This window comes from Phalacrocorax carbo, chromosome 2 (assembly GCF_963921805.1).
Source record: "Phalacrocorax carbo chromosome 2, bPhaCar2.1, whole genome shotgun sequence".
In the NCBI taxonomy this organism is placed as follows: Eukaryota; Metazoa; Chordata; class Aves; order Suliformes; family Phalacrocoracidae; genus Phalacrocorax; species Phalacrocorax carbo.
In genome coordinates this window covers 1,986,039-2,115,196 of record NC_087514.1, presented here as the reverse complement: position 1 = coordinate 2,115,196, position 129,158 = coordinate 1,986,039, and the positions used below count along the sequence as shown (strand labels likewise).

The 129,158-nt window shown below is 50.6% G+C and overlaps 3 protein-coding genes across 8 annotated transcripts; 1 reads left to right on the top strand and 2 right to left on the bottom strand.

The window, feature by feature from the left end:
* Positions 1–41,815: 41,815 nt before the first annotated feature.
* TOP1MT (DNA topoisomerase I mitochondrial) lies at positions 41,816–67,308 on the bottom strand. 5 transcript variants are annotated; one of them, XR_010371360.1, is made up of 17 exons: positions 67,141–67,308; positions 64,735–64,850; positions 62,490–62,611; positions 61,587–61,709; positions 60,876–61,063; positions 59,994–60,138; positions 58,563–58,706; positions 57,878–58,063; positions 57,170–57,238; positions 56,009–56,123; positions 55,081–55,208; positions 54,254–54,348; positions 53,144–53,293; positions 44,385–44,446; positions 43,419–43,680; positions 42,633–42,746; positions 41,816–42,271 (listed from the first exon to the last, which is right to left on the bottom strand). XR_010371360.1 is itself a non-coding variant. In XM_064441990.1 (14 exons), coding segments are annotated over exons 1-14 (1,734 nt in total). In that variant the 5' UTR covers positions 67,293–67,306; the 3' UTR covers positions 51,301–52,401. The 5 variants fall into 5 exon arrangements, 3 of the variants coding, with proteins under 3 accessions (XP_064298060.1, XP_064298059.1, XP_064298061.1); XR_010371359.1 differs by having other exon boundaries at positions 43,419–44,446; XM_064441990.1 differs by lacking the exons at positions 41,816–42,271; positions 42,633–42,746; positions 43,419–43,680; positions 44,385–44,446 and adding an exon at positions 51,301–52,402 and having other exon boundaries at positions 67,141–67,306.
* Positions 67,309–67,450: 142 nt separating this feature from the next.
* Positions 67,451–74,463, bottom strand: LOC135312286 (uncharacterized). Its single transcript, XM_064445428.1, has 8 exons — positions 74,405–74,463; positions 72,613–72,712; positions 72,417–72,490; positions 72,097–72,187; positions 70,365–70,423; positions 68,182–68,254; positions 67,515–68,039; positions 67,451–67,456 (listed from the first exon to the last, which is right to left on the bottom strand). Exons 1-8 carry the CDS (start codon positions 74,461–74,463, stop codon positions 67,451–67,453), a joined length of 987 nt encoding a protein of 328 aa, XP_064301498.1.
* Positions 74,464–77,482: 3,019 nt separating this feature from the next.
* On the top strand, positions 77,483–109,346 carry RHPN1 (rhophilin Rho GTPase binding protein 1). 2 transcript variants are annotated; one of them, XM_064441988.1, is made up of 15 exons: positions 77,483–78,009; positions 88,058–88,173; positions 92,137–92,265; positions 96,456–96,531; positions 96,937–97,014; positions 97,787–97,911; positions 98,213–98,379; positions 98,931–99,118; positions 99,282–99,438; positions 101,489–101,608; positions 103,853–104,047; positions 104,339–104,415; positions 105,641–105,787; positions 106,790–106,948; positions 107,280–109,346. In XM_064441988.1, exons 1-15 carry the CDS (start codon positions 77,914–77,916, stop codon positions 107,472–107,474), a joined length of 2,025 nt encoding a protein of 674 aa, XP_064298058.1. In that variant the 5' UTR covers positions 77,483–77,913; the 3' UTR covers positions 107,475–109,346. The 2 variants fall into 2 exon arrangements, with proteins under 2 accessions (XP_064298058.1, XP_064298056.1); XM_064441986.1 differs by having other exon boundaries at positions 88,055–88,173.
* The last annotated feature ends 19,812 nt before the right edge of the window (positions 109,347–129,158 follow it).

The window sequence follows — 129,158 nt, the reverse complement described above, 5'->3', positions numbered from 1 at the left end:
TTGCTCCTCTCTTTGATGTAATTCTCAAATACTATGTACACTTTTTATTTAATGAAGTTTTGCTTCTATTTCAGGGACCCTTTAGAGGGTCGGCTTTTCTCCACACCCAATGGTTTCTGGAAATCAGACCTCCATTTATGATGCCACAAATTGGCATCCTGGAATTGCTGCTCTACTTTGCAAAAAAAGCCATCTCTCAAACTGTCTCTTTTTCAATGTCTCCTCTTAAATCAATTTCTGTTCTTCTATTCCTCTGTGTTGATCTCTGAATGTCATAACATCTGTTTCTGACATTCTGGTAAATAGACCCTAATACAAGATAGGTCTTGTGAGGGCTTGAGCTATCTTCTCAACCAAGTTTCTTCCAAAGGGAGATTACTCCTGGACAGCAGGTAGCAGAACATGCAAAAGAAAAAACTGTCAAAGCCCCCTTTTGCTGGCAATTATGGAATAACTTAACAGGCAGTTCCCTAGAAGTAGCCATCAGTAGCGTATTTTTGTCTGTTTCTAATATGCATCATTCCAACGCTGGATGATTTCCGTATCCAGGTGAGTTTCTGATACTTTTCAGGCTCTCTTAAACTGCTCCTAGAATGACATCATCAGGTGGTGAATTCCAGAGTTACTCAAGCCTGATGACAAAACAGGCATCCCTGCTCTTGTTTCTGGAGGTTTGTGAGGTCAGCAGGGGACATGCTGGTGATGATCAAATCAAGGCTACTGCTTTGAAAAGGACAATTCGGTTCACTGCCCAAGTGTGTTATAAACAGGTTGTTCTTCATAATTAGTGGGTGTTTCTTCTTAATACCATTTTGCAATGGGAGCAAAAGGAAGCAACCATTTTTTCCTTTTTTCCTATAGACTGCTGTTATGTACATTCCTTTTCCTTTTCTCCAGAGATGAAAGAGTAATATAATTATTGTCATATCCCCCACATTAACTTTGCCAACAACCATTTCTTTCTACATGAACCTGCATGCAATAGGATGTTGGCTCACAGAATCACACAATGGCAGCTGTTGGAAGGGACCTCTGGAGATCATCCCATCCCACCCCCTGCTTGAGCAGGCACCCCCAGAACAGGGGCACAGGACCGCATCTAGGCAGGGTGTGAATGTCTCCAGGGAAGGGACCCCACAGCCTCTCTGGGCAGCCTGTGCCCCTGCTCTGGCACCCTCAAAGTAAAGCAGTTTTTTCACATGTTTAAGTGGAACTTCCTGCATTCCAACTTGTGCCCGTTGCCCCTTGTCCTGTCATTGGGCACCGCTGAAAAGGGTCTGGTCCCATCCTCCTGACACCCACCCTTTAGGTGTTTGTAAGCATTAATAAGATCCTCCTTCAGCCTTCTCTTCTCCAGGCTGAACAAACCCACGTCTCTCAGCCTTTCCTCACAAGGGAGATGCTCCAGTCCCTGGATCAACTTGGTAGCTCTGTGCTGGACTTGCACTGTCTTTCTTAAACTGGGGAGCCCGAAACTGGACACAACACTCCAGATGTGCCCTCACCAGGGCAGAGCAGAGGGGGAGGATAACCTCCCTCGCCCTGCTGGCCACACTCCTTTTAATGCACCCCAGGGCACCGTTGGCCTTCTTGGCCCCAAGGGCCTGGTGCTGGCTCAGGGTCACCTCGCTGCCCCCCAGCACCCCCAGGTCCTTCTCAGCAGAGCCGCTCTCCAGCAGGTCCCCCCCAACCTGTGCTGGTGCGGGGGGTTGTTCCTCTCCAGGGGCAGGACCTTGCACTTGCTCTTGTTGAATTTCATGAGGTTCCCCTCGGCCCAGCTCTCCAGCCTGTCCAGGCCTCGCTGGATGCCAGCACAGCCTTCTGGTGTATCAGCCGCTCCTCCCAGCTCGGTATCGTCAGCGAACTTGCTGAGGTTACGCTCTGTCCCATCATCCAGGTCCTTGATGAATACATTGAACAGGACTGGACCCAGCACGGACCCCTGGGGAACACCGCTAGTGAGAGGCCTCCAACCAGACTCTGCCCCATTGATCACCACCCTCGGAGCTCCGCCGTTCAGCCAGATCTCAGTCCGCCTCCCTCTCCTCTCATCTAATCCACGCTTCCTTAGCCTGTCCGTGAGGATGTTATGGGAGACAGCGTCGAACACCTTGCTGAAGTCAAGGTAAACAACATCAACTGCTCTCCTTTCATCTACGCAGCCAGTCATGCTATCACAGAAGGACATCTGATTGGTCAAGCATGATCTTTCCTTGGTTCAGTCCTTTCATCAGGCCTCCTCAAGTCAGCTTTGAAAGACATTGGTGAGGCTAAGACATCCCCAGCACTGCCAACAAATGTGTACTGAGGAGAGAAATTTGAGTAGGAAATGAGTTCTTCTGTGTCAAACAGTTATCTGGGATCTGTCCCCAGGACATTAATGTCCTCATTAGTACCTAGATGTACTGCAGTGCTGGAGCCTGTCCTCTTCCCAGCATCCGGAGAGCAGTAATATTGCAGCACAGTGACTGGGTTGCAGCGATTCCTTCTTTCTCAAGAGGACAGATTTTGAAACTCAGTGTAGTCAGAGGCAACACTTAAGCAGCCAACGTGGGCAGGGTGTCTCCTGCTGCCCAGCGTCATAGTCTTCAGCCTGGAGGAGGGCCTGGAGCAGGTCAGCCAGTGACACCAAGTGAGAAGTAAAACTGAGGAAGACTGCAACAAATGCAAGGAAGCTGAGTCACCTCTATAGAATAATGTCATCGCTACCCATTCAGGAAAACTAAAACGGACCTCAAAATGGAGCCATGAGTTGGCTATATGACAAAAGAGTAACAATTGCATTTGAAAAAGGGATTATTTTGTCACTTTCCATGGCTTCCAGAAGCTATTTAGACCCAGTGAAGACCTTGCTTTGATCTTTTGCATCCATCTTTTCTCTTGCTTTGTCATTGATTCACTGGGTGTTAATCGGGTATGGGTGAATAAGCAGACAGAAAAGGAAGACATTTCATGTTTTGATGGAAAAGACAGCCAAATTATTTGAGAGTAGAAGGCAGCATAGGTCCTTCAGAATCAGTGGTGATAGAGCCCTGAGCGAAGGAAAAGAAGGGCAAGAGTTAAACTACCTCTTCCAGGTGCCTAAATTAGACAGGGCAAGGCCCCTTTGGCTGATTCAGGTCCTGGCACAGTGACTCAGAGCACTGAAAATGGAGCTTTTAAGTAATCCATGTAGAGAGAGCCAGCTGCCTCCCAGGAGCAATCCCAACTACTTAAGTGAGATGCTCATCTTCTTCCTGTGAACCCTCCAGGCATCCCAGATGTCTCTGCAGGGTGGCTCGCTACTCTCATCCAAGAAATATGCAGCCATGGGAGCCAACAAATATGAAACCCTGGGCAAAGGGATGTGGAATTAGGCAGCAGCATCTGCATGGGAGATGTCACATCAGGATTTCTCAGGAAGGCAGGCAGAGAGGACTCTCCTCTTACACAACACCTGTTGCCAAGGGAGGGTTCACTAAGGGAGCTTTCATGGTTTTAGGACCTCCTGTGCCTCAGGGCAATTGCTGCTCCCACCTCCAGATAAGGTCCCTTTTATGTAACTTGACATGTGTGTCAATCTTTGGCTCCCATGCATGGCTTGTGTTGCTGGGCGGTTGGGAATGCAAAACCTATGGGATCTGGGAGAAGACCAGGCAAGAGGGAGGGAGGCTGGGGTCCATGGATGGAGCTGCTCCCTTAGAGGTGGGACTCCTGGCTTCCCAGCGCTGTTCATAATTTCTCCATGCAACAACCATAAGTTGACCATGAAATCCTCCACGGCAGAAGCAGGCTCTACCACGTGCCTTCACCCCCTTTGCCCGCACATTTTTATACCTTCCTTCACATGCCAAGTTCCCTCCCAAACCAAAATGGAGACACATGCCACGTTCAGGTAGCACAAGACATGACATTTTTTTAAAACCTGGATGCCAAGAGCAGGTCTGTATCCACAAAGTCAACAGGAGAAGACCTGGAGCAGTACTAGCCCCAGCTTGGCCTTTGCCTGTGCCAGCCAGCACAGTCCCTAAGAAATCCTAAGCCTGTGGATACCAAAGGCTGAAGACTAGTTCAAATCATTCAATTTTTACTGGGTGTGGGGCAGAGTGTGGCCATCCAAGGCCACAGAACAGTTCTTGGCTCATTCGAGGTGTTCAAATGTGTATGCGCCACGTGAATATCTCTAAATCTGGCAGGAGGGGAAGAAAGGTGAAGAGAGTAGATTGGACAGAAGAATGGAGCTAGCTCAGCTGTGGGATGGCAGTGCAATAGAAACTGTGAGATCCATGGAGAGTGTCATGGCTAAAGACAGCGTATCATTGACAATCTTGCATTTGCACCCAGGAGACAAAAAAAGGGCTGAGGCTCTAGCAAGAAAACAGAGGTTGAAGGTAAAGCCCAGACTGAATGAAGAAGCCAACGAGGAAGGCTGGGAGAGAAAACAGCCAGGGAGTGCATAGCTGGGGGTCAGATGTGGATGGCAACAAGGGTGGGCAAGAAGGGATGGGAGCAGGTTGGGGTGAGCTGGAGCCATGAGACCACGTTTCCTTTGCAAACCTGTTATAAAGATCCAGCTGTTTCTGAGTGGTGGTATTCCTCTCCTCGCGGCAGATACCCAGCACAGTGAGCAAAGTGTAGCTGCTGTCCCTGTGCAATGAGTCTACAGACAGAAAACCAGCTGGGTGAGCTTCACCCAACTAATTACCCTGGGAGATCTTGGGGTAATTCTAGTGGAGAGCTTCTTCAGCTCAGGAGAAAGCATCTCAGCTTCCTGTGACTCACTTCAGAAGGGTCTGAGTGAGCAAATCTCTCATTCCTAGCCAAGATTATCCACAAGGATACTGTAATAGTACACACGACAATGAGTTCCTTCAATTTTAACCCCTATAGGAAACTTGACTAGCAAACGTAAAAGATTTATTTTCCAAGTTAATATTTTGTTATATCTGAAGCTGAAATTTCCAGACTCCAGCAGACACACAGTAGAAACTGTCTGTCTTTTCTGACGATTTTCCTTTAAGCACCATGCAAGATACTTTTCTCCCCTTTCAAAATGATCTGTAATTCTTATAAAGCAATTTCCACTGGAAGATCTTAAATCAGTTTGAAGAAAACTTAATGCTCGAGATCCCTTCGTGTTGAGTCCCGCCTTGTTCCCTCTGTTTGCCTGCTGGAGAGCTCAACAGCCATTTCCTTTCAGCCAGCTGACCCAGAAGAGAAATTGAAAGCAAGTTAAATAGAATACAGTTTGCTCTGAAATGGAGTCACAAAATGACACTTCTGCCGATGCAGGAAAAATAATAATAAAAAAAAAAAAGAAAATCTGGGGAGAGGCTTCCTGAAGTGAATGCAAAGCAAGTGCGATATATTTCAGTGTTATTTCAATTTGACTTGCAGACTAACGCCTCCGCTTTTGTTGCTGCTAACATGGATGCATCCAGCCGCTACGCCCGATGTACCATACCACGCAGCCACACAATAGAATAAAATAACACTTTATTGTGCCCAGGTTCTGTTTAACAACTCTAATATTAAAGGCTTCCTCAGAGCAAAATGATACAGGGCAGAAAATGATATAAAGGGAAAAATGGCACAAGAGAATGGCAGGGACAAAATGAAGGGGGAAAAAAATGCACGGAGTTATAAAGGCCAATAGCAGGAGAGGTGGTGACTATATGGTGCCCTTCTGCATGTGCAGGGCTCCACATCACGCCTTTCTCTTCCAAACACCATTTTGAGGTAGGGCTGTGCTCTTATGCATTGGCATCGGAGCACGGAAAGAGCAAAAATATTTGCTGATGGATTGTGACCTTCCAGGTAGGAGAAACAGGGCAGCATTCACATTGTACAGATGAGAGTTTGAGCCCTTGCAAAGCAAGGTCAAGCCACTCCTTTTCCCCACCCAGCCCTTTTAAAAACCCAACCGGAGAATGCAAGCGAGGCTAGCCAAGACACCCAGAGCTATCATAGTGTAGCTGGTTTTCACGCTGCTGGCACCACTGATGTTGCACAAGGAAGTCTCACAGCAGCTGGTAGCAACACCAGCTATGCCGATATTCAGGTCAATTGCCGGGCAAAATGCAGAACATTTCTTGGTAATACGCTGGTTACGGTCATTGCCTGAAGTGTGAGGAAGAGAAAATAGGAAGAAAAGTCAGGTTTTTTATATATATTTTTTTTGAGACTTCAATGACAGCCTAGCAGTCCAATATCCTGTGGGGAATATGTTGTTCTGCACTTAATGCTGTTGCTTTTCCCTTGACGTTCATCACACTACATCATTATCTGTGTATATGTGACCTGTAAAGAGCATCTCCAGGCCTTACAACTCCTTTGGTGTTTTCAGGGCCAGCTGAGTGCAACCTAGGGCAAGAATTTGGGGATCTGATGCATTTGTACAGTGCAAGATTGCAAGACATCATCATCACCGTGGCTTGGAATCACTCCTTCCACAGTACCTGGCCTTTTCCAATTCTACTACCTCATAACCATATATTTGAGCTTGGAGATGGGACGAGGGGTTTGTGCAGAGAAATTTCTTCCAATGTCTCCCATTCCTGAGAGTGTTTAATCAGCAGTGCAGTACTGTTATGATATATTCCAACAGAGATGGGCTATGCTGAGTTCCCACCTGCTGCAGGACTGGCCCTCTGTGTGCTATGATCCTCATTAACTCTTCCACCACACCTCATGGTGGGAGGAGGCTTTGCAGCCGGCCTAACCTGAACCCCATCTGGTCATCAGAGCCTTAGAAAAGCCTCACACTTACCGAATCCCCTGGTAGAATAGGTTGTGAGACAGTACTTCTCATGGTCAGAGCATGTGGTTGTACTGAGACAATGTATATTGGAAGATGCATCTTTGCATGTGAAACATGTCAAGGAGAAAGCTGCAAAAGAAGCACACAACACCCATCAATCACCTCTAGAAATATCCGTAGGAGCATAAAACTGGTGGTCCTGGTCCAACTGGAGGATCTGTCAAGCCCAGCAGCCATAGACAGACAACCTCCTGGGTGCGTGGAACTTGGCCCCAGCGACTCTCCCGGACCCAAATTACTTTAAGCTCAGATTCCAGACACTGATGTGGTTTGCTCATTTAGTAACCCTCAAGGAATCTTCCTTCTAGATACTTACTTGAGTCTCCCTTGAATCCATTTAAACATCCTGCACCCCCAGCATGCTTTCGGAAAGAGCGCCCCAGTCTATTACCTCTTGCAGCATGAAGCTCTTGTGGTTTCTTTCCAACCTGGCTCCTTCAAGCCCCATTTGCTGGCTACTAGTTCTTCTATGGAAAGAGACTAGTGGATCCCTGTCCACACTCTTTCACCTCCTCTTCAAGTCATTTGAGGAGTCCTGGCCTACACATCCTTCTCAGAGCACACAGACAACCAATGAATTACTTTAAAAACTCTTTTTGAATACAAAAAAGGAGCCACACAACTAAAAGTAACCCCCCTGGCCATACTAGGCATGACTATTTTGCTACATGCCCCCACAACATATCTCAAACGAGGGACAAGTGACCTAGATCTGCTTCTCAGTGTTTGCTGGTGAGATGGATGCTTGCATTTGGCTGGTTCATTTTCAGAGCTCTCCTGAGTCGGCAGGCAATCTTGGAGCTGTAGAAGACAGGGCTCAGCAAACAACGCCCATGGCTGCAGCAGACTCTTCTTTACAGCCATCCGTGGGTGATGACTGCCTAACGCTACAAAACGCGTGTGTCTGTAACACTGTGCGGCTGCAAACACTGTGCTAATAGGAATGAATGAAAACAGCTTGTACTCAAGTCAGCTAAAGCAGTCATTCATAGCAAAGAGATCCTTGGGGAAGGTTTCTTCGCATGATAAGGGGAATTTCCTACTTATCTGTTTATCTGGAGCAAACACTCCTGCAGTAATGTCACCCACCGGGGATTAGGCTCATTCTTCTCATTTCCAGGCTGTCCCTATCTATGGCCAGTTAATACCCGTCTTATTTTTGTACCAGCACTGTCCTTTGCCCTCCTTGCTCTTGGTCTCCCTCACTACTCTTCTCCCTTGCTCAAGCTTCTTTGCCCTTGTTGATGCCTTTGCCAGCAGTGTCCCAACGCCATTCCTGCTCTTGTTTGACCTTAGACAAGCCCATCGGGCCCAAACCGGCTCTCTGCTCCCTATCATCCTACTAGCCCAGACCTGGCCCCAGCTCCGACCGTGACCCAGGGGACCAGGATGTGCACTGTATTTCACAGGAAGCCACAAAAATGCCTTTTAGGGCACTGTTCTTCCTTCTCTGTCTCTGTGGAGACTGTCTTTTCTCCCCACTCCAGCTAACAGCCTCTTTGCCCTTTTCCATGGCCACCAGCACTGACCATCAAATTGCTCTTGCGGTCTGTAGTCCTCGCAGACCCTACTCTCGCTCCGTTGTCCCTCACTGAAAAGCAGCTAGCAGAGGGCACAGAGGCCAGACTTTCAGTGACTCAGATCCCATCCCCCTCTGTTCCCATGCTCATCACCCTTATGATTTCAAAAGCCTCAGACCTGGCACCCTGCTCGCTCTGACTTGATACCAAGACCGTTGCAATTTGCTTCCTACCCCAGTTATGGGCGTTTCCATCTCTAGACTCTCTTGGCTGTCCTGCCTGGCTCTTGCACTCAGTATTCTCCTAACATTGCAGGCTACTTTTTTTTTTTTCAAGTCTGGGACCCTCCTTTAAACTATCTGCACTCAAAGCAGCGTGGCTTCATTCTCTTTTCTTGTGCAGATTCCACACAGGCACATTTCTGTACCACCTCACTGGGAACCACCCTTTCCTCCCAGAATAACCCTACACTAGAGCAGAGTCCCCAGACTGGGTTTTCCAGATAAGTAACCCATTTTATTCCTTAATTAACACAACAGGGTTTTCCAGACATGTCACTCATTGTATTCCTTAATTAATGCAGCTTCTTTAATCAAGCCCATTCCAAGAAAAACTTCCTGAATCTATGCAGGAAACAGTGGAGCTTGTTACATGCCCAGGTCCTGTTTCATCCCAACCTCCCAAAGCTGCTGATTTAAGAGTACAGCTGTCCTGGGACCCTTCTAGCCAGGGGAGTGGGCAAGCACCTCCAGGGGTGAGTTTTCCAATATCTCTCTGTGCTCAGGAGGTGTCTCTCTCACTCGCATTTCCTATAGATGACTCTGGAGGCATGTGGGCTCCTAATCTGAAAGCTCAGTTAAGACCCTGAAGACAAGTAGGACAATTTTCATCCTCTGTCGTGGTAAGAACAATTGCTGATGCTACTGAAAAACACTTCTGATTTTATTACATCTGTTGAGAGATCTGTTGTTACGAGGGCTGAGTGGGGAAGGGAACAATATTTCTTTAGAAATGTGCCCCGCTCAGCACGAAAACCTCCGGTTAAAGTAGGCTACCTCTGGAGGTCTCCTGTCTGCCTAGCAAGACCTCTGCTCTAACTGAAAAAGAATATTCCTCAAGGAAGATTTTTATGTGAATAATTTGAGCCACCCAGATAAAGAACTTACACATGTAAAGCATTAGCAAGTGCAAGTGCCGGCAGAGGCAGGGTTTACACCGTTAAAAACAGTAAGGTTCAGGATTAATTGGAACAGCAACCAGCCTTCTGGCTAGATTGCACAGTGAAGTGGTGCTGCTTATGTGTTAATTTTCTCCAACTCCTTTGGTAAATTTGCTGTCTCATTGTGTGATCTTTTTTAAAAATGTGATTACAGTTGATAAGCTGCAGGAAAGAATTCTTTTATTGTTCTCAACTTTCCCAACCCTGTTGAGCACAATGATTTAGCACATGCCAAATTTAAAGCCTCTGAAGTCCCACAGTAAGAACATTTATAGCCTCAAATTAAGTGTGAGCCTAAGTGCTCTGCTAGACCGAGACCAGAATGGCCAGTAATTTGCCAGCAAAGCCCTACAGCAGAGCCTGAGGAAAATTCAGTCTTCAATAAGGCAAAAGCCCCCCCTGCCAACCGGAGGAAATCAGCTATTCCCCTGGATTAGTCAGAAGGATTTTGAGGGCTGCACCCTCCGTTCCTTGCCTGACCCGCAGCCCAGTGCTGCGCAAACGGGGCATCTCCCACAGGCACAGGCAACAGTCCTCGGCAGAGCCCAGCCAGGCAGAGTTAAAGCGCATGTTCCCAGTGCATCTTTCCCAAAAGAAACAGCCACCAGTTATCAGAATGAGAATGGGACTCTGTATCTCCATCCCAGACCTGGGATCAACATTGGTAAATTTGTCCTTCAAAGCAGCAAGGTGCAAGAAAGAGATGGGAGGCAGAATTGCATCTTCTCGTGGCTTGCCCATCACTAGCAATTTAGGTAATGGTGGTTTGTAATTGCAACCAAAAAACAAACAAGTGAAAAAAAAATAATCAGGCTGCAGTTAGTTATATGTCAAATTTGCAGCTTTGTTGTACATATCGCCCTTTGCCTGCCCAACTCTGTATATCCCTCAATTAATTCCCCTTCTCAGCTGCACCGAGGGCTCTCAGCTGCCTACACTGAGCCACTCCAAGGGCTGGGCTGGGACTGCACGAGTCAGGGGAGGTGGGTATCTCATCCCCTGCTTCAGCTCCTCAGCATCCTTCCAATTTCTGGTGGGGATACATCCCCTAGCTCCGTATCCTGAGGACTGGAATATTCTCTAGAGCCTAATGACCCTTCAGCTTTACCATTTGTGCTGCAAAACCCCATTGTCATCCTACAATAGCAAAGACATGCCCCAGCTCTAAGGGTCTTGCTAGTGCAAAGCAATCCTTGGAGACTCACCACTCTCCGTGAACAGGGCTATGACGAGCACGACAAGAAGAGAAGTCTTCATCCTTTATAGGTCTCGCAGCCTCCAAAACAAGCAGGACTCACCCAACGCAGGTTTTATACCTCTGCAGTGTTTGCTTTGATGCTGGGGTAATAACTATAGGGTTGCTGTGTCAGATGGTGGGTAATTGAGAGCAACATGTCAGTGCTTGTGTGTGGAAGTATGATTCGTTGGAAATCTAAGCAGGCATATATTCTCCCCCCACTTCTTCTTTTCCTAGTTGTTTCACAATGCGTTGTGTTCATCGGGTGTTAACTATGCACCAGTTTCTAATTTTGGATAAGTGGAGGAAAGGCAAAACACAAAACCAAAACAGTGTCCATGTAAGAAGAGGAGTGTTTTCCTTTCCAGGTCAGCTCTGGTCTCAAAGCAGGCTGCATCCTTGAAGATTCTGTCCTCGCACACTGTTTTAGTGCATATGGAAATTGATTGAATTTGAAATTGAAATTGGGATTGAAACTTCTACAAAATATCTCCCAGGATTGCCAATACAGCTAGATCAGAAGAGCAGTATCCTTCCACTGCATTTCATGGGGGACCAGACATCATTTTCTGCGGGCCTTTTTAAGACAGCAGTTCAAAATCATAAATGTTTCTGTTCTAAAATTGGGTATTTTATATGAGGGAAAGTGTTCCCTTATTAGAAAATAATTTCCACTGGGCAATGAAGATGACCACTTCAATTAAAAAATAAAAATAACACCCACCCCCTTCACATTGAACAAGCTGTGATTTTTTTTTCACGAATTACAGAAAATAAATGTCAGGGAGAAAAAAAACCAGACCAGTTAAAGCACAGAGAATGAGGGATTGCCTGATCAAGGATCTCAACTCATTAAGTCTTCAGAAAAATAAAATTGTAGCCGGACAAAATGATGTGAAAGGCCAAATAGGAGTTCTCCACTGGATTTCCATATGGTGCTCTTTATTCCTCCTTTTTTATCATGTTTCATCCTATCTCCCTGTATAAAATCAGAATATTTCCTATCTTCTTCTGACTGCTGTTGCTTTCTCCTCCCACCATTGTCTTGCTGCCATCTAGTCGTGGGGATGGAGGCACGGTCCCAGAAACGGGCCAGCTGGATCCCTTTCACATGACAGAGCTGCAGGAACAACCTGCGTGGCCCGAGCCTCTGCCAGCAGCTCTGCCCCTTGCTGCTCTCCATCTGTTTTGTTTCCCTTTTTTCTTAGGCTCAGAGTTGCTCAGATTTCCATCTCCCATTGAATATTTGGGTTTCCAGTATGACCCACCTACAGTCGTTATCTCATCGAAAAGGCATGCCCAGTTTTTCAGGTGGTGTAACTCTTTCCAACACCTCTAAATTGGATGTATAAATATTGCTAGCATGGAGACCTGTGTGACTAAGGTGAGGAAACTTCTGCTTTCCCAATAGGTAGAGCATGAAACTCAGTTGGAACAGAGGTGGCAATTAACCAAGAAAGCTCAAAGGAGGGGCGTTGTTTGGCTTCATAAGGCCAATACCTTTGTAAGGCACTAGGCAGGAGGAAAACAGAAGCTGGCACCCTCCATGCCAAGCACTGCAACCCCCTCTTCCTTGTGAAATATTTTATTTTCCCCAATCCAGAAGAGACTTCATCAGTCTTTATTGGTAAATCAACTTTTATTGCTGACTGTTTGAGGTAATAGCAGAAAAGGGGGCTCTAGTCTCAAGGCGATGCTGTTCTGCAGCCTGTACGTTGCGCTGCAGAGGCAGCCCACATTCAGATTTAATTCAGCCAACAGCATCCATTAACAGGTACAGAAATAGCAGCTCAGCCAGGCACCTTTTCTTTTTCCCCCTCCCTTGTAGTCTCATCCAAGCAAAAACTAAAATATCTCTTGTCTCCTGCAAGCTGCTGAGATTTTGAGATGGCAAGGCTGTATTTCTTAAAGGAGTTATTGCAGGATTTCTGACAGTTGAGATTTTCCATTAGATGGTCCTGCACTCTTCCAGCTGGTCCCTGATCTTAATGTTATCTTCGTTCCTCACCGGTGCCAGGTGAGACAGATTGAAAGGAACCCATGGGGGTAGGAAGGACACAGATGATTAGGGCACCAAAGGGACCAAGGCAAAGAAAAAAAGAGAAGATAATATCACTGTTTACAAGTATTTGGAAGCTATGAACTTCAAGAAGATTTTGGAAAGACTAACAGGGGATTTGATGGGGGGTGGAGGATGGGGTGGAAAGACTTATTTCCATGGACACAGTTGCTGAGTGGAGAAGGAAGGAGAGTATTTTGCTCATCTCGCTCTAAAGCTGGTTGAAATTATCTTGTGAGAAGGGCAGTTTGTTTTGGTGAAAATACGTAGTTTTCACGAAACAAAAGCTGAAATATAAAAGTAGCTGTGAAATTCAGATGTTTTAGATAAATGTGGATTTTCAAATTGGCTGAAAGCTTTAAGAATCATTTCAGAAATTATTGTGATTAACATACAGGAAAAGTGATGGGAAAAGTGGTTAAAAAGAAGTTTACAACCCCAAGTTTCTCTTGGTCCCTCAGCACAGAAATGCTACAACACTACCATTCTTCAGTTAGCCCATCTCTTATTTAAATAAATGCCAGAACACCCTCCTTGCCCAGAAATTAAATCTTTATAGGATGACTAAGCCTAATCCCACCTTCACAGCCGTCGGCCAGCGCTGCGGTTTCTCCCCATTGCACAGCAACACGTGCACTTTGCAGCCTGTCTTGAGCACTGGTGGAGTAAGAATCCCCTCAAATCCAGCTGGGCTGCAAACGTCAGGGCTTTTTACCAGGTGCCACTTCTCTACAAGCCCTCCCAAACTGCAGCACTGCACTTACAAACTGCTCAGTTGGGAATTACTCACCCTCCAGCTCCAAAAGTGCACGTATTTTGCCTGTCTTAGCTATAGCTCTGCTCCTCCAAGAGCTGCAGGGGATCTCCACCCCCATCTTCTCCATCCCCAAGCCTGAAAACGCAGCAGCGACGGAGGAAGGGGAAGGAGCAGAGACCTCCCCAGCAGATCAGACACCCGTCACCTCTGCCAGGCTCTTTGTGCCTGTTTTCCCTGTCCGTGCAGGGAAGCCATGAGCAAGCACTCAGACATCAATATCTCCTCCAAGCAGGCACCTAGGTCCTCTTTCCATGAGGACAGATTCCAGCAGCACCGTCCTCATCTTGGATATCTCCAACATCTTGGGGTGGGCCCTTTACCTATTTTAAAAGCCGAAACCACCCACCCTGCAGAGATCACATGAGAACTTTGCAGCAGAGCCAGGAGCACAGCCAAATCCTGGCAAAACCCCAGTCCTGCGTGTTAGCAGTTACAAAACAATCCTCGCTGTTGCTCACGATGGGAACAACACAAACATCTTCGACCTTTCCAGATTGACACCTTCATTCGTGAGCGCTGAGTGATCAGGCAGAACATCTGGGTTTGTGGAGTGTATGCCTTGAGATGCTGGATGCAACTGAGTCGACTGAGAAAGGCAGCCAGGAGTAGACTCACAGGAGTCTAAAAAGAGGAATTCAATGTGAAGTAGCGATTCAGACTACAGCCCTTTCCGGTAGAACTGTTTTGTCAGGCTGATCTTAGTGTGGATATAACAAACAAACTCTAGAATAACATAAACCTTTATTTTGTCTGACAATCGTCACACACATGCTATCAAAAGAGCTTTCCCAGGGAAAATTAGTACAAAACAACAAATGATATGGGGGAGAAAATAGGAGCTACACTGCCATGCCATTTTGTTGATGGGACCTGAAGCAAGGTCTTGGAAAAAACAGGGTAGCATAAACCCTGTTGGAGGCACTTGACAGAGGATGTTAGTTTCTCAGTTGGGGAATACCTTGTAGGTTCTTGGGTTGTCACATCTTCTCCCACCCCTCTTCACAGTCCTGCCTTGATGACACAGATCAAACTGGCCACAATTCCCAGGAACATCACGGCGTAGCTGATTTTTACACTGTTGGCACCGCTGAAATTGCACAGGGAGGTTCCGCAGCATTTGGTGGAATAAGCTGCCACGCCGAAGTTCACGTTTGTCTCAGGACAGTCTGCAGAACATTTCTTGGTGATGCGGTGTCCCATGTCCTTGCCTGGAAGGAGAACAGACAAGAAAGGAGAGCTGTTATTTAAGATTCTTCTGCAACAGCTGACCAGAGGATGATGGGAGGAGGTATATTGCACTATGCTTAATTTGCAATACAGCAATAATGGCGATCAGTGGATTTGATGAGTGCTGGGTGAGTCTCCACACAGCCTGGATCAAATGCATGGCACTAGAAGGCCCGTGGTAGAACCCACACCATGCTTCATGTAGGACAGCAAAAAAATCACTGCCAGTGCATTCTTAGTTTCTAAAACCACATTACTTACAGCCAACCCCTTTTCATCCTCCATCACAAAGCACGTGTGTGAGCTTTCAGGTCAAACAACAGGGTCTGCTCATGAAAATCTGTGTGCTCCAGCCATCCCTGCCACAAGGTGGTGAGAAAGGTACCTCAGGTCATGGATCACAGGGCACCGCTGAGGGATTCACACATTATATGTTGTGATCCTTAAGCTTCGGTGATCAACAGCTACTGCCCTCAAAAAACTATTGCCTATCAGTGTTTCTGGAGAAAAAGGAAAAAAAAAAAAAAGCTCCTGGATGTCTTGCTGGTACTCACCAAACCCAGCAGAGCTGTATGTGGTTATACAGTATTTCTCATGGTCTTCGCACTTGTAGGTTTTAAGACAGTTCCAGTTGGAGTGCTCATTCTCACATATGTAGCAAAACAGTGAGGAAGCTGGAAAGAGCGTACATGACACATATTAGTTGTTGCCAGCAATGCCCTCCTGGGAAGGAAGTGTCAAAAGCCATGTCCCTTCTTGGAAAATACAAGGTGAAAAATATGTTATGAACAAGTTTTCATGACAAGTGAAATAAGAGGTTGGTTACGATTAACGAAGCTGAGAAAGCAAACAGAACAAAAAAAGTTTTCTTCCTCTACTTGAGATTTTCAGTTATTAAACCGGAAAACACATTTTTTTCAGCCTGAGCAGCACTCTCAGGTGACCTTTCTTTCTCCCTACAGTCCACATTGGCCTGGTTGACAGCCAACCTGCAAAAGCAGAACTCGTGACCGGCCCAGCTGGGTCCAGTATAGGTCTGGCAAGGAGAGGGTGAGCTGGCACTGTTTTCAGGTTAGAGCTTAGTTTTTAGTATTTTCAGACTGCATCTGCAAAACATTGCACAGACATGAATTAATTAAAGCCTGTGACACCCCTGTGAGCTAAATTACTGAGCAAAGAGCCACATTAAAGGGAGTTCCCTGGGAAAGGTTGCTCTGGACAATAGAGAGATTATTTCTACTAGCACCTGGAACAATATTTTCTCAATGATATTATTGGCAGGGCTGATCCAGGTCTATTACAAAGCCAGAATGAGGTAGGATATATATTTCTGAGCAAAACTGAAGTAAATTGAGCTTCCAGGCTGGCCAGCTGGCCATGCTAGAAACACAAGTACATGCCATCTCGTTCCCTAGAGGTGGATTCACAATTGGTGGAAACTGTTCAGAGTCCCATGAAATGCTCCTCATTTCTGAGCAGGGTGGGTCAGAAGCAGCTGAGCTGCTCTCAGGACAGCCTGCTTCACCGCCAGCAGTGGTGGAGAGTTCCTGGTCAAAGGTGACCAAATAACAAACCAGGGAGGGTCCCCCTTTAAACTGAAATTTCCCTGGTTCAGTTCTTTCTGGCTTTCTCAATCCAGAAAGGTTCTTATTTCTGCACAGAATAGCCAATTTCAATTGAATTTTAATCTATTTTTGACAAGGAAACTCCTCCCAGGGACTCTCCAAAGCCCAGTTGATTCAGATTCGTCTCTGAAGTTGAACCAGCCCATGATGTTTTGTTAGACAATTCCAGAAGCAGTTTTAAAAGAGAATTTAAAAGCCATTTTAGGTCCTAACTACCGCAGGGAGGAGAAGAAAAGACCACCCCTCTCTGCTGCAGGGAGCTCAGGTGCCTTGTGCATGGCTCTAGAACCAGATCTGGGTGCTGATGCCTTGCTCTGAATCCTACCCAGATGCTCTTTTTTAGTCCCAGGTGTTTCAGGCACAGGTGATCTCCATAACAGCAGATAAAATCACCCCTGTTGCATCCCGGTTTTAACTTCTCTTTAACTGACTATTCAGCACTTACTCTTTCTCCATCACTTGGATAAGTTCAGCCTCTCACCTCTCTTCTGGAGGTCCCTCAACCTGAGTTATGGGCTGCCATCCTTTTGCGGGCCATGCCAGAGCAATCCCAGACGTGCTGCCTAGCAAGCGTTACTGTGTTTTACCCTCCCTGTAGTGCTCTCTGGTCTGCTTTTCTGCCAAATCTCACAAAGTTGCTCAAGCCACTTCCTGCTGCAGACAGAGCCGAGACCCCAGCACGTGCAATCCCTCCCAGTCAGGACACAATAAGAGTTTAAACCATTATAGCTGTTTCAAAGCCTTGCCTGCATCTGGCCTCCACCCTCCGCTAGCTCTAGTTGTGCAAATGCAGCCAGAAATAGCCTTAACGGTGAAAAAAGCCTTGCAGTGTTCCTTGGGATTGCAAATGCATGCACAGAGCCAACGTTTCTGAACTCGCTATTTCTACACAATTATCTAGTCATAGCTGCGCTGCCGTCTGAAAGAGGACAAGCACAGAGCGTTGTTGATCCCATTACAAACACACTCACTCCCAGACACTCAAAAAAGCTCTTCAAACCTATAAGCAAAGAGCTTTTAGGCTTTCGAATATGTACCAGCAACCTGGTTTCTTACTTGTAATGTCATTATGGGAAATAAAGTGGAACGCTGGCAGAAGATGCGGTGTCAACACCAGCCCTGTCACCTTTACCAACAACTCCTGAAGTTCCATTCAGGAACCAAAACAAAACCAAAGGCAAAACTATGAGCCCACCTTAATTCCTGTTAGAGTTTTCAGTTCACATGTCTCCTCAGATGTGAGTGGTCAGAGCTTGATACTTGAGGGTGTGAGAAACCAGAGCAATGAGCTCATCTTCTTTGGGTTATGGGTATCTCAGCAGAACTCACCCAGAAGCTCAGGCTCAACCACACTAAATATTGCTTGATACAGCTGATGCCAAAGAAAAACTGCACTACCAAGACCTCACCAACTGCAATAAAAGCTGTCAAACCTTCTTGTCCCTGCAATATCTCTAATTTCAGTTCTGGTGTTTTCATCCTCTCCATCTGGTTCTCCCAGCCTCCAAAGCTCCTTACCTTGCTTGGCACACAGGACTGCCGCCAGCAGGGCAATCAGAAAAGCCTTCATGATCGTTGTGCCCTCAGAGCCCAAACAATGTGGGATGGTGCACCACGGTAAGGTTTTATACTGGGACTGCGTTTACTCTGACTTCCTTTGATTAGAGTAATTTGAGGTTTGGGGAGTGACAGCACATAAGATGTGATCAGTGCTGGGTGTGTTTGTGCGTAGGAACCTATTACGAGGTCCAGGTAGCATTTTTTTTTACATCTCATTCAGATCCAATCTTTTTTTCCAAGGCTGACTCCTGCTGACCACGTCTGCATTGCTAATTTGGGGAACAATTTATCTGATTCAAACATGGGAGTCCCTTCTTACCCCATTGGGCTGAACCACGAAATCTGGAGCAAAGCAGAGGCAGATGTGCCAGTGTGGGATGGCTCATCGCTTGCAAGATAGCAGGCATCACCCGGCATCCCCCATCTTTTCTCTCTGCCATGATATGAGAGTTTCATATCTGTGGGAAGTCGGAGAGGAGGCAAAAAAGGTTCTCGCTGGATTGTCCACAGTCATTCATAATTATCTCACTTGTACTAAGGAAAGTGCTTTAAGCAGAAAACCAGCTTGTATCATTCCTGCAGTGACACTATTTGTGCGTGGAGGCAGTCACTCAGAGGCTGCCATGGTGCAGGCAGGGGTGGGGTCTGATGCTTTTGTTTTCTCTGCTTCTCTCTGCTCCAGAACCATCCATGGTTTCCAAGCGATGATGTTTGTTGCTACCTGTAGACCAACTCTGGCCTCTGTCAGGTTTTTCCAGTCCCTCGTGACTTTTCCAGTCCTTCTGGGCTCCCTCCTGCTCCCACAACCACTTCGTCACCTCTTGCCAAATGAGGATGCAGCAGAGGCACAAAGTGCATGGGAACGGCTGCAGGACTTAAACTGTGAATTGGAGCAAAAATTACTTCCTCTTTTCTACAGCAGCTTCTCCCCCCAGCAGTTTCTGTCTCTGCTTGTGCTCAGAGCAGGGTGGAGGGCATGAGCACCCAGTTTTCAAAGTCTTCCAGTCTGTCCTTTGGATTTTCCCTGACCTAGAGCATGAATCTTTACTCATCTCCTCGAAAGAGGATGTGAGACCCACGTGGCAGTTAGTGTAACAGCTATACTTAGGAAATAATCTATGAAAAAGTCATATTCTCCAAACCGGACTTTGTGTAAATACATGCATGAATGACATCAGGCAAGAAAAAAGATCTCCTAGAGCATGGGGGGAAATAATAGGTATTAGTCCACATGTTTATTTTTTGTGTAATAGCCATGCTTAGAATCACAGAATGTCCTGAGCTGGAAGGCGCACACAAGGATCACTGAGTCCAACTCCTGTCCCTGCACAGGACACCCCAAATCCACACCAGGTCTCTGAGGGCCTTGTCCAAGTGCTTCTGGAATATCGCCAGGCTGGTGCCGTGATGCCTCCCTGGGGAGCCTGTTCCAGGGCTCCACCACCCTCTGGGGGAAGGACCTTCTCCTAATGCCCAGCCTAACCCTCCCCTGGCACATCTCCCTGCCATCCCCTCGGGGCCTGGCGTTGGTCACCAGAGAGCAGAGACCAGCCCTGCCCCTCCTCCTGCCCTCGGGAGGGAGCTGCAGAGCGCCATGAGGCTGCCCTCGGCCTCCTCTGCTCCAGCTGAACAAACCCAGGGACTCCAGCCGCTCCTCGTACGGTTTCCCCTCTAAACCCTTCCCCAACTCCGTGGCCTCCTCTGGACACTCTCCAGTACCTTTATACCCCCAATGTCCTGCGGCACCCAACGCTGCCCACAGCACTCGGGGTGAGGCCGCCCCAGCGCGGGGCAGAGCGGGACAATCCCCCCCCTCGCCTGGCTGCGATGCAGGGCTCGGTGCCCCCCAGGGCACAGCTGGCCCCCTGGGCTGCCAGGGCACGCTGGTGGCTCGTGTTCAACTTGCCATCAGCCAGAGCCCCCAGGTCCCTCTGCAGAGCTGCTCCCCAGCCCCCCGTTCCCTGGTCTGTCTGTACAGCCAGGGCTGCCCTGCCCCAGGGGCAAAACCTAGCACTTGCCCTCATTAAACTTCACACAGTTGGTGACAGCCCAGCTCTCCAGTCTGTCCAGACCCCTCTGCAGGGCCTCTCTGCCCTCAAAAGTGTCAACAGCTCCTCCCAGTTTTGTGTCATCAGCAAACTGAACCAGTGTTCCTTCCAGTCCTGCATCCAAGTCTTTTACGAAGAGATTAAAGAGCACCAGCCCCAAGACGGATCCCTGCAGAACGCCGCCAGTGACTGGGCGCCAGCCTGATGTAACCCCATTTACTGTGACCCTTTGAGCCCGACCCATCAGCCCATCGCTCACCCCCTGCATTACGTGTTTGCCAGCTGTGTGCTGGGCATTTGTCCAGGAGGAGACTGTGAGAGAAGGTATCGAAAGCTTTAGTGAAATCCAAACCCATCACGTCGACTGGCTTCCCTTGGTCAGCTGGGTGGGTGACCTTGTCATCGAAGGAAATCAAATTTGTTAGGCAGGACTTTCCCCTTGTGAGCCCGTGCTGGGTGGGACCAATGACTGCGTTGTCTTTCAGGTGTTTTTCAATAACTCCCAGAATAATCTTCTCCATAATTTTACCAGGCACAGAAGTGAGACTGACGGGCCTGTAGTTACCAGGGACATCCCTGTTGCCCTTCTTGAAGACTGGGACAACGTTTGCCAGCTTCCAGTCAACCGGGACCTCTCCAGATTCCCAAGAGCATTGAAAAATCATTCAGAGAGGTCTTGCTATGACATCAGCCAGCTCTTTAAGTACCCTTGGATGAATCCCATTAGGCCTCATCAACTTACAGGCGTCCAGCTGGAGCAGCAAGTCCTGCACAAGTTCAGGGTTTATTTGGAGTTTATCATTCCCAGAGTCATAGTTCAGTAGCCCAGGGCTCTGGGGGTCCCTGAGCCCACCATCAGTGTTGAAGATGGAGGCAAAGAAAGCATTAAATATCTCTGCCTTATCTATGCCCCTGCTTGTGAGGTGACCGTTCTCATCAAGCAACGGGCCAATGTTATTTCTGGCCTGCCTTTTGTCATTAATGTATTTAAAAAAAAGCCCTTCTTATTATCCTTCAAAGTACTGGCCAGCTTCAACTCTAATTGAGCTTTGGCTGCACGTATTTCCTCCCTGCAGTGGCGAACAGCATCCCTATAGTCCCCCCAAGTCACCTGACCTTGCTTCCACTGGCCGTATACTTTCTTTTTTCTCCTTATTTCAAGAAGAATATCCCTGGTCAGCCAAGCTGGCCTTTTGCCTCGCCTGCTTGACTTCCTACACTTTTGGATAGCTGGCTTTTCTCAGCCAGCTGGGGAAAGGGAAAACAAAACTTTATTCCCTTCCATCAAAAATCGAAAATGAAACTGAATTATCACACTGAATTCAGCTTATCTTGGAGCCAACCGAGCAGAAAAACACAGCTTCTCAGCAGGAAGAAGGGAGCAATGCACGAACACAGCCCACAATAAGAAAGAAGAAAAGCTTTGAAATTAAAACAAATAACTGAACAGTAAATAAATGACACTGTTAAAGCAAAGTGCAGCTGAATAGAAAATCTGCAAGTGAGAAATGGGCTGAGGAAGTGGAAATGTGAGAAAGCATTTAAATAGATTGGAGAGAGGGAATGTTAATAATAATAAACAAGATTAATATTTCACCCAGAACTGGCAATAGAGAAGGAGGGAGTTGAGAAATATTGGTACAAAGCAAAATAAATCAAAGCAAACACACAAAGCTTAGGGGGGGAAATAATTAAAGACAGACAAAGTGAGGGTAAGAAATAAGATGGGATGGGAGGGAATTATCAATGCTTTACTGTTTTTCCTATGGTGGTATTGTTTAGCGCTGTGCAAAATGTACATGTTGTTATGTGCGGACACTGTTCGGGAATTACCCGTGGCCCTTCCGGGTGTGGGGAACATTTTCTACAGCTCCACAAATCCCAGTTTAATCAGCCACTGGAGTCAGACTGTGAGATCTCTTGTGAGGCCTGGATGGGGAAGGTATCTGGGGCATCACCTGGCCCCTATCCTTGTGTCCCTGAAGGAAAAGACTGGAAAAGCTTTGGGACCCAGACTGGGGTCTGGCCAGGTCCCAATAACATGCTATTCTTGTGTGCTGTTGATATTGCAGTCACGCCCAGGGCCACTGCAAGGGCTCTGGGCTCCAACCAGCATCACAGCGGTGGGGCGGGGAACGGGTGCCCTTTGAAGCAGAGAGCAGCCCACTTTTTCAAGCAAGGGGAGAAGAGAACTGGAAGAAAAGCTGGGGAAAAGACAACTGGGGCAGTGGGAAGTGTAGATGGTCCCCAGAGACTTCAGGGAACACAGCGTGGAGGTGTCAAAACTACTGTCCCAGAGACATAATAAAAAAAATAAGCAGAGGGCAGCAGGGTGAATCTTGCTGCAGAAACTGGGCGAGGTGGGTGTTAACCCAATGGTGCCATGAAGGATATTAAACAGTTAACAGTTGGAATTTTAAGGAAGAAACCTTAACACACTTCGAGCTTGGCAGCTGACGGCGTGTGTTTGTGCCAGACCTTGGGAGCGCATTGTGCAAGGCCTGTCCCTTTTGTGCAACTGGAGCCAGACAAAACGTGTTTTCAACCCGTGATGGAGCAGCAAGGTGAAGCAAATTGCCAGATCCGGGGATGTTTGAATGTCAGCTCTCCCCACTTTCTCCCTTTTTCTTTCTGGAGGGTGGCTCCAATCGCAGCTCTCCTTCATGGTGCAGGGAGGAAACTCCCTGTTTCAGTGCAGGGTTGCAAATTGTGGTCTCAATGGGGAAAGGAGACACCATGGGAGAACGTGGGAAGAAGGCAGCTGTGAGCAGTGCTCCCAGTGTGCCTGAGTCACGCAGATGGTGTATGCAGGGCAAGGGGTGCAGCCCAGCCTCGGACGGCATCAGGCTGATCTGGTTGTGTCCTCTCCTTCCTTGGCATGTCGGGGAAAGCTGGGTTGCTTCATCTGGCCGTGCAATGGCAACAGGGTCAGGTGAAGGACAGGAAGAGGGGAGATCTTGAGATCCAAAAACCCCAGGGGGAAAAGAAGACCTGTTTGTGGTATTTTGCCTTTTTCCCCTAAGGTCTGACTGTTGCGGGCAGCTTGCTTTATTCTTCCCTTTCCCAAAGCTCCAAACAGGACAGAGCTCCTCAGGTCAGCCTCGTGGCAGATGACACAGGCTACCAAACTTCCAGCTAGGAAGGACAGGGGTACCCCAAATCCACCGCATCTGGCTGAAATACAAGGTGATCCAGGTAGACTTCCATCTCAGTGTGACAGCTGTGATGGTCACGAGGAGCCTTGAAACTGGTCATAATGGGTGAAGAACATGAGTCCTTTGGGGTCACAGCTAACAGCCAACAGGGGGCAAAAGCCATTTGGTCACATTCCTTTAACCTCCAAGGTTCTTAAGAGATAATTCAGCCTCATCATCTTGGAGGCTCATGGATAGATATCAAACAGCACCATCATTCATGGAGTCAACCACTGTGATTCACAGCCCCACCAATGCCCTGGCTGAAGGGACAGATCCAGACTAGCTCACCAAACAGGGCACAAGACCAGCCCCAACATGATCCATGCCACTGGACCATCGGCATGGCTTGGGCACACCCCAACCAGCATTATCTCAAACAGCATCCTGACATGGGGCTGCTCCTTTCAAGCAATTTGACTGTAACCACCCTGTTTGCAGAGGAAAGAGGTTAGAGTGTTGGATGTGAATCATCCTTCTTGGATCCAGGGCCAAGGTTTATTATTCTGTGGTGGCAGCTCTGCAGCCAGGAGGGGGGATACTGGAGACCTTGCAGGGTCTGAAGGTACAAGGGCAGTGAAGAACAGTGGTTGGGAAGAAGAAGAGGTGAGAGAGAAAAACCCATTACCTGCTTGGGATTCCCACAAAAGAGTTAATGCCAGTCCTCATCAAGGAGGATGCCATTGGCCACAACTATGTTTGGAAAGAAATGATTCTCACAGGTTTATTTAAGTTTGCACTTGTAACACAGTTGATAATTCCCAAAAGTGCAATTACTTTTTCACTGGAAGTGGGGATTTCCTGTTGTCTGAGGTCCAGCCCTCCTGACCCTCTTGCATGACATGAGCAGCCAACATACAGGCACTAAAATGAGACCGTCCCCTCTGCTGCGTGTTCACACTGGTTCTGACAAGCGACGCTCTGGTCTTTCTTTGGAAGTCTTGGGCTGCGCTAGGTATCTGAACCATGCCAGTACAAACAATTATGAAAAAAACTTCACCACAGAAGATTTTGGACAGCCTCTCCAGGAAGAAAAGTAGGTGACAGCTCTCATGTTTGTCTTCACATCTGTCTTTCTGATCACTTGGGGGTGGGTGTGGGGGGTGGGTGTTTGTTTTGTGGGATTTTTTACTTCTGTAAGACATAAAATTTTCCATGTCTACCCATTACAAAGGGTAGACACACACATCCCACCCCAGAAGGCAAGGAAACTGTTGTGGTTTTCAAAATTGCTCTTCTTTTCTTTCTTTCTTTCTTCCTTCCTTCCTTCCTTCCTTTCTTTCTCTCTTTCTTTCTCTCTTTCTCTCTTTCTTTCTCTTTCTTTCTCTCTTTCTTTCTCTCTTTCTCTCTTTTTTTTTTTTTATTATTTTTATGTGCTTTAGCTTCTTGACTCAGCTTTTGCATGATGGGTATTTCAGGCCTGGAAGTGATCCTCTGTGCTGAAGCCAAATAGCTGAAATTTCTAAGGTTAGGTGAAAACTGAGAGTAAAATGAGAAAAGCTTGTTTCTCTCTGTCTATGGGAAAGCTGTGATGAGCTCCATAGACAACCTCTCTACTTTTAATTTCTTTTAGCGGCTCTGGGTCTGATTTTTTCCAAATGCACCCCAGCTGGGAGTGGAAAAAGTCACTAGGAGTGGAAAAACTCAGCACATGCGTGGGAAAAACAGGATGCTCCGGTTTCTCTCCTGACCCACTCCTGCTGGCCCAGCCAGGTACGGCACCAAAATCCCAATTGCATGATGAGAACAAGAGCTTGGGCCACCCCTTGTTACGTCTAGAAACTTGTCACACCTCAAGTAATAGCCGTGCTGAAACCTCTGCAACTGCGGCTGAGAAGGGCAAGGAGAGCAGGGCTGTCCCCGGAGGAGAGCCCGTGACAGGTGGAGGAGCTGCAGATCACGGAAACATCCTGGCTGAAACCATCCCAGCCCGATGGGCATGTTCAGCACAGCAGAGAAACAAACAGGACAATATCCGGGAATGCAATTGTGTTCCTCACTGGGCAAACAGAAGGGTATTTTTACAGGAGGGTTAGCCAAAAAGTCAAGGCTTTGTGTTGTATTGGTTTTTATAATTCTTATTTTGGAAAAGCAGGACATAGATTGGCTGGGGTGTGTTTGTGCTGGTGGTAGGGCAGAAGGAGGGAAAGGCATCAGTCCACCCCAGGAGCACCCCTGCACACTGCAGCCGGCTTTTGGCTTCTCTCACCCTATTCCCACCACTTGCGGGGTATGGTGAGAGCAGCTCGTGTGCCGAGATCAATCCCATCCACTGGCAGAGCAGCCCCACCGAGCCCAGCTCGCCAACTATTCAGAGCAAGCAAGGGCTCGTAAACCAGACAGCAGCCTGGGAGGGGCATGGGTACCAAAACCCACCCACACTGATCCACGGAGCAATACCATCATGGAAAAGCCATCCTGCGTTTGCAGACACCCTCCAGCTTGCCAGAGAAAGGGCATGGTAGGAACAACTCACCCCATCTTGATTGCACACACCGCATACCAGGCTTTGACCTACTCCCAACTTGTTAAAATGTCAGGAAAAAGACAACCATTTCTTGAAGGGACTTTACAGTGTCTCATCAAAGGCATCCAGAGACTCAAAATTGAGTCGGAGTGAGGATAAGCATGCCCAAAATCACAGGCGTGGGAGAGTAGTGGCTTTTGCTCCTCAGCCCGCAGCAGCTGCGGTCACTCTGCTCCCACCAGCTTTGCTTTGCAACCTGACCACTGCTGCAGGAGCAGGATGGGGGGGGACGGACAGAAACAGGATCTCTGATGGGGAAAGAGGGCCATGAAGCTTTCCTTCCTCTGAAAGCAAGATCAAGTGACATGCTCTCCCATTTCTGGGCTGTAAACACAGCACTTGGGATCAGGCCCTGATTTTGCTCACAGCCGCTCTCTCCTGCCTCCTTGCTCGGAGGAAAACCCACTTTCATTGAAGCTGAAAGGGAGATGAGATGAAAGAAGTACTAACAGAAATAGCTCTGGGGAGGGCTCAGCACCATGAGACCCATTCTGCAGCCCAAATCTCAACCCCTGTACTCTGGGCATGGCTTTCACAGCAGACATACAGGGTATCTCCTCTCCTCTGACGTCCACAGCACCAAGCAATGCCTCCGATGTCACTTCCACGGCCAAAATGGGGCCATGACACCTCCAGTGCCCTCACTGCCACCTGGACCTGATGGTGGGATGGGTCCTGCTCACCCATTCTGATCCCATCTGATTTCCCCGGGGAAGGGTGGCTAGGAAGGGGAGGATGTGACACGCCACCCTGAGCAAGCAATCCTTGCATGGGCTCGAGTCAGCCGTTGCTTCTTCTGAGTTCCTCGTGCCAGTTGTAGAGCACAGTGGGGTCCTGGCCAAACCCACAAAGCGCTATGATAACAAAAAAGAGCTGTGAACCTACTTCTACACCAGTAAATAAGTGAAGAACAGGGCAAGGGCTTACAAAATTGCTCATTATCAACACTCACCCATGCCAAGAAACACCTCCCAGACTATGCTCAGGAGACAGCCCAGGGCCAACAGGCCATTTGGATGTGGCCACCCTGTTTCGGGGATGGAAAGGGTGCTGCAAGCATGCCATACCGTGTAGCCTTAGGGCTGCAGGTGCGTGCCCTGTGCTGTTTACCTGTCTGGATGGATTCTCTCCCTGTAGCGTTTGGCCTCAGGAGCTTGGTTTCACCCGTTTTCTTCTTCACATTCCTGCCAACGCATGCAATGCAGCATTTAGTGTGGAGGGGCTGGAGTGGGAGGTGAGATTATCTGCGGGGACGCTGCTGTGACAACCTCCAATCCAGCTCCCTCTTGCTCCAAATAAGAGGAAGGGGCCATGCAGGCAGGACCATTTCAGTAATGCCTGGGAGATGCGGAGCACCAATCCTGCTGGTTTCCTTGGAAGCAGGACAGCATCTAGGGGTAGCACTGGGTTTCTGTCACCACGCCTTGGTGACGGTGGGTATTTTGGGAAATGAAATATGGTCAGACCTAGAACTTCATCAAGCTCTGCTTCCTCCGAATTCTTCAGCCCCACAGCAGGCTGCAAACCTTGGGGAGAGCATCTGTCTCCAGATACACCCACCCCAGCAGCAAAGTCCACATGCCCAGGAAAAGCTTTGTACTGCTCTGAGCATGGGGAAAGGAGGCACAGAGCAGCCTGGGGAGGTTGTTCTGTGGTGGGGAGGAGTAAAGCACCACCCTCCCTTCTCACTACTGCTGACATCCATCTGGGAGTTGGGTGGTGAGCAGACAAGCCAGTCTCCCAGATTTTTCAGGGTGGGGCACATCCCCAAGCCTCCTCCACACTCTCCTTCCTGCTGTAGCCCTCCTTCTCACTCATGCCAGTGCTGCAGGGAGAGGCAGGTCGGTGGCAGCCCTCCTGCTGCCTTTCGAGGCTTTCTGAGGACATGGGGCTCTGCATCTCATCCCGGCATTGGGCTCATTCCAGGGACCAAGTCCTGGCCCTGGAGCTCCTTCGTTTGCACTGTCAAGAGCCTCGGCATTGAACAAGGGGTCCTGGACCCCATCAGACCTTCTGAGCAGCCTCAGCCCATCATGAGACCTGTCACCCTGCTGAGAACAAATAAGGCAGCGGCCAAGCAACCGACGCACCAAGCAATGCCCACATACTTGCTTTCACCTCTGTGTCTACATCTATCATTGTAAAAGCTCCTGTGTGATGGGGAGGTGGGGGAGAGATGTTTTCTGCGCTGTTTGCATGCCCAGCTCCTAACAGAGATCCTAAAAAAAGCTCCTCGGCACCACAGTGAATCAAAGAACAGCATTTCTGGAGGAGTGAGCAACGTGGGAGCAGCCCCAGCTCTGCCATGACAAGTTTCTGCACCGCATTATGGAGAGGATGAGCGTTCGCACAGGTTATAGCAGCACAGTGCTGCAGGGGTCTGGGAGAGGCAACCTCTGAGAAAACAGACATCTGAGTGGGTGGGCAGGCTGACCCTTCTTGGTCCCAGTCTAAGGAGGTCCCAGGACCAGCTGGGTGAAGCATCACCAAGATACTGAGTGCCAGGATGCAAAAAGCCCTCCAGGCCAGGGTGAGAAGCCCTGCGTTGTCATCTCCATCTTAAGCTCTTGAATCACAAACACTGAATGACTTTCCTGAGGTCAGACGTGGGGGAGCAGTGGTGGAACTGGATTTGAAGCCTCAGTTAAACCATCCTCTCCCTAAACACCTTTGTGGACCTCTTCCCCTTTCTGCTTTCATACAACTGCTGAAGGCATCAGGCAGTGGGTTGTAGAGAGAGTTAAAACCCACAGGTGAAGAGGAAAAAGGTGGAATTTCCATTATTTGTATGAATAGTGGGTTGCAGGTGGCACTCTTGCTTTTTGGCCGTGACCATTTATGAGAGGAATGGAGGGAGTTAGCGGCGTATAGTATTAGAGGGGCAGAAAGATGTTCAAGGAGTCACTGCAAAGAGGCAATTTGTAGGAAAATCAGAAAGAGGGAACAGAGTCACCCGTAATGGGGCAGAAGGGTGCAGCACCATCCAATTTGATCCCCTTTTTACTCCCCACGACCTCATAGGTGCTGAGAAAATAAGGTTTCCTGAATGCTGCCCAGGGCCAACCCAACATCAGCCACATGATTTTGGGGGCTTCCAAGATCACCCCACCTGTGGGTGAGGGAGGGACAGAGGGTTGCACCCCACTTCCAAGTAGCCCCTGGCCACAGGCTGTGGACTGAAACGTTGCAGGGCTTGGTACCAGCTTTGGGTTTTGGATGGAAATACCCCTTCTTGTAACACAGGCACCTCAGGAGCTGATATTAGATGCACCAGAATTATCCTGTACAGCCAAACCAAGGCACATCCCCGGCGTGGGAGCGAGCAGATGCTGGAGGCTGGCCAGGGCCCACGATCAGCAAGCAGCGCTGGCTTCGGCGGCACGGTCCTGCAGCCATCCTTCCCTGGCCTGCCTCCAGCCGAGCCATCTCATCCCTTGCACGGCTGATGGTTTTCCCACTGGAAATTGCTCCAGGAGCATAGGCTTTCTGCGGGCAGACAGCATTTTGTGGCCAGTCCGGCGCCGTGCAAAGGCACCAGCTCCCTCTCGTGGGCTTAGTCTGGTTCTCTGCTCTGGAAACCGTCCAGGATTTCCCAGGAAAGTGTTTTTTCGCTGTTGTTGTGTCCCCCACCATAATTCAGAATATTCATGAGTGCACCAGACATCAACATTTTATGGAAATGTGCCAACTTCCATCAAGTTTCCCCTCATAGGCAGGGTTTTTTGATAGTTTTGCCACCTTTTTTTTTTTTTTCCCTTCATTTTCTCACTGAGGCTGGGATTCAAAGCAACTAATTTAGCCATGTAAATGGTAGGTGTCTCTGATTCACTTGCCCTGGGTCTCTGGAAAGTGTTGGTGGTCTCCACTGAGCCCTTCGAGCACCATCTTCGATGCCTGTCCTAGGAGGGGAGAGTCACCCCAGAAGTGCCCAGCTCTAGGCAACTTGGGGCACAGGCACAGAGGCACCCAGTATTTAGATACGTCAATAAAGGCCACAGCATGAGTCCCAAAAGGCCATTTCTCTTCATAATGGTTGAAACTGAGTATGTTTTTATGAAGTCAAAAGTCAAGAAAGAAAAAGAAAATAAAAATTAAAATAAACCCTCTTTTGATTTGTAGCACAAACAAAAACATGGCTTGACCCCAAACATTACCTGGGAAACACTGTCATTTCAGCTTCTGGCTTTGGTTTGAAAAACTCGTGGTTTCCCCAAAGAGCTAGAATTTCCCCCAGAGCTGAATTTCCCACAGCATTTCCACCCAAGCCCCCAGCAGGGAGGTGCCAGTAGTCCAGAGGGGTGTTTGTCCATCCTGCAGCACATCCTGGTACCTGCTGGGGACAGCCAGGTCATGTCTCCCCTCTCCCTCTTCCCTGGGTTGTGTGACCCAGCAGGTCTCACCAGCAGCCCGATGATGCTGGCCACCCCACAAATGAAACACTGACCTCACCCCCAGCCCCGAGGCTTGCGGAGAATTGCCACACATCAGGGGCTGCGCTTCAGAAAGGTGGTTTGGTGTTTTCCTGCCTGGCATGATACTCATCTCCATGGCATGGGTGGCCATGGGACAGATGGGGTGGCCGCAGGGAGGCTTGGCTACCTTCATCTGCCATCACCACCCTTGGGGTCTCCTGCCCAGGGCACAACTGCTTCCCTTTTTGCAAGGTTTATTGGCTCCATTCCACTTCCAGCCTCCCTCCCAGCACTCCTTCAGCCTTGCCTACACGCACAGCTTGGTGCAGGGCTAAATTTATCGCGTGGGTTTGGCTGTTCGAGTCTGTAATCTGGTAGTTCTGATAGCAGAAGGGAAGGGTGACAACAACACACAGCGAGTCTGACTGTCCTACAGCCTGGACCCGAAGGAAACACATCACAACTCCCCCTGATGTCCAGTCGATGAGGCCCTTAGGTATTTAAAATGCTAGCTATTATCTGCAACCAGGCATTTATTATGTCATTTGTAATTGTTGCTTCATCCCCATATTGTGTTTGCCTGCCAGCTCCAGCTGCTGAAAGGACCCTGTGCCTTGTCCTCCCTTTTCTAAGTGCTGTGCTTGGGCACTTCTTTCTCCATGGACCTATCTCCATGCCTTGCACTGGGGTCTGTTAGCCCCTTTGGCGGACAACAACCCTCTCACCCCACGTCTGCCTGGTTGGGTATCCCCTCCCCAAATGCCTGCAATAATGCCGTGCTGAGTCTCCGTAGTATCTTTCTCCCAAAGCCTGGACCGTCTCCAGCTGAGTCGTCTCTTTTGCATTGTGCAGTGCCCTGAATGAGGTCAGAGAAGCTCAGTGCAGCCTGTAGTGATGACAACTAGTCCCTTTCCACCCAATGCTCAACCCTTTTCTGTTCAGGGACCTCCAAGCATCTTTCAAACCCAAGGGGTGAATGCTGCCTTGCGCAACGACACAGCAAGGAGCAAAGGATGGGGTAATTTTCTGGGGAGCCTCATCCTCGTGCTAATGACTGCCATCTCTCTGTGGTCCCAACTGGCCGTAATTCCTGCTCAAAATTAGTGATTAAGACTCACGTCTCCCTCTTCTTCCTCCCTGCACAGCTCGGGTGTATTGGAGAGGAGTAATTGCCACCAGGGTAGCTTTGCACCACGGGAGGGGGCAGATTTCAAAGCCCTTGAGCTGCAGTGCTCTTTGGGCAAGGGAAATAATCCTTTGCTCTTCAGCTATGCCCAGGATTATTTATTTGCCCTTATATTAGACATGGGATACAAGAATGCTTTTCTGCAGCAAAGGCAGACCAAACCAAGCAAAAAACAGCCAGTTTATCTTTAAAGAGGCAAAAAAATACCCGACTATGTTTTTCTGCAAGCTGTGGGGGACTCTACCTCCGCTACTGCAGAATGTGTAAATCCAACACAATGAAATATTAATTATTAGAGTCTGTCCAACTGGGATTCCTCAGTGCTTTCAGAGAGCTGAATAATTCCGGCACGCAGGAAAAAAAAAACAACACACAAGTCCCTTTTTTTTAATGAGAAAATATTGTGTGAGGAGTAAATTAGAGCTTTTGAGCATTCGGGCTGAGGGACAGGAGGGGACTCAGATTGCTTCAGGGCGGAAAATGCAAATTCCTAAATAGGGTTTGAAAGAGATCGTGGTCTAATGAAGAGGTAAAGGGAGGTGCATCACCCAGCATGGCTCCTTCTGCGCGGAGATCTGCCCTCGCAGCATGGCGTAACTGTGACAAGGAGGGGGTAAAGGAAAGTAGAAGTTGATTAATAAAAGAGAGCGCACATCTCTGAAGACTCCCGTTATGCAGCACTTCAGAAGAAGGCATTCATCCAGAGCAGCCACGGGCACTAGCCCAAGGCAGACGTGCTCAGCACAGCTCAAAGCCCCTTTTGTCCCTCTTGTTTACCAGAGCAGGGTTTGAAGCACAGTGCAGAGCATCATCCATCCCTTGGCTGAGCAATGTTTTGCAGATTTGGGAGCCCAGGCTGACCCAACTTTAAGCATTTCCATGCTTTTTCCAGAGCAAAACTCCTCCAAAAAGTGCTGCTTGGGAGGAGGGAGAGGCATTCAGCAAAACCTCTGGCGATGAAAAATCTCTGAGCTCTCATCATCGTTCATTTTTTTCAGCTTCCTTTTACCGTCATTTCTCTGCAGCCTCAGGAAATATCTACATGAAATATCTGGCCTCTCTGAAGTCTGTGTTCTTCTCTTATAAACCCCTCCACTGTTCCTCAGCAGCTCAACCCACACGCTGCAAATACTTTTCGTTACCCCGCGGTTGCTTTGGGGGATGCCGGAGGGACAGGTAAAGGAACAGCTTGCTGGAAGACACAACGCCAGGTGGTAGGTCCAGGGCAGCGCTAGCCCCAGGTAAGGTCGCTTGGGTTGAACAACAGCCACAAGGAAGCAAGGCAACGCGAAGAAAGGGCTGACCAAGGACGGCTGCTGGAAGTGGAGGTGGGGACAAAGACGGCAGATAAGCAGAAGTGCGCAGATGTGCAGGCTGTGCAGATAAGCATTGTTTTGATGAAAATGTGGCACCGCAGGCAGAGCCAACAGGAAGAGATATGTGTCTGGCGTGTCTGACTGTTAATGGGGCACAGAGGGATGTCACTGTCCCTAGATGGGAGCTGGGAGTGAGAGGCCGGGTGGAGGGGGTGAGAGAACAAGGGAGGAGAGTTGCAGTTAGCGCCCATCACAGTCTCAGGCTTTTATACACAGGACTGGTTTTTTTTTCCCCTTTCCCAGCAGCATCCCCATGAGTTTGCACAGTTTCCCTTCTGAGTTGGCGCAGAGGGGCTGTTATTTTTGCCCACTCTGCTCCCTGAGTCTGGAAGCTGCCACTGTGTGGCTCCCAGGTGCACCCGAGAAAAGGTAAGATTGCAAAAGAAACCCCTCTAGAGATTTGCAGGACATGCAGAAGCAGCATCACTCTCCCCCAGACTGCAGGACATAGCACGGCTGCTTCTCCATCAAGCTGCTGGGGCGACAATGCTCAGGCATGAGAAGCAAGTGAGAAGCTACAGGTTGAGAAGAAACACAGGGCAGGAGGTGGTGATCATAACACTTTATCTATTCTGCAGTATGTTCAATGTCCATACCCTCCTGGAGGAATCTGACCATGCTCTTCAGGCTTTCAGGAGCCCCTTTCTCCCACCACCGCTGAGCAGGTAAAGAAGGACACTGGCATGGGACTCCCTGCCATCTCACTCCCGAGCTAGCCTGGGTCCTGGGCACGCGCTCAGGTTGCACAAGAAGGTTTGGCAGCAATATGAGGTGTAGGAAGCCAGGCCCAGGCTGAAGTTGTGGTGTGGGCAGGTCTCGGAGCACTTCTTGGTGATCCTCTTCCACAAAGACAAAAAGCCTTGACCAAAGAAGGGAGAGAGCAGTGTTAGCAGTGAGTTTGTTGACTGCTCCTTGATCTTGTACAGGAAGGAGGTGGGCTAATGAGTCCCACTGTTCTCCACAGCCCCAAAGACCAACATGGCCAATGAGACCCACCCCAATCCCACCGCAGCCCAATAATTGCTAGTGACCACCTACACAAGGCATTCAATAGCCCTGCTGGGCATGTGGCACCTCCCAGCACAGACCTTCATGTCAAGGCTTTCTTAGTTGTACAATGGCATCCATGAGACAACGTTCATGCCTGGATTGAAAACATATTTCCAGGCTTCTCTGTTTTATTCCCCTCTATATGTCTCTATATCTTCTCATCCACCCTGGTTACCCACTTGTTTTCATCTCCTTGTCTAATCAAGGTTCAAATATATCTATTCTTCCTCTGAAGGATCCTCTCTTTGTCCTTCCTCTTCTCTCAGTGTCCCCTGCCTTTTCCATGCAGGCATAAAACAAAGGCTAAAGAGGACAACCTCAACGTGTGATGGGGAGGAGGATTTCAAACGGTGCAAACTTCAGCACTGCCAGGCAGGGCTAGCGAGGGCTCCACCTCCCACATGTGCTTCCTCATGACTCCTCAGCCCATCCATCAAGGGCAACCATAACAAATCCAATCAAAACCCCACATCCCATTCCTGAGTCCTAATCAAGGGATACAGAGCCAGCACATACCAATTCCTACAGAGGCAACATTGGTCACACAGTACTCATCCTTGTCTGAGCACTTCTGGGCCTTCAGACAGCTCCAGTTGCTTTGTTCCCAGTCACAGGTGTAGCAATACAGGGCATTTGCTGCAGGAGGAGACAGAGATATGGAAGATGGAGACAAAATGCTGCTGGTCCCGGCAGCAAAAATTACCACCTGCTTTCTTGAATGCACCAGGTGTGGGTCCGCTGAAAGCGATGGGGCTGCAAGACCCAGCCCCAGCCCCCTCTGCCATCCCCACAGTTGCAGATTTACACCCAACACGTGCACTCAGGCACACACATGTGTGCCTACACACACCAGCGGTGCAAGTCTGCCCTTCCTGCCCCGCGCTCAGAATAACAGTGGGATTGGCCAAGGGTACTGGGCTTGATGTGGTGCAGGGAGCTGGGAAGGACAGGGTCCTCTGAAAGAGTCTACAGGGATGTCCCAAGGCTTGGGGTCACCCTTTCTAGTTGCTGGAGACACTATAACATAGACCAGTAAGCACTGGCGGTTGAATAGGATTATTTGGGACCTCCATAGCCTAAAGAAGTCAGTCTCCCACACCTGTGTCTTAGGGTGGGACTTCAATGCCCTCAAACATATATCCACTACCTGGGTTAAAAAAAAAATATGAGGAGAAGGGCTTTTAAAACTTTGCTATGTGAATTTGGCCCTAAGACACACGCAGTCTAACACTCCGAATTTACTGCCTAGGTCATCTAATGCGGATTAGGGCAGCCTTTGTTTCAGCACTCAAGACAATCTCTCTGTCCCCCAGGCCTTGTTAACACTTGGAAATTTGTCAGAATTGCTATTTTGGGAAGTGAACAAAGCCAAATAGCAGAAAGGTATTCTCAGGCCACAATGAGGCAAAAATAACTATTACAAGAAATTATTTTTCTGCACCAGGCAGTGTGGCAAATTTCCAAGCGCTGGCAAACCCGTTCCTCTGTGCAAGATGGGGATAACATTTATTCTCTCTGGTTGCTTAACTGTCTTTCCTATAGAGGCTATAAGATCATATACTTGAAGACGACTTTGATTTCATTTGCAATCTCTCTGTGAAATAAAATACACGATCTATAATGCAAATAATATGCAATTATACATCTCCACCCAATATTCCAGCATAAGGCTGCTTAACCCATTTAGTCCACAATGCAACTTCTCCCCAGTTCCCCAACTTTGCCCCAAAATCTCTGAAATCAGCAGTTTTGTCCCGTCTCTGAGATGGGCAGAAATCAGGGGCGTTCAGGAGGCAGCTGCACATGGCCAGATGTTGTAGGTCCGGCCCTGCCCCACTGCTGCTGCTAGAAACGGCGTCACTGACTGCCAGGAACCAGGGGCACAGGGTTGCTGATGTGTTGTGCTATCATGGGATGAAGCGCTTCTTCATCAAGATATAACCACGATCTTGCATCATCTCAACAAACTCACTGGGAAGTCTCTTAACAAAGGCAAAACAGTGGCAAGTGCTTCCATTTTTTTTCTGTCTTGCTTTCATAAAAATCCAGTAGTCCATGAACCCATAGGGAAATTTCCCTGCAGAAAACAAACCTTTCACACATCCAGGCTGAGATTACAGATAAGAAGCCCACTGTGTCCTTCAGCTGCACCACTACAAGAGCTAAGGCACCCTCTCCCGTGATTTCTTTCCCTGGCCATGAGGCCTCCCAGGCTTTAAAGCATGCAGCTATACTTCATCTAGTAGTGAACCGTGATACCTCACCTTGATCTGCGCATAAGATCAAAGCCAGCACAGCAAGGATGGCGGCCTTCATCTTCTCTCAGTCGTCTCCGCAGCCCAGGAAAAGCACCCTCACCTGGGGACAGGATATATATCTTCCCTGCGTTTGGACCGAGTGATGATGAAGACAACAATTTTGAAAGAGTGGGCAGGGATCATGTATTATTTGACAGCCTAGGAATGCATGTGGGTTGTTTTCTCACCTTGGCATTGCCTTCAGGCTGGTCTGATGGGTCCAGAGAGGAGTGAAAGCGCTAAAGCAATTCATTCCATTTATTGCTTTTAATACTTTAATTTATCTATGGTCAGGCTAGCAGTGCTACTGATGTCTGCGTGGGGTTTTTGTACTGTTTAGCTCCAATCTGATCATCGCATCTGTGGCCAGATAGTTCAGTGAAGGCAGCTACTCAAAGCAAAATGGTGATAAGTGGCATAAATTAATGGCTTTGTCTCGGTGGATTATTGCCAAGCGCGTTAGACCTGGAGAACTCCCAATATCTACAGTCAGAGAAAATCTAGATGTACGTTCATGGTTGGCAATATAAACCAGAACTGTCTTACAAATTCCTGTTTGCCTATAAAAGCTGCAGGTTAGCAACGAAGTCCTAAATGCTCCGCATCTTGGTTTTGAGAGCAATGGCTTGGGGGTTCAAGTGCAGCTGCTGGGACACTGGAGGTTGGTTTCCAGCTTTGCAAGAGCTTTCCTTTGCTACATCTGAGTAAAGGGTAAAAATATCTTTGTCTCCTTTGTACATGGAGCATCTGATTCAAAGTCCTACTAGATACCAGTCAGATGTCATGTTCTCAGCCTTTATGATTTCTCTGCATGCTTACATTTTGGGTGGAGCTGCTGCTGATAATTTCAGCCCTTCTGGGCCCTCCATTTGTCTCCCCGTCCCACTTCTGCTTCCAAGGAGTTACCAGGAAGTTTGGGGCTGAATATCAGCAGACATCTCTGTGAGTCACCATGTGCCTGACCACCAAAGAGCAGAGAGGACGAAGCAGGAGCAGTCTCTTTGACTAAAGCCGCTTGGGCAATCAGCTGTCTGCTCGCCCCTTCCTTCTCCACCCTACAAGACTCAGTCTGCAGGGAAGAGAACAGAGATCCAGCTGTAGCTAAACAGCCTGAGGTTTAGAAGATGAAGACGCAAAAGGAGAAGAGCCAGAGGCCCAGAAAACATGTGGAAGAAAAGCTTAGATGGGCAAGGGGAGGGCTAAACTGATTGGAGGCCAAAATTAGTTTCTGGGCAGATCAGTCAGATGAGCAAGCGTCCCTTGAAGCAGGGGTCATGCTCATCAGAGACATTTAGAGCATCTGATGGGACTAATCATCGCTCATCACAGCGAAGGCATGGTCAGAGGAAGTTCAAAGGGACACCAAAACCCATAGCATCTTCCTTTTTAAGAAAAAAAAAAAAAAAAGGCAGGGGGGAATTACTGGGCAGGGCGTTTTTGGTTGATTTGCAGATATTTTTGAGGTTTCTGACACTAGCGTTAAACCACTGGGTCTGCCAATAGAGGTGACATAAAGCAGGATCAACAGGAAGGTGAAGTCAGCCCTGATAACCCCATGAGCACTAACCACTCCTCTGCAATAGACATACACCTTCTGGGCGTGGAGAGAATAAACCGCATCGCTTGCCCAACAGATGAAGTTCTGCCAGACTCAGGGATTGCATACCACCGTGGATGCCAGAGAAGGTGTGTCAGTCCTCCCAGATGTCACGAGGCAGCAACTGAAGAGTTAGACCTATTCCAGGGAATAAGGATTGCCCAGCGTGATTCATTGCTTGGTGTCCTCCTGCAGGGATGACTCTTTGGGGGAGTCTGGAAATCAGCCTGGGCAGCCAAGGCTCAGTGTCCTGCAGCAGTGGGAGCACCCTGGTAAAGGTCAGCACTGATAAAGCAGAAGTCTGCTTTAACCAGATTTAACACTTTTTTTCGAGGAAGAAGGAAAAATAATTGTGTTACATTTCTATGATTTACAAGGTACACCCTTGATTTTTTTTTTAAACAAAGAAATGTCTCTGACTCAGTTTATTCCCTCACTTCCAAGGACTTCCTTCCAAGAACCAACCATATGAAGTTTAACAAGGGCAAGTGCTGGGTTTTACACCTGGGGCGTGGCAGCCCTGGCTGTACAGACAGGCCAGGGAATGCAAGGCTGGGGAGCAGCTCTGCAGAGGGACCTGGGGGCTCTGGCTGACGGCAAGTTGAACCCGAGCCCCCAGCGTGCCCTGGCAGCCCAGGGGGCCAGCCGTGCCCCGGGGGGCACCGAGCCCTGCATCGCAGCCGGGCGAGGGGGGGGATTGTCCCGCTCTGCCCCGCGCTGGGGCGGCCTCACCCCGAGTGCTGTGGGCAGCGTTGGGTGCCGCAGGACATTGAGGGTATAAAGGTACTGGAGAGTGTCCCGAGGAGGCCACAGGGCTGGGGAAGGGTTTAGAGGGGAAACCGTACGAGGAGCGGCTGGAGTCCCTGGGTTTGTTCAGCTGGAGCAGAGGGGGCCGAGGGCAGCCTCATGGCGCTCTGCAGCTCCCTCCCGAGGGCAGGAGGAGGGGCAGGGCTGGTCTCTGCTCTCTGGTGACCAACGCCAGGCCCCGAGGGAATGGCAGGGAGATGTGCCAGGGGAGGGTTAGGCTGGGCATTAGGGAAAGGTCCTTCCCCCAGAGGGTGGTGGAGCCCTGGCACAGGCTCCCCAGGGAGGCATCACGGCACCAGCCTGGCGATATTCCAGAAGCACTTGGACAACGCCCTCAGAGACATGGTGTGAATTTGGGGTGTCCTGTGCAGGGACAGGAGTTGGACTCAGTGATCCTTGTGGGTCCCTTCCAACTCAGGACATTCTGTGTTTCTATGACTGATGGCATGAATATCTGCTCTCTGACATGGAGTTGGAGAGGAGTCACTGTGTCCAGGGATTCAAATCTGCTGCTCACTGGCAGCAGGAAGGTGACCTGCAAGGCTACGGGAAGTGGTCCACCACTGGTCCGCTGGACGGAGTGATTTGAGGGACAAGCGTGATGATGGACAAGGGTGCACAATGGGCCGCTTGACATTTTGAGGGTTGCTAGTGGTCCATTGAACCAGATAGTTGGGAAGTTACCATCTTGGCCTCAGGTATGCCTGATGCATATGCGTGAGGTGTGGGACTGCCATGGCTGGCATTTCCTCAGCGGCAGATGAGAAACTGAGGATGGTGGTGTCACCCCGGGTGGCCAGTGCAAGGAACCAGCATGGAAGGCAGTTCTTGGCTGGGTCAGGGCAGAGAGCTGCCAAAAAGGTGCCCCAGTATCCAGCGTCCCCAAGCAGAAATGAGGCTACAGCTATAGCAGTAAATTAAATGTGCCCAGGTGTCCAGGACCATCTCCACCACAGAGACCAAGAGGTGAATAGACCTTCCCTTGTGCCCTCTCCTCTATTTTCTTCCAGACATTGCATGGAACTATGATGGTTCATCCATGTTAAAACCTTGCCAGGTAACATGCTAGCACTCAAAACTGTTCATTATGTGTCATGGACAATAGCATTACAGATCAGGGAATAGGCCTAGGAACGGTTTATTTCCCTTTCTTGGGTTCAGCCTTGGAGATCAGACTCTTGCAGGCATATGAATCACATCCTTCAGGATGAGAGGTCGGTCCCTGATTTTACTCTCCCTGTGCCTCACTCAACTAGACAATTGTGTTAGAACTGGCTAGTAAGCACAGCTTTATTTGGCTGCCCTCGGCAGTGTTCTGGTTGTTGAATTTTCCTGGATGGAGAACAGAGATCAAAAGTCAATGAACACAAGTCAGCCAATGATCTGTTCATCTTCTGGGAGCCTTATTCTGGGCTCTTCTCAGAAAAGGCCTTGGGACAATGGCAATAAGGAGGGACAGAAACATCACGGTTTGGTCTCATGGAATCTCTTCCTTTTTATTTGCCCTGAAGTTTTTAACTTTTCAGCTTCCCTGTGGTCAGAGCATGTCTGCCTCATCGCTTCTTAGATGGCATCTCAGAAAGTTCCCAAATATTTCCATGTATCCCAGAATCATCCCAATCTGTATGTTTTCCACACAGCTGCTGGTACATGAGGGGCTGCCAGGGCTTGCAGGACAGAAGTCATTCTCAGCACCAGATAGCCCTAGTGGTTAGGGTTGAAAAATAACTAAATAAAACCCATTCAATCAAGCAGTTGCAGAATCTAACGCTCTCTTGTCCTCTGGCCTTCATTTTGGGTAGGGTTGTGATGGAATAAGAGGCCAGGTCAACATGGCACCACTTGTTTTTGGCCACAAAGGGTACAGTTTGAAACACACCTTGCCCTGGAAGAAGAGGCAGGTGTGTGTGTTGAGCACCTCCTGGGTAAGGGCAAGCTCCAGCTCCTCCCATCCTTGGGTCTGATGCCAGAAGGAAAAATTACTCTTCAGTCCCTGATTCTTTCCTTTTACCTTTCTCCTCCCCAGGGATGTACCTGTGCTTGGTCCTACAAGGCTCTTTTTTTGTATCCTTCCTGATCATGACCTCTCCAGAATCAGGACAGCAAGGTGGGTTGTCATCACCAGCCCCCTGACATGATCTTTCCCCACCTCAGACCTTCACCCATGGGTTTACTGCAAACTAAACTTGGGCTTAAAGCCTTTGCGTGCCAAACGCCTGAAGGACTCGGGTGCCGTGGTGGCTCCTACCCAACCTGCCATGCACTCCTCACTCCTGGGTGCTGTGAAGGTGGCCAAGTACTCACCATGGAGTCCCACTGTGAGGCAGAGATACTTGGGTTCAAGAACACAGCATGGGCAGCCTAGGGCCAGGTTACACCAAGGTTTTGAAATCCTTCTGAGAACCTGCCCTTTGGCTTCCTCTCTTTCAAGCAGGGCAGCAAAATGTTGCCCCAGGGGCACGCCAAAGCTTTGTTTACCAGTATCACCTGATGTCATGGTGTCCCTGGAACTTCTGTGTCTGCCAAACCCAGCTAGTTCTGGATTAACTTACATACAGGATCATACCTGTACTTAGGAACATTAATAGGGGTATCCAGTAGTGATGTCCAGGTGTCACAAGCTCCAGAGGAGGTCACCACACTTCCAGCCACCCTAGGGCTGGAACCACACTGCAGAAGAGCTATCATGGAGGCAGCTAAGTCTATATCAATAATACATGGAAAGCCCATGCACAGTTTCAAGGGCTATCCCACGGTTGGCTCCACTGTTTAATTGTTAACATGCTCCTCAGCACAGTTTTAACCTGACCAACTACGACCATCACTGACAATTCCAGATCTACTTTCCAATTATTATTTTGGATTCAGCCACCTATTCTGGAGGGAAGGAGTTCAGCTATACAGATGGGTATCAGCTGACCCCAGGGCCAGGAACTGACACAGGGCATTTCATTTGCTAATATGCCTTCCCCATGCTATCCTAGACTTGTCAAGACCAGAGTGTTGACAGCATACTAGAACACCACCATTGGAGATGCAAATTCATTATTTCTCCAGACCTTTTTCTATAAGCCTTTGAAACTCTCTGCCTAGCTGAAGCAGTAAGAGACTCTGATCTGGGGCTGTGCGAATCAGGATTTTATCCTCCTCCTACTCACCTCCATTTGTTTAGCTCTCTGTGTACTTGCATGAGCAACCTGACCATGCTGCTTGAAAAACCCCAGCCCTGCTGTGAGTCAGCACTCAGTAAAAAGAGAATAAATAATAGATGTCTTGGAAATTTATTTTTTCTTTTTTTTTTTTTTTGATGTTGACAGCAGAGCCCTGTTGCATGAGAAGCTATAAAAGAGTAACAGAGGAATCTCTTCTCCATCATACTCAAGCTAGGTTCAGACTGGCCCTTCCATGCCTGAACACCAGATGTTCAGAAGACATTCTGAGGACAGACAGGCAAAATAACTGCAGGTGCTAGTGGACCAGGATGGGTTAAGAAGCTTGCACGGGTTATTCAACAGGGACTTCATCACAGTCCAGTCCAGAGAAGGGGCCTGGTAACACTGACCAGAACTGCAGTTCCCAGCACCACCGTAGGAGGTCTCATCCCTGATGCCTCGTTGAGATTGCACTTGTCCTGAGGGCAGCATTCATAAGGGTCTTTAAACAGGCTGCAATTTGAAATGCAGTTTTTGCTGATCAGCTTCTGCGTGTGAGTGCCTGGATGAAAAGTCAAATAAAACCAACCCATGAGTCTTTCCCCCGATAGCAAATCCTGACTTTACTATGTGAGCAGCATGCGAAATCACCCAAGTCTACATGGGTTACGGTGTTCATTTAACTACCCTCTACCTCACTGTTCAAACAAAGAAAAAAGCTAGGCTTGACCTGTAACCCAACACTGTGCAAGTTCTCCCAAAGCCCCGTGGAAGAGGAATATTTTAGACCCCAGTGCACCAGAGCAGAAAGCAGGGGGAAAGACAAAGACCCACTGAGACCAGGGCTGGGACGCAGGAGCATTGGGCAGCGGGGCTGAGAGATCACAACCCATGCAGTGCTTGGCAGTGGGATTCACTGGTACCTGTCTTCCAAACTATAGTCACACAGGCAGTCTCATTTTTGGTACATGAGGAAGCCGTCAAGCACTGATCATTGCTGGTCTGGTTGGTGCAGGTGTAGCACGTCAGCGAGTTGGCTACAGGAGGGGAACATAAGTTATTTGCATGAGGTCAAAGCAAGAAACCCCTTCCCAGCTGGGCCTGTTCCCATCCTCATGCACGCCACAGGACAGAATAAGACAGAGGATTTAGCTGAGCCTATTCTACCCTTCTACTTCCCCACACCCAAAACTGCTGAACGCTCACACGTAGAAAAACCCTCCTTCCAGGTGAGTGGGCAGCAGAGGCTTTCTGTGGACATCGATATTCAACTACCCCATTACAGCATTTGGCAAATGGTCACAGGGCCAGAACAGCAGTGAAGGTTCACTCAATTTTGAGCTTAAAGCTTAATTGCACCCCCATCCAAGAAGTGTAACATTAGCTGCAGATCTCAAGATACAATTGGGTTTGCGGAGAAACCCCAAAGGGCTGTTTTCAGTGGCACATCATGAGAATAGGAGAAGGTGACAGATTTTGGCTTGCTCTGTGGGCAGCCCAAGGCTGCAGCGTGTCTGCTGCACAAGTCCTTTAGCAGCTGTGACAGCACGAAGGAGCAGGAAAGCTGACTGTGCAGACCAGCTCTTTATCACTGCCTGCTGACTTCTTAAAGACCACAGGACTTAGAAGTTTTAGATGTGGCTTCTTCCCTAAAAATGCCAGCTCTTTCCATCCCAGCCCAAGCCTTGCAGTAATCCTGAGCAACTCACCGATGTCCGTGTAGAGGACAGCAGCCAGACATGCCATCAGGAGAGCCCTCATCTCCATTTGCTCTTCTCTGCCTGCACAGTCTTCAGGGGAAGCAGCTCCCAAATCCCCCGTGGAGTCCTAGCTGGGAGGGTGGCCAACGCAGAGGCTGACACAGGTCAAACCACGTGTTGCAGTGTTCACAGCCCAGACCGGGGGGCTGACACGTACTTGCAGAAGCCCAGCGCTCACATCTGCTGCCCGAGTTTTGCGCACTGCCTTTGTCTGAGCAAGCGTTACTTAATATCTCAAAATAAACCAGAAGGAAAGCAGTTGCTACTGATAGCAGTGGTTCTTCTTTGAAAGAAGGCGGGAGATAAAAGGTGGGTAGGAAGTGGTGACCAGCCTATGAGGAAGCACGGCCACCCAAGAAGGGGGATGGGGACTCAAACTTGCACGCTGTGAGTTGGTCCTAGAGGAAAGGGGGTATGCATACTGGGTCCAGCAAGGAGGAGCCACTCTGAGGACCAGGGCCCCCATCTTTGGTTGCCTAATCAGGGTTAAGTCTGGAGCCTTGGGTTAGCACTGGGAAGGCTTGTCCCCCTGCAGCTATGCAGATTTTCCTCCCATGACTTGGCTCAAGTGCTGCTCTACCAGCTCTATTACCACAACCCTGAGCTTGGCACCACACCAGCAACATCAGGGGAGCCCAGGAGAACTAGCGGGAGACCAGAGAAGGATGCCATGCTACTGATACCACCTCAAAATCTCATCTGATACGCAAACAGAAAGCACATCATCTATGCGTGCTAGTAAGATTTCAATTATACTAATAATATGTTAAGTCTCATCCAAGAATGACAGTCAGTCTAGATCTAACTACTGTAGGAAAACAAAGAATAATCCTATGGAGAATTATATTATTACTGAAATTATTACACACACTTTGCGGTTTCCTGGTGTTTTCATTTTCCTGGTGTTACACTCACCCTTCCCACTCTTGGGGGTTTCATGCTGGTGGCATTACTGTGAGTCATCATCATCTGGAGCCCTGTGCCAGGAAAAATAAGATGTTCATGTTGATAGTTCCTTCTTCCTCTCCCCAGGATCCACTCAGAGTCATTTCAATTATGTTTAACTTTTTTTTTCACATGCTTTTTTGTTCTACAGCTGCATCTTACATCTCAATTTACTATACGCAGTGCCTTTTACATATGTTAGGTACTACTTTTCTACTACTTGTTACCTCTAAAAATCAGCCTAGTCCAGCTCCAGGTCTGCATTTCTTCAGCTAAGAGGTTTATAGCCAAGGGGTTTCCAGTTCCAGCCCAGGCACCATCTCATCACCCCATACCTGCACTCCTCCACACATCTCTCATCTCCACTTCTCAAAACTTTTGCAGTTGTACCAAGCCTGCATTTCTCTACACTATGTCTTGGGTCAGAGTCATAAACGCCTCATTCTACACAGAATAATGGCTTGTTACTGCTATCTATACAAGCCTACAGCTGCACTATACAGAGACATACAAAAGTAAAACAAATTAGCCGTAGCCACTTGGTCAATTAGAAAATTGCTCTTACCACCCAGCCAAGTTAAAAAAAGCCTCAGGCAGTTCAAGACAAGCTCAGTCAGAGCAAACCTAACAAGCCTTAATCCTGAGGTCTTGCAAACTCAGTACAAAGCTTACAGCCTATTACTAGCAATACCAAATTAAAGTTCTATGGGATAACAAACCATCTTGTGTTAGACTCTCAAAGGGGAAAAACACGACTGAGCTATTTTGTTTTATTTATAGAATTAACTCCTGTTTTTCTTGTTTTCTCCCCTTCCTACTCTTTTGCACTGTCACCTTTGAAAGCTTCTACATGAGGCTGCGCTGGATTGTCCTCATGTGCCTTTCTGTGCACTGGGAAAGAAAAAAAGAGGGAGGGGGAGAAAAAGACCCCCAAACTTATTTGCACAGGAAGGGAGTCAGGGGTTGTGCAGCTACAGTCCAGTCATGCTGCTTACTAAAGGGGCCGCGCTGCAAAGCCTACCCCACTGGCTGTAGGGAAAATGAAGCTAAATCAAATATAACCAAGAGCAATAAAGGAGGACGTAATGGAAGGAGTCGTGAATGAGGCACAGCCTGTTACAGCACAGAGCACACGCCAAATTGCAAAGATGCTCAGCTCTTTGCTAGCATTGCCAAGACCCCATTGCATGCTCGCATGGCACACACCACTACATCAGGACAAAGCTGGGGGTTGGTTACACCCCATAAAAGACATGGCGATGATACAGAAAGCTGGATGGCTACAACCTCATATCTCATCCAACACAGGGTCCCAAAAGGGAGAAGGAAGAGAAGACTAATATAAAAAGAAAAAGATGGTATCATGCCATGTACCGGGGCTAGGAAGAGAGGCCAGACCTGCTTGGTCACCTCCCCTCACTGCCTCCTAATCTCACCACCCCTGGAAAGGCAGCCAGCAGAATTTGCTTTTGCAGGCACTCAAGGTCTTCTCGTGCCTGCTTTTGTGGGGAATCCTTGTGCATACGAAAACAGGGACAGTGCTGGGTCCAAGGATGCACTGGAGAGGTGGTGGTGGAGATTTACAGCCCACCCTGGGCCTGTTTCTGACAGAAGTGGGCTTTGCAGCACCAGGAACAGGTTATGGGAAGTCCAGAACTGTTTCTGCCCGGTGGACTACCAAGAAGGAAGCATGAGCCCTAATTAAAGTTGATTAAGATAATTGCCACCCCATTCTCTTCCACTTTGGTAAACTAAGCCTTCAAGAGTTGAAGAGTCCAGATATGGCTTAAGAAATAGATGAAAGATTACAGAGAACAGCTTTAAGACAAAAAAAAAAAAGCACAAACCAAAACAAAGAGCTCATTCTTGTATAGGTGACCTGTGGGAACCAGTTAGAGACTTCCTCATCTGACCCACGTTGGCCAATAATCTGGCCTGTTTACAAGAAGTGTCTGGATTAAATCCATCAAGCTAGAAACACAGCTTTTTTTTTTTTTTTGAAAGGCATCAGCTGTGTGCCTCACCATCCCTTCAGCAATACAGGGCAACCCCAGGGAACCACTGGAAGCTACTTCAGTTTGCAGAGACTTCGCATCATGCCCTTCTCAGGCTGATGGCAGCAAAAGGAGCTTATGAGCCCTCCTGCAGCTGTGAAAGCAGTTATTCAAAGGCTTATTTCTCAGTCAAGCCAATCACTCATAATCCAAGCCTGGATTAAGGTGCAATTAAGAATATTAAGTAATTTATTGGAATTCTTCACGCCCCAGCTTGCAGTGGCTCAGGATTAAGGTCTAGAGAAGCCCTTCTCAGAGCTCAGGACAAGCTTGACTGAGCTCTTCCTGATTCTTTATTTTCTTTTGAGTAACAAATTTGTTTAGCTGGCAAAAAATATCACTACCATGGCTAAAAAAAGAAGCCATAGAAAGAGCCAGCCTATGGACCATTTACTTGATTCCCTGTGGGACGCCCATGATGGGCAGCCATCCCCCATCCACAGCTGCACAGAGCACATGCCAGTCCTCCTTTGCAGGGCACAATCCTGATATCCTGGAGTATCATCCTTGCCTCAGGAGCCATTCCTCTGCCCCTCATTAGACTGTCCTGCATTTTATCGCAGGGATCCAATTTCTCATAAGTTAATGATATGCTTTCCTTTTCAGCCGCTGTCCTTGGCATCAGCAGGGCTGCATTTACAAACACGTGGCAAAGGCTAATGTCTGTCCAATTTGAGCTTGTTTTACGGCAGTCGGAACTTGGCTGGCTGTTGATGGACACAGAGTGCAACTGTATAAACCCAGGGAGCTCCTTAAGGACATGGGGGTTTTTTTAATGCCAAACCACAGACATGATCTTCTCTCCTGCTAAACCGCACTGGGAAAGGAAACGCCTCCATTCATCGTGTTCAGAGACAGAAGGTCAGAAGCACAGCAGTGACAGTCTCAAATCTGTGCTACTCCTTTCCTCTCACCCTGACAAAAGCATTCTCCTTTAAATTTTCTGTTTTATTTTCCCCCTCCCCCTTTTTTATTTTTCATTTTTGCAACATCAGACCCTCAATGGAAAGAAGGGAGGGGAGGAAAAACCCTCTGGGAACCCTTCACATTTCTCTTCCTTGCATCCCCACAGGGGTTTCTCGCCTCTCACATGTCTGCCAGACTACAGCTGTTTTGCTTTCCCCTTAATCTGATCACTCACCAGGGAGCAGATGCAGAGCATAAGCAGCCATTCAATAGCAAACGCTCCTCACTGAGGAGTTTTCATCACACCCACTTCCCTCTCTGCACCAATTAAGATGAATCAGCCAAAAGCCCATCTCTCCAAACCACCTACAGGTGAGCAAAGGCCCTGTCATTAAGCAGATAAAAGAGCAGCTAAGCAGCTTTGATGGCTGCCCTTCCTCAGTTCACCCACCAGGACCCCTTCTCCACTCCACACAGCCCTGGTGGGCAGGGCAGCAGCACTGCCAACCTCACTGCCAGCCCCGACCGCGATGGAGAGCAGCTCTGGGAAACAGGAGGCTGATGGACTTTTTTTCTGTAATGAGGATCAATGATCTGTTGGCTGTGCGTCAAGAGCTTGACTCACCCCCAGGAGAGCACACAACTCGGGAAGCTTTCTGATGAGCACAGCTCAGTCCAAGGGCTTTAATGCTTGTAAAAAGGTGCCAACACGTAGGCTTTATGGTCCCATCTCTCCAGGATGCTGATGCAGAAGCAACAGACAGGGACAAAGCCCCATCAGAACCTCCAGATGCTCAACTTATGCAGGGAGAGGCATTGCTCATGCATAGCTCCTAAAAGCTACAGATTGAGATGGTCCTACCTCCTTCAGCCACAAGCTCCTACCACATCCCTCTGAGGCTCAGCAGGCTGGTGTGCAGTGGAAGGTGAAGTTCAGAGAAGCTCATGAAGTTCAGCAAAGTCCCAGATGTGGGGCTGAATAACCCTGTGCAACAGAGCGTGTTGGAGGGCAGCAGGCTAAGGGGGAAATAAAGCTGTTGCCTTCAGCTATTTAATGAGGAGTGGCAACCAAGAGGCCAGAGCCAGACTCCCCTTGGAGGTGCACAGAGAAAGGACAAGCAGCTGGTTGCAAGGTGCAACAAGGGAAATTCCAACCAGGTATAAGGAAAAAAAAAGTTTTCTGGGGCAGAGATTAACTGCCAAAACAGGGACCCTGAGATATGGCAGAAGAATCTCCCTCCCTGGAGAAATTGAAATCTGGCTGGAAAAGGCCCTGAGCAACCCAAGTTGGTCCTCCTTTGAGCAGGAGGTTGGACTCAAGCCTTCCAGACACCCTCCCAGCCTCAGCATTTCTGGGAAGAGGCTGGGCATGGGCAGCAGGTGCCAAAGCAAGACAAGAGGAACTTCTACCTCCTACCACCCAGAAGTTCGTCTTATCAAATGGCCACAGTATCAGTGCTGTCCTTGTGCCATCACACAGCGTGGGACATCCCCACCCTGCAGGTAGGGAGACAAACTCTCCAGCCCCCAGAACATTTTTTTTTTTTAAGCATCATTATGTAACTAGAGCAGCCCTAAGCCCATCCCAGTATCAGCTTGAGCAGTCGGCTTCGTGCCTTGTAAATTTGCCTTGAGGTCTCCTCCCAACCAATATGAACAACAGGTTTCTCTCAAAAGCACATTAGTAACCCAAGAAGTTACAGGGGAAGGTGTCACTTCTGGTTTTGCCTGAAACCAGATCTTCCCTTTTTGCAAATTTTTTTTTTTTGCTTTAAAATAAAAAAAGGAGAAGGAAGTAATTGCAAAGGAATAATGCTAACATTTTGACTTTGCATTTCACTAGTGAAATACTGGCAAAAAATACTCCTAAGTGTCTTGGGCAAAGCACAGGCTTTTATGTGCCTACAGAAAAGGCACTTCCTTGGAGAAAGTGAGTTGAAACATCCTTGGAAGGGCCAAGGCAGGTAAGGTTCATCTCAGTATGCCAGTATTGCTCATTGTATCACCAAATAACCCCAAACTGTTGGGCTGGGAGGGAGATCCTGCTCTCAGAAGTGTCCGTGACGAGGGTGTGATCCTGCTACACAGGGTCCTGAGCAGTGGAAAAATCCCTGTCGGACTGGGCGTTAGGCCAGCCCCGCTGCTTCGTGCCACTGTGATGTCAATGGCAAGTAGCTCAACTTCTCCAACCTGTATCTCGCTTGCATGTGGCCGAGGGCCAGGAGGACACTCCCCAGACTTATCAGCCTCTCTCTAAAGCTTAGATGTTTCAAACATCGTGCTACTAAATGCAGTGCAGCTTATAGGATACCTGGCAAAACACATGAACTCTCCACCTTGCTTTTGCTTTGTACTTGGGATTCCAATCTTGGTTTCACCAAGCTTTTTGACAGAAATGGTCAAGCCCCATAGAACTGGTTTATGGGGCAACACAATTCAGGGTAACACCCTTTGGGGAAAGGACACTTCATTTAAGCTCCTACAGAATAGCTAATAATTACTATTTAGCTGACACCAGCAGGTCTTTGACATCCAGAGCACCTGAGCATGGCCAAACGAGTCCTTCAGTATTGCACAGAGCCCATCTGCCAGCCTGGCCCTCCTCGTCTGCTGCAGCACAAGAGGCAAACACAAGGCCTCCATCTTCATTAGCTGAGCTCTCACTGGAGTTGAACCACCTCAATTTTGCTCCAGGCATGACCTTTTGGAGGGAAGCAGGATGCTTTGATAAAGATAGGGAAGCTGTTGAAGAAAGCACAGCCCTGGAAGCATGAAATATTGACAGCACCCACTCTGTGGATCCACCACCCCAGAAAAAAACAGGGTGAGGACAGAGAGGACCATGTGGGACAGTAGTCACCCAGTCTTTCCACCCCACTAACCCAGTAGCCAGCCAAGGATCACAGCACTGATGGGAACCTGCTGGAGGAGAGGCCAAGAACCAAGCTACTTATTTCCTCCCAAAGCTGTGGTAGGATTTGCTTTCTAGGGTGTTTTTTCCAGTGCTCTGCCAGCAGCTCTTCAAACTCCTGCAGCTACTAATGCAGCTCCTTTCTCTCACATGGTGCTTGAGAGACTTTTTCCTCTAGGAAATACTTAAAAAAAAAATCTATTTGTTCAATGGAAACAGCCATGGTGCTCATCCAGTTGCATCTTTCTCCTTTTTTTGTGTAACTGGGAAACAGGAGCACTGTGTCACTAGGGGTTTCACTAGAATCGCTCCATTTTTGGGGATGGAACAAACTTTCCACAACAGTTAGTGGTGAATATTCTTTTTAACCTTGTTTGAAAGCCAGAAAGCATTTATCAGGGTGGGCAGAAAAACATCTCCATCCATTGGGACCAAAGCGGTTACCTCTGTTTCACAGGAACAAATGCAACACAGGGGTCAAGGCATGCTTGGCAGCTCCTACCCATTGCTTGTGCAGCTGATAACAGGTCTATCTTTGCCAGAAAAATAAATCTTACTGCATTCAGATTGATTTAGATCTGTGTTTTAGGAGTCAGTTGCCTCATTAAAACCAACATGAGCTCTTGGGGCTTGCAGAAGCAACCCAGTTTCATAAGCTGCCACATCTCAGCCAAGCTGCAGAGCACACCCCAGTGCGGATGCGAGATAAAACAGTGTTGGCTTCACCCATGCATTTCCCCCTTACATTTGTCATAACTCTGCTATCACGCAGCAATTCCATTTCGGTGGCTCAGTTTTGCATACAGGCCCTTAGGGACTAAGCACAAATGGTTTGAGATCTGCGGGCAGGCTCTTTGCTTGAAGGCAAAGGATTTACTATCAAGCCTAATCCCCTGCAGACAACTGAGGGTACACAGACCCCGTTATAGAGACTGAGCCCTGGCTCAGAGCTCTGCACATCAGCTCACAGCAGAACCGCATCCTGGATGAGTTGCGAAAAACCTCCAGTCACCGATACTCAGAAAAAAAAATCACTTCCAGTTTTAATGAAATGCATTTCAAGTACCTGACTTCCAACCAAAATAGCAACAGTTTAAACACAAGAACAAGCGGCTGTAAACGAACACATGGGAAGCACCGAGAGCTTTGGACTACAACAACCTGAACATCAGCCCTGAGATGCCAGAAGGCTTTGCTGCCAATGCAACAGCTTGCTTACACCTGAGATTCACTGGCATGTAGGCTAACAGTTGCCAGGTCCATGCCAATATCACTGATTTTTTTTTTTTTCCTCTGAAAAACAGCCAATTAGGCACAAAGCACCAACAGTTTATGCTATCAGTCCTTGCCTGCTCCATGCCCAGCAGGAACAGACTGGGGAGGATGCAGCCTGATGACAAAGCTGTCATCCCAACACAGGCACAGCTCCAGCAAGATTAATACCACTCCCCAGCTTGCTCACATCCCACCAGAGCCTGGCCCAGCCCCACAGCTAGCAGCATCCTTTCCCATTGCTAAATCTGTGGCTGGACAGTTTAGTTTCTGCTACTGATACAGTGAGCTGAGCCAGAGCCAGCTGAAGCAAGTAGGGGAAAGTAAGTATGGCTCCAAGCAAGATGTCCTCTCCCTGACCAAGGTTTAATGACACAGGGGTGATTAAAGTACACTTCACTCACACCAAGGTGAATTTCATCCCTCCAATGCAAAACCTGCTTTTTAAACCAGCATCTTCCCCTCCCTCGCCATGACATTCACTCCCTCCCACACCATTTTTCCATTTTGATTATGTTTGTGCAATTGCACTTTCTCCTCTCCTGGAGGTGAAAGGGCACAAAATACTCCAACATGTAAAACCCTGAGATTTTTTTCCCCTTCTTCCCAGTGCATCCCTGACCCAAACCCGGGTCTTATACTGCAGCTGCCTGTTTCAGTGCTGTCATTGCCTTGTGTTTCCCCATCGAGCCAATTCAGAGAGCCTGAAAAGGGCAGCACAGCTCCACTACATCAAGAAGGTAGGAATAGATCTAATCTTGTTATCAGCACAATTAAGGCTCTCATTCAATCTTCTTCTCAGACTCCGGAAGAGGAAAAGAAAAGATCCAAAGCACTTGGCAACTCTGGAGAGGAATTAAAAGTTCACATCAAAGTCACTGCAGTCAGGATGAGTGTCACAAGTCAGCAATACCTGTTTCAACCAGAAACTGGGTGTTTGTTTACAAAAAAGGCACAAAATACCCGTATCAAACATGTTCATTAAACTACCCCCCAGCCCCACCCCTGCAACAACTGCAGCAGCGCGTAAAAAACCCCTTCCAACAGCACCAAACGAGCACGATGTAACATGAAAGGCACTGCCTCAGAATTCAAAGTCCTCATCAGCCATGTCGATCGCCCAAGCAAACTTGTCCCTCTGCGTCTTGTTGTAGATCTTCTCGATGGGCACGCCAAACTTCTTGCACCTGCACAGAGCAGAAGACAGCAGTGGGGATGTGCTACCCATCCCGCTCTGCTCAGGGTGCGGCATCTTTCGGCCATGCAACCTCCATCGCCCCAAGCTCCTTAAGAAATTACCTTTTTTACCGCTGTCAATAACGATGTGCAAAGTGACCCCTTCTTGCCCTGAGCCCAGAAGGGACACCCTACAAACAGTTATTTGCAGGAAAGGAAGCCTCAGCTTTGGGACTTTGCTCACCTCTCCAACACATTCAGGGCTTGGGCAGGTTTCTTTGTCCAAAGTTTATTCCTTTTCCCCCAAAGGCTTAGAGCTCTGGCATGCATTTATCTCCCTCCCCAGGCAGCACTAGGTGATCTGTACATCTCTAGAGGCACATCTGCCCCATAGCATGCCCAAGACTTACCAGGCTATGCTAATCCTGGGGTCCAGGTAATTCAGCTTGGACGTGCCCAGAGCTATCTGCTTGTTCTCCTCCTTGTCTGTGGCCTGAACATTCAGCTTGGCCAGCTGCTCTTCCAGCCGCTTCAACAGCTTCTTTTTCTTCTCCACATTGCTGAAGGCAGAGGAAGAGCAACACAGACAGCATGTTAAGTGGGAAAAGAAGCAGAAGAGGTGAAATACAGAACAGTTATTACGTGCTGCTGCCTGGGAGCATGACTTGAAGCCAGTGAGTTTCAGCTCAGAGTAGTCTCTACTTTCACCTTAAGTCCTATATGGCCTGAGCCTAGAAATACTCCAAAACGGCAAAGTAGAAGATGCCATTCAGCACTACCCTACTTTAAGTACTTTAACCTGATAAGACACTTCTGTTTGTTACATGATCATCATCAAATTTGGGCAAGCACAAAAGCCAGGACCCAGGAGAGACCATCTCCTCAAAATCAGGCTCCATGAGCAACAGCCATCTCCAACAACCTGCTTTGCATCTCAGCAAGACAGGGCACGAGCAGAAAACAAGAAACCCCAGAGTACAAGATACAGGCCTTGTTTCTCTCCTCCAAGCTCCTCCTGTCTTTGGGCAGCAAGTCCCATTTGGGCTCTGGGAAGGGGGAGCGAATTTGAACAGATCCCATGCAATGACTGCTGCAGAGATCAAACAAGCCACAATTCACCACTCAAGTGTCCTGCAAAAAAAACCCTGCATGAGGACTAGTCTGTCTATCCCCAGGCCTAGGCCCAAGCTAGGCATCCTTTGCACCATGGCATTTGCAGGATAACTCCAAACCAGCAGCTTGCGTTGAAGTTTGAGTATTCAGAGAGATGTGCTGTATCCCAAAGAAATCCCCCTGAAGGGGAAATTTCCAACACTACTGTTGCAAGAAATCATCCAGACGTCCACCCATCTGCCAGGCTGCCATGGGACAGGAGGCACCCTGGTACCCAACAAGGGCACGGTCAGTTCTGCTGAGCTGCACATAGGGTGTCAGACTGCACCCTTCCCCATCCACAGGACCTCTGCACAGAGACCCCACTGCAAGAGTATTGTAAGGATGAGTCAGGAAGGGTCACTCACGCTTTTGCTTTGTCATCTTGTGTATCTTCGAACTCATCCTCAGCTTTTTTCAGCTCTTGCTGGGCTTCTTCCACTTGTTGCTTCTTGGCATCGATCTGTGAAGGTAAATACAAAGTCATCCCATGCTCCTGTCCTCCCTTGAGGTTTCACCTGCCTCCCTCTTTCCCTGTGCTTTGCCACACCACTCACCACAATGTCTCACCAGCCAACAACTTGCCCCTGCAACACTTGCTGTTGCTCAAGCATCTCTTAGCATCTTGCAAAAAAAGTTCCACACGGTACTGATGCCAGAGACATTTGCAGCTCTTAGCTGTTCGTCCTGTGCAACTGCCTGAGGCTGACAGGCTCATGACAGTGCTGGAGCCCACTGCAAAGCCCCAAGCTCACCAGTAGAGTGTGAACAAAAGCTGAGGACAGTTAAAAGTGGTAGTTTGAGGTATTCCCACAGCAGACCCATGAATTTTCAGCTGGTCCTCCTGCAAACAGCCAGACAGGAAAACCAATTTCCCTGGTCCCGAGCCAACTGTGTCAAAGATGTGCCACTGTAAAAGGCACCCAGCTTGGTTTGAAGACACAAAGAGATGAAAAAACCTCAGTGCCAAGTGTGCTTCATCCAACATTTGACCTTACCCCATCCCTCTCTGCCCTGGGCTGCTGATGTCTCTGTACTGATTAAAAAAACCACTATTCCTGGTTTATTCTATGCCGTGCTTGTGATCAATGCAGTCTCTTTAGGCATCACGTTACTCACCCTCTCCCCATCCCCAAAACAAAAAGGGATCAGAGGTGAGATCAGGTCTGGGGGCCCTCAGTTTATTCTGTCTCACCTTGGTCTGGAGGTTTTGCATCGACTTCTCAAAGGTTTTCGGTGTAGACCTCTGATGGTTGCACAGGATGGCCACAGCTCTGTTAGCTCGGTTGTAGGAGAGGAGTTTTCCTGCAACATTGTCTTCAGCTGGAAATAAATGGAAGCATCACTATGTTTCCTTTCTGGGAGTTGGGGGAGGCAGGGAACAAACCAGAACAACAGCAAGTTTTTTGCTTTTCCCATCCTTTCTCAAGGGACAGCAACACTGGTTGGGGAAATTAAGCATCACTGAATCTGATACTGTGCCTCACCACTCATGTGTCCAAGGCAGGCAAAAATAATGCAACCAACCAGCAATGCCAGGAATATTTCTGTTCCCCCTTCCTATCTCGTGTATCAGTTAGTCTGACTATCACCGAGGGGGATCTCATCAATATAAGTATATGAAGGGCGGGTGTCAGGAGGATGGGGCCGGGCTCTTTTCAGTGGTGCCCAACGCAAGGCCAAGGGGCAACAGGCACAAGCTGGAACACGGGAAGTTCCACTTGAATATGAGGAAAAAATTCCCTGTGCGGGTGCCAGAGCAGGGGCACAGGCTGCCCAGAGAGGCTGTGGGGTCCCTTCCCTGGAGACATTCACACCCTGCCTGGACGCGGTCCTGTGCCCCTGCTCTGGGGGTGCCTGCTCAAGCAGGGGGGTTGGACGAGGTGATCTCCAGAGGTCCCTTCCAACCCCCACCATTCTGTGATTCTGTAATTATTTCTCACTTCACATGGTTCCCAACCCACTACATACCCCTGTAAGTTACATACCACCCTACAATGTGCTGCAACACCTGCCAAGGAGGGGCAGGCAGTTCTAGGGACCCCAAGGCAATGGATGGACATCACTGAGCCCACTGGCTGCACACTGTGTCTGGGGTACCACAAACAGTATTAGTAACTCACAGTTAGTGAGTGCCTTGAGCTGCTCCTGCAGGGTGATGGAGGCGTTGTAGGTCCTGAACACTTTGGCAGTCAAACCATCCATCAGACTCTGGAGGTGTCTGTTCAAGATGGATGTCTGGAGGGAAGAAGATAGGACTAAGCAGGGCAGGGAAGAAAGGAGAACAAGCAGAAGCCAGGACAATAAAGCACTTGCTTTTTAGGCCATCTTCTGCCTCAGCAACCAAACCAGGCATTAAAAAGAAGTCTTCTGTAGCTTGCAGATCTGCTTGTTGGGTCAGGCCTTCATCTACCAAAACCTGGCACAAGTTACACCTAAACCCACAAAGAATTTATCTGGAAGTCAATCTCTGCCCATTTATGTCCTTGAGGACATCTCACATCCAATATCACATCTCGCATATATCACATCTGATATCTGTTCTACAGAGCACATAGGGCTGCAGTTGGGCTAGAAACAGAAGATGCTAAGAGCCATCTGGGGTTTGGAGGGAGCCTTGCTTGTACCAAGAAAGCCTATCACAGGTAAATCCTATATAACCAGAGAAGAGCAACCTCTTAAGAGAAGAGATGGGCAAGGGGCTTTGTAGGGGGTACAGGCAGAGGGGGACCATGGGTGGCAGCACCCTATATCCTACACTGAGGAAGAGGTTTTTGCAGGGAAGTAGCTCAGGAGGGAAGGCTGCAGCACAGCTCTTCATTTCTGTGCTCTGGAAGCTTCTCCTGCTTCTGCTGAGCCCAGTGAGGTGTGAAAGCATCAAACCCATGATGTTTAACACCTCTGGCAACACCCCAAGCAACACATGCACGGGCAGGCCTCCCCAGGCTAAAAAAAAGCCCAAGCAGATGAGTTAGAGGGAAGGAGTGGAAAGCCACATCCTTATCAGGGGCTACTAGTGGGTGCAGACAGACAAGCCTGCATTCAGAGAAGCAGAGATGCTACCAGGGCAGAAAGATGGAAAAAATATCACAGCATCCCAGCAGGGTGTTCAAACAGTTTCAGTGGTGTTTCTGGAGGGGAAATAGTTAAGACCAGGGTAAAGAATGACACTGATGCAGCACCACAGCCTGGGAGCCTACAGGCTGAACAGGGGTGTCACGGGTTAGCACCGATGGCCCAGAGGGAGTAGAAGCTGTTTCAAAAGCTTAGAAGTGACAACTCACATTAAGCCTGTCAAAGAGGTCATCTGCTGGGTCCTTGTTCTTCATGAACAGCTGCAGGTTCTTGAACACCTGAAGAGGAGGAAAGGATGGCCGTGATCAGGGACAAGAAGCCAATTGCCCCCAGACATCTCCCTCATCTCCATCTGCCTCCTCATCCAGACTCACTGAGATTCAGACTTGTGTAGTACACATCCTAATGCACCACCAACCATCTCATCTTCAAGCGCTGCCACTGGGACCTCAAAGCCACTGGTGCCACAGGCTGTTTCCCCCACTCTATCTCTGCTATCCCCAGCACTCCAGTTCCCCAACAAACACCATTAAAATCATCTATCCCACAGGAAAAGTTAAAAATAAAATATCAATAAGGACAGTTCAACTCCTAATGCCCACCAGTCAACTGAGGATGCTCCAGCAGGAGGCAGGACTTCTCTCTGTCATGGTTCATGGGCTAGAACCACCTTGAAAGCTCTATCCCAAAGTTCCTCCCCCTTCTCCAGGCCAGAGGCAGCACACGTATGCCCTTGTCACCCAGCACCATTGCGTCTCACACACATTGCCTTCATGGTGTTAAAGCACAGGCGGCATCTTTGCAATGGGTTTCAGATGCAGACTCAGGACTGATGACCACTGAGTGAACCAAGCCATCCAGCTACCCCTGCACCAAATGGCCATGCCGGCTGCTGCCTCCCTTTCTACCCCACTCACCGGCTTCTCCACTGACACTTTGTTGTAGTAACGGATCGAGTCTTTCCCAAGGAAGTCAAACTCCACCACGTGATCCTGCCCATCCAGCTTGGGGTGCAGCGTTATGTGCTCCACACGCAGGGAACAGCAGCCAACTGTGTCCGCAGTCTCCCCTTCCTCTTTCTCATTGCCAGCTCGCAGGGCCAGCTGGAAGGAGACAACGAGCCATTCATCCCAACCCACCACAATTCCCCTTTCCAAGGTTAATGTAGACACGGACACTGCAGGGGAGGAAGCTTTCTCACGACAATGCCTCACTGAGTGGCTGTTGGGACCCTGGTAGAAACCAAGAACTGACTGGCTCCAGCAGAAGATTCTTTTACTGCTCTAAGAAACCTTAAATTATCAACCCCCCAGAATAAAATTACCCAGGTCTCCAGTGGGACGTTTGCCAGAGACACACGCGCTGATAAAGTCCAGGGAGGCCAGTACAGCTCCTGCACTGTGTCACAGCTGTGTCTTCACACAAGCATCAGCGGATAGGAGGAATCACCATCCTCCATGATCACTGCCAGGTGCCTCACAAGGAGCAACCCTGGCTAGTCCAACCAGTGGACACCAGAAAAACTACAGGGTGGATCAGGTAAGCTAAATCCCAGCCTCAGGAGGGATGGGGGACCTGGGGCCAAGGTGGGGCTGCAGATACCTTATCAATGAAGTAGAGGGCCACTGCTCTTTGCCGCTTCTTCATCTCCTTGGACTTCCAATCAGTTCTGTACTGAGCACGGATTTTGTGGACAACATCCTTTAAGCGCCGGGCTACCTCATACTTCTGCCAGTCTTTCTCCCCCTGGAAAGAGGCCAAGACCCAGTGCCCCATCTTCCTTCCACACCCACCATTCAGACCCTGTTCTGGAAACACCTCCAGCATCTAGATACTGCTCAAAGCCCATTGTTTTCTTGAGGAAAAATCCATGAAGGGGGAGAATCAGAGCAGAAAAAGCTCATCTAGGGTTTCTGTGCCCTCTGCTGGCTGTGCTGGACCTGGCATCCTGGCCAAGTCTGAGCTGCTCATAGTCTGGAGGTGTCGCCTGCCAGCAAGCAGCCAGCACACAGCAAATGTGTGGTCAAATGAAGTGGTGAAGCGCTGCATGGCCATGGCCGCTGCTGCTTGGACACCACCACGGGCACAACTCAGCAAGTGCATTGTGTCAGTCCAACTTGCATGCAGTTTCCTTATGTGCTTTGAGGAGTGGGAATAGTTTTAAATCACCTTTCCCTCCCCACAGCATTCACTCCCTCCCATGGCACTACAGATGGTGATCCCACCTCCCCCTGCCCTCCATTTACTAGCATAAAATCATAGAATCATTAAGCTTGGAAAAAACCTTTAAGTCCAACTGTCAACCCAACACCCCCAGGCCTCCTAAACTATGCCCTGAAGTGCCATGTCGGCATGTTTTTTTGAATGCCCCCAGGGATGGTGACTCCCCCACCCCTCTGGGCAGCCTGTGCCAACGCCTGACCACTCTTTCAGCAAAGACATTTTTCCTAATATGCAATCTAAACCTCCCTTGATGCAGCTTGAGGCTGTTTCCTCTCGTTCTATCTCTTGTTACTTGGGAGCAGAGACCAACCCCCCTCACTCCAGCCCCTCTCAGGCAGCTGCAGAGAGTGAGAAGGTCTCCCCTCAGCCCCCCCTTCTCCAGGCTAAACCCCCCCAGCCGCCCCCCAGCACACTTGTGCTCCAGACCCTGCCCCAGCCCCGCTGCCCTTCTCTGGACACACTCCAGCCCCTCAGTGCCCTAAATGAATTCAACTCCATAGCCTCTAGTCCCTGCGGACCCTCTCTGCCCTTGTGTGGCTTCCAACAGCCTTGCCTGGGCACACCGAGCAGCACGGCACAGGGATGGCTCTGCCAGTAGCAATCCATCCCCTGGAACAGGCTTGATGCTTACAAGTCATCCCTGTCCCTTTCTCCTCAGCACCCAATGGCATAGCAATTTAGTTTATCTTTGTTTTGTTTGTTGTTTTTTTTTTTCAGGGGGAAGTACATTGTTGACACGCCACATCTCTGCTTTCCCCTGATCTTTCCACTTAGCAAAAAGCTCTGCCTGAACAGCAGCATCACTCCAACCTTCAGCTTGGAGCTGGGGTTCAGCATGATGTACTTCAAAGTGTTCTGGATGTTTTCCGTCCACGAGGCCAGCCAGGTAACCGTGTTGTCAAAGCGCACCTCCTTCCACTTGTGCCCTTCTGGTGGCTCGGGGATCTTGGAGTCCCTGCGGGCAGAGCAGGGTTACAGCCCTCAGACCATGAACAAGAAACAGGAACAGGTCATCAGCTCGACGGCTTCTTCACAGTGGGCCAAGAATTGTCAACACATTGTAGCATTACTTACAGAAAATATACAGCCCACCCAAAATTGCTCCACTGCATGATCAGGTCTTTATCATTTGGATGCTGGGGACAACAGGAGAACTTGCTGGGCTGGTGGTGAGTGTTTTGAATCAAGGCCACAATGTCTTCATATGGGTGGTTTAATACCAAGCCAACTCACATCACTTAGAGGGCAAATACTCTTAACCCTATCCCTGCTTTTCCTCCCTCCGGTGAGGACCCTGCTGCTTCCAGTCAGCATGGGGGACCCATAAAATGAGGAGAAATGGCTTATTTGGAAGAGGAGCACGGGACAAAGAGTAAAGAGCTGACCCATCTTCAGAGAGGCCATAGGGGCACTGCAGTGTTTGTAGTTGATGTTGGGTGAACAGTGCAGGCACAGCTTCTGTGGCCACTGCACGTCCACAGAGAAATTTAAAATCAAACTGCAAAACAGATATTTGGAGGTGACCAGGAGGTGACAGAAGGGCTCCAGTGAGTTCGAGCCTGAGGGCGTGCAAAGCAGTGATTGTGGGAGATAAAACCCTGCACCAACTTGGAGTAGACGAGACGTGCTGTTTACCCCAGTCCAAAAAGCAGCTCAGCTTTTGGGAGCTGAGCTCTTCCCATGGCAACTCACTTGCTGCAGTTGATGATAACATCTTCTGGCATGATCCTCTTCTTCAGCATGCCCATTTTGGGGTGGTCACCACGTCCACGGAACAGCCCTGGCGGCTCAGTTTTGAAGTTACCTATCTTCTCCCGGTGCCCATCCAGGATGCAGTACCCATACTCCTCCTGGATCTTGTCTGCCTCCTCCTTCAGTTTCTGGAACGAGCACCATCCCCCCCATCACCACAAAGGATGAAACCAAAACACCATGACTCATGCCTGCCTATCGCTACCCTCCTTTCCTTGAAGGAAGCAAGGCTGGAAAAAACAGAGCTCAAAGGGTTGGAGAGGAAGAAGTGAGCTGGGGTCCAAGTCCACTCCCAACAAATAGCTTGTCTCCACCCACTTTGCAAACCCCCACAGTGATGCTGTCCCAGCATGATATGCTGGTGGAACAAGCCTGTGTGCCACCAGGCCCTTAGCAAGGTCCACCACCCTCTAGAGAGGGCAGGACCCCAAACCATGGTCCAAGGACAACTGGTATCCTGCAAAGGCATGAAACATGCAGCATCTACATATAAACTTGAGGGGTGTGATGATCCTGGAGACAGAGCTGGTCCAAATGCCAAAAAGGTCCCAGGTCAGGTCATAACACCAAGAAAGGAGACAAGACAAAATACCCCAAGCTGGTCCCAAAACATATCATCCAGCCCCAGACATCATAGAAAACAGTCCTCACCTGCTTCTCCTCTTTGGAGAGTGCTTTCCGTGCCTCACTTTTTTCCACAAAGTACTTGTGGATCTCCCTGAAGTCACACTTGTCCAGGTCCTTGATTATCTTCTGCTCCTTTGATGTCATCTCCTGAGTAACAGATGAGAGGGACTGGGTAAAGCCAGGAAGCAAAAGTAACTCCACAGAGCTGCTGCCTACGCCTCTTCTTCACAGAAAGAAGAAATAGAGACTCACATGCCAGTTCTTCAGAAAAGTCAGAAGGAAGCAGCCACCACAGCTATTCCAGCTGTGTGCACCCAAGGGCAGGCAAAGCTGCTGTGGTAGGAGGCCTCTGGACACCTGAGCCTGCACCCACAGAGAAGCAAAACACAGCCGGCTCTGTGGTGGACCAACCTCTAACCTCTGCTGCAGAAACAAGCGGTCCCCAAGCATGGCTGCACGCAGCTTGCAGGGGCTGCAGAAGAGGCACTGAAGGTAATTGGGGCCACATAAACTCACCCTAGCAGGGGTCTTGCTTTTTTGGGGGACTGAGCCATGGTGCTGTGTGACCAGGAGTTTAATCCTTCAGAGGGACACATGCCCCAAACCGTTTGAGAAGCTGTTTACAAGACCCACCACCTGCTTTCTTTGGTTGCGTCACTACAACTCAGAGGGAGCACGAGTGCCAATGTGAAGCCCTCAAGGATACTTCAAGACAGCAAGTCCCAGCCCAAACCCACAAGCAGCAAGGAAAAAAAAAATCATATAATTTAGAATCTTGTAATTACGTGATTGTAAATTATGAACTAAGCCACAAAAATATCATTCCCTCCGTCCCACACTGCAGCCTAGGGTCTGCCTGGAAATGACAGGTTTAATGCCAAGTGTTTAATGTGGAAGACGGCATGGAAGTCCTCACAGGGAAGGTACCTTCCTCCAGTCATTGAAGAAGTTGTTCTGGAAGATCTCCTTGGTCGTGTATTCATGGTCAAGCATTTTGGCGTAGAAGGTAGCAATTTCCTCCGTTGCCAGGCTCAGCTTCAGGGGTTTGCCTAGGAAGGGAGAGGACCTTTAGTATCAGTTATGGGGACAGCCCAACCCTGCAGCCCCAGGCAGTTGTTCAGCAGGTCCCAGTGCTCAACACAGTGCCAAAACAGGGACAAGGGGTGAGTACAGACACTGGCAAGACTCCAGCACCCCCCTGCACCAGGCACAGCCTCGTCTGGAGATCAATACCCAGAGCGCTTGGCACAGTGGGATGCTGCTGCAGCCCATCTGCAATCACACACTTAATTTTCTTTTCCAGGAGAGTGGAAATCCTAATTTATGTTAAGGTCACTGAGCCACAGGACTTTCAGCAGCCACCATGCTATGATGAGTCCCAAACTTCTGGCTCCACATGAAGACATGGAAAGGTTTGTCTTCTGACCATGATCACTTCTGGGACCATGCTGAATAGCCAAGGTTCTCACTTGGCGAGGTCTCATCTCAAATACCTTCCCATGCAGATGAAGCAATCATGGGAAGCTCAAAGCTGAGATTTGTGCAACAGGTACAGATGCAAGAACCTCTCATGGTGGTCCAGTGGATCTTGGATCATTTCTTGGAGGCGGCAAAGCCACCGTCCTCACCTGAGCTCTTTGGCTAGAGCAATGAAGTCTAGTGAACCCAAGGAACATCTTGGCTTTTCCCAGGAAACCAATACTTTGAAACAGGTTTTCTAAACAAGCTGCAGGAAAAGCACACTGCAGAGCTCCAGGGGATGGTTCAATCCTACTGCACCAGACACTGGTTTTGGGGGTTCCTGAGCTCCCCCTGAACTGCAAGGCATGGTGGGTCACAGCCTTATAGCAGCCCCATGACAGCCTATATACACCAGCTCAGCCATGGTCCCTTCCTGCCTGGGGTTGTTGCCTGTCCACAAACATTTTTTCAGCCAGTAACGATGACAGCTATTAGCAAACCAGCCACCCCCCAGGTGCACGTAACACACAGATGGGTCTCCAGCAGCTCAGAGGCCACAGAGAAGGTCCAAACCCTATGCAGGACTACATACGGATGCCAGGGCTCCTCCTCAGAGACCGAAAAGGTCTCCAACATCCCCATCAATGTCCCAGCAGTGCCCTCTGGTGATAGCGTTGCCAGACACCTTATTTCCCCAAATTAGCCTTTTTTCCTACTGTAAAAACCCACAAGGTATAGGAAGTCCCAGTAAGGGGCCTGAGGAGGACCAAGACTCCATGGGACTGCAGTCCCCTTCCATCTCCAGCATCCCTTGGTCAAGCCCCCATGGTCCTTCTTGCCTCCCTTCCCTTGATCTGTCAGGAAACAGTTCAGGGATGGGGCTGAGAGCAGGGAGAAGAGAGCCCAGCAGGCATGGTGGGAAACTAAGGAGGACAGCAAAGACCTGGTCTGCCAATCTCTCAGCCCCTTCACCAATGCACCAAGTTGATGTAAGGCGATGTATGGCAGCCCTGGGGACAACATGGAGAGCTGTGACTAAGAGCTTGGAGCAATCCAGCCAAACCTTGCAATGTCTTAGAGGACAAGCAACATGGCAGTCACTGGGACGGGCAAACCGCACCTCTCCGACAAAACCACATTCTCCCAGCTTGTAGTGAAACGGTGCATCAGCTGACTTAAAGCTCAAACCCCAAAGCATTTTAATGAGGAAAAAAGTTTCTCCCCCTCCACCCCAGCCCATCTTTGCAAGAGGTACACAAGGACTTCAGGCGACAGCATCAAGATGCATTGCTTCCCCTTGAGAAACTCAGGATCCAGCCCTACCACTGCATGCCCCATGGCCGGGAGAGGCTGTGAGCAGAGGTGCAAGTCTCAGATCTACACACTGTTGCATTGCAACATCCTAAAAACAACAGCAAGCAACCACATGAGAGCCATCACCCTGACCAGGATGCTCCACACAGAGGGGATGCATGAAGCACTCTGCATCTGCCAGGGGCTCATTAGCTCCCCAGTAACCCCATAACTCCTACCACATGCAAAATGCTCCAGCTTTAACCCATGGTTCAGGCTTTATCCAATGGTATATTTAGGCCCTTTAATAATGTGTGGTCTGCAATGCTTCCCCCTCCATACAAGGGAGGACGGTGGCTCTTTGGCCGGGCAGAGGACAACTCCACATGCCCCAGGTCCCATCACAAGGCAGACATACCGTCATAATAAAACTGCACATCATCAGGCAGCGGCTCGTAGAGGGGGGCGAAATAGGGTCCTCTGTGTTCCAGCTGCGTCCACTTCACCCCATCTTCTTTCTTCTCCTCTTCCCACCTGGGACAGATGCACAGGGACTTGTGAGAGCATCCCCACCCTGGGGTCTGGGACCTTCCTCCAAGGTCACACCAGGGAGATCCTCTGTGAGCAGCAAGATCTCTCAGAGGATCCTCTGTGAGCTGCCACAAAACCCAGATGAAATCCTGTTTTCTCTGCTACTGCCTCAGTTTCCCTATTCTTTCAAGCAAGGAAGACTGCAATACAACCCAGGGAAAGGCATCTTGAGGACAGGGACATGCTCAGTGCAGTGACATGGAGGAACACAGGGGAGAGCAAAAGGATGGATGGGTCAGCCAAATCCATGGGGAAAGGCACAGAGACCCCTCCTCTGAGCCACAAAGGTTGCTCAGTTTGCACCAAGAGTCTGAAAGGGCTAAAACACTCCCCCCTTTCCTCACTACAGTCTTTATTTAAAAAGCACACAAAAAAAGCTCATGTGCATACTCCAGAGGAGCTCACACCATGTTCGGCGCTAGCAGACCACTGCCCCATACTTCTTATACCTATGATCTTAATGCAAATAAAAATGTTAAAGCACCTCTTCTGCCTGCAGAGCGATCAGGATTTTAAAATCACCACAAGTCTTAACTGAGAAATTTTTAAAATATAAAAGGAAAAACAGACAAATTAATTGAAGACACCCACCCTGAAGAACAGAGGAATCACATTTAAAAAAAACAACCCAGGTTGGGGGCACAAGAAGCCTGCCAGAGAAGTTTACTGATGACAGCACATGGGACAGGCACGAGGTCTGTGCCCTGCGGCTCAGCACCCGCCAAGCACCTGCCCATTAACCCCAGCATCTCCAGGAAAACAAGGGTTGCTGGGAAAACACAGCAAGATTTCACCCTGGAAAAGAAAAACCCCTGTGTTTCTTGCTCAGCGGTGCCCCGGAAGTATTTCTGACCTTCCTCCTCCCCCCAGGAAGTGGGGTGGAATAAATCAATCACATCAAAGTGTGTCAGGAAAAATATAGAGGAAAAAGATAAAGAAAAAAAAATAATCAACAAACTACAGAAAATTTGGCTGAAAGCATTTCAGAGACAGGCAGCTGAGGGTGATTTGCAGGATGCTGCAAGGGCTCTGTCTCTCCTCCCATACCCATGCGATCCCCCATCCCGGCAGAGCATTGCCTGCACTCACCTGCTGCAGCCCCCCGAACCTGCCCGGAGGCAAACGGGGCTGAGCCGGGGGTGACGGACCCTGCGGCCAAGCAACGAGGAGGCAAGACGCCAGTACATGCCAGAGACCACCCACAGAAACAGCGAGGCTGGCGGATGCCCAGGTCACCCAAAACATCTCGGCCCGGCACCCCGCTACCCACCGTGGCATGGCGGTGGCGGTGCTGGAGGCATCGCCATGAGGAACCACCAACTGTGTCCAAGCAGTCCAGGCTGTGGCACTCCCCACGTGCCAAGGCAGTGCAGCCTTATGGGAAATGTAGTCCTGCACACGTTTCGGGGCAAAACGGCTGCAAATCGAGCCACATACCGGCCTCTCGCCTCTGTGCCAAGCTCCAGCCCCACAAACAAGGCATTACCTAGCAAAAATACCTGCGTGGTCCCACTTTCATGCCACCCCGTGCCCCACAAGAGCTGTCCCAAACATCCAGGCACCCATGGGTATCCCTGTCTGGGGTAACACTCTAGCAGCTCCCCACAGCCCAGGTTTGCGACAGGCTCCAAAGCTTCTAGCCCCCTAAATGCTCCTTCCCTGCCCCAGATATTGGGGTGCTCTGGGAGAGAGTGACACCAAGCGGCTAAAGCCACTGCTCCCTGCCACCTCAAAAAAAATACAGCATTCACCAGCACCACGAATATGTCCTTTCCCAATGCTCTCCTGACTAAAAGCTTGCCTGGATCATCCAAAAACTGCTGCAAAAGTGGGGGGGAGAGGGGGAAATACAGCCCCTTTGTATCCTCTACAACTCCCACTGTCTTGGAAGCTTTTTTATCACACAGTGTCACACAGATCATCTCCTTCCACCAGCCATGAGCATCTCCCTTCCCTGGCTAGGCACCAGCAAAGCCAGTTCAGGAGGAAAGCTTATTGTATACACTGTTACAAGAATAAAAATATACAGAAATTATTGTGTGCTCAGGACCTCCCATTATCTCTCATTCCCTTCCTCCAGCCAAGAGCTCCAAGTTCAAGACTTAAGATAATACAGCAGAACAGTTAAAAATAGCTGTAAAGAATTTTCACAATTTTACCCCAAAAAAACCTAAAACCCCAATTGCATTAGTGTTAGACCTGCCCACAGGCCATAGGCACACAAGACACTCACCATTTCCACTTGTTTTCTGCCTCTTTCTTTTCTTCCTCTTTCTCCTCCTTTTTAGCCTTTTTGTTGTTCTTTTTTCCTTCTTCTTTAGATTTCCTTTTCCGGGTCTTCCCCAGGGTCTCCTCCTCTTCGCTCTTCTTCCCCTTCTCTTTCATTTCCCCCTCTGACTTTTTTTCCTTGATTTTCTGCTTTTTCTCTTTCCCTGGCACATCTCCCTTCCCTGCCTCCTCCTCCACCTCCTGCCCAATCTCTGCACTCTGGGTCTCTCCCCATCTTTGATCCCCTTTCCCATCCACCTCCTCTTCCTCCTCCTTCACTCCTTTCCCATCGACACTTTCCTTTCCCATCCTGTCTCTCCCCTCCAGTTCATCTCCCACTCCATTCTCTCCTGCTTCCTCATCTGTCTTCTCCAGCTCTTGCTCCTCTTCCAAAATTTTTTCTTTCTTTATTTTCTTCTTCTTCCCCATCTTCTCCTCCCCCTCTGTTTTCACCTTCTTGCGCTTCTCTGCTTTCCCCTTCTGCTTTTGCCTCCCATCACCCTGTCCCTGGGTGCTGCTGCTCCCTCGCTTGGCTCTGCCCCATCCCACTGCCTGATTCCTGCCCCCATCAGCACCCTCTTCCTCCTCAATGCCCTCCATCACATCCTCAGGGCTTTCCTCAAATTCATCCTTCTCACTCCCTCCTTTTCTCAGCAAACCCTTTTCCTGCTGCTTCCTTTGCTCTTGCTTCTTTCTTTTCCTTTTCAGGTCTTGGGCACCCCCTTGCTGCAGCAGGTCAGTGGGGTCCAGATCCTCCTCCTCAACCTCCCTCATAGTGGTGATGGCCACATCCATCTCCAAAGCCCCAGGCTCTCTGGAAAGGGATGCAACCCCACCAGCAACACCACCACTTGGCTTTGGGACCTGTGGGAAGCAGCCAGAAGGCAAGAGATGTTGAAGATGGTAAAGTGATTATCCCAAAGCCCAGGCACATGGAAGGGGTGCTAAGGGGTGTGGCCCACACAGGATTTGGTCCAGAGGGTGACAGTCCCCCCAGCTTTCCTACCCTAACTCCAGCCTTGCTTGCTGAGGGATGCTGTCCTGCTGCAGGTCTTGCTTTCTGGGGTTTGCTCTGAGACCTACAACAAAAGCACAGCGACTTCTCACTGCACTGGTGAGCAGCACCCTCCACCTCCTACGTGCAAAATTAGGAGTTTCTTCCCAGATGATCCCTTTTCTCTTTGAGCCTGGCAGGACTCCAGGTGCTGCAACAGATGGAGAGATCCCAAAGCAGCAGTGACCAGCCCCCATAGCAACTGGCCCCAGGTTGCAGTTTATGGATGAGGAAGCTCAAATGAGCAGGACCACAAGGTCTCCAGACCAAATAGGGGAGGCCTCAGGGAAATGTCCCCAGGGACACCTCTGCCCAGCAAAGGGGACAGGTTTGCACCAACAGAAAGCAGGACAGAGATGGCATTAGGCTGAGAATCATGGACCCACTGGAGAAGACGACCTTGTAACAGGACACATCTCCTGGGACTGTGGAGACAGGCTCCCCCACTCTCCCAATGAGGCAGCCTGAGCATTAGCATGATGGGGAGGGACACAACCTCATCACAACAAGCTGCAGGACCAGGAATGTCCAGATCCGTGACCTCCACCATCAGGAATATGGGTGGGGAACAGAGGAATGTTTCCTTGGTCAGCAAAGAGGTCAGGGAGCTCTGTGGGACATGCAAACATTATAAAGTGCCAACCTGCTCCTATAAAATACTTTCTCCCAAGGCTTCTCGAAGCCAGGCAGAGAGTTGGGAATCTCATCTTCGAGTTGCTCATGTTCCACAAAAGCAAAGCAAGAGATGAATGAGGGATTAGCATCCACAGCCTAAACCAAGCCTACATCTTGTAGGTTGAGCCTACATCTCCACAGGGTTGAAGTGAGAGTGCCCCCTTGCCCACAGGGAAACTTGGGGCTGTCCCTGCTTGGTCATTGCACCTCCCAGCTGAGCGAGATGCCCACCAGGCTGCAGATCATCACACATCCCCAGCTTGTGATCAGCACCACTACAAAAAAAAGAAAAAAAGAAAGAATCCCCAGCAAACTTCTCCAGGCCAGCAGGTCAAAAGCAACTAGAGCCACATTCCTCCAGCCCATGCCGGGCAAGCTTGGAGCTTAGCTCAGGCCCTCGCACCAGCCTATGGGTCAGACCCACTTGCCTGCCTTTCCCCCCTCCTGGCACCCCTCAGCAGAGCCGGTTTGAAAGCATGGCCAGCTGCCCTGATGCCTCCCAGTAAGGAGCTGGGAAGCCAGGTTTCCCCTCCCAAAGAGGATGGTGACAGCTCTCCTGCATGTCCAGGTGAGCACAAATCAAAACAGAGCCACAATTTCTGCTTTTAGCCAAAACATCCCACGGACAACATTTCTGAAAGATTACTTAGGCTGATGTTAAATTACCAGGCTGTGGGACATCAGAGCACTGCAGGGCTCAGGAAAGCCTTTGAGCCTGTGTGGGACGGAGGCAGGAGGTTCCCAAAAAAACAGGGGCCTCATGCTTTTTCCACACAGCTGGAACACACATTACACAATCTCCACTAAACTCATTAGGGTAAATGGCCCAGCAAAACACCCTCAGCCCCTCCAATCTCATTAGCAGCCAAGCACCAGCAGATTCATGACTCAGAAGGCAAAGTCCCACTGCTTTTTGGGATCGGTTCCTTCCCCAGAAAGTCTTATTAGAGGCTTCTCAGTGGACATGAAAGCCCCTGCCTCTAAGACACAGGGATGATTAGCCTGCTGAGGGACAGCTTTATTAATTCAGCTTCCTATCTCTGCCCAGATCTAGCATGGGGCAAGGAAAAGAAACACCCTTTCCCTAGGCTTTGCGAAGCTTGTTGTCCCCAGTAGCATTTCCCCACCGCCTACCTTCATATTTATGTAGGTATGTGCATCTAAGCAATCGCACCCTGCTGACTCGACCATCCTTAAGGAGGTTGGTTGGGACCAGGAGCCTCCCTGTCCACCCAAATCCCAGGACGGGGCCTCAAATTCCAGCTGCAATGTTTTTGTCAAGCTTTAAGGTCACTGGAGGCACCAGGACATGGCCAAGCTGCCCAGTAAAGGCAGCAGCAGCAGGGTGGTCTCAGTGATACAGGAGGGAAAACCGGGGTGGTGCAACCCCATGGGGAGAAGAGAAAGGAGAATTTTCCAGTACTCTGGGCAAAAAGCATTCAGAAAGTGGCCCAACTTACCCTGAAGAGTCTTTCAGCCCCACCGATGGCCCTTGGTGGAGGGTTGATTCGGTCTCCTTCTGAAAGATATTAGCAGTGTTGATCTGGGAGATGTTAGCTGGCATGGGTAGTCCAAGAGCAGCAGCACTCCCAAGCTCCTGTGATGGCAGCCAGCCAGGCCACCCATGTCCCACTGAGATCACCTTCCCCTTCCTCACCCACCTTGGCTAGAAACCAGGAGCCCAAAGTGGCAGGTTCTTCCAATCACAAGGAGAGCTCTGAGGCTTCATGGGGTTAGGAAATCCCTACCTTACTTCCAACAACACTGAAAAGGTATTTTATAGAGCAAATACATGAAAACCATCACCCCTCCTCAACCACCTGCTCATTAGATAGGTCACTGCTGTTGGGGACAACAGAAGGGATGGAAGGGCTCCAAAGCAAAGACACATCAAGTGGCAGTTTATGTGCATCCACACCAGCTTGGTCCTTAGAAGATTAAATGGCCCTTATAGCAGATGGCAAGGGGGAAAGTGAGGTGGGCACCAAAGCCACAGGGTGGGAAATTCAACAAGAGCAGACAGAGAACAAGGAGAAAGAAAAGGCAAAACATAGGGGAAATGGGGACAGGAGCTAGGAGAAAATGGGCTCAGAGGGGACTCAAACAGACCCCTAAGAGCTGGTCCATGGTGGCCACCAGAAATGTTATCACGCTGTTTGGACACTTGTTTTCAAAGCTGAAGCCAGGCTTTTCTGCTCTTGGCCATGCAAGGCTATGTCTAACCCTGCAGTGCCCTGAAACCCATCCCAGCTTCACCCGATGCTTGCCAAGCATCGAGGCTCTCTTTATAAATTCTGACTTCCCCAAGTTTCTCTTCTGAAGGCTTTCAAGGGAGGCCAAAAACCACACAGGGGTTTTTCTTGAGAGCTGCTGCTGAAAAGCTGCTAGGTTAACTCATTAAGGGGGAAAAATACCCGAGTTAATTATAGGTTGGTTATGACAATATACACTTTCGTTCCCTGGGAATACGCCTGCTCTTGAATTCACAATCCTTCAGCTGCTGTCAGAAATCAGGTTGGTAAATTCAGGAGCAGACAGCCACAATCTTCCAAAAAAAAAATCCTGCATGCAAATGCCTGGCACTTGCACCGGGAATACTGGCAATACCAGGACACCAGCCACAGGCACCCTTGGGGTGTTTCAAGGCTGCAGCTCTGATCACATCCACCCAGGAGTGTTTGCTGACATTCCAGATGCTGTTTGCGAGAGGGATGGAGACTCACCATGGGGAAGGGAAAAAGCAACATCTGCTGGTTTATACACCAAGAGGAAGAGTGCAATACGTTAACATGGGCAAAGCAAAATATACAGGGGGTCAGGCAGGATCTGTGCTCTCCAGCACCGTCCCAAGAACGGCAGTGGAGACCAAACGCCTCAGAAAGGGATGCTGTCAGGACGAAGCCAATCCCAACCTCATGCTTAGGAAGCGATGGACTCACCCGTGTCCTGGTGCTCCCTGTTTGTGCCAGCCTGCGCTTTTGGTCCAACACCAAAACGTGAGTGATCCAACCCCAATGCCACATGCATCCGAGCTTCAGGCAATTTACTCTTTAGTTTCATTGAAGATGCTCAAGGGATCCCGTTTAGGGGCTTGCACACAGCCACAAATGGCTAGACAGCATCCTCACCGCTCCCTTGAGAGCGCACCACATGAGTGCTCCTTAACCCTTTAGCACAGGGACCACCACGTACCAGCCCAGATGCAGCAACCTCCTCTGCCTGGATCCCGTCCCACAGGCTTGAGCTGAGACCTTTCCCTTCTGCAGCCGCTTGCTTTAGAGAGCTTCTTGGCCAAAAAGGAGACAGAGAAGGAACACAAGATTTTCCTGATTAAAAAGTCCTTTTGGATACTCAAAGCAGCCCAAGTAGAGCAGAGTTAGACACGGTGCTCCTGTGCTTGACTCTGGGGTGACCCCAGATGGAGAACCCCTGCATGGGGAGGGGTTCTAATGCCATCTCCTCCCTGAGTGCCACCATCACCCCCCCACCCACCCATCCAGCTGAGGAGTTACCTGCTGATGATGTTTTCCTGCAGCGGCTTCTTCTCAACCTCAGGCAATTTCTTCTTCCCTTTTACCACAGGGGGCTGCATATCAGGACAAAGTGGTGTAAGAGAGAAGTTCATGGAGTGGGTTCAATGCCACAAAACATTGGGGACAGTCACGAAGGTCACCCCAATGCCTGGGCATGGAGAAGGCTGGCTGGTACCTGCACCATGCATGATGTTTCCTCCAGCTCCTTCTTCACAGCCTTTCCCCTGGGCACTTTCGGCACCTCCTGCCCCTTTCCCGACTCACTCTTTCGCTTCCTGGGGACAAAACCAAATTCATCCCACTGAGGCCAAGCAGCCAACACCTGCAGCAAACCCCTTGGTGGTGAAAATAAGCCATGGCATGAGGCTGCACTGCCTAACCCTTACGTCCAGCAGCATCAGAAAAGGGCTCCCGAAAGGAAATTTAGAGGGATTTCCCTGCTGACCATTTTAAGGCTGAGCTGACCATCAGTAAACGTAATAATGCTAGAGGCCCCCCAAAATCCCCTACCCCATGGTACCCACCTGCTGCTGCTCTTTGCCCCACCAGCCCTCGAGACCCCCATGGCTCTGTCATCCACCAGCTCTTCAAGATGTGACGTGGGGTTAAGGCAGCGTCCCTGAGGATGGCCACTGCAACAAGATGGAGACAGCACACGGCCAGTAGCACCCCGGTTTTGCTCTCAGGGGAAACCCCAAGAGATGCTCACTCCACAGCTCAACCCTGAAGTTTGCAGATACCCGCAGGGTTAAGCTCAGCTTTAACAAGGACCTGAGTAGGACATCAAATGGAAGAGACTTGAGCTGAGTTGCAGGTGGTAAAAATAATATTGCTGCTATAAGAAAACACCCACCCCACCCCCCCAAAATAGCATAGGAAATCACAGGTCCATGTAGATAGATGCATGTTACATGCAGGGTTGGATTTGCAGCCTCAGAGCAGCCCAGGGAATGCAGCACACATTATCCAGGTCCTAATTGCACCCAGAAAGCCACAGAAAAATAATAAAACACAACAAAAAGACAAAAGCAAAATTGAGATATTGATTCCCCCCACCGAAAGCAGGCGGCTGGGCTACCACCACCTCTCATGGATGAAACAGCCAGACACAGCCCCCCCCCCCCCCCATCACTGCTCCCTCTGAAAACTCAAGGCCTCAGAGGATGCAAGAAATAGAGAACAAATTCAAACACCACCAAGGTGGTGCCCATCTGAGAAGGGCCTTCACCCCTGAGGAAAAAAGGGGACCTTTTAAGGAGAGAAGACAAGCTACAAAGCACCATGAGATATCCTGCAAACTTTCCAAAAAGTAAAAAAAACATTGAAAAACCTTTATATTTTACCAGCCTTTGCCAAGCTGTGAGCCCTTACAGCTGCCGGTAGGACCACACTCATTCAAGCACAGGGTGACATACTCTCTCGAAACCACCCAGACTGGAGAGGACCTCACCCCTTGCCCAGCTGCCTCCCTAAGGGCAATGCCCCCCTAGGGGCAGCTTATTTAAAGACTCCCTCAGCCCTGATTGGAGGCTCCCAACCCAAGATGCACCCTGGGAAATGGAGTTTTAGCCCAAAACCTGAATTTGAGAGGAACCTTTGGCCAATATCTCCTTAACAAGGAGACCTGCTTGGGGTGAGGGGGGGAAATACTTTGCGCCACTCAGGTGGAGAACTGGGCTGAATACATTGCTTGAAAAACAGCTTAGGGAAATCAACCTTCCAGGAGGTATCCCCTCTCCAATTATGTGGTTAAATTAATCCCAAAATCCAGCCTTTCTCAGCTGCTTCTTACCCATCAGAGCCCCGTGGTTGGATTTGGAGAGGTCTTTAAGCCCAGATACCGGGTACAGAGGCCAAATCCCACAGGGTGCCATAAACCAGTGCCCATAAACCTCATCCCAAAGCACTCACTCACCCATCCCACTCCTCTCCAGCCCTATTCATGCAGCTGAGTTTATTGCTTTCACCTGCCCACGTTGCCATCAAGCACCTCAATGCAGCTGAGCCTCAAAATGGTCTCAGCCATCCTCGACCCGGTGCAAGCAGCGCTGCTGGGAAAGGGGCCCGTGCAAAGGGGCCACAGGGGGGGTTTACACAGCATAAAGGAACATGAGCTTTTTTCCTTAAAAACGCTGGGTTTTAGGGCAAAAAAAAAAAGGCATTGCCCCACGCCGAGATCCCCAGCCGGGGCGAGTAGCGGGGCCACGCGTTCCCCTGGGAAGGTGCTGGCCGGTTCGTGGCCGGGAGCGGAAACCCCCAGAGGCAGGGCTGGCTCCCGGGAAAGCCTCTTTGATCCCCGTTGCGCCACCGGGGGAAAAGGCATCCAAGCCACCTTTCTTGCTGGATGAGTAAAAATTGTCAAGGGATGGGAGCCAGCCCCGGGGTAGGGAGCAGGAGAGGACGACATCGTGCCGGGGCTTGTCCGCTCTCAGCCGCCTTCTGCCAAGCCGGGGACCAGCGTATAGTTGAGTTTCTTCTATTTTCACCCTGGGTCCTGTATAGATTTATTCAGCGCTGATGCGTGGTGAAGGTTTCTCTCAAGCTCTCCATGTCAGTTGGGATGTCCGTGATGGGAAACAATGGGATTTGCAGGGTGGGTGAACTGGGAGAAACCCATCCTGATGTAAACCAGCTCCATTTTCCCTATACATCCTGCCCTGGGTTAATCCTCTTAATGATAAAATGAATTTTATATCTTTTATATATTTTTCCCTTTGAGGATGTTCTTTGCAATGGGGGAGGCGGGAGCAGGATGGCTCCATCCAGGGCTCTGCAGCGGGGAAACGTGGACCACAAAGTGGGTCTGGCTCATCCTTGGGGAAAACCAGCCTGCAAATGGGGTCCGTGCACGGTTTGGTGGATTAAATAGTAATTTTGCTTTTCTAGTCCAGCAGCTCCTTCCGGACTGGGAATTGTACGAGGGAGAGAACTTCCTAACATATTCCCTTCCCTAGGATTGCGTGCAATGCTCGAAGCCCCGACAAGGAAAAATTGGTTGGGAAAGGTGGAAATATTTTAATATATTCAGGTAGTTATAAAATAAATTCATGCAATATAAAAGGTTTCATGTAGGCCGGGCTAATTTTACTTCCCCTCGTTAAAGAGCTGAATCTGCACGGTGTTCCCCGTGCCCTATTGACATGAATAAAATTCATCGTGCTCGAGCGCGGTCTCTTTAACTTCGTTATAGAAACGAAGCCAGCTCCCAATAAAGACTAAAGGGCTCCGGTGACAACCCACCTCAGCATCCCTGTGCCGGGCACTGCACGTCTTGGGGTGCCACGTGCGTCCTGGGAATTGGATTTTGCCAACCCCTGGTCACTTTTCCATAAAATTTTGCTAGTTTTGACGCTGTTGCCTAGGCCGGCTCTTATTTTATGAGTATCCTTGAAAGCAAAACCCTGCTATGGCTTAACGAGACAGCTCAGAGCGGGGAAAGCGGGGCAGGATTTTCCTGTATCTGGCAGGAAACAGTAAGAAAATAGGCTTTATTTTAACTTTTTATTTGCATTTGTATTATTTTTTATATTTTATTGCGTTTTGTACAGAGCGGTATGGGAGCAGCTTTTAACAGCTATAGCAGGGCACGGGCACAGCAGTCCCAGGTGTTGCAGAATGGCTCTGGCAGCTGTGCGAGCTGTGGCATCACCTTCCAGATGTTTTTTGGGGGGGATGGGCGTGGGGGATATGATGTGGCCAAGGGGCCGCACGCAGGGCCACAGCGCTGGGGCAGGAGGCAGCTGGAGCAGGCTGAGTGGGGGGCGGCACGATGGGTGCTGCCTTATCACACACCCCCCCGCCACCACAGCAGCCCAGATGTTGCGGGGGGGAGGAGGAAACCTGGGGGTTGCATGGGGGGGGGGGGGGTGCGGGGGTTGTAGGGGCCGAAGGGGGGGGGGGCCCAGATGTGGCCGGGGGGAGGGGGGTCTTGTAGAAGGTGGGGTCGTCCAGATGTGGCTGCGCGCCCAGATGTGGGGCGGCGGGCGCGCCCAGCTGTGGCCATGGGAGGGGCGCGGCGCTCCGCGAGGCCCCGCCCCTCCCGTGACATCACCGGCGTTCTAATTCCCACCGTTGCCACGGGCGACGGCCCCCCCCGCCCCTCCCCGCCCCGCTCCGTTCCTCTCCCCCCGCCTCTTCCCGTCCCGCCGCTCCCATTGGGCAGCGACGCCGCCCATCCTCGCCTTCCCTCTCTTCTATTGGTCGAAGCCGCGATCTGCCCCGCCCCGCCTCCCTCCTTATGCCCCGCGCCGCGGCGGGGCCGGTGCCGCGATCGCTCCTGGCCGGTGGCGGCGGGGCCGTGTGGGGGCACCGAGGGGTGAGCGGGGGCAGCGCCTCCGGGGGGCCGGGGCTTGTGCTGGCGGGGGGTAGCTCTGTAGGGCTGAGGGGTTCGCCCCCGGCTGGGGCATCTCTGTGAGGCAGTTTGGGGGGGGGGGGGGTCGCTGGGGCAGCTCTTGCAAGGGGGGGCTTGGGGGGGGAGCTGCCCCCTCACCTGGGGCGGCTCTTGCAAGGGGGGGCTTGGGGGGGGAGCTGCCCCCTCACCTGGGGCGGCTCTTGCAAGGGGGGGCTTGGGGGGGGAGCTGCCCCCTCACCTGGGGCGGCTCTTGCAAGGGGGGGCTTGGGGGGGGAGCTGCCCCCTCACCTGGGGCGGCTCTTGCAAGGGGGGGCTTGGGGGGGGAGCTGCCCCCTCACCTGGGGCGGCTCTTGCAAGGGGGGGCTTGGGGGGGGAGCTGCCCCCTCACCTGGGGCGGCTCTTGCAAGGGGGGGCTTGGGGGGGGAGCTGCCCCCTCACCTGGGGCGGCTCTTGCAAGGGGGGGCTTGGGGGGGGAGCTGCCCCCTCACCTGGGGCGGCTCTTGCAAGGGGGGGCTTGGGGGGGGAGCTGCCCCCTCACCTGGGGTAGCTCTTGCAAGGGGGGGCTTGGGGGGGGAGCTGCCCCCTCACCTGGGGCGGCTCTTGCAAGGGGGGCCTTGGGGGGGAGCTGCCCCCTCACCTGGGGCGGCTCTTGCAAGAGGGGCTTGGGGGGGGGAGCTGCCCCCTCACCTGGGGTAGCTCTTACAAGGGGGGGCTTGGGGGAGCTGCTTCTTTACTTGGGATAGCTCTTGCAAGGGATCTTTGGGGGGGTTTCCCCCCACTCTGGCTAGGGTAGCTCTGCAAAGGGGGTCTGTGGGGCTTGTGTCTGTCCCCCCCCTGCAGCTGGGGTGGGGGAGGAGCAGGCCCTTGGCTTGCGTTTAGCCCAATGTTGGGTGCATGGGGGTTTGCAGCATCAGGGGGTAGGTGCTAGCAGGGGTTTAAGCCCCCACCCAGGGCAGGGGTGGGCTCTGAGCTCCCCGGAGGCTGGCAGGGTGTGGGGCTAAGCCAGGAGAACCAGGGCAGCCCAAGGAGCAGACACCAAGCCCCAGAGCCCACCCCGTGGGGTCAGGCAGGAGCCCCCAGCCGTGGGCACACCCCTCTCAGCCTGTGGATGCTGTGCCCCTGGAGATGATGCCCCCCGAGGAGGAGAACCTGGCCGGCAGCGGGGAGGGGGACGGTGGCCTCGTCCTCCTGCAAGCCTTGAAGAGTGGCAGCACCCGGAAGGTGAGGCACGGTGGTGGGGTGCCATGGGTGGGGGCAGGATGGCAAAGCACCCAACAGATGCGTTGTGGGGCTGGGTATCCCAGTCTGGTCCATGGGGATGGTGGTTCCCACGGGTGCTGCAGGTCATGGGTGGGTGTTCAGGTCCATCCTGGCCATCAAACAGCGCTGGGGGGTGTCAGGGCATGGTAGGGGGTTGGCTGGAGTAGGGCTTGATGTGGGGTAGAAATGTGGCCAGTAGCTCATCCATAAGCAGACCTACATGACTATCTCATAGCTCATCATCTCTTAAACTCCACTTCTCTATCGCATCTTCCTCCACTAGCTCCATCTGCAAGCTTCCCAGTGACTTCTTTTAACCAAATTCTCCTATATTTTGGCTTTTTCTCCTTCCTGCCCATAGGATTATGGTCCAGCCAAGTGCTGCCTGTCCCCCCACTTCACTGTTGGAGGTACCAGGCAGGGTTTTGCTTACTGACACGCGTCTTCTCTTGGGACCTGCCCGCAAGGAACAACGGCCTGGGCTATGCGTGTGAGATGGGGCCGATAGCTCCGCTGGCGTCACTTGTTTAATTAGTAACAGTGGGGTGAAACCAACAGGGATTGTCCTCAAGCTACTGTGGACCCGCTGCTCAACTTTCCCCGCTGCCCCTTGGTCGTCGATGCACGCTCCGGGGGTTGAGGAGGCTTTAAAGAGTTCCGCTTGTTGGGAGAAAAGATGGGTAAACGTTAGGTTTTGAGGCTGTTTAAGTGTGTCTCCCGTTAGATCTGTCCCCTGGGAGCCAGCTTTATAAACCTGCAGTGAGTTTTGCCCTGTAATCTGATCTCTTCTTGCAAGTATATAATTTTCAAAACTTGTTCTTCAGCAAAGAGCTGTGTTTCTGCAGCCCTTTGGCAAAAAAAAATATAGAAAAACAAACAACAAAACCACCCCAACTAAACCCAAAACAAAAAAAACCCCAGCTTAAAAAACCAACCAACCAAAACCCCCAACAACCCAAAAAAGCAAATCTCAGTCAGGCTCTAGAGGTGTCTTTGTCCCGAGCGAGGGTTGAGATTGCAACCTGGGCTGAACGAGTATCAATCTGATCTTGAGTCATTGAGCCTGGCTTCTCTGATTGCAGCTAAAGAGGTTGCAACCTTAAACCAGGTTGGAGTTTACCCAGGGCCTTGTCTAAATAGCAGGTGCTGCTTGTAAGGCAAGATTAGCAGGAGGGTTTTTTCCATTTATTCTGTGTCTGGACGCACAGTTTCCCTTAGATGAGCGGTTGGTTTACCCTGTTTGGATCCATTGGACGGTAGCACAGAGGAGAATAACATAGGAAAATATTGTGAAGCTTTGTGGGGGGGGGGAAACTGGTGGGGGATATGCAGCATCTGTCATAACATGATTACTTTTTTAATTAAAAGACAAAGCACCTGATTAGATTTCCTATCATTGATACAAGTTTTTTTATTTAAAAGAAAGTCTCAGTATAGCCTCTTCAGTTGTTTTTTTGTCACCCTGACAGCATCAGGGGCTGCGGATGGGGCCGCCGCATGTTTGCTCCCTTGCAGGGGATCCTGAACGCTGTTGCGATGGTGACTTCTCTTTCTTTTTGCCAGGGTTCATGTACCGGAGCTGAAGATTTAATACATCTGTTTCCTGCTGGCGCCCTGCCCCAGCTCTCATGGTGCCCTGTGCCTCCCCCAGCTCCCCAGAGCAGTTTCATGCTCCTAAAATTCAAGTTCTAGATATAGGTTTTGCTGTATAAAAACCCCCCAATCCCCCATATTTTTATTTTTTCCCCCACCCATTTTATGTTTCCTTTTTCCTGCTGAGTGCATTAGCCAACAGTGAGGGCATTTCTCTGGGAAATTTAAAACCTTAATCCTCAGCTCATTTGTTAAAAGGCTGTGTGATGTAACCATATTCTCAATAAAAGGTTTTAGAGGTTTTAGCTGGTAATGTCTCCCACAGAAAAACAGCTTCCAGCTGGAGTGCTTCATGAGATTAGTTTCATGATAGGGACTTTTATATATAAATAGATGTTCAGGGAGCAAAAACATTTGTTGTGACCTACTGGTTGTCTTGTAGTAACAACCCGTATTACCTTCTGAAATGCCCTTGGCTGGGAGCAGAAGGAAATTATCGATAATCTTTTTTTTAAAAAAGACAATTTTAAAGCCTGTTTTTGTGTGCAGAGCGGTTCTCCAGCTTTTGTTTTGCTCTCTATCCCACAGGCTAACGCGGCTAAACTGGGGTCACTTGGCCACTTGTCCTGTGCTGGCCTGACTCAAACTCGTGGGCTGCAAAGAGGAATAATAATCCCAGTTGACAGCTCTGACTCTCTCAAAATAGCTTTTAGACCAGCGTGGTTCTAGAAATAAAATAGGTGCTGAGAGCTTGATACGCTGGTTACCCCGTTTCTAAAGCAAGTTTTCCAGCTGCTGGATCGTCTGTCTCCCCTTTTTGGGGACAAAACTCAGTGTTCGGAAATATTATTGCTTCTCGAGGTGGATGAAAATAAGTACCTGCCTATTTTTTTTCAGTGGGAGGTGTTGTAAGCAATGGCTGGGTAAAACCTGTAGGGTTGAGGTTGCAGCTGGAGACCACGTGCTCAATGCACAGGGTTTGGGTCACGGATCAAGGGTCCCTCTGTTAATGACGGTGGTAGCTTGTGTGTCAGCGCTTCCTACAGATGCAGAAATCATAATTTTTTGGGCTGTTCTTTGTCTCTGCGCAGGTATTTTGCCCTAATTTTAACAATAGAGCAAATGTTGATATTCTGTAATGTGCCTTGATGCAAGCTGGGGGAGTTAGTGGAGAGCAAACGCGGCTTGGACTTGACCAGCTCTCATGGAGTTGCCCACCTCTGCCTGAATCGCGCTTGGTGGTTGGTGCTTGACCCTCCCAAGCACTGATCTTCGACTCTTCATCCACCATCCCTGCTGGGGTTGAAGGCTTCCTGGGCGCAAGCCATCCATTTTCTTTGTGCTTTATCATCTTGTGCTTCTTCGTGCGCTGGTTTTAATTGCATTGTGAGCGCAGACCGGTAGTGCTGGAAATGTTGGTTGGTCGCTCACTTTGTGGTGGTGAATCCTGTAGGAGCATCTGAAGACTGGGGACCTTTAGGGTTAGCAGCAAACCCGGTGTGGCACAGCTTTTGGTATTGCCCATGAATTCCGGTCCTACCTAAAGGAATTTCTGCTCTGAATGAGAGGAGAGTTTGCGGGTGGGATGACTCATGATGTCCAAAGGTTGCTCTGGCTCATCTGGAGCATGGCCCTCATGGTTATCAGGTGTCAAACCGAGATATCTTAGGCTTGTTTTATAGCCTTGTTTGGCTTTGCCTTTGGCTACAAAGGGGTTTTTATGTTATTTATTTTATTCTGACTGCCAGTTCTCTCTCTCTCTGGGTAGAAGGGCACCTGGGGTGGCTTTTGTGGGAGCTGCTGGGGTAGGAGGAGATGAGGTGGAGGTGAGTCATGGGGAGCCAGGCTCCAGCAGAACTCCTGCCACTTTGAGGGGTGTGTTATGCCCTGAGCAACAAACCTCAGCAACTGGTTGGTGTGAGGAGGGAACAAGGCAGCACTGGAGAGCTCAGATGAGTGACATTGCAATGGATCATCCAACAGAAGAGTTGAGCCATGTCCTCTTCCTTCCCGAGGGAAGGGTTGAACAGTAAAATTCTTGATGCCTTTTGACTCCCTCCATTTTAAAAAAAAGGCAATAAGTTGTCTAGTCCCTGAGAGGGACAAATTATAAAATTAAAACAAAATAATCCTTAAGGCTTTAAGGAACATATGCAGCAGTCTGGGACAATGGAAATGCTGAAGGCTTCAGGGGTTGTAGCAGATGAGCATCGGTGATCCCTTGGCTAAATGCATCTGGGCTATTCTTAACATATTCATGGTATCAATCATCTCCCGAGTTGGTCTGAGCAGTGGAAGCTCAGATGGGTCTAATCCTGCCGTTAGTTCTCAGGTATGTCCCTGAGCTCTGGTTGTCTGATATCAACGACATATCACTCTTGTTGTGAGACTGGATCCAAGCCTGTGTTGTCTGATGTGGGGTGCCAGGGCTGCGGTGCAGATGTGCTGCTGGCCACGTGTAGTGCATGACCCTAACAACAAATTTTTGGGGCAGATAATTTGATTTCTGTGAAACCAGGTGATTCCCTCATTGAAAATGGGGAGAGAACTGTGGGGGGAAATGCTTGACTTCCCTGAAGCAGCAGCTCCTCCCTTATATATTGCATTGTCTGGCACCAAGCGTCTCCATATGTTTGTATAACCAAAAGGCAGTGGTACAAGGCTGGCTGGTGCCTTGCTCCCCTTGCAGCTTTCTCCTTGAGCCTCCATGTCCTTGGGGATGTGGAGGTTGCCCGCTCAGCAGTGGGGCTGGCTCTATAGCTTAAGTCAGCACCAGGTGACGACTCATCTCACCACTGCTGTATTATGGATGTCTCCAGTCTATGTGCAAATTAAACTTCTTTGGTTTCTCCTGCTATTCTGTGGGCACTCTCCAGCTGCTCTAACTGGCAATAATCCTGGTGGTGACTGTTCCGTGGCTAAAGCCGGTCTTGGAGGTGGCATGGCTTGGTCCATGTTTCAGCAGGTAGGCTGTGGAGCACCTCCTGTGATCTGGCCAAGCTCTGCAGGTAGTTGGGAGCTTTTGCTGTGATACCTGTTGGGGCTGCAACTTAACTCCCAGCTACAGACCTCTTCCTTGTCTCTCTGAAGAGGTTCATGCCTGGCCTTTACCAGCATGCTCATGATCTGTGCCTGTTCCTCCGGACAGAGGTCTCTATTTCTCTCTTGCCTATAACTTTAACAGCATGTCCTAGGATTGTGTTTTCCCTTCTCACAGGTGTCATGGTAACAGCTCACAGTTGTCCTTTGATTGCTTCATGTGCTTAAGTTTTCCTTTTGCTCAGCTGCTTCCAGTAACTGAGTTCCTCTTCTAGCAGAAACGAAAGAGCAGAAGTTAGTCCCTTTGTGTGTGGCTTTGCCCTTTGGACTTGCTGGCATCCACCTCTTCCTACAGGTGATTAGTTTTTTCTGTCATTAGTGTTGGGAAAGCTGGGAGGCAGCGGCCTTGTTTTGGCACCGGGGTCACAAATAACACTCTAGGTGTGTCTTGTCACCTAAGACAAATCCAGGCTTCACCTGCTTGCCTTTACTGGAGTTGTGAAGTGCAAAGTACACTTGGTGATCACCTCTAAACAAACATACCCTAAGGGTTTGCTTATAGAAGGAAACCTTACCATGTAATTGCCCTATTGAACAGCCCAGATGGGCGCTCTTGAGCTGGAAGAGGTGTTGGGAGTTAACACCACCATTACATCATTGTATTATGTTCCCTGCAAAGATAGGGTTTGAGTTGGCAGAAGCCTTGACATCCCTCAAAGGGGATCTGTTTGTCTTGGCCTCCTCTGGGAGGGGTCTTCTGGCCTCTTCCCTTTTCTTCCTTACGTGGAGGCAGCGGCTGAGCACTTTCCGCAACGCTGTCATCTTTCCATGCCGAGGGTTGAATGCAACATTATTTGGCAGATGTCTTCTGAGCATAAAATGGCCTTGCTACAATAATACTGGCTCTAATCCCGCTTTGTCAGAGGCAATAAACTTCAGAGCTGGACACAACTCATCTAACTTAATGACCCATACCTTATTCATTTTCATGGCTTTCTTAACATACGCTGTCCTCTGCGTACATACAAGCTGTGCTGTTCCCTGGCTGCTACACAATTTATGGCCTCCCACTGGAAGAGTTATGTGCTCACTTCTCCTTTGTTAAAGCTTTAAACTAGGAAGGCTAAGAAATCTCACATTCAACCTGGCCACTTCTTAAGCACCCAACTCTACTGTTCTGTTGATGTCCCTAGGTGCACCCCAAAGCCTGAGAGGCTGGTTGAAATAACATATCTTTCATCTGACCTTAAAGGGTTGACCTCAAGAGCTTGTACAAAGAAGAATTAAGCAAGGAAAATCCCTTTTATAACCAAAGAGCGGGTTTGGGTGGGTTTTTTCCCTATGCCCCCCTTATGTAAAGTATGCTTAAATCCATCACCACTTACTTTAGAAGCTCTGTGCTCTAGTTTTTAGCTTTTGATTGCAACTTGGAGAGTACGGGCACAAGCAAAGTGTTGGGTTCCTTTGAATGTAAGCTGTTGGAAGATGGGCATGTTCTCTTCTTGACTCTCTACTTCCCCTACCTAACTTTTGATTTAAATATGGCCTTTTTGCTTGTGATGGTGTTTCCCTTCATATGTAAGTTAATCTGGGCTAAGCATCCTATTCTGGAGCTGAATTTCCTTCTTGCTCCAATATTTGTGAAATAATGTCATTTCTGCAATGCTCCAGGAGCAGCTGCGGACTAGGCTTGGTTGTTCCCCACTGTGGCCTTGGCATAATGAGTGTATTGGTCTGTGCCAGCCAGGGATGATGCTTTGGGACTGCCAGCAGATCCTCTTGAGGTGTGATATGCTCCAGTCCCATGGGTTACTGCAGTTGCCCAACCTCATAAAGGGTGAGGAGGAAAGCAGAGCGCAGGGAGATCACTTGAAGTCCCTAAGGGCAGCAAGTCTCAAGATCCTGACTCGACATCCTCACAAGGCTTTAGTATTACATCAGGTGTTCCAATACCTGACTTTCTGGTACCCTTTTGCTGTCAGCTTAGGAGGCTGGATGGGAGTTGATAGCTATCTCATTAAATCAGATTGAAAAGACAGCCAGTGTTCAGATGGGGGGAGAAAAACCTCACAGCTCTATACATGGTTTAGTGTCTCTTGGAGGGAGAACAGAATAGACTATTTCAGTTGGAAGGGACCTACAATGATCACTAGTCCAACTGCCTAACCCGTTCAGGGCTGACCAAAAGTTAAATCATATTATTAAGGGCATTATCAAAATGCCTCTTAAACACTGACAGGCCTGGGGCATTGGCCACCTCTCTAGGAAGCCTGTTCCAGTGTTTGGCCACCCTCTTGGGAAAGAAATGGTTCCTAAAGTCTGGTCTAAACCTCCCCTGGCGCAGCTTTGTTCCCATGAGTCCTATTGCTGGATCCCAGGGAGAAGAGCCCAGCACTTCCCGCTCCATGTTGAAGCAAATCCAAATGGTGTCCTGGATGTTGTTGAACTGTGTTTCGTTCTGAGCTACATCAGGGTTTGCAAGTGTTCCTGGAGGGAAGCTCCTTTGTGCCCTTGTGGGAAGTCAAAGTGATTAATTATTGTCAGTGCTGCTCTGTTTGCGTGCTTGAGAGGGGTCTTGGTCATCAGGTTTGATGCTGTAGCCACTCAAATTTTTCCCCTTGGTGTTGTCTCAAGCTGAGCATGGGAGAAGTGGAGAGCTGCCAAGTCACTTAGCTAAACCCTTTAATTGCTTTTGCAGTGAAGAGTTTTTAATGGTATTTTTTTAATGTCTTGTAGTGCAATCCTAGTGTCTTCTCATGCCGCTCTGCGTCTCATTTCTTCCTTACTTAGTTTCTCCTTGCCTCGCTTCTAGACGAGGGGGTGTTCATGGACCTTCTCTGTGGTTTTTGGATAGTCCTTCCACTTTGGCCTCTTCCATCATCTCTCACTTGCAGTTCCTCTGGCCTCCTGCTCATGTATTCAAATAGTCTTTGCTCTTCTTCCCCCTTGAAAAAAAGAAACAAGATCTTGAAGTCCCCTGACTGCTTTCAAGCAAACCTTAGCAAGAGGTGGAGAGGTCTCAAAGGTGATGAAAGCCTCTGTAGGAAGAGCTGGAGGCAGAGAAGTGCTTTCCACCTCTAAGAGTTGCCACTGGGGCTGTTGAGTTTTGGATGGATTTTTATGGCTCTGGAGGCAGAGAGGGCCTGGATCCTGCTCACTCGCGTGTGTTTGGATATATTTGCATGTGCAGTTGGCTTGTGTCTCTGTGCGCTGACAAGCGCACACAGCTCTCACCTGTAAACCTGAGGGGCTGTTGGAATTTTAATAAGCACCATCTTTTCTTTACAGCTCCCCTTCCCCACCTTAAGCTTTAACTTCCATATATAGCTTAATGTATTCAACTGTATGAAGAAACATCATTGAAGGCACAATGTTCGTAATCAGCCTTTAATTAATGAAAGAAATACTTGTGGCAATATCTTGGACTACATCTGCATGAGCAGCTACATTCTAGACAAGAGTTTGGTGCCATCTCCTTTACTTTGGGAGCCTCTGGGGCCTTACAAGACAGATTTGAGCAGTGCTTACATGGTTATATGGTTGGGTTGGGTTTTCTTTTTTCCAAGGGCCATGTTCAGCGATGACCCAGCTCCTTCTGGCTGGAGAAAACCTGGCATGGTCCATTATTGGTCTCCATGGTGTAGAATTGCTCATCTTTTCCCTTTTACTTCCAATTTCTGGATTTTATTTCCCCTGGGGAGCTAATGGTGTGTGCAGGATGGGTGGGTTTCCCCAGGGTAAATCCAGAAGTGGTGCTTCTGGATCAGCCTTTCCTGTATTTGCTCACACCTGAAGATTGTGCAGCTGTTAGGTTGTTTTCTGTAACCTCCCACTTAATTGCTTTTCCAGAATAATCGGGACCTCCTGCTTCCAACTTATTCCTTCAGTAGTTTAAACAAATTCATGGATTACTGTAAAGCACTAAGCCTGCAGATTTATGGACCAGATGGAGTGACTCTGATTCCACGGTCTCAAATGTACCAATTAGGAGCTCAAATCTTTCACTTAAATGAAAATGCCGACATTAATCCCAGACCCTCTTCAAAGGGGCCACCGCTTAGTGGACTTCAAATATGAGAAATTAATTCTCAGAAAGCTGAAGTCCTTGAAAATGCAAAATTTCCCAATCCCTACTTACTAGTCAAAGTCGGTCTCATGCTTTTTCTTTCAATTCCTTTTTTCCTTTCCTATTTCCCCAGAAAAAATCAAATCGTATGCTAGAAGTAAGTTTTCCCAGGGTAACACTGAGACCTATAGTGTCTTCTGGAGAGGTAACCCTGACTTGTTGGATTGGAGACTGTTGCAACTCATTCTGGAGGATGATGTGAGACCAGGTGAAGCCCACCTGGTCTCCACATGGAAGAAATCAGCGGAGAAAGTTTTTTGGAAAGGCTGAGAGCGGGCACTGTTGGAGCTCTGTAGGGTGTCTTGGGTGGCAAAGCCTCCTCTTGATGTGGAGGCAAGGTGTCACCTAGCAGTGACGGAGGTAAAGCAGCAGGGAGCAGGGTCAGATTGATGTGCACAGCAAATGGAGGTTTTCTGAGGGAAGCAAGAGGGTGAAATAGAAGCTTTGAGTAGTTTCTTTTAGTGCTACAGTGGATCTGCCCATGCTTTGTGTTGGTGTATGAAAAGCAGGCTTGGAGGTCTCCATCCCCTTAAACTGCCCAGCCTCGTGCTCCCCTAAATAGGGTGGTCTTGGTTTTTTTTATCCAGGGCTCTTTTAGGGGCTCATCTCATCCATCTGAACTGCTCCTTGCACAATAGAAATAATCTCTGCTTGGGCAGAGCTTTTATGTCCTCGGATTCAGAGACCTTCCTCGGGGCAGCCTCTCTGCCTGGGGCATCCCACCGTAACCTCTTGCCCCCGTGAGGCAGAGGGATATTGCCATCTGTTATTTCCTGAAGTCGGAGATTAAACATGTTTGTCTACAGAAAGTCCGAGCAGAAGCCAAAGAAGGAGGCAGGGATGGATTTAATTTACTGCTTTGTGCAACTCATTTCTCCACCCCCATGACCTCTTGACTTGCTGCCTGCACTTGATCCCCTATAGCCAGCAGGAGATGGGAGCACTTACAGACAGAGGGTCACATCTGTTCTCAAGCTCGAAGGTTATATTGAGCTCACCTGCAGCCCCCCAGGTCTTGTCTTGTGTCTGGATGGAAAGGAGATGCTTAGTTCTTTTATTCCTTCATGGATGTATTTGGGAAGCCTTTTCTGAATAACTTGGAAAATAAACTGCTGTAAGCAACGTGTGGTATTAGGTAAGAAAACTTTTATTTCAAGCGCAATGCCAGGTTCTGAAAGTGCCACTTTTAATCCCAAAATGGTGGGTGGTTTGTTTTTTTTTTGGTGAGACCCTGCCCCTCTCTCTCAGCAGGGTTGCGACCCCTTTGCCCAGACCCAGCGCAGCAAACTGCAGCATCGCCGAGCGCGGATTAACCAGCAGATCAACAAGGAGATGAGGATGCGAGCGGGAGCCGAAAACCTCTTCAGGTGAGTCCTCATCCCTGGAGCATCCCTCTGGTGCAGGGATTTGGCTGGGGGTGAAAAATATGGTCTTGATGTTTAGGAGGCAACTGGTGCTGGCACTCCCGTGGCTATGGTGGGGGTTTGCTCAGTCTTCCCTTGACTTTGCAGCATTCATCCTTCCATTTGGTGGAACACTGTTGCTGTGTATTTTAATGAAAAATTATCGTTTTAACATCCTGGAAGCCTGGAGCAAAGCAGGGTGTGAGCAGATGGAATAATGGGAATAAATGTTGAACTGGGATTGAGCTTGGAGTGTGGTATCAGCTACCTGATACCCCCAGCAATGGGTCAAATCCAGCTTTAGTTCTGAAAATCCCCATCCCGGTGCTTCCACCAGAGCAGAACCTGAAAACCCACGTATGTCTTTGCAGATGGGCACGGTTCGGTGGCTCTTCACCCCGTTGGGAGGATGCATTTATGGGATGGTGCAAAAACTGGTGCCTTCGCATGGCTTTCAGATGGCAGCTGGTCCAGCACAAGTAGAGCCAGCTCGTTACTGCCTTCCCCTGTAAAGTGTTCATGATGCCATCACATGATTTTTTTCCACTAGTTTACCTTTTTTTAAACCGAGGATGACCTTTTTCGTAGCTCCTGTGTGTATCTCATATTCCTGTAGGATATTGGAGCACCTGTGCAGGTCTGTTAATATAAGAAAATATCATAAAGCTGCCCTAAAATAGCTTTTTTGGCATATTTTGCCAGTACGGTGATTTCCCCCGCAATAAAATAAGATTGACTTTTCTCTTCTGAACTCAAATGATTTAACACCTGTGGCATGTGCTTGTTGCACCTGGAAGAAGGGAGTAATAGTTGCTCCATCAGACCATAGGAAGAAATGGTATTTTACCAGTGGACGAGGACAGCGGGGCTTCCTGGGGGAGGTGAGGTTACATCCCCCATACCCCCCGCTGCTTCAACCAGGCTGCCGTGCCTCATGTAATTAAAAATCCACCATGAAATCCCAATGTGTGCTGCTCCACGCAACTCCCCTTTATTATAAAAATAAAAGGGGTGGGGAGGGGAAATGTGCTGGCTCAGCAGAAACGTGCCTGGCCACGGTTTTGGTGCGAACAGCGGGAATCAGAGCTGCGTGCAGGGGAGTGAGCAAAAATGTGATGCAAAACACATCTTAATTACTCTGCCAGGGAAATGCATTGATGGGGCTCTTTTTTTTTTGCTGGATCAGCAGTTTGAATGTCCTTTGGTAGCAGCCACTTTTCTTCCCTCCCACAAGTCCACTTTGCAGCTGAGTAATAATGTGGGTTTCTGGGTGCTACAGTGCTCAGAGCTTATGGGAAATCTGGGGTGGGGGGTGGAAATCAAGCTCGTGCCCGAACTTAAAGGCCAAGGGGAGGATTATGTTGTAAATCTAAAGGTTATTGTTTAAATTATAGACTTGAGTTGCATGGGGAAACTTCCTTTGCATCTCTCTAGGCTAGTGCTAAATACAAATAGAAAAAGCTGTGGGTTGCCCAGCTTGGAGCAGAGTTTGCAGCTGAACTTGCTGGTTTCTTTGCCTCAAAAAAAACCCCTCAAACCTTCAAAAAAAACCCCAAAACTCACAAACCCTCACTGCTTTTGAAAAAAATAGATCTCCTGAACCACCCGATCTCACCATATCGGTCCCCTTTCCTGGAGACGTTGCCATGAATGGTGTGTTGGAAACAAAAAATGCACGTGGTGTTTGCTCAGCGGTGTTAAGAGGGTTTGTTTGCTGGATAAATAAATGGGAAGAGGCAGCGGAAACCTTTTCCTTTCTTGTTCAAATACTGGGGCTGAGCGAAGCAATCGGGGGAGATAAAGGTGTTGCCAATAACCTGGTTTCTTAAAAAAAATTAAATAAATCGGAAATCTTTGGTGTTAGCGAAGCAAACAGCTGGTAACTTCACCGAGGAGGTCGATGGGGACACGTAGGCTCTGCGTGCTTATATGGAGATCAGCGCTTCTCCCAGGCAGGGAGCACAAAGTGCCTCGGTGCAAGTTTGCTCAAAGAAATAATTCAATGCTCCCCTAAATTAACTCTGAGAGGTGCCGTGCTCTTAACTGCTGCATGTGGCACTCTGCAAGTGCCGAACTGAAGTGCTCTGGAGCAGCGTTGCGCTTCAAAACCTTAACCCAGTGACAAATCCTGGGAAAACTTGTATGTACGTGCAAGATTCCCACGGAGCAAAATCAGACTTTGCAGGGTGATACGGCCTTTCTGCTGTGGAGGAGAGGTGAAAGTCCTGGCCAGAAATATATCGTGTGTGTATATGCAAGTGTTACCCTGGTGTTGCTGGGTTGTAAATGGGCACAAATCAGCTATTGGTAATAAGAGAAATTAAGAAGAAAAAAGGTGTTGCCAGCCAGGAACAAGAAAAAACTGTCTTTAATTCATACTGGAAGAAAATTTTAGCAACAGCAGTGATGCACCTCTGTCCTGGAGGTGGTGTGATGCGTGGAGGACTGAAATGGTGACTGAATATTGGTTTATATGGAAAGAGGGCTGTTACTGTGATGATATTGTGTAGGGAGTTGCAGAAATGCTGAAGGATATTTAAATTTAAGCAGCTGTGGTGATCTGTGGGCCTGCTGTGGTTTTGCATTTTTTTTGTTTAAAATAATTAAAAATATACACGGTCTTGGGAAATTCTAGCAAGGGAGAGTCAGGGGAGGAGCTGCAAAAGACCAGCATCTTAAAAGAAAAAACAGCGTAGCTCCTTCTACTGCCCTGAGCCAGGTCAGGGCAAAGCCCCTGAAGGATGTTATGCACAGAAAACCACAAGTTGAAGGCGACGTGCTCTGCAAAAGCTGGGGGAGAGTGGTGCCCTGGCCGAGCAGAGCTCATGCCTGTGGTGTTTTTCCTGGAGCCCGGCGTGATTTAGCTGCGAGCAGCCGCAGCCCCTTTGAGCTGACAACTGGACTGCACGCTGCCAGCTCTGGGTTTTCTCTCTCTGCTTTCCTTCAGAGCAGATAAGGTGATAATCGGCCTGGGAGCTTGTCTTGCTGGGAGCAGGCAGCTGAAATCAATGCTGGGTGTTTACATCTCATGTGCGTGAGCGGGGAAGGGAGGGTAGGGTCCAGCTCTACTAACAGACAAGGACAGCAAGCCTCTTCTGTTGCAGAAGAGCTGTTTGCACCCAAAAATAAGTTTTTTCCTCCTCAAACGCAACCACAAAGCATTTTTATTGGGCGTGGGTGGAGACCTTGAATGCTCATAGTCAAATATGAAGCTGTGCCGGAGGTGGGAGCATGGATGGGCAAGGGGGGAAGGTTGTTCTGGGGCAAAATAGCAGGTTCATCTGAGCAGGGTGCAACACTAATGAGTCTTGCCTGGTCTCAGCCTCCATGGCAGAGTGGTCTGGATGCTCTGGCTTCCCTGGTCCCAAAAGGCTGCGAGAGTTGGGGTTGCTCAGCCTGGAGAAGAGAAGGCTGCGGGGAGACCTTCTTGTGGCCTTTCAGTACTTAAAGGGGGCTTCTAAGAAACACGGGGACAGACTTTTTAGCAAGGCCTGTTGTGACAGGACAAAGGGTAATGGTTTTAAACTAAAAGAGGGTAGATTTAGACTAGATCTAAGGAAGACATTTTTTACGCTGAGGGTGGTGAGACACTGGCCCAGGTTGCCCCGAGAGGTGGTTGATGTTTCCAGGGATGGGGCATTCCAGGCCAGGTTGGACGGGACTCTGAGCAACCTGATCTAGTGGAAGACGTCCCTTCCCATGGCAAAAGGGTTGGACTAGATGACCTTGAAAGGTCCCTTCCAACCCAAATCATTCTATGATCACGTGCAGAGCAAGAGGCACGGTTCTGCGGGGAGATTTAGATGGATGCACGTGGTATTGCACTGCTGAATAAATTTAATCTCTATTTATCATTTCAATCAAGTGTTGATAAGTAACGGCGCTGGTGAAACGGGGAGGTTTGATCCAGACTGTGTTGTCTTGCAGGGCCACCAGTAACCACAAGGTCAAAGAGACGGTCGCTCTGGAGCTGAGCTACGTGAATTCCAACCTGCAGCTGCTGAAGGAGGAGCTGGAGGAGCTGAACAGCAGCGTGGACGTGTACCAGAACGACAGGTACACCAGGCAGCTGCCTGCGGTGTGGGAAGAGTAGTTTGCTCAGTTGGGATTTTATTTTTATTATTTTTTAATTATTATTTTTATTATTTCACTTATTTTTCCGGGAGCAAGGCAGCCTCTCGCTTCGTACCCGTTGCTCTGCCTCCCTGCTCTGCGCAGGGTTTGGACCTCTGGCAGGTGACTTGGGCATGGGCTGGATTTGCTGGAAACAGTTTTTCCATCTAGGGGACATCCATGTTTCATCTATAGAGCCGCAAGGAGCCCAAACTCATAGAGCTGCAAGCAGAGCAAACTCAACAGCTTTTCCTAGCAGGTACTTAGGAGGCATATGGGGGTGGATGGTGAATTCTCTGGACACCGATGTCCCAAATCAGGAGGAGTAAGTCAGAAATAACCGACTCCACTTGCATCATCCCCCTTTCCTGAGTATCCCACTAGAGCATAAGTTTTTTCCAGCAGATGAAATAAGGTATTTAGCAGAAGAAAGAGATTATTTAGCAGAAGAAATTAGAAGTGTGGCTGCTGAGTTGTCCGACCTCCTGTTCTGGCTGCTCCCGAAGCAGATTACTCACCGATTTCTTTTCCAGTTGGGGGTATTAGTTTATTTTTTTCTCTTTCCAAGGTTAGACCTTTTGTTAATTGAAACACTCTGTCGCTTTGAAATGCTTACCCAGTCACCTAGGGCTTGACTCACCCGAGCAGTAATCCTAGCACGCTCACCAGCAGCAAACCAACGTGCTGGGGCGGCTCGGCAGCGCTGCGCTCGCTGGCTGAGAAAAGCAGAAATCCCCGAGGCAGAACAGACTGGGGATGCTGCAGCAACGTGGGAGCCTTCTCCTTCCCTTCCCAAGGTGGATGGGTGGATGGCATTTGACACCAAAGTGTGGTTGATGTGCCTGAGGGATGGGATGCCGTTCAGAGAGACCTGGATGAGCTGGAGGGGTGGGCCTGGGAGAACCTTGTGAGGTTCAACAAGGCCAAGTGCAAGGTCCTGCCCCTGGGTCGGGGCAGCCCCCGGTATCAGTACAGACTGGGGGATGGAGGGATCAGCTCTGCAGAGAAGGATGTGGGGGTACTGGTGGGTGAAAAGCTGGATGGGAGCTGATAGTGTCCGCTCACAGCCCAGAAAGCCAACCATCTCCTGGGCTGCATCCCCAGCAGCGCAAGGGAGGGGATTCTTCCCCTCTGCTCTGGTGAGACCCCCCCGGAGCCCTGCGTCCAGCTCTGGGGTCCCCAGCACAGCACAGACACGGAGCTGTTGGAGGGGTCCGGAGGAGGGACACGGAAATGGTGCGAGGGCTGGAACCCCTCTGGTGGGGAGAGAGGCTGGGAGAGTTGGGGTTGTTCAGCCTGGAGAAGAGAAGGCTGCGGGGAGACCTTCTTGTGGCTTTTTAACACTTAAAGGGGGCTTCCAAGAAAGACCGAGAGAGACTTTTTAGCAGGACCTGTAGCAATAGGACAAGGGGTGATGGTTTTAAACTGAAAGAGGGGAGATTCAGACTAGGTATCAGGAAAAAACATTTTTACACTGAGGGTGGTGAGACACTGTCCCAGGTTGCCCCAAGAGGTGGTCGATGTCCCATCCCTGGAAACATTCCAGGTCATGTTGGATGGGGCTCTGAGCAACTTGGTCTAGTGGAAGCTGTCCTTGCTCATGGCAGGGGGGTTGGACTGGACGATCTTTAAAAGGTCCCTTCCAACCCAAATTAATCTATGATTCTATGGGTCTGCGTTCGCCCACCTGCTTTTCCTGGCACACGGTCCTCCTCGGGGGAGGATTGCTGTGCTGTTGGGGACAGAGAGAGGTGCAAAGACCAGGAGAGTATCACTGACTCCATCCTGCAAGTTGCTGCAATGATTTTAAATGTAGGACCAGGATGATCTGGGTGCAGGACTGTGTTAGAGTCGTAGGGTTCTCCTATGGGGAGAAAGCCAAGGGAGACAGTCTCTCTACCACACTTGGGTGTTTGCTATGCTGTTGGGGCAGCAAACAAGGGTGGTGCAGTCTCAGTATAATCCTGGATGTTAGTCCCTCTGTGCCAGAAGTAGGGATGCATGCAATATCTCTCCTATCTTGCCTCTCGGGAAGGCTCAGCTTTCCCAACCCGCTGCTTGTTTGCTGGTTTAAAAACAAAACAGTAGCAGCGACCCCAAAACCCTTCCAAGGCCAAACAAAAGCCCCTTTGTTTGCTCCAGGCATTGGATTCAAGCGGAAATCTTGTTAGGGAAGGAGCAATAATGGCTTTTCTGCACTAATTATAGCTCTTGAAGCTGTTATTCAGTATGAACAGATGAAAATGTGGGCGCAATCTCCCTGCCTCGCTCCCCAGGTTTTTGCAACTTTGCTGCTTTTCCCCCATGGACTAATGAGTGATGTCCTAACAAGTTATCAGTGGTTTCTGAGGTAACGAGAAAGGGCTGTTGTGCAAACCTGGGCTGGTGAGGGCTTGATCCTGCCCTACCCGCTTCCCATTTCTCACTCTGCTGAACCTTTATCATCTCTTTAAACCAGTCCCCTGGGAAGCCGAGGGTCTGGGGGTGCGGTAATGTGGCTCAGTGCCAGGGCTGGGGACATCCCCCAAGGGGTAGGTGGGTATCAGGGGAAAGCATTTGCGGAGCCGACGTGAGCCGCAGGTACCACCGCGGGTTCCCAACCCCCATCTCTGTATACGGGAGCCGAACGATGGGTCCCGCTCCGTGCTCTTTGCAGGGCTGTAATCTTCTGCATGCTCCAGGCTCTGCATCTTATACAGGCTGCTTCTTTACTTCTTGGCAGCAGAAAATCAAAATAGCTGCTAAATCCCCCCCAAAAAATGGTCATTTCTGGCTGTCATCCTGCAGCGCTTCTTCCTCGGTGCTGCACAACTGCCCTGTTTTAATGTTGAAACACAAACCACTCCCCAGCTGGGTGTTCCCAGAGTTGTCGTCATCTTCAGCATTTTACAGTATCAAACGGGCTCTGCGATAAGAGCTATTATTAGACAATTGCTTTTAATAGAGGTAGAAAATTTCAGTATCAGGCACAGTGCTGCAGCTCGAGCAAGTTCTTATCAGCGCGGAAGCCTAGATTAGCACATAGGAGTGGGTGAATCCGTGACCTGTGCTCGCATCACGCCCGGTTCCCAAGGGCTGGTAATTAAAGCAGGTTTGTTACTGGAGCCTAGTTTGGTGCTTTTGTACTTGTTCTGGGGAGAAAAGCAGAAGCTTTTTTCCCCCGATATCAATACAGGCTGGGGGTGAAGGGGTGGAGAGCAGCCCTGCGGAGAAGGATGTGGGGGTACTGGTAGGTGAAAAGCTGGGCATGAGCTGGCAATGTGCGCTCGCAGCCCAGAAGCCAACTGTACCCCAGGCTGCATCCCCAGCAGTGGGGCCAGCAGGGCGAGGGAGGGGATTGTCCCCCTCTGCTCTGCTCTGGTGAGACCCCCCGGAGCCCTGCGTCCAGCTCTGGGGTCCCCAGCACAGCACAGACACGGACCTGTTGCAGCGGGTCCGGAGGAGGGACACGGAAATGGTGCGAGGGCTGGAACCCCTCTGGTGGGGAGAGAGGCTGGGAGAGTTGGGGTTGTTCAGCCTGGGGAAGAGAAGGCTGCGGGGAGACCTTCTTGTGGCTTTTTAACACTTAAAGGGGGCTTCCGAGAAAGACAGAGAGACACTTTTTAGCAGGACCTGTAGCAATAGGACAAGGGGTGATGGTTTTAAGCTAAAGGATGGTAGATTTAGACTGGATATATGGAAAAAACATTTTTACACTGAGGGTGGTGAGACACTGTCCCAGGTTGCCCCGAGAGGTGGTCGATGCCCCATCCTTGAAATATTCAAGGCCAGGTTGGACGGGGCTCTGAGCAATCTGATCTAGTGGAAGATGTCCCTGCTCACTGCAGGGGGTTGGCCTGGATGACCTCTAAAGGTCCCTTCCAACCTAAACCATTCTGTGATTCTGACCTGGAGGAATAAGGGCGATGGTTTCAGGTTATTTTGTGTGAATCCCTTCTCTCGTGCTGCCATTCCCAACATCACATCGGGAAGAGCATCCTTCTGCTGCGCAGAGTTGGGTCTTCTTCTAGCTTTACCTTTAATAGGAGCAGCACAAGCCCAGGTCAAAGAGCTGCTTCATTTTAATCCCTGACACACAGGGTCTCTCCAAGGCTTTTAAACCAACCACCAAATAGGTTGCTGTCTTCTTCCAGCGAGTCCATCAGCGTCCCCATGATCCCTTTGGGCCTGAAGGAGACAAAGGAGCTGGATTTGCTGGCACCGCTGAAGGTGAGCATTGGGGGTTTGCTCGCTTGATGCGATGCAAGACGATGGAAGGGAGTGACCGTGTACTTTGAGGGATGTTTCAGCACGTGGGTGTGGTTGGGCGCTGTAGAGGAGATGCTGCAGCAGCTGCAACATGTTTTGTATTTTGGAACAGCTGCAAAAAAAAAAAAGGGTTTATGGGGAGGAGCTGGACTTAAAACATGGGAAAGTGGGAGATGAGGGTCTGGAGATGCTGGAGAGCAAGAGCTAGGCAGGGGAGGAGATGGCTTTCCTTGGCACAGGTTTCTTGCAGAGATAGCTTGCAAATTGCCTATACAGAATCACCCAAAGTCACCCTTAAAACCTTGAATATCTATTCTCAAGGGTGACTCAGGGTTTTGTTTTCTTTTCTTTTGCCTCCCTATCCAGGATCTCATCAGTGAACACTATGGTGAGGAGGGCATCTTGTTTGAAAAAGAAATCAAAGAGTTCATGGAGCTGCGGCAGGTTGGTGTCCCCTGAGTTGCAAAGTCTCGCTTTGGCTTGTCCAGAAACACGCGTTGGAGGTGCCACATTTTGCTCCGGGGGTCCCCTCGTCCTCTCTCCAAACTGCACCCTTATCCATGTGTCTTGGGGCATGGGATTCCTGCACTAGAGCATCTTGGCTTCTGTTCATAGGTTACAAAATATTACAGACCATTCAGTAATTGCTTTCATTCCCTGTCCTTTAACGCCCTGCTAACCTAGAACTGAACAACAATAAAAGATACAGTGCAATCAATTACTAGTTTATGAATATTAGTTTACCCCGGGCAAGGCTAAACAACTGCCCTCTTTCCAGCTAGCGCTTGGAGAAGAGGAAATATAAAGCAATCTGGGAAAGGTGAATTTTCTCCTCTCCTCTGAAACGGCACTCATAAGTAACTTCGAGTTTTGCCTTGCCCTGAAGCTTTGATCTGGGAGAGCGGGAAGAAAGAGGCTCCCAACGTGGTTCCCGGGCTGCTGGCCCTGGATTTGGGTGCCCCAGCACCGAGTTGGTGCCTCCTTGTCCTTTCCTGTAGATTAAGCTGTACCGGGGTGCTGCCTCCTGCTACTGCTCAGCCTCTCATCTGCTAGTGGTCTAATCCTATTGACCATACTGCTCTGACCTTGTTGATCTAATCAGGCGGAGTTTCTCCCTCTCTGGGCTGGTCAGCACGTGCAGCTCCGTAAATCTGATATTTTCTTCCCATTTTCCCCCTCTCCTCCCACCCTTGTGTCTCCTCTCCTGTCTCTGCAGGCGATGCGTACCCCGAGCCGCAACGAAGCTGGCCTTGAGCTCTTGATGGAGTATTACAACCAGCTCTACTTCCTCGACAGCCGTTTCTTCCCTCCCACCAAAAGCCTGGGTGTCTTCTTCCACTGGTTGGTGCAGCTTTCTCCATCCCACCTGGGGCATTGCAAGTGGGGAGGGAGTCAGGACCAAGCATCCACGACAGGATCGCTCCCTCGGCAGCAAAGCTGGGGCTGGTGAATGCGGGGAGTCGGGTTTTTCCCTTGCTCTAGGCTTGCTGTTGCCCTGGGTGGGTTGGTTAGAGGAGGCAGGGATGAGCTGTGATGGGAATGGTGGCTGGAAGCTCACACAGAGCGCTGAAAGCACTCTAGGCTCCTACATCTGTGGGCGAGGACCCGGGGATGGGCAGCTGTTGACTCTTCCCTTCCCCAGGTACGACTCCCTGACGGGGGTCCCATCCCACCAGCGAGCGCTGGCCTTCGAGAAGGGCAGCGTGCTCTTCAACATCGGAGCCCTGCACACCCAGATCGGAGCGCGGCAGGACCGCGCATCCCTGCCGGGGCTCAACCAGGCCATCGATGCCTTTCAGAAGGCAGCCGGTACGTGGGTTTCCCTCCTTCCCCAGCTCCCCAGGAGCATGCAAGCAGCATTTCCACAGAGTGGGAATAATCCCCGTGAGTGCAAGAAGGGGGGGGGAGCAGCCGTGCAAAGAGGGATGGGGACAGGGCATCTCCAAGGGGCCACAAACCAAGCACAAGTTGGCACCGTGGTGCTTCTCTGGGTTATGAAGAGGAGCTGGGATGACCCAACCGCCACCCAAAGGGCTCTCCCTTGTCTTATGGCAGTAGGGATGTCCCAGCTGGGGAGAGGAAAGGTGCTGGTCTGTCTGTAAGCAGGTGGGGAAAAAAGGGACCCTGGGACTGCGATCACCCAGGGCTTTGGAGAAGAAAGTGGTGGCCACAAGGATGGTTTAGGTAGCAAGGGAGGGACCCCTGGACTCCGTGGGATATTATTGCTGGTTATGGTGAGATGTTTGAGGTGTGAGCTGGGTTGGAGGCTCTTCTGCACCGCTGGTGGGGAAACCTTTGTGTTCCAAAAGCCTGATCCTCCTGCTTGCAAGCCTGCTACCAGGAGCTTCTCCCTCGTGCAGGTGCCTTTAACTATTTGAAGGAAAACTTCTCTAACGCTCCCAGCCTGGACATGAGCGCCGCCTCCTTGAACATGCTGGTGCGGCTGATGGTCGCCCAGGTCCAGGAGTGCGTCTTTGAGAAGATGACCTTGCTGCGTTCCCAGCACGACTTCCTCTCCCAGTTGCAGCTTGCGCAGGAGGCAGCCAGGGTGAGTGCCTTGGGGAGGAGAGGACTTGGTGGGGCTGTCACCGCTGGAGAGGCTCCTTCTCTGGTTGGCAGAACAGCCCAGAAGAGGACAGCCTGCTGTCTCCTGATGGATGTCCTACATCTCAACCCACAGCTTAGCAATTTGTCTCTTGACGCCCCCACAGGTGGAAGACGCCTACTCGCTGGTGCACCAGACGATGACCCAGGCCCACGTGAAGGATTACGTTCCCTTCTCTTGGACCACCATGGTCCACGTCAAGTCAGAGCATTTCAAAGCCCTCTCCCACTACTTCGCTGCCATTGCTCTCTGCGATTGCCCTGGTGAGTGCTACAGCTTGGAGGCAGCTGCCTGCTCAGCCAAGTGCTGGCTCCGCGTAGTAGCCTGGTGTTTGGGAGGGGTTACAAAAAAGGGAGTGAAGGGAGATACACACAGGGTAGACGGATACAAAACCTAAAGTTTTTGGGATGCTCTGAGCTGTTGGTCTCGCTTATTGACTCAGAAATTCATGCACAGGGCAGATATTCCCCATATTTCTGGTTTGCGCAGTGCTTGCAAAGTCCTTCTAAGAAGGTGAGCAAAAAGGCGCTGTAGCAGTGTCACCTGCTGTCCCCTTTGAGGCTGGGTGGGTAAATGGGGGGGGTCAGCTGCCTGCTGACCACACGTGTGCCAGCATCCTCAGCTGGGAATCCTGTAGAGGCATCCCGGTCCATGTGGTGAGTCAGCTGGGGGCTTCAAAAAATAAAAATAAAACCAAAACACCCCTCGAATTTAATTTCTAGCCTCATGGCTGGCTGCCCTGGGAATCCCAGGGTGGCGGGGTGCTGGCAGCAGGGTACTCTTGCCTGTGCCAGAGCTGGGCTGACGTGGCTCCATGGAGTCAGCTGGAGTGTGGATGTAGGATGCGACCCATGATCTCCATCTGCGCCATCACCGACACGCGTGCAAGCAATTTTGGGTCAGGCAGGTGCACGCTGTGACCTGTGGTGCCGACCCATCGCTCGGTGGGGTGGCTGAGGGCAGGCTGGGGGACTTCTTGGGGGATGGCTGCTGAAAGCAGAGCTATGCCGGTGATGATGAAGGCTGCCAGACTGTCCCAGCATCCTCCCCCGCTCCGGAACCTGCCCAAAATCTTGCTGCCAGGCTTGTGCTGCGTGGGCGTTGCAGAAGCAGGATTGAGCAAGGAGAGCTGCTGGGGCAGAGATGGGAGAGAGTGGGGTAATGTGGGGCTGGAGCAGCTTAAAGACAAAACCAGCAGAGGATGGCGATGCATCTGGGTTTGCACGGGGTTACAAGGCACAGGACAAACCTTTCCCCTACAGTTTTGAGGCTGTTTGCTTGGCCTAATAAGCTTAGGTGCCGAGGGAAACACAGATTTGCAGGAGGTGCCTAATTTGGGTGTTTGGCAATGTTTTTTCTCCATCCAGAGCATGCTCTTGAGATCTCACATGCCCACTCGCAGCTTCTCCCTGGCCCCCTTGTTCAGAGTAACAAAACTTTTGCTCCCATAACCGGCTGGCAATAAAGTCCTTACGCTGTAGTTGAATCCCCCGGGGATGCTGGCACGGAGAGGGCTGGCATGGCAAGAGCCAGCGCTGGAGTTGCCAGTTCCCAGCCCACTGGATGCTTATGCTGGGAGTGCTCACCAGGCCATGAGATCTCCTAATGTTCAGACCAGCAAGTCCACAAGGCTCCCCGGAACCCTCTGGGTTGCTTCCTATCGCACCCTGTGCCCAAGCGAGGAGGCTGCCATCCAACCCTGAGCTCCCTGTGAGCCAAAGGGGATTAGGAAAAGTTTTGGCTGGAAATAAGGGTGTAAAAATCATGTGCGCAGAGTCCAGAGCAGTGCTTGAAGTGCCTGTGCAAGCTCTTATCCATCTCGGTTTCTCCATCGAAGGACCGTCTGGGTTGCACTGCAAGCCCATGCAGGGGTCCCAGGCACGGCAAGGAGGGCTCAGCTCCCAGGTTACACTTTAATCTGCCCTGATTTTGTGCTTTAGTTATTGTCTGACTTGGCTCCGTAGCACTAACCTCCGGGTGGGGAAAACCCAGGGCTGCTTCCAGACCGGAGCAAAGGAGGGGGAGGCAAAAGAGCCGGACGCTTATGCTGTGCACAGGACAAATCCTGCACTTAATTTCAAAGCCTGCTGCAGCCTTGAATGTGATAATTCATCCCCCTTCCCATCAGTGATGTCTCGGTGGTCATTGCTGGCTGTGTTTGGGTGAGAGGGAGACGCTGCCGAAGTTATCGGGGCCACGTGAACGTGGATGTGGCTTCCTGGACCCCTTGTCCCCACTGCCATGGGGGTCTGGGTGGCCGAGCAGCGCCCTGACTTCTCTCTAAGCTCACCCCCACCTAATTTTTTCACACAGCAACATCTGACGCTGAACTGCCGGAGCAGGAGAAGGCTTTTATCCAGTTCCACGTCACCATGCCAGAGGGACCGTCACTCCGTGTCCTGTTGCAGGACCCCGAGGAGAGGAGGAAGCTGGGTAAGTGCATCCAGGGGGACAAAGCCCCTGGTTCTAGCAATGAGGCCTCAACGCGTGGGGCAGTGAGCCCCATCGTAACCCTACCCACGTAGGCATGGTCTCCACGAAGCCATGTGATGAGCTGTTGGGGGATGCCTCCCTGCAGAGACACCTTTTTTGGGGCTTTCTTTGAAAAGAGCTTCTCCTGGGAAGGCAGGAAAGCGTCACAGTTCCCTATCGGGGTGTTGAGGACTAACTCACTGTGCTCGCACCAACCTGTCCGGCCACGTTTGACAGTAAATCCTCAGGCACCGAGGTGCCTTGAGCCGGGTAACATCACCCAACACGGCATGGAGAAATCCGTAGGGACACAGAGTTCCTGGGAGCTTCTTGGCTTGGGCTTGCTGCTGACTTGGCTCGATGACAAGAAGACACAGCAGATGCCAGGGGGTGGCTTTTTTAGCTGCATCAGAAGGCTTGGGAGACGAGAGCTTCCTCCCATGCGGATTTTCAGCTTCAGGGGAAAAACAGAGCGTTGCTTATTCAGCTGAAGTCGTGTTTTGGCAGCCCCTCCCCAACAAGGATGCAACGAGAACAAGCTCAGCGCCCTGATTTTGGGGTGTCACCTCCTGTTTGCCTCCTCTACGAGCTGGTGCTCTTTCCCCTCGTTGCACAACGTGTGAAAGGAGGCAGGTCCCACCAGGAATGAGTTTGTCCCGGCCCCGGCCCCAGCAAAGTCCTCCCGGCTGCTCGGCCAGATTTCACCTCTGGGGGATGGGAGGTGGGGGACGTGCATGAGGAGACTCCTTAAATGAACCCCAAAACCAGAGCGTTATGGTAACACCACCCCGACGCCCTCAGCTGCTGTCATCTGCTTTCCCAGTTTGCATCAACCCAGCTTCCAGCTCTGCCCGCTGCTTTTGGAGGGAGGGGGCTCCATTCAGCATCTGCTGGTGAAAAAGGAACGTGTGGGTGCCAGCCTCAGCTCTGGTTTTGGTTTACAGGAAGGGAAGAAACTTGCAGCATTAAAACCACCTCCCTGAAAGGGTATTTTTTTTCCACCTTCCCTTGTCTCCTAGTCTTAGAACATGATTGATCAAACATGGTCTATTCCACCATATTCAATAGAACGGAGCTAAAAGCTTGCCCAACTTCCATGCTTGACCTCAATTCCTGGTGTTCTCTTGAAAATAGCAGGAGCTGATGATATTCAATAAAACAGTTGCTTTCCTGCCCATGGATGGGGCTGGCTGTGCGTGCTTTGATATTATGATTGATTGCATGTGGTTAAATTATTCTGGAGAATCTTGTCCTCTCTGGTTTCCATCCAGCCTCGATATATTTCTTCGATTGCGACTTCTCATGGGGGAAAGCAGAGGTCTTCAGGCCACTGGCTGTGGTCCTCATAAATCTGGAGCAAATTCCAACCATCTCCCTGGCTTATGTTGCCACCGTGTGTCCTAAACTGGAAATGCTACAGGCACACGTGTTTCTATGATACGTGCGTGTATATAAATACATATCTTTTTCGGTAGTTTAGCGTTGGATACGGGTATCTTGGTTGCAGTCTCTTGCGAAGGAGATGTTTGCGTTGATACCCATGGGTCATCGTGATTTCATCTCTTCCAGCCGTTTTTCAGCCGCTCTGTTTTCAAGAGGGTGGGAACACGTTGAAGGCAAGTTGAGAGGAGCAAAAGCAAGAGTGGATGCCGAAGAGGGTGGAAGGCAGGACCTCTGCAGGGCAGGGAAAAGGCTTTGCTTAGCCTAGAAAAGAGGGAGATGTGTTGCATCTTCCCAAAGCTAAAAGGCTGTCACCAGGAGGACGGGGCTCGATTGTCCTCCGTGTGTGTCCCCCCCACCGGGGGATGCAAGACGATGGAGAGAAGTTAATTTGCAGAGGAGATTGAGGCTAAGCGTTAGGAGGGACTTCGGGGGCGGCGCAACGTGGTGGCGGCTCCTTCGCCGGTGGTTTTTGGGAACATCTGCCAGCTCTGCCACCGGCGCCGGGGGAGCGAAGTAGGTCACCCTTCAAGGTCCCTTCCCAGCCCTACATTGAGGGCTCAAGCTGACGGCTGGGACCTACTCCATTTAGTGCACGTTGAACGCCTGGCAGGCTGCGAACGTGACTGGGCTGTCCCTGAGTCACATCGGTTGACACAGCCGCGGAGGCTGCTGTCATCCGTGGGCAGCCGAGCAAGCGGAGAGGGAACGGCAGTGGCAGCAGGGCTGCTCCGCTCCGGCTGAGATCTCTCTGCTCCCTTGCAGGCAAAGCTCATCTGAAAAAAGCCATCATGAAGCACGAGGAAGCCATGAGGATCCACGGCTTGTGCAAGATCCTGCGGAAGATGGATATCCTCCAGGAGGTCCTCTCCTTTGCCCACAAACGCTCGCTGAGCAAATACTCAGAGATCGACCACGAGGAGGACTTCTTTGAAACAGGAGATGCCCCGGACGTTCACCGTAAGTGGTTTTTTGGGCATGCAGCTGGGGAGGGGGTTTGTGGCCGGTTACGTGGGGTGGGCGAACTTCACGGTGAGTTTGTGGCATGTCGCTGTGGACCAGAGCTCCCTGCACGGTGGTGGAGCTTCACGGGTGGGAGTGGGAGCTCCAGGCTGCATGTCTGGCAGCTGCCTGAGCAGGTCCCAGCTCTTATGAATCACACCATCCCTGCTCAGGGAGCTTTTCATGTAGAGGCAGCACCTGCCGCAACTACCTGACCATGCATTCGTGCTTTTCTCTCCCTACCACTAGCCAAAACGCACCAGAAACCAGAGATAAAACCCCCCAACTTCTCCCAGGTGAAGGTGACTGACCTCTTCCACAGGCTGGTACGTACAGCTATGGGATGGAGGTTGCCCCGAAGGAGCAGACATCTCCTCCTCCTCCCTTGCATGCTCTGCTTGCCTGGTTTCCTTCCTCCCGGTGCAGCTTCTTCTCCCTCTCCCGGTGCAGCCACTGCGCTCACAGGCAGCTTTCCAAGGAGGACGAGCCACCTCCTCACAGGCAGGGGCCCCGGGCAGGAGGAGGGGTGGAAGGGCACAGATCTGTCTCTGCAAGACCTAAATGGGTCATGAAGCTCCTCCGGCGCATGGGAGAGCGGGCACAGGCATTTTGGGTGGGCTCTACATGAGAAGGACTAAAGCAGCCCTTTAGAGGAAGCTGTTTGGGGAGCAGAGCAGGATGGTACCAGCTGGGCACCAGGAAAATCCCACTGGATCTTTATCCCTACCCTCTTTAGACTTACAGGGTCCCAGGGAGCAGGGCTTGGGCTTCAGGGCTGCTGTGGGACCTAGCTGTGCTGTCCCTGACCCCCAGGCACCCCAAGGGCTGCGTAGCACCCCAGGGAGGGGTTGGGCATCTCTGCTTTCAAGCAGCCCCAGGGCAGGCAGGTATATCCTGCTCCTGTGGGAATAGAAAAGTAGGAAAAGGACAGGAAAATGGGAAAGGTTTGGGGAGGATCTGGCCCTAAAGAGGTGGCCTGTCCTACCACCTCGCACCCTGCTGCTGGACCACCCGAGCCGGGCTGCATGCCCCAGAGCCGGGCAGCAGTGAAAAGCATCAAACCTCATTGTCCTTCCTTGGGTGATGTTTTCTTTTTCCTGAAGGGGGGAATTGAGGAGCCAGCTCTGCCCCCCCGGAGTGTTCTGTTTCATTTGCTCCAGGATTATAGTGTCTAAACTGATGCTGGCTCGCAGACTGTGCTGAGACCTCCTCCTCCTCCAGCCTTGCAGGAGCAGGGTAGTGCCAGGAGGATGTCCAGACCTAAGCTCTGAGCAGCGGGTTGGACCAGAGACCTCCCGAGGCCCTTCCCAACCTGCTGCTGCTTATAAAGCCAATGTCTGATATGGGATTTTAAGTACCTCTAGCTTTATAGTGCATAAATCTGCAGGGTAACACACTAGGCAGGTTCAAAATCACATCCTTAAATAAACGTGAAAGACAGGTTTTCTCGCTCTGCCTCTTCCCCATCAGTAGGTGTTTTGCAAGGTTGCACGTCCCCAGGGAGTCGTTCTTGCACCAAAAGGTGCTTTCCGTGTTTCTACCTCACCCCAGGGACCCCTTTCGGTTTTCTCGGCCAAAAACAAGTGGTACCCAGTGCGGAGAGTCCACCTGATGAGAGGAGAGAACGGTTTTGGCTTCACACTGCGAGGAGACTCCCCCGTCCTCATTGCCGGTGTCATCCCGGGGGGCTGCGCTGCCGTGAGTACCCCAGGCTCTTGCTGTCCCCGTGGGGATGCTGGAAATGAGGTGTCAGGGGTCGCCCCGAGGCGTACCCTGTGTTTTTTAGGTCTTAACACTCCGTTGGTAACTGCATTGGTGCGCTCAGGTGGAGACTCATCCCTGCGAATCTCAGCCCGGCACTTGGAGACGGATGTCACGAAAGAATTGAGATTTATGGTTTTTTTAATAGGAGACAGCTAAGAAAAAAATACATAGGTTAGCTCAGTTTTTAACTGCTGGCAACCTCTCTTTGGCAAGCGCCCAGCTCTCTTCTCCCCCATTTTGGGACGTGACAGTGGATGGAACAAGATGGCAAGTCTGAAACACGAGTTATCTCAGTGAAAACTCACTCAATGGGCTTTCTGATGTATCGGGGGCAGCTTTGTTTTCCAGCAGAAGCTTGCTTGGAGCATCCTGGTGGGACCCCCGAAAGGTCTCCCCCTCCCTCAGCGCTGTTTAGTAGCAAGCCCAGCACCTCTGTAACCACACACTCCTTAGCAGCAGGATCACATCCCCTTTTGGGAGACTAAAATCTTTTTAAAGACCATATATAGTCCATAGCTGGATGACAGTTGTGTCCCCTGGGCTCTGTTTTTGCAAGGATCGAGGCTTGCAGGCAATATTTTTATATATATATACACTTTTTATTATTTTTTTCTGGTGACCTGCAACATTTAAACTTTATCAAAGAGTCAGAGCTGGATGCACTCTTTGTACGGCTGCAAAAAGTCACGGGGCTGGGAGTTTACACCATGCTGGATGTCAAGCGTGGCCGTTGCCGGCAGCTGCACAAGAGGTCCTTAGTCTGTAGAGCATCCCACTTTTTGTACGCACACTGCAAAACAGATGTAAAATCTTTAGGATGATGAAGGCATCGGCCTCCTGACTCCACAGGGACTGGTGGGGTGGAAATCAAAGAGGCTTTGTGCAGCGGCATTCATGAGCTCCATCATGAAAGCATCTTTTTTTCTTCCCTCGCAGGAAGCCGGGCTGAAGGAGGGAGACTACATCATCTCGGTGAACGGCAAGGACTGCAAGTGGTCCAAGCACGCCGAGGTGGTGCAGCTGCTGAAGAGCACTGGGGAGGAGGGAGTGGAGATCGGTGTGATAACCCTGCAGGGCTCAGAGGGACCGAAAGCCGTAAGTCACGTCCCAAGCCTTACGTGGGAAACCCGCGGGTCTTGCGGGGAGAAACCGGCTGCGGTCTGCTTAAACGAGGCTCTGCGCTGTCTCTAGCGTGGCAGGTTGGTTTGCGGCTGGCTTAGCAAATGCGAAGCGGGATTTCCAGGGATGGAAAGCTCTGCTCTTTCACTGTTAGCCTCAAGCCAGGCACTGAAGCAGGTGGCTCCACGTGGGGCAGAGGCTCCCCAGTATCCTGCGCGCAGGATGATGGTGCAGGGCTGAAGCCAGGCACCGTATTTGCAGCCCGGGTATTGCCCTGGCTTCATCCCCCTCTCCCCTTCCCAAACAGGCAGACAAGAAGGCAGCAGCGATGTCCTTGGGCAGCGGGATGCTGAAGAGCAACAAGGAGAACAGCCGAAAGAGCCTGATGAACAGCAAGAGCGCCAGCACGCTGCTGGTCTGGAGCAAGAAGAGCAAGCGGAGCAAGAAAAGCACCTACAGCATCCCCTTCACCGCAGTGGGAGACAACGAGCCCATGTACTGAAGCGGCCACCGGGCTAGGTCGTGTCCCACAAGCTCCGGGGCTGGCTTCCCGTGAACCCCTGCAAGCACCGCCGGCCTGTCCGGGCTGTGCTGGTGTCGGTGCTGCACGGACCCCCCCGCCCCGGGGACATGCCGCTGGTCGGACCCTCTCCGAAGAGGCGAGCGATGCACAGCGCCGGGCTCCTCCATCTCCCAGCTCCTGCGTTAAACGATCCTCAGCTAAACAATATGGGGAAACACTGATTTAATCTTCATTTTTAATTATTTTTTTTTTTCTCTTAAGGGGTTGGGGGGAAGCTGTGCTTTGGTATAAAGCAGGGACTGGTTTGTGTCTTCTCACTGCGAGGAGCAGCCAAACCAAGCCCCGGCTATTAAAGCAAAAGCTGTAACCTTTAGCATCTCCTAGGCTTTCTCTGCAAGGTAGAAGACGGCACCGCTGCCGCCGCTCGCCGAGAGCTGCCGGCGGAGCGGGATCGTTCAGCAGCTCCGGCTGGAGCTCACCTTCAACTCCCCTATTTTGGGAGAGGGGATAGCGTGGGCATCGATGGCTCGTGGTGATCCCATTGTGGGGTCCAGCACAGACCTGCCCAGGCAGCACTGGGCTGAGCATCTCTGCCGTGGTACCCGTTAGGGATGTCCCAGTGAAATAGGTTGAAGTTAGGATGGGTTTGACCATTCTTTTTAGTGCTTTTTGGGTTTTGTTTTTTTTAATGGACACCTAGGTTGGCCCAGCAAATACAGCCCAGCTGCACAGTCTGCTTCTTTGGAAGAAAAGGGAAAGACTTAAACGTGCATTTGTTGTCTCGCTTTTTTTAATCAGTAGAGGTGGATTGCCCTAAATATGTGAGTAGATTAATAGCTAAGAGCCTTGGTTTTTTTTTTCCCTTGGTATGAGATTAAAATTCCAGGAAGATAGCTCCTCCAGATTATTAAACTACTAAATTTGTGCTAGTATTGGATCTTGCACACGTTGCTAATACCCTAACACTGTGCTGTCAGCATTTGTACCAGAGCTGGGCTGATGGATACATACATCTTAGTAATTGTACTGGAAATGCTGGGAGACTCCGAATACGCGCTTAGATATATTGGCAAAATTTTCTCAATCCCATTTCTGCCTTGTGCATTATTTTTCTGAAGGCTAAAGAGCTGTCTGGTCTTCAGTGCTTGGATGATCTTGGTAGGTATAAAATACCCTTCAGAGATGCAATTGTATTTTTGTACTTTTTAAGTCGTGACGAATTTGTAGTGGTAGTTTAATGAAGTGAACGCGCGCTGGCAGCAGGGTATCGTTGCAGGAGCATCCCCCCGGGGTTGTACCGCGACTACTCCTCGGTGGCTCAGTGCCCACGTGCCAAGCTTTCGGCCCCAGTTTTATTTAAGGAGAAAAAGGAGGGTTTCTAGCTCTGTGTTATTGACCAAGAGGCCTCTCTGTAGACCGAGACATCCTCAGACCGGATTACAGATCCGGCTGCCACCACGAGGCCATCTGGTGCAGTCAGCTTTTCTACGTAATCTCGCCAGCCGCTTGGCGCGGGAGCGGTGAGGAAGGGGGGTAGGTTCACCGAAAAGGCCACCTTGCCGGTAAAGCATCCGGGCAGCATCTTCCCCCAGTCTTAAACGTGTTGCCGACACGGGCGTCTCCGAGCTGGAGATGTATTTATTTAGAAAAAAAAAACCACGCGCAAGCGGCGAGCCTGCGCATCGCGTTCCCACCCCGCGCCACCCGACGCCTCCGTTGGCATTGGCGGAGGGGTTGTGTTTTGTGCGAGTTGGATGATTTCCCTAACGCCGGTGGGTTTGTTTTGTTCTGCTTTTAATTTGTACGTGGACTCTCACCTTTTATGGATTAAAAAGCACTGATTCAAGAACACTTCAGAGCGTGCATCTCCGTTGCGAAATCGCAGGCGGACTTACGTGTGCCAGCTGCGGAGGGGAGCAAACCCTGGTTGGGTCTCAGAATGGGTCAGTTTGGGGTCATTTTTACATAAATCTGGAGCTCTTGAGGTTGGGAGGGATCGTTTTGCTCTAGTATGACCTAATCCAAGGCAAACTGAGCTCCTGAGCATCCAGATCATCCCGACAGCCCTTGGTGAGGCGCCATCTCCATCCCCAGCGTCGTGTAATAGGTGCTGGTGGCTTTGAACAGGAGTTATTTCATGGGAGTAACAGGAGGTGAGGCTCAGGCTGGATCCTGGGGGGGGAAGCTGTTCTCCTTGGGGGGGAAAAAAGGGAAACTGTCCAAAAAAGTCATCTTTGCTTCACGCAGCATGTTTTGAGCCACTGGTTTTGGGTTGCCAAAAAGGGTTTCCAAGGGAGTTTCCAAGAAGGGTTTCCAAACCCCTTGTTTTTGGAAGAGCACATCAATGAAAAGGAGGGTATCACTCATGCTGGAGGAGCTCCCTGGTAACTGGTAAACAGCAAAGCCTTGATATGAGACTGCCCCCCACCCCATTTTCCCTTGGGGGTCTGTGTTTCACTGGACCCCACCTCCCCATCATGCTGGAAGGATGACCAAGCCCATGGTTGTGGGGCTGGACCATGGCTGCTGGTAGCCAGACAAGTCCCTTGCTCAGGGAGAATGCGCCCCAGTGCACCCCACAGGAGGTTAAAAGCCAGAGTAACTCCCCTTCAGAGACACAGAGGTGGGTTTAAACCCTCTTAGATGGGAATGAACCAGGGTCAGTGCTTTCAACATTGGGTTGATATATGAAAGGGTGGTGGGGAGCCTCTTCTTCTGTCTACCAAGCCAGGCTTAAAATGGCACCTGACTTTCTTTGACATATTTTTGTAATTTAAGGTGTTTCCCCTTTCCTCACACCTCCTGTACCCAGCACCAACCCCAAAGCCCTGCCGAGTTTTATTAAGCCACCCACAGGAAGTTCTGCATTAGATCCCTTTCCCACCTACGTTCAGTGGATGTGGGAAACTCGTGACTCCATAGCTGGGATCGCCTTCCCCCCCCCCAACACCTTTTCAGATGATATGTGTGCTCCATCAGCAAGAGCCTGGTGCTCCCTCCCTCTTTGCGAGGAGGCGACGGAGCTGGATCACTCCATGCTTGTCTTCTCCATCTGGACCTGGAGGTGGAGGGGTCCTGTAGCGTACAAGTGGTGGGGGCCAACAAGGGTAGAAACCATAAGAACCATTGCAAAAATAGCTTTACAGTAACCAAGAACTTAAGATGTCTCCAACCTCTGGCCCTGCGGAGAGGAGCTCCAAGCGTGCTCATAAATTGAGGCGGTGCACAGTGCTCCAGGTGTCCTGGGCTGGGACCGGTTAATGCAATGCTTAGGAGCATCTTATGACCAGGGAGGAGGTGCAAAGAGGGTTTATTTTTATCCCTTGTTGATTTTTAGGGCTCTTGATACAGAAAACAGGGGTGCCCACCATCCTGGAAACCCCCATCAGGGAGAGCCCAGCAAACCCATGGGCTTTCAGCCGAGTTTCCTGCCTTCGAGGTTGAATTTTCCTCCTCTCAGAGCTTCAAGCTCAATAATAAAAATTTCTCAGCCCATATATCAGCTCTTCCCAGCATGGTGGGAAGGTGTTTTGATTTTCCCCTTCATTAAGTACACAACGGCTCTCTTAATAGAAGAGGGGAAGGTATCTGTGGTGTCGGGAGCCACGGCCGTGTGCCTGCCTCCTCGCTTCACGGCTCGTTGGCACCGTAACCCATAATGGCTCCTCTAGAGCTGTCGCTGGCTACAGATTAATGCTCCTGCCTGTCCCTGGGGACAACAGAAGGAAAGCAGCTACTGGGCTGATGGCCCCCAGCCCTGGCGTGGGTTCGTGCTGGGATACTGCACCTGTGCAAGGTGCTTGCTACAGTTAATTTGCAATTTGTTAGTGGGATCAGGCCCTTCAGCAGCACCTGGTGCTGCTTTCAAACAGTCCTGGGCCAGGAGCAGGTCACTGGGGTCATCTCAGGAGAAGGATGAGGCAGAGCAGGCTTTCTCCTGCTTCCAGGAGGGGAATGATGTCGGGCCTGCTTGGTCCCTTGTCCAATGCTCACTGCATCCCATGGAAGATGTCATCCTCGGCCCCACGTCCTACCTTGGTCATCCTGAGCACCCCATGTGCTTGGTGTAGAGCAGGGCACCCACTGCCACCCTCCTTTCCAGGCGGAGCCCACTGGAGGGCAGCAGCATCCTGTCCGATGTACCTGCTGCTACCAGCACCAGCACCCCACATCTGCCCACTGAGGCTGGCACCCTTCGACTCACGCCGCCACCCAAAGGTGAGTACAGGTGTCCCTGGGGTGCTCTGGAGACCAGTGCTTTGCAAACCATGGCATTAAAAGCTGGTTTAAACCATATATTCAGCAAGGTCCTTGTGGGGGAAGTGTGTAAGAAATAAAGCCAAGCTTGGCAGTGCAGCATCCTCTGGGGTAGAGCACCCTGAGCTCCTGGCAAGCTCCATCCACCCCATAAAGGAAGGGGTGAAATGTTGCTGGGAGCACTGGGAGCACCCATCCTGCTCCTGCAAGCTGGCCCTTGGGGCCCACTGAGGCTGCAGTGTGGGGCTTGCTCCCCTGGGCTGACCCTAAAAGCTTTGCCAAGGTGCTCTCTGAGATTTATAAGGTCCCCTCTTGGCCCTGGCTCCCCAGCAGCTTGGAGGTGCTAAAGCCTTTCAGCATGGCAGGAAACAGCGCTAGGAAGCTCATCAGGCGCGAAGCCACGAGAGAGGGGTTGTGCCAGAGGGGTGTGAAGCCACCAGGGCAGCAGAGTTGGGTGGACCCACGCTGGGCTGCAGCCAAGGTGCTGGGGACTGCAGGGAAGAGACCAGCAGGTTCAGGAGCTGGTGGGGATGTCAGCTGGCAGCACTGCACTAGAGGGCAGAGTCGGTACATGCTGAATCCTGCTCCTCACAGTCTGGTCAGCCTTTGGTCACCCCAAGCCACCCCAGCATAGGGTGCAACGGTGTTTGAGTCCCAGATTGTCACATAACTCCCCCCCCCCATGCATGTAGCTCTGTGCACACGACTGTGCAAACCACTCTACCTGCTTGCACCCAAGTCAGCTCTTGCTCTAGCAATTGCCTGGATGCTGCCCAACAGCAAGTGTTCTTGCATTTACCCAGTGGGAAAAGCGCTGCCGGGAGAGGAAGGGAGGCGAGCTGCCGCGAGCAGGGACCTGCCAGGCACCTGCCTGTTCCCAGGGCCCATCATCCTCAGCTGCTTCCTACCAGGGACAAAAGCGGTGTCTGGGGATACTCCCCATCCCTGTGGGGTCCCTGGGGAGTTCTCAGCCACCTTCCCATGCATGGGAGCAAGTGCCTCCCATATGGGAGTGGGTTAGACCTGGCCCAGGGTGGACCTGGATTGGCAGCGGGGCAGGGGTGGAAAGGAAACCTCCTTTGATTCTTTGTGCCCTCTTTTCTGTGGGACATGAGTGTTTCTGAAGGGTCTGTGCTCTGTAGTCCTAAAAAGGATGGGGTTGGATCCTGGTCCTCTGCTGGACTTCTGCTGGATTCATCAGCAGAACTTGTCCTGACATTATAGGTCACCTTTTCCAAGGTAGTAGCTTTCACACAGCCCCCAATTCCTTACTTTAATCTGCAGATTTTTACCCTAGACAGAGTACAAGGCTGCCTCACTTCGGGCTTTGCATCCCCATATGAGGAGCTGCCTCTGACCAGCTCTTTGCAATAGCAGCAACAAGAGATGTGCCATTTTCCACCGCGGCACAAACTCCACTGGCATAGGTGGCTGAGGCCAGAGCAGGGATGTAGGACTTTTGCAGGGTGCACTGGGAGACCAGTCTGGGTCTACAGCAAGCAATGAGGTCAAGACAGCCATGCTATGGGGCAAGGAGACCATGCTATGGTGAAGGAAGGTCATGTAATGGAGCAAGGCGGATATGCTATAGGGCAAGGAGGTCATGCTGTGATGGAGGGTCATGCTGTAGAGCAAGAGGATCATGCTAGGGGGCAAGAATATCATTCTATGGACACAAGGGCTATATTATTCATCAAGGACATCATGCTATAGCACAATGGGGTCAGGCTCTCGAGCAAGAGAGTCATGCTGTGGGTCAAGGGTGTTGGGCTACGGAGCAAGAAGGTCATGCTATAGCATAAGGTAGACATGCTACAGGGCAAGAGGGTCATGCTATGGGGCAATGGGGGTCATGCTATGGAGCAAGGGGATTGTGTTGTGAGGAAAGAGGGCTTTCAGGGTCCTGGTAGCTAGTTGGGATCCCTCATGTCTCAGAGCAAGCCCAGCTGGTGTGACCTCATTCTGCATGCCCGGATGTAGTGGCCGGGCTAGGCAGGGATGTGCCCTTGCATTGAGCCAAGCCAGCAGCCTGCACTGCCCTCTGGGAGCTGTGGGTCACAGAATTGCAGAATGGTGGGGTTTGGAAGGGACCTCTGGAGCTCACCCCGTCCCACCCCCTGCTTGAGCAGGCACACCCAGAGCAGGGGCACAGGACCGCATCCAGGCGGGGTGTGAATGTCTCCAGGGAAGGGACTCCATGGCCTCCATGGGCAGCCTGTTCCACTGCTCTGCCACCCTCACAGGAACAAAGTTTTATCTCATGTTTAAGTGGAAGTCCCTGCATTCCAACTTGTGCCCACTGCAACCTTGGCCTGTCCTTGGGCATCACTGAAAAGAGTCAAGCTCCATCGTCCTGATACCACCCTTTAGATATTTATAGGTATTTATGAAATCCCCCCTCAGTCTTCTCTTCTCCAGGCTGAACAAACGCACGTCTCTCAGCCTTTCCTCATAAGGGAGATGCTCCAGCCCCTGATCATCTTGGCAGCTCTGCGCTGGGCTTGCTCAAGCAGTTCCCTGTCCATAAATTTGGGGGCCCAGAACTGGATGCAACACTCCAGATGTGGCCTCACTAGGGCAGAGTAGAGGGGGAGGATAACCTCCCTCGCCCTGCTGGCCACACTCCTTTTCATGCAGCCCAGGATATTGTTGGCCTTCTTGACCACAAGGGCCCGGTGCTGGCTCATGGTCACCTCGATGCCCCCCAGCACCCCCAGGTCCTTCTCAGCAGAGCCACTTTCCAGCAGTTCAGCCCCCAGCCTGTGCTGGTGCAAGGGGTTGTTGCTCCCCAGGTGCAGGACCTTGCACTTACCCTTGCTGAATTTCACCAGGTTCCCCTCGGCCCAGCTCTCCAGCCTGTCCTGCTCAACTACTGGGGACAAGGGGCAAACAAACCCTGCAGAATATGGAGGGCCCCTTCTCTGCAGCACCCAGGGGCAATAAATGCAAAGCAGTGCTGTGGTGACATGTCCCTGCTTTGCCTCTTCCCTCTTTCTCTGCTGCCGTGCAGCGACTCCTGCCATGCCCCTGGACTCACCCAACAAACTCAGGCTATTTTTTTCCCCATCTCGGGAGCATTCCTCCTCTTTTTTCCCTGCACTCATGAAAGGCCTCCTTCGCCAGGGCCCAGTCTTTAATGGGAAGGACAGAACTGAGCCGTTCGGAAATGGCTCCTGAATCTTTAATAAAGCAAACATTGCCTGGGCCATAAACATATGATGACAGCAACAGAGGCTCTCAAGCTTATTGCCTGGCCGCTAGTTCTTTACTTAACTCTGCCATAATGGCTTTAATAGCCCGGGAGGGAGCTGAGGTGAAAGTCCTATTAAAAAATGTATTTCCGAATTTAATTGAGGCTCCATCTGTGGGGAAAGACAGAGGAGAGGTCGCTCCACAAGAGAGCTATGAAAAAAAAAGAGCGCTCTCTACCTTCCCCCGCTCCTGCCCTGCCTGGTTAGTGCCCAGCAGCAAATCACACCCCAGCCAGTGGCCCTGGGGATGTGGGACCTTCAGAGGGTTCCCTCCCTAGGGGAGACCACCAGCATCCCAAGACGGTCTGCTGCAGAGACAGGGGCACCCCAATCTGTGATGCATCCCCGCCAGCTTTGCAAGGGTGTCTCCTTTACGATCAGCCAGGACAAGCAGCTACAGTCCACAAAGCCCGTCAGCTTGTGCAGGCGGCACCAGCTTCCTCCTGGGCAGCATTGGCTGCCCGTCCTCTGCGTTGCCCTTCTCAGAGGTATGGCCTGGGTGACTGATCTGACTGTCTCCCCACCCATCTGGCCTGCATGTGGCCCTCCAGTCACCCATCAGTCTGTCCAGCTATTCCCGTAGGTTCCTAGACACGTGCTCCGATAGACATAGCTATTCACATCGGCATCATCAATCTATTTGCCTCAGCCCCATCAATATCCATCCATCCATCTATTCATTCACCTCTATCGGTCTATCTACCTATCTATCCATCCAGCCATCTATCTATCCATCAGTCTGTCCACCCATCTCTCCACCCACCTACCCATTCATCTATCTACCAGTCCATTTATCCACCTATCTACCCATCCATCTATCCATCTATCAATCTATCTATATATCTATCCACCTCTCTATCCTTCCATTGATCCATCTGTCCATCTATCTATCTATCTATCTATCTCTCCATCTATCCTGCCATCCAGCACTGAGCTTTTCTCCATCCAGGGAGAAGCTTTGTGCATTGAGACCTTCGCAGGTCTTTAAAGGAGCCACCAGGGAGGAGCCCAACACTTTGGGCTGGGAGACATCCCCGTGTCGTGGATCACCACCATTTGGGGTTAGACACCCTGAGATAGGGTTGTTTCTCCCTGAAGGAGTGTCTGTTGGAAGATGGACGAATAAGGGGGCAAACAGACAAGAAGGCAGGTGGCAGTAGATAGGGAAAGGAGGAATGAAAGAGGAAAGAGCTAGGATCAGGCTGGGAGACATCCCCGTCTGCTCAAAGCATGCCAGAGTATAGGCTCACAAACAGCCTCTCTAATTAGTGATGAAGAAGAGGGGTTGGGAGAGGTGGAATTCACTCCTTCCTCCACCCCCTTCCTGCGTCCCCTCCTGGCGAGCATCACCCTGAGTCAGCAGATCTGCCGAGGTCACGCCACCCGCTCTATTAATTGGATTAATAAAGATGTACGTCATTGAGGTAATTACCCGCTAATTGGGGATGACAAGGTTGTCAGGGTTTGTCCCTCGAAGGGACAATTTCCCGTCCCCGGCCCTCCCCTTTCCCAACACGCACCGAGTCAATCGCATTAATTAAAAATCAGAGAGTCCATAACCTTGTGCTGCCAAGCCCTGGGGAAATTGTTGCCTCCAGAGCCATGCGGCCGGGCAGGGTGGTGGCATCTGCCACCTCCGGCCACCAGCTCAGCTGGGGAGCATGGTCTAGGCTGCTGGAACCCAGGCAGCAGCTTGGCGGGGTCCCAAAGGTCCCTCCTGCCTCCCTCATTAACCTCTTGATGATGCTGCGAGGTGCCAAGAGGAGACACGCGGATGCTGCAGGCAGGGTCAATGAGTACATTGGTGTGCAGCACCTCTCATGCCATAATATCCAGGAATATAAGGTCTTCTGCTTTTTGAAAGAAAAACCAACTGCAGAACACCACCCCCACCCCCCCATTAACATGCAGGTAACTCTTTCAGATAAGGAAATGTTCATTGGAAATATTTTGTTTAAAAAAAATTTTCCCCGAGGAAAGATCTCAGCTTGATGTTATCTCGGTGATGAAACATTTCCATTCTGCCAAAACTTTCCCTGCCCTTTCCCTGGAGCGAATCCCTGCCGTCAGCCGCTGGCTGTGAATCGCCTCTGCCTCTCCCTGGACTCCTGCCTTGGTGAGGATGTCCAATGTACGTCCAAGCCCGATCCCCCGCGTGGCCGGGATACCCCAGGGCAGCCCAGTTGCTGAGCCCTGCGCAGCTGGATGCTGACTCCTGCAAGCTGCATGCTGAGCCCTGATGTGCTGCGCAGCTGGATGCTGCACAGCTGGGTGCTGCACAGCTGGGTGCTGCACAGCTGGAGGCTGAGCTGTGCTACGCTGCCCTACACAGGGATGAGGCTCCTTGCACAGCTGGATATGACTCCGGCGTGGCTGGATGCTGAGCTTTGCACATCTGGGCGTTGTGAGGCCTAATGCTGAGCTGTGCACGGGCCGGTGCTGAGTCTTACAGAGGCATGAGGAGCCTGGTACAGCTGGACAGCGTATCCAGCACATCTGGATGCCGAGCCCTGCGCATATGGATGCTGCTCAGCCCTCTGCTGAGCTCTGCGTGGGCTGGTGATGAGTCCTATGCAGGGATCAGGAGCCTTGCACAGCTGGATACTGAGCTCTGCACAGGCATGTGGAGCCTTGCACAGCTGGATACCAAACCCAGCGGCGCTGAACGCTGAGTCCACCACATCTGGATGCTGCAGAGCCTGGGAGGGGAGTCAGGTGCAACGGGGTTGTGCGGCCTCAATGCCGCTGCAGCCCTGAAGTGCCGAGCTTTGGGGATCGGATCACAAACTCGCTTTTAATGGCAAGGAACGGGGCTGTTCCCACGGCGAAAGAACAGCAATAAAAAAGGCCGAGGGGCTTTGTGTGGTCTCGGCCTGCCAAAACGAACGTGATTGCCACAGTTTTGTTTTTACTGTTAACAAGGCAACAAAATTAGCTGCAGAGGGAAAGTGACGCTTGCAGCAAGTAGGACATGAGCAAAACCGGTGAGTCACTGCCTGGCAAAGCTCAAAAATTAATAGCAGGTGGCGGGACTGGGAGGGTTGGGGGGGTTCAGTGCCTGTTCTCGCAGTGGGAATGGCTGGTCAGGCTGGGAGGGTGCTTCTGGGCTCTGGGAAAAAAAAGGGAGGAGGTTTACGTGGCTTGCAAGGGCTCTGGAGGGATGCTTTACTTGGACTCAGTTCAGCCCTGCATGAAAATTTGGCTTTTCCCATGTCTAGCTGGCTTGGCCCTCCAGATGGGTCCCCAAAACTCTCATACTGTGACTTCCTTGGAACAGTCTGTTCTACGGAGGGGGGAAACTGAGGCACGTGGGGTCAGCAGGCTGGGCTGGGTCTGCTGCTGCCCTTGTCTTCTCTAATCGGTTGAGGGCTGGGAGGTGGCATTTCCTCAGCTTCTTATGCGATATAACCAAATCATTTAATCCTTGCTGAGACGAAATCAGCCTCCCTGCCCAGGCCCTGTATTGTGGAGAACACAGATATATTAAAGTGCATATTAAACTGCTTGAACAGCCATTAAAAATTGCCATACGTGTGTAATGCTACTAAGCTAATGTTTCTACAGAGACCTGAACTTCTTAATTGCCCAATTTAGGGTGTGTTTACTTTCTCCTGACTTTTTTTTTTTTTTTTGTCTTTTATTTAAATCAGACTGAGGCCAACACGATTATTTCTGTGCTATAAGAGTAAACTGTAGCTGGAGGTGGCATCTTCACCGTGGCCTTTTCCCTTCCATGTTCACAGTGAAAAGCTGCAGGTGTTGCGCCGTGCTGATGTTATCTCCTCCAAAACCCAACGGAAAGGAACGGGAAAGGAGGCTGGGAAAGTGGGAAAGTCAACAAGCTGAATTTCTATCCTGGTACCAGGTATAACAGATGATGCATCAGAAGATTTGAAAGGTTTTTGATCCCCCCCACCGAGGATCTACCCTTTCAAAGGGGATTGGGCTCTCCTTTCCGTGCTTCCCTCAGCAGAAGAAAAGGCAAACAATGAAAACATGATTAGAGAGAAGAGATTAGCACCGGCTCAGGAAGCCTTCAAGCAACGGCTCATCCCCAAAGGAGACACCACTGTGTCCTGGCGAAAAAGCAAATAGTGAAGAACCAGCAGCGTTGTTTTCCCCAAATCCCTCTGGGGACACCTGCAGAGAGGTTGGGGAGGCCAGAGGGACGTTACAGGGCCCGTAATGGCCCTGGTGTCTGCTTTTTAACCCAAGAGCTGCTTTTTGAGAGTTCTCAGGCAAGTAGGGCAGGAGACGCCAAGCCGAGGTCACTGGGTGCAGAAGGAGAGTGATTACCCGAGCGATAAATCAGTAGCGCAGGGCTGATGATATAATAATGGCGATATGATGTCATCTCAATCCTGCCCATTGATTTTTTTTTTCTGTCTTCTTTTCTTTCCCTCTCGGTGAACTGGCTTTTCCCATCCATTACCCTGCCCAAGCCCACGCCAACGCTGCCGCTGCAGCTCTTTCTATCCAGAGCTATTGATTGAGCCCCAACACCATGCTCCAGTGGCAAAGAGCAATGCTTGCATGGGTGCAGCACCCTGGGGGTCCCCTCACCAGGGACACCCTTGCTGAGGCATCAGGATGCTCCTTGTGAGCTGTCAGAGCTGCCCAGCTGTTCTTTTAAACCTCACCCGCAGGGAACAGGAGAGTCCTTGCTCACAGCGGGGCTGGAACTTTGGGCAATCCTTGACCCAGGAGCTGCAATCTTACTTTTTTCCTGTCCTTGCTCTTCCTTCCCGTTGGCTGCTGTGGGTGAGAACGAAATGGCTCCCAGCCCTGGCAGGCAGCATCTGAATGCAAGTCTAGGGCAAGAGGAGGAGGGAAAAGGTTTCAGCTTAGCTAAAACTGATGGAAGTGAATCAGTGCATCCCCTTGGTGGAGACATTTAGAATATCCTCAAGCCTTGGCTGGGGGTTTGGGCATCCACGATTTAGCAGGACTTATTTCATGTTTCTCCTGGCTGTGGCTGAAGGTTTTAACCCTGCTGTCAACCCTCCTCATCCCTTTGAATGAACATCCCCATCCAAATCCAGGTCAATGCTGCATTGACATCCATAGCTGCTGCCCCGTGCCATGATGGCAACCCAAGAGCAGGCTTGGCTGGAGCTTCACCACCTTGCAGCATCCTCCCAGGGAGGATTTTCCCTTTCCCAGCATCCAGGCCTATGCAGGAAAAGTACCAGGCAAGATGGCTCCTCCGGAGCAGACGGGTTTCCATCGGAAATGCAAGGACAAGCATTAAGCCTCAGGCTCTGTGGAATTCGGCTCCGCCAAGAATGGGCACGAGCTCAAGGCAGGGAGCAGCTCCCCAGCATGATCACTGACCCACCGCCTCCCCCTGGCCCCACCGTCCCTCTCCACCACCCCACAGCCTGTCTCACCACCCCTCTGCCAGGCTCAGGGATGGAGGGCAGAGCTAACCCCCCCCCGCTCAGATCAGGGTCTCCAAGGGCACAAGACCCATCACACAGCTGGGGTGTGACCCAGTAGAGTCTGAAATTAAAAATCTGGAATTAAAAATATGGATGTGAAGAAGCTTTCTGGCTGGTTTGCAAGCACTGACGCCACATGCCAAGCCCTGGAGCCCACGGTGTGAACCCTACCAGCCTGTCCCTTCTCCCCTGGATCCCAGCTCCTCCTGTCCCTGTCCCTGTCTCCAGGCTTTTTGAACCTCAAGGGAAAGCTGTGGATACCAAGCTCACCTGGGGAAATGAAAAGTGGTGAGCAAGGAGCAGCTGATGGATCGGCCGAGCTGCTGCCAGAAATTTCATGCAGGGTAAATCCATTTATCACCCCGGCACAAGGAGGGAAGCCACCAGCAACACAAGCCACCAGCAGATAAGCACATCTGTCATCGGTAGGCAGGGGGGACTCCAGGGCCTCCCCAGTACCAGAAAATCCTAGGCAATATCCTGGGTTCCAGGGAGAGGCACCTATTTTGGGGGATGGAGCTGCAGCAAGGGATAGCAGCTTGTGATGCCCATGATCCTCCATCCTCCTCCCTGCCTTGGGACACAACTGAGGCTGACGGTAGGGATGGAGATGGGATTTCACATGAGCCAGTACCACAGTGGATGCAATCAAGAATGGTGCAAATCAGTGGGCTGGGGAGGGACAGGGGTGTCACACCACAGATGGGATTCACCGGTGGCTCAAGGGCTCCTGGGCTGCCCACGGGCTTCAGGGCTGGTGCACCCAAGGGAGCACCCAGGGCTTAGCAAGGTCTTTTGAGACTTGTGGGCCACAGGCACGTTGCTACTGGCAAGGTGCTGCACAGGACTTGCCACCCTGTAGCGTCTTCTCATCCTGGCCGTGGTTTCTCAGCCCTTTTTCTCCCTGGAGCTCACCCATACACCACTGGAAAAAAAATATAGCAACACACAGAGCTCTGGGACACTCCTCCTTGTCCCTCCATGTGTTGTCCTCTGTTGTGCCCTTGCACTCTGTTGCTGCAGTGGGCTACCATTTCCCTACCTCCTTGGACAACCTCCAAGGGACAGCTTTGGAGCCAGATGGGCACAGGACAAGCACGCTGGAGCCCACAGCAGCATCTGAGCAAATTCCAGGCAGCATCTGAACAAATGCCACCCGCCCCCCACCAGCTCTGCATGCGTGCATGCGTGTGTGTGTGTGTGTGCACGTGTGTGTGCACAGTGCACGCTTGCAATATGCCATGAACAGAGCTTTGCTGCAGGCATGCACGTGGGGCTGCCATCCACCTCCAAGCATGCAAATGCACCCTGTGTGCACGTGGGAAGACGCTGTGCGCACAAATCTATATGCAGATGCTCTCGTGTGGCTTGCGGGCCCCTCGTGGGACATTTTTCGGGGTGCACGGGTGCCCCACATGCCGGTGGGGTGCAGGGTGTTATGGCACGTGCTCCTTTAAGAGGAAGCCGTGTTTCGCGGAGTTAGCACTTTGTAGCGTGTAACGTTAAGGCTGCAGTGGGAATTGCTCTCCGATATTGAACAGGTAAATAAAGCACGGCTTGGAAAAAGCCTCTAGAAATGGGCTGCGTGCGAGGCAGCCTTCCCTGGGGTGTCCTTAACCCGCAGCCCTCCTCTCCACCCTGAGACCATGATGGGGGGCTGCCAGCCCCACAGCAGGGAGGCCTGAGCAGCCCTCAAGCCTCTTAACCCTTTCCTCATCCCCCTGCATCCTAGGAGTATAAAGTGCCCATGCAAGACTCAGACCAGTGTAAGACCAGAGAGGTCCAGCTCAGCAGGATGGTGATGACCAGGAATGGTCCCAGAGACCAGCACACCCTCAGACCTCCCCATGTGTCCCCCACAGGGCTGCCTTGCTTTCAGAGCAGTTTCAGAGGGGGAAAAATTCAGGATTTCAGAAACCAGAGGCATCTGCGGAGCACGTCCAACACAGCTCCGTGTCCTGCAGCAGCACCACCAAGAGCCCTTGGTGTGAACCCCTTTCTGCAACCAAGGTGCAGGGTAGGGATGAACCCGCTTTCCCAAAGTGTCCAGTAGCAGAAGGGGATCTTTTTGGGGGGAGGACCCCTGGGAAATGAACCCCAGCACCCTGCCATCTCCCCAGTAGCAACCCCACTCATTTTACTCTCCAAAGGAGCCTTCTCTGCGGGGTCTTTATCTTGTGCCCATCCCTGCTTAATGCAGGGCTCACTGGTGGAAACCAGGAGGGTTTTTTGTGGCATGACCAAACTTGCGTGGATTTAAGCCAGGAGAGACTTGACGGTGTCCCCCAGTGTCACCATGCAAGTGCCACCACTTATATTCCAGCAACCACAAAAATCCACAGCCAGAGAGGTCCTGGTCCCCATGCTCATCCCTTTCCAGTTTGATCCCCCCCACGTTCTCCACGATCCTACCTGGTTGTAAAGCGGTTACATCTCTGCTGAAAGAGATCCGCGGCCGACAGTATATTAGGATTTTCACCTGCCCTCGGGGATCCATTTGCAGTATTATTGCTGTAAGGTAGATGGCTGTTACCACACACCGGGCAGCCCTTACTTGCAGCGTTTGGACAGATTAACGGTAGGTTTCCTTCAGAAATATTAAATGAAAAGATTTTTTTTTTTTTTAAGAAAAAAAGAAAGAAAAGGAAAGGGGAAAAAAAGATGAAAACCCTCTGGAGCCTACATAAACCTTCACCTGAAGAAGAAGTAGTTGGGAAATGGAATTTGATGCTTATGAAAAATTTCCAGAAAAAGTGGTGTTGGGATGGTCTTTAAAAACCCAAATCCTACTGACCTCTTCAAGGTATTATCTAGGCATGTTTTTTTAAAACTATCAAATCTGCTTTTAAAAGTGTTTATCAAAAACTTGGAAGTTGAGGCACTGCATTTTCATTTTCTCACTGAAAACATGAAGAATTTCAACAAAAATAAATATGAATGAGAGAAAACAGTGCTTGCATTAGAACCATAGATTTTCATGCCCTTGTTAGTGAATACACAAACTACTTCACTAGTGCAAATGGGGTGCAAAAAGTGGCTGATCTGATCCACTCTGGGGTTTTTAAGGCTGAAATCAGAGGGTTTCCCCCTGTTTAGGATTGCACAGAGGGTGGGAAATACACTGGAAGTATGCATGTTCACCTTCGGGTAGCTGAAAGCTTATACAGGTCATGGAAGCGATGGCTGCCCTGGAACGGGGGAGTTTTCTGAATTCACTCTGGGTTTTTCCATCCTAGACCCAAGGGAAGTGATGCACCCGTACGTCCAGAGGGAAGCGAGTGCCTTCTGCTCGTGTGAGCTGGCTGCTCTCCCTGCCAACAGGCAGCTGCAAGAGCAACCAGCTCAGCACAACCCCCAGAGGGCCCCCAGCAGTGGGTGGGAGGCGGGGGCGCAGGTCTCCACTTCCCCCAAAAGCGTGGGTGCCCACGAGAGGGCTGTCCCACACAAATCTTCATGCGTGGGATTCCTGTGTGCGTTTGCAGATGCATGGGCAGCCCTCGGGAAGGCTGATGTTTCCTGAATCCTTGGGACCAGAGCAATAGGCATCTTCTCCTCAGACTGAAAGCCCAGGTCCCAGGTGGTCCCAGCTTCTCTGCTTGGCACCCCATGCAATTTACCAGCTGTTCTCCACCACTCCAGCTCCTGAGCTGGTTCCAGGTGAGCAACTTCACGCCAAGGCTCACCCCAGACACTCCTGTCCCAAAGAGATGCAGGTTCAATCCATCTGGGCCCCAGGGGAGCCAAGCTGGTGACGGAAGAAAAACAATGCAACATCCTAAAACAACCCTTTTTGAGAGCAAAGAGGCATTTGCTGTCCCTAGGGTGATGCACATCAAGGTGGGGTTACCGTAAGGGGCTAGGGCCATGGGGGGAGTTGGCTCTGGGCTTGGCCTCAGCGATACGTTGCTCAGTGGAGTCGAATAAGGACTCCACGAGCACTAGGACAGGTCAATGCGCCTCGCTGCGATCAATGGGCAAGCAGCAGTAATTACATTTCCAAGATCAAATGGGCATATAAATGTTTCATCTGGGTAAACGCTGTGTTGCTGGGTTTTGTTTTCTTTTGTTTCTCCTTTCTGCACATGCTGTGGGCATCTGAGTGGATCCCATTGATGCAGACCAAGAGGCTTTGCTAAGGAGCGGGAGAGCCTTGCCTTGACACCTAGGGACCCTCACCCAAGAAATCCCACTGCTCTTCACAAGCTGTGGGGCCAATCGGCCCCATGCTCTCACCTGGCCCCCCTGCAGGCATGGGGCAAATGGGCAGGCAGAGGGCACGCTTACACCTATGTATCTGCCAGGATTGCAGCATCCCCCTGCAGTGCCCGGGCTGGCCCTAACCTTGCATGACTGACTGCCTTCCTACCATCACCCAACCTGTCTGAAGGCTCTGACAGCTGGGCTGTGTCCATTTTTGCACCTGTCCAGGGTAGCTGGACACTGCCTATGCTGATACCCTTGGCTGTGATGTGCACACAACCCAAAGGACCTGATGCAGCACACCTCCATCTCCACCATGCCCTGTGGGAGGCTCATGGCATTCATCCTGCCTTGCAGACTACTCTGCTGGCTGCCGGATACCCTAACTTGTGGGCCAGCAGTACCTGGGCATTTGCATCCCTATATTGCTCAGCAGCTGGACATGTCCCCCAGCATCTCTGTCTCCCAGCTACCACCTCTCCCTTCCCCTGCCATCCAACCCCAGGCTTTGCACAGCAAAGCAAAAGAAACCTGAGCTGCCTCTGAGACTACAACATAACCACCTGGATATATTTCACCCTGCAGAAGAGCCCCCAAAGCATTTCCTTTCTGGGTGCTTCAACCCTTTTCTGACCCCACCAACCTTCAGGCTGTGAAGTGCCAACCGTAAAGAGCCGTAGGAGAAGGAGCTGGTTTCTTCCAGCACCAAGCAAGGACTTTTACGCAGCTCAGAGAATGGCTGAGCCCATCCCTGCTGCTCCCCATACCTTCCTTTTTCTTATCCCTGTCTTGCTGTACTCGCTCGTGGGCTGCTGCAAGATGGAGGCAGCTGGGAAGTGATTCTGGTGGGGTGCAGGGAGCAAAGCCCCTCCAGAGCACATGAGACCTCTTTAGAGAAAGGATAGAGAAGCTGTGAATATCACTTCTGCTGTCCAAGGAAATGTTTTCCCATGATTTTTCAGTGGGGGGAAAAAAGTCCTCTTTTGGCTGCATTTGAGTCTAGAAAGGAGGCTTGAACTTGGGCTGTTTTCAATGACTTTACGTCCAGCCTCATTCTCCTGTTGGACTGCCATTGTCTTTGACAACATCGTGGCACCAGAGCTTTAGTGCTCAGCAAAAGAAGGAGAAATCTTCCTGTCAAGGACAGCGGCGCTGCCTGGGATCAACCTGGTGCCTTTTTCTTCCTTATTGACTCATGCACTAGGCTGGGACTCTGGTGATCCCTGGTGCCTCAGAGCCCCTGTGTGTTCAGTCCGTCACTTCTGTCTCCCTCCTGAAGGTCACGCCTCCCTCCACTTTCCCAAGAGCACCAGGAGTCCCTGGAGCAGGGGCTGTCCCCGTGCAGAGCTGGCCCCAGAAGTCCTGCTTTACGGGCATGATAAGGGGTGTCCTGAACCCCTCACTCCCTGACCAAGGTGCTCCTCAGCAGGAAGACAAATTGTCTGATGACCAGATGGCCCCGAGACACTTGCAGAAGGTACACTCACCCAGTACCCACCCATCCCAGACTTGCTCCTATACCAGATTCAGGGATGAGTCCACCCCAAACTCTTTGCACGTCTTGCTTGCCCTCTTCCTTCCACTCCACCCCTGCCACACACTGGCCACACCACACTGTGTGTGGCACCCTGGCATCGCAGCCCCATGTGGCCTCTGCAGGAGCATCGTCCTTGAGACGTCCCCCAGAAGCTGCTGAGGAGCCGGTTCCCAAGCTGCTGACTTTGTGCATTGGCTGCGCTCACACACGGAGGCATTTTGGGGCCAGCTTCCCCACCTGCACCCTGGAGCTGAAATCCAACACCAGGTTGACCCTTGGAAGGAGGCTGACTGTCCTGTCCCTGCCAGAGAGGAGTTTTGCTGTGGACAGCTGGGATGCTGCTCCCAGACTTCTGTCTGTGGTGTGGTCAGGCCAGGCTTTCAAACTTTCCCACCCATTTTTCAGACCCACTTGTCCCAAAGAACAGCAGAATGACCCTCGTCTGCACAAAACCCCTTGGGCCTTGATGCATTTTAACAACTGCTGCCCTCAGTGCACCTGCTGAAGCGTGACCATCTCCTTGTCTAAACACTGGAACAAGAAGAATGGTGAGTCAACCATTTCATGCAGAGGGCTGAGAACAGTCCTCACATTGCATGTAAGAGGCTCCAGAACATCCCATCTGCATGCCCAGAGCAGCCTGGAAACTCCTTATGGGGATGCTGTGCTTGGAGGGAAGAGGCTCTGTCGTGGCATGTTTTACTCTTTGCACAAGTAAAGCAACGCTCCCACGTGCTCCTCCATGGGACACATTCCTTCAGCCTCTCTACCCTCAGGAGTGGGAGGAGGAGGAGAAAGGGAGGATCCAGCACCCCCTGTGCTACACCTGACCCCACAAGAGATGGGGAACTCATGGGAGGATGCTTGCAGGGCAGATGCAGCCCTGTTGCCTCTCCTGGTGTCCTCCCACAAGACAAAGCAAGGCAGGAGAAGTTGAGCCAAGTGACCCGAGCTGCCCCATCCACCCCTCTCTGACTTCCCAGGAGACAAGACTCCCTCAACCCCAAGGTGGAGGTCAATGGATCAGAGCCAACCCTTGATTTTCCTCCTTCCTCCTGCTCCCTGCACCCACCAGTCTGTGCCTGCCCTTAGCAGACCACACACACCTGAGAACAGTGCAAGGGGCTGATGGCTGATGCTGTAGGGACACCCTGCATTTCAAGTGCCCCAATGCACAAGGACAAGGCCCTTGCAGGGCTTCCTCCAACTTGTGTGCCAGCAACAGCTTTGCCCCATCAGCAAAGCCATCCCCTTCATGCTGGTGGTGATGTTAGACCATCAGAAACACCCTAAACAGCATAACCACCCCACTGCAGCTCCCCTTCCCATGCCCAGATCTTCATCTCTCTGTCCTGTGGCTTTTCTTAAACACCAGGAACCTGTTATTTGCCTAATTCAGCCATGACTTATTGAACAGGGCTACTAATTAGATTTCCTTCGCCTTCATGCGTGGATTTGCTCCCCCTGCCAGTGAATTTTCCTCTATGCAGAGGATCGAAAGTGGAGACCGACCAGCTCTCATCCCCACCATCCTGCCGCATGCCAGCATGATGATTTCTTCTTTTACAGAAAACTTTAAATGTCTCTGTTACAAAGACATGAGAGCTTTTGGTTTCCTCTTGCAGGAAACATTTCCACTGCCTGTTCTTTCTGGAGACCTGAAAAACTTCATCAAAAGCAAGCACTTGCCAAAGTAGCCTCCTTTTTCGTCAGCAAGAGGATTTGAATGGCAATTTCCGAGCATCTCCTGTTGAAGGAAGCTTTGCAGCAGAACTCGTTTCTCTCTTGGCCACATCAAGAAGCCCCCAGTGAAGTGGGCTGCTAAGGACGGATGAGGTAAGAGACCAGCTCCACTGAGCCGATAAACTGACCAGCACCAGGATTTTAGATGGTGCTGAGTCTTGACAGCAACTTCTCCCAGGTAGCTCTGAGACTGGCACGCAGCAGATCCCCAGGACGATGACCTAATTGCAAGGGCCCTCTTTGCTAACGAGAGGTAGAGAGTGGAGGAGAGAGGCAGGCTCCTTCCCAAGGCACCATAATCAGCATCATTATAATTCAGAGCCTTATGCCTGGCTCCGCTGCTCAAAATCACCCCATATCCACCAAAAAGGGTGAATTTGAAGGACTTACCAAAAAACAGATCATCGTAATGCGTCGGAGCCACAGGACAGGATGCTGCTGCCCCGTTCTGTCTGAAACAGAAGAAATAAATGGCCCCAACCCACAGCTGAATTGTGGCAGGCAGAGAGTAACCAAGAAAGAATGAAACCCCAGCAGCTGGCTTGATAACTTCACCCCTTAAGCAGTCAATAAAAAGGGCCCCCACCCTCCAGGCTCCTTCCCCACGTTCCTGCATTGAAATAATTAGTTTTCACTTCTAAATTATTTTTTTTTTCCAGAGCCCAGAAGGTCAAAGTTTAGTACCTCCAAAAATAAAAAATAAAAATAATACTAGTAAAAAAAATATCCTCTCTCTGCTTTGCTGGCAGAAAACAGCAGGGGGTGAGGGGTAAGGGAAAAAAATCAATTTGAGCTTGGGTCAGCGGTGTGTGCGAGAGAGACCTTTGGAGCAATGGAGATTAATTTAGTAGGAGAGAGAAGGCAGAGTGGAAAAGCAAGGAGGGGGGAGAGGAGAGAGCCCAGCCCCACTCTAGGGGAGCCAGGGACAGGTTCGGGATGTGCTTGCTCTCTCTTTAATAAGATCCCAGCATGGCCCAGTGAAATTAATCACTGCTTTGTTAGTACACAGATGCAAAAGTGCCAAGTCAGTTGCTGCACTAGAGGAAAAATCTGAGGAGCTGCTGGCCTGCTGCTCCGTCCCAAAGCCGCCGTCCCCAGGAATGGGGGGATTCAAGGTACGGTCCCTCCCGTTTGCTGGAAACCCTCTGGTCCCGCTGGAAACCCTTTTGCAAATCTGGTAGGGGGTCAAAGGGGCTTATTATCTCCAGCTGAAATCTAGGGAGATGGTCCAGCA

Bases quoted from the DNA above. Each gene is read 5' to 3' on its own strand.
- TOP1MT (XM_064441989.1), bottom strand. From the start codon at position 67,292: ATGAAAGAGAAGGGGAAGAAGAGCGAAGAGGAGGAGACCCTGGGGAAG. The intron at 55,209-56,008 runs GTGAGTTACTAA...ATTTATTTCCAG, and splicing joins GCTCAAGGCACTCACTAACT to CTGAAGACAATGTTGCAGGA. The intron at 54,349-55,080 runs GTGAGACAGAAT...TTACCTTCACAG, and splicing joins TGCAAAACCTCCAGACCAAG to ATCGATGCCAAGAAGCAACA.
- LOC135312286 (XM_064445428.1), bottom strand. From the start codon at position 74,463: ATGGCTGAGACCATTTTGAGGCTCAGCTGCATTGAGGTGCTTGATGGC. The intron at 72,713-74,404 runs GTGAAAGCAATA...TTTTGTCCCCAG, and splicing joins CTTGATGGCAACGTGGGCAG to GAAGCGAAAGAGTGAGTCGG. The intron at 72,491-72,612 runs GTACCAGCCAGC...CCTGATATGCAG, and splicing joins AAACATCATGCATGGTGCAG to CCCCCTGTGGTAAAAGGGAA.
- RHPN1 (XM_064441986.1), top strand. From the start codon at position 77,914: ATGATGCCCCCCGAGGAGGAGAACCTGGCCGGCAGCGGGGAGGGGGAC. The intron at 88,174-92,136 runs GTGAGTCCTCAT...GTTGTCTTGCAG, and splicing joins GGAGCCGAAAACCTCTTCAG to GGCCACCAGTAACCACAAGG. The intron at 98,380-98,930 runs GTACGTGGGTTT...TCCCTCGTGCAG, and splicing joins TGCCTTTCAGAAGGCAGCCG to GTGCCTTTAACTATTTGAAG.